At 39.5% G+C, this 144,179-nt stretch overlaps 2 protein-coding genes across 5 annotated transcripts; both read left to right on the top strand.

Moving 5' to 3' along the window:
* The first annotated feature begins 41,454 nt into the window (after positions 1 to 41,454).
* LOC133631360 (MAM and LDL-receptor class A domain-containing protein 1-like) lies at positions 41,455 to 52,019 on the top strand. Of its 3 annotated transcripts, none has more exons than XM_062023555.1 (14): positions 41,455 to 41,616; positions 41,701 to 41,753; positions 43,287 to 43,424; positions 43,502 to 43,758; positions 45,105 to 45,189; positions 45,265 to 45,324; positions 45,422 to 45,556; positions 45,655 to 45,911; positions 46,018 to 46,102; positions 47,392 to 47,547; positions 47,651 to 47,788; positions 51,163 to 51,419; positions 51,490 to 51,574; positions 51,650 to 52,019. In XM_062023555.1, the coding sequence occupies exons 1-14, from the start codon at positions 41,540 to 41,542 to the stop codon at positions 51,724 to 51,726; spliced, it is 1,860 nt and encodes a 619-aa protein (XP_061879539.1). In that variant the 5' UTR covers positions 41,455 to 41,539; the 3' UTR covers positions 51,727 to 52,019. The 3 variants fall into 3 exon arrangements, with proteins under 3 accessions (XP_061879539.1, XP_061879538.1, XP_061879540.1); XM_062023554.1 differs by having other exon boundaries at positions 47,332 to 47,547; XM_062023556.1 differs by having other exon boundaries at positions 41,495 to 41,616; positions 43,337 to 43,424; positions 47,332 to 47,547.
* Positions 52,020 to 56,840: 4,821 nt separating this feature from the next.
* Positions 56,841 to 134,873, top strand: LOC133630938 (uncharacterized protein DDB_G0282077-like). 2 transcript variants are annotated; one of them, XM_062022816.1, is made up of 32 exons: positions 56,841 to 56,977; positions 71,084 to 71,104; positions 71,673 to 71,690; positions 71,928 to 71,954; positions 73,898 to 73,915; positions 74,153 to 74,179; positions 75,838 to 75,864; positions 77,511 to 77,537; positions 79,196 to 79,222; positions 82,130 to 82,156; positions 85,063 to 85,089; positions 86,733 to 86,759; positions 88,417 to 88,443; positions 90,073 to 90,099; positions 91,622 to 91,648; positions 95,757 to 95,783; positions 97,797 to 97,814; positions 98,052 to 98,078; positions 99,742 to 99,759; positions 100,806 to 100,823; positions 103,282 to 103,299; positions 104,346 to 104,363; positions 106,822 to 106,839; positions 107,886 to 107,903; positions 118,390 to 118,407; positions 119,002 to 119,019; positions 119,342 to 119,359; positions 120,260 to 120,277; positions 121,154 to 121,171; positions 126,419 to 126,436; positions 132,375 to 132,442; positions 132,531 to 134,873. In XM_062022816.1, the coding sequence occupies exons 1-32, from the start codon at positions 56,890 to 56,892 to the stop codon at positions 132,606 to 132,608; spliced, it is 876 nt and encodes a 291-aa protein (XP_061878800.1). In that variant the 5' UTR covers positions 56,841 to 56,889; the 3' UTR covers positions 132,609 to 134,873. The 2 variants fall into 2 exon arrangements, with proteins under 2 accessions (XP_061878800.1, XP_061878801.1); XM_062022817.1 differs by lacking the exon at positions 56,841 to 56,977 and adding an exon at positions 68,613 to 69,016.
* Positions 134,874 to 144,179: the final 9,306 nt, after the last annotated feature.

The following is a 144,179-nucleotide window of genomic DNA, read 5'->3' as shown; positions in this document are numbered from 1 at the left end:
ATATATATATATATATATATATATATATATATATATATATAATATATATATATATATATATATATATACACACACACACACACACACACCCACACTCACACACATGACATGGATATATGCCAGTACGAAGGATTTTGTAAATCTTCATTCACATACCTTATTTGTTTCCAAACGGTGCCTGTCACGCGGCAGTTAAACCTGCACCGGCACAACAGGACCAGTTTTTGCTACTTTTGTGTGTGTTCAAATGTGCTATTAAATGTTTTTTGATTTAAATAACTTTTTTTTTTTTTTACTTTTTATTTAACATTTAACAATGAGCTTTGCTGTCCAGTTGTCATATCAGGTTTTCTTACACTTCTGTGTCTCATTAGCGAGTACTGTACCGTATTATATATACAAATACGATGACAGTAGTGTAAAAACTACTGTGTGTTGCCTAGGCCAGGAAGTAGTCTTTACCATTAAGTTGAATGTGTCAGTCTTTTCTTTTATTGAGCCCTACAGAATGTTTATTGTATTTATTACACACCAGGTGTTTGATTGTAACGCGCATCTTAGCTGTATTTTTTATAAGGACATTTGGAGGTGTTGAAAATGTAATGTAGAATTGCTGTTGCTAATCTTTAGAATTTGTGGCAAATTGTTAATCAGCTTTGAGCGAGCACACTTACTCTACTTGTGAGCGCTTTTTTCTGGCTTTGTCGGTATGGAAAATTATAACATTACTGTGCGTCTGAGTTTGCTTGTTTACATGCTATGTGTTTGAGCCGGTGCGAGTCTGCGGCCGGACGTGACGTCACGTGCAACAAATATGGCACCGTTTAATTATATGTGAGTAGTGCATGACGGACTTCGGTCGGACTCGGTACCTATTAAAGTGTCAAATATGTGTCTTTTCCATTCTACATTACATGCAGAAATGATAATACGATAACTAGTTGTGCTACATGCTTAAGGTTATGTTAGGTTACTTTATTAATACTCAAATGTAAACTTGTTTTGCGGCCATCTGTCATGTCTGTATGATCATGTTTTGTTTTGGTTATGTTCGGTTTGGTTTTTGGACTCTTTGTGCACACTTGTTGGTTTTGTTTCCATGACAACCCATTAGTTTTCACCTGTCCTCATGTCACGCACCTGATTCATTTGGACTCACACACCTGTCATTAATCATGTTCAAGACTATTTAAGCCAGGGGTGTCCAAACTTTTTCCACTGAGGGCCGCACACAGAAAAATTAAAGCATGCGGGGGCCATTTTGATATTTTTCATTTTCAAACCATAACAAAATATATGGATTTTGTTTGTTTTTTACCTTTAGGGCTCCTGGGGACCATAAAGGGTCTAATTCATTAAAATGTTAAAAACAAGTCAAATTTTTGTTTTTTTATTTATATAACGCTTACAGTAAATCTCTACAGTTTATCAACTTCAGGTTGATATAAAGTTTTAAAAAAAACAAAAGGTTTTATGCCTTTTCTGTCAGAGACAACTTAGTTTTTCATAATAAAACTGAAATATGCTGTATTTCCCCGACTGCCCAAAACATTCAGAAAGCAATGTTTGATGTGAAGTAATTAGAGCCTTAAAAATATCAATAATGCAGGACACCATTGATTTTAATTCATTATTATTTTTGAGTAATCACAGTGAAACGATAAATAAAATTAATTAAAATATAAATAAAATTAAATATATTTGGGATCCAAAAGGTGCCCCACTCAGAAAGTGATACTTTTTTTTTTCTTTTTTTTTTACTTTCAACACTTAAGTTACGAGATCAACTTCAGACATATCTGTTGATTTTACGTTTGAACTATTACTTTGTTTGTTTTATGCTCTTTTGTCAAATAAAATGTTGATGTTTTTGTATGGCAACCACACAATATATGCAATATTTCCCACATAAAACATTTTAAAGTGAATATTTCAATAATTCATTATAACATTGATTTTTTTTTTTTTTTGAGCAATGGCAAAAAAAGAAAAAAGAAAGATAGACAAAAGAAAAAAAAGCTTTGTGTCAACATTGCAACTTTTTCTAGTTAGATTTCACCTCATTCCACTTTTTTTAATGTTTTTTTTAATTTTTGCAATAGCATTTCCAGAATGTGTGGCGGGCCGGTAAACAATTAGCTGCGGGCTGCAAATGGCCCCCGGGCTGCACTTTGGACACCCCCGATTTAAGCCGATAGTTGCCAGGAAGTCCGCCTGGCGACATTAACTCTGTTATCCCTGTTACTCCCATTGATTACGTGTTCCATGCCATAGTTCCATGCTTTTCAAGTAAGTGTTTGTTTATTCATGTCACAGTTAGCAAGTGTTTATTTGTTTCATGTTCATAGTTTTTTGCCCAAGTGCTAGTTTTTGTTTCATTAGTCAAGTTTGTTCTCCGCCTTTGTGCGCGCCTTTAGTTTTGTACCTTTTGGTAGTGTTAAAATAAAATCATGTATTTACCTCCAAGCCATGTCCGATCCAACTTTCCTTGCAACTCGGGAAAACGAACATCCCATAGACCACGTCTTGACACCAGCAAGATCAGGACATCCATTGAAACATAGAGAGAAAGGAACATCTTCGATATGCAATACAAAGACCTGCCACATAACAAACGTCACAAACATTGCCAAGATCACAAAATAGTACCGTATTTTTCGGACCATAGGGCATTATAAGGCACACTGCCGATGAGTGGGTCTATTCAGGTCTATATTCACACAAAAGGTGCACCAGATTATAAGGCGCATTAAAGGGGTCGTATTATGGTTTTTTTTCTAAATGTAAAAGACTTCCTTGTGGTCTACATAACATGTAATGGTGGTTCTTTGGTCAAAATGTTGCATGGATGAAGTTTTACAAATCATCTTTAAGTTGCTTTCTGACAGTCTCTTCAGGATGCACCGTTTTGTGGGCGGTCTTATTTCCGTGCCTCCACTTTGACAGCGTCTTCTCCCCGTCATCTTTGTTGTAGCGGTGTAGCGTGCAAGGACGGGAGTGGAAGAAGTGTCAAAAGATGGAGCTAACTGTTTTAATGACATTCAGACTTTACTTCAATCAATAACGGAGCAGCATCTCCTCATCCGTGGCTCACTAGTGCAATGACAAAGCCAGAAATGTGTCCCGTGAAAAGCCGTCCGACAAAACTCACTGCATCGGTATGTTTTAGTGCTTTCATGGTGAGTTTACTGACAAGATATAAGTAAGAACTTTACACTACTTTATATTAGAAATGACAACAGCGGAGGATGAATGTCCCATAACAAGAAGATAGAGAAAAAGAAGAAGCTTATCGACTACGGTGTCGGCACGGACTACAGTGGCGGACGCGGGCACATTTTCAGGACTTATGCAGATCTGAAATACACATCAGCAGGTACCACAAGGCAAGAAAAGTTGCTTTTGCATAATATTGTGAAACAAAACACTAGATAGTATGTCTGCTAATAAGTGCCATTTTGCGGTACTCGTATCTCTGACAATGGTAGCCGTAATGGGCCGAAAATCCATCAAGCGGTGCGGCTTCAAAGTCATACTAAATAATTTTGACAGATTTTTGAGTGCCGTGTGTAATGTTCTATATTTTCAATTGAACATTTAAAGTTTTGGTGTTGTTTACTGGCGTCATATTGCAGTCCAAACACATCTCTTATGTGTGACTGCCAGCCACTGGTCACACTTATCATTACACCATGTACCAAATAAAATTGCTTCGAGGTCGGTAAGCACAACCAGAATTACTGTATTTTCCGCACTATAAGGCGCACCTAAAAACCTCCAATTTTGTCAAAAGCTGACAGTGCGCCTTATAATCCGGTGCACCTTATATATGGACAAATATTGAGCCACAACAAACTTCATTTTCATAAAGTTTAGGTCTCGCAACTACGGTAAACAGCCGCCATCTTAGCAGCCGCCCACGTAGAAGAAGAAGCGCGCGGTGCATACTGGGATATATGACGTTTCATTTCCATTTGTGTGTTTATGTAAAGACCCCAAAATGGCTCCTATTAAGTGTGTTGTCTGTCTAATTATAAATAATGCAGACGAGGCGTGTTGGCTGAGTTCCAAACGTTTACTCACAGCGTGCTCATAACCACATTCTAACTGCCGGCATACAACAACGCTTCTCAGGGCTACCGCGCATGCTCGTCACTCCCGTTGCATGCTGGGTAGTGTAGTTGTTATATTCGCTAGCTCATAACATCACATTAAGAGACACGCTTACGCGCTTAATTCAATATTCGCCGTCATTCCGGGTGGATTGACAGAAGAACTCCAGCCGCTAGATATTGGTGTCAACAGGGCATTCGAAGCTAGACTGCTAACTGTGTGGGAACAGTGGATGACAGAAGGCGAACACACGTTCACAAAGACGGAGACAGCGCCGGACGACATACGCCACTATCTGCCAGTGGATCGTAAATGCCTGGGCTGATTCAGTCTCAATTGTGGTCCGAGCTTTCAGGAAGGCAGGAATTGTCACTGAACTGCTGGATAACAGCAGCGACACTGACTCCATTAATGACGACATCCATGTTGGATGCCGTATTCGCTCAACTGTTTAATTCGGACACTGAAGAAGAAGAATTCGAGCGATTCGTGGATGAGGAATAACTTCATAAAGTGAGCTTTACATGTTTATTTTGTGTGTTGTGTTGTGTGACTTTAACGTTTGAGCAACGTTGAGTTATTGATATATTGTTATTGCTCTGCACTACTTGGAGTGTTACTATATTGTTATAGCACTAACGTTCAATTTACGTAACACGAGTAAATCAGCTGTTTATTCATTTTGGGAGTGAACAGAGTTGTCAGAACGCTGGTTTGTAATCTATTAATAAAGTTTGACTGACCTATCTGACTGTTTTGTTGACATTCCCTTTAGCGCAGCTCCATCTAATGGATGCATAGGTGCGCCTTATAATCCGGTGCGCCTTATATATGAACAAAGTTTTGAAATATGCCATTCATTGAAGGTGCGCCTTATAGTGCGGAAAATACGGTATTCCGTACATTGGACGCACCGGGTTATAAGACACACGGTCCATTTTTGAGAAAATTAAAGGATTTTAGGTGCGCCTTATAGTCCGAAAAATACGGTACTAATGATCGGAAACAACTCCCACGGTAGGTGGTGTGATCCAACAAGGCAATACATATCGATATGTTGTCCCGCCCCTATGAAGTGTCAACTTTGAAGAAGCTGCTTTGATATTTGACATTTAAACGCGTCTCAGAAGAAGTTGATTCTGTGTGTTTTGTGACCGCCTCAAAAAGCAAGACCATCTCATTCTTCCCTACCTGAAGCGAGGCCATTATTATTAGAATGTATGCAAATCACTTTGTAATTAGAATACCAATGGTTTCCAATTCTCTAACTGCGTGCCTGTGTGCATGCATGTGTGGAAGCTTTGATTGCTCTTACATGCTCCACTGCATTTCGGCCCAAGCAACCTTTTATTTTTATTTTTTTACTCCTCGACTTTGCTTTCCTTTCACTCATCTCCGCCTTCCCTTCTTCTCTCTCTCCATGTATCTCTCTCTCTCAGTAGCAGCATGCCCCAGCTAAAGTGAAGCAGCATAGATGTGATTTCTATAGCTCGGCTGGGTACCAGAACCTCATCACCAAAATGCTCTCTGCTGCTTGTGCGAGCAAATCCTGGACCGCATGACTGAAACGAATCGTGCAGGAGACCGAGGACCCGGACTCGCATCGCAATCAATTGGACTAATTTGATTCCATTTGGACAGAAAAGGGCAATTAGAGCATATGTAGTTATAAAGGAGAAATATAAAATGTGCTTTTAGAGGTCCGCATACAGAATATATGATGACATCACCCTCTCATATGCTACTTTTGCATTATTAATGAGCAAACCTCTTTCCTCTGAGGTCTAGAAACATCCAAGACCTTCTGCAGTGTCATCTTCTATGTTAGCTACCTCTCTTTGTTTGTAATGTCTATTTTCTGATGGATCTACTCTCTATTTTATGCTGCAGCTGTTACATATACTGTAATATTGTACATGGTAATTGTTATATATTGTATATATGATAAAAACATATAATATAATATAATATGTCAGTATATAACATATACTGTACATATATTATGTAAATATTCCATATATGTTATATTTTATATTGCTAATACGGTACATTTTTAGTCTATTTTTTACCTGCATTGTCCTTTCCATCCTTACACTTTCCATCCTTTGTAACTGAGCTACTGTGTGGAACAATTTCCCTTGTGGATCATTAAAGTTTGTCTAAGTCTAAGTCTATCCACCACATTTAGTATGGATAGGATTCCTTTTTTTAAAAGCTGCTATGATGTCATTACACACAAGGATCAAGTGATTAAATAGGTGCTCTATTTTGTTTCTTTTTTGCGATTAAAGGCTTGTCTGGTTTGATTGAGGCCAGCCACTTACGTCTTCATCGATTTTAGCCACAGCAGGGAGCATTTTAAGTGAAGGAAGAAAAAAAAACATCAAAAATCCCACTGTTTACTCCTTTTTTTTTCTTTTTTTTTTTTTTCTTTTTTTATGTCCTGCCCAGCTTCTCAGGCAAATCATATAGTTGATGTAGATGCCCATATCGGCTGTTCAGATTTACTTTACAAAAGAGAAGTGAAGGATACTTCTCTTGTTTCCTTATTTGTATTTTGACTTTATTAAATGTATTTATATTATCATTTGGTGCAGCCGGGCCGGAGCAGGAGGGGATAGAAAGAGAGAAAAAGGAAGACAGAGGGGGGAATTGTGGGGACAAGAGGGGGATTAGAATGAGAGACAAAAACAACAACAGCAAACACAACAACAACAACAACAACAGAGCAACATCAGCAAATACGACATGTAAAAATATGATGGTAAAAGTAATAGCAAATAAGCAGTTAGCGAAAATAAAAAAATAAACAGAAATGATAATGATTATTATTACACTAAAAATGGAGCAATATGAATACCAATATAAATAGTGCTATTGATAATAAACAATACCAACACTTTACCTTTATTATCAACAATACAATTGTTCAAATGCAACAATACACATACGTAATGATAACTTGAGATACGAAAGAATGCAGAAAAATGGAGGGGAAGAAAGAGAAGCAACCTACATTAACCTTGTAGATTGTTATAGTAACAATAGGTTAAGCTTTGTCAGTGTGCCATGTGTACCCAGTTTACCCTAGGGCAACAACGTTAATATATGTTTGATGAAACGTGATTATGTGCATGAGCGTATGTGTGCATATGTACTTGTATATGTACAGTATGTGTATATGTGTGCTTGTACAGTGGATGTATATGTACAGTATGTGTATATGTGTGTTTGTACAGTGAATGTATATGTATAGAATGTGTGTGTGTGTGTTTGTACAGTGAATGAATATGTACAGTATGTGTATACAGTATGTGTGTTTGTACAGTGAATGTATATGTACAGTATGTGTATACGTGTGTTTGTACAGTGAATGTATATGTACATTATATGTATGTGTGTGTTTGTAGAGTGAATGTGTATGTACAGTATGTGTATGTGTGTGTTTGTACAGTGACTGTTTACTCCTTTGAAAGACCACAAAGACCTTGGCCCACCCGGTGGTGATGTGCCATACCACTGATGTTCTGTCTGATCTGATACCAAGTACAATTCAGATACTGATCTGATACCAATACTTTGTGCCATTATACATAACAAGTCTGCTAAAATTGAAAAAGTGTATCTTATCTAAAAAAAACAACCAACAACAGTAAAGTGTCAAAAAATAAGGGCAAAAAATTGGAAAGCAATGAGAAAAAGCATAATTTTTTTAATTAATGCTACGCTTTCCGCCCGACTGCAATTGAGGTAGCCTCCAGCACTCCTGCGACCCCGAGAGGGACGAGCGGTAGAAAACGGATGGATGGAAAATTACTTAATCACCTATAACACAAAGTTTTGTGACTGAATTACTAGCTATTTATTTACCATTTCAAATGCATAAAAAAGCCAAGCATATGTGTGCTATCAGCACATCTCTTTCCAATGTTTGCGTATTTCCAGTGTTACTGATCTGATAACATGATCAGAGTGCAGAAACGTTACGACCGTGATGTCAATCTCTGAAAATAGCCGTAGGTATTCGGAGCGGAATAATCAAAATGGCTGACTGAATTTGTGGCATTTCCCAGTAGGCACAAGACGTTGATACAACGTTGATTATAAATGTATGTTTTTTAAAAGTGACTTCTAAACAACTTTGCAAAATAGTTGTATTTGTAAATTAGGGCAATGTTGAGGTCTAACGTTGGATCCATGTTGTTGGTTGGGTAATGACCACATTTCAATGTTAAATCAACGTCACAACCTGACATTGAATAAATGTTGTCAAAAGGCATGCAGCGAAACACATCTCCTTTGCATAGAGTTGATCAGGTTGTTGATTGTGGAATGTTGGTCCACTCCTCTTCAATGGCTGTGCCGAGTTGTTGCATATTGGCAGGAAGTGGAACGCGCTGTCGTATACGCCGGTCCACAGCATCCTAAAGATGCTCAATGGCTGACATGTCCGGTAGGTATGTTGGCCATGCAAGAACTGGGATGTTTTCAGCTCCCAGGAATTGTGACTTTCCGTTTTGTTAGAATTTATCTGGAGGAAATTGGAGGACAACCAGTTTTTGATACAGGATACGCATTCCAAGAACTCGGATAAAAAGTGAAACTCTGAATCATTGAAGGAGCATAACAGTTGAATATTATCTGCATAGAAATGATAAGAAACATTTTTGACACGACTGATCAGCCTCCCAAGCGGCATCAGATACAACAAAAATAAAACAGGCCCCAGAACAGAACATTAAATAGTTTATTTTCAGACCCGAAAAAGCAAAATTGCCAGAAAAAAAACTACAGCCATCATTGTGAAGATTCTGAAACCCCAATACCTACAATAGTGTTACATCCATAGTAACTATGCATCTAATATCTCACTGCACTGAGCAATAAAGGTAGATCCATAGCTGACATCCACAGTTTGTTATGTCGATGTTTTTCAAACCAGACATTCTCAACTCGTGGGGTCGTTTTTTAAATAGGTGGCAGAGATGTGGCGTTCGCGGTCGAGTCGAGACTTTTTAATGGCTCTTTTAAGGGAATGATGAGAACACCGGCAAGCCGATGTCTCTTAGCGCTGTTGTGCACACCGAGGTGGTCCACCACAACAGGACATCAGGTAGCCCCAGCACCAGGACCAAAGCGGAGATGGGGAGAAAAGGTGTGGCAGAACATGGATATGACAGTGGTGAGAGATAGGTCCATGCTAACAGTGGTTAATTCTAACTCCAACTTGCGCTCTGTAAACTGCATGAAGTTGCATTAATTCGAGGATAGTATAGAATATCATTAAATGGTGCGGAGAAGCGGCAAACGGTCAATGCCTACGTCCTCTCCAGATTGTGATTTACATATCCTAATTGTTTCCAAACGGTGTATGTAACACAGCAGTAAAACGGCCGATCTAACAAAACAGAAGTCTTCGTCATGGATCCACTAGCTATGGAAGCTAGTTCTCCAATCAGCCTACAGACTCAGTAACTCCACGGTGACGTTTTGGTAAATTTACTAAAGACTTTGTGAAACTGAAAAAATACAAAAATAATGCCGTTGTAAGTTAATAATACTAACACAAACACTTAACGTGTTAGCGTATTAGCAAATGCAAACGACGCTAGCTTCATTACATTACAATAACACATACAAATATGCATGAAAACACTACTACAGATATTACACATCGGATGCTTTAATAAATATGATTAATTTTAGTTACAGTATATTGTAAAACTTACAAACATTACTTGGAGTGATTAAAGAAGAGTTCATAAAAGCAAAGTAGAAACACTATGGACGACTAGAAGACAGAACGGCACTTGTGTTTCCGGTTTAAGGCACTATAAACAGAAGGAAATACTTGTAGGGCATTCATTTTGCAGCACCTGCAGTGAGTGAACTTGTCCAAAAGATGGCGCTATAACACAAACAATAACACACCTTTTCAGTGTCTTTGCATGTTTTTAATGATAACTACCGTAATTTCCGGACTATAAGCCGCTACTTTTTCCCCTCGTTCTGGTCCCTGCGGCTTATACAAGGGTGCGGCTTATTTACGGCCTGTTCTTCTCCGACACCGACGAAGAGGATTTCGGTGGTTTTAGTACGCAGGAGGAAGACGATGACACAATGATTAAAGACTGACTTTTCATATAGCGGTAGGCTGGTTATTTTGATAACGTACAGGCGAGCACTTTGTATTACTTTGCACCGTTGTATTATTTGTACTCTGCACGAATGCTGTTCGCCATGTCAAAGATGTGAAAGTTTGATTGAATGATTGAAAGATTTATTGTTAATAAATGGGACGCTTTGCGTTCCCAAACAGTCATTTCTGTCCCGACAATCCCCTCCGTGGTAGCAGGAACCCCTATATACTACGCTAATTACACATCAAAACCCTGCGGCTTATAGTCGGGTGCGGCTTATATATGGAGCAATCTGTATTTTCCCCTAAATTTAGCTGGTGCGGCTTATAGTCAGGTGCGGCTTATAGTCCGGAAATTACGGTATTTGCTTTACGGTGGTCAGTGAAGAAAAATCCATTAAGTAGCTTCACCGTTTTATAAAAAGTAGCGGCTTAAAGACCGGAACTTAAAGTAATAACAATGTCGCTAATACTTACTTAATATGCAGGTCACGACATTAAATAGAGTTTTTCTGGCGGTTTTTGATGATTTATTTAAAGGGCTTTTTAAGCGGAATACAGTAGATTACTTTCATTAGCTACATTGTTAGCTGTCTCGTACTAGCAGTCTTTTACAATTTAGAATGCACAAAAAAGAGAAAGACGTGTCGTTATCTCACATAGGGATCGTGAATGATGGGCAACATTTTAATTACTAAGTGAATTTCCCCTTTAAAACCAAAATTGGATCATGTGATCTAATCAGATTTCAGAATCCATTTTCAAGATTTGAGCCAATCCAATTATCCAAATTTCAGATGACCTTTGAACACCTGGGGCTGCTGTTTTACACCTGGATGACTTTTTCCAATCCCCAGCAGAACAATGAAGCAGACAAGTGACTCCGAATGTTGCTTTCCTTTGATCCCGACTCATTTTCTAGTCCAGTCGAGTGGTGCGCACATACACACCCCGAAACCAGTGAAGTTGCCACATTGTGTAAATGGTAAATGAAAACAAAATACAATGATTTGCAAATCCTTTTCAACTTATATTCAATTGAATAGACTGCAAAGAAAATATATTAAATGTCCACACTGAGAAACTTCATTTTTTTTGCAAATAATCGTTAACTTGGACTTTAATGAAAGCAACACATTGCAAAAAAGTTGTCACAGGGGCATTTTTACCACTGTGTTACATGGCCTTTTCTTTTAACAACACTCAGTAAATTTTGGGAATTGAGGAGACACATTTTTGAAGTGGAATTATTTCCCATTCTTGCTTGATGTACAGCTTAAGTTGTTCAACAGTCCGGGGTCTCTGTTGTGGTATTTTAGGCTTCATAATGAGCCACACATTTTCAATGGGAGACAGGTCTGGACTACAGGCAGGCCAGTCTAGTACCCGCACTCTTTTACTGTGAAGCCACGCTGTTGTAACACGTGGCTTGGCATTGTCTTGCTGAAATAAGCAGGGGCGTCCATGATAACGTTGCTTGGATGGCAACATATGTTGCTCCAAAACCTGTATGTATCTTTCAGCATTAATGGTGCCTTCACAGATGTGTAAGTTACCCATGTCTTGGGCACTAATACACCCCCATACCATCACAGATGCTGGCTTTTTTCAACTTTGCGCCTAGAACAATCCGGATGGTGCTTTTCCTCTTTGTTCCGGAGGACACGACGTCCACAGTTTCCAAAAACTATTTGAAATGTGGACTCGTCAGACCACAGAACACTTTTCCACTTTGCATCAGTCCATCTTAGATGAGCTCAGGCCCAGCAAAGCGTTTCTGGGTGTTGTTGATAAAAGGCTTTGGCTTATATGAGTGTTTGACGAGCATTCCTCAACTTCGTCAGTCTTTTATGCCACTTGTGCCAGCTTTTTTGAAACATGTTGCAGACATCAAATTCCAAATGAACTAATATTTGCAACAACAAAAAAAGTTCTAGTTTGAACATTAAGTATCTTGTCTTTGCAGTCTATTCAATTGAATATAAGTTTAAAAGGATTTGCAAATCATTGTATCCATCCATCCATTTTCTACCGCTTATTCCCTTCGGGGCCGCGGGGGGCACTGGAGCCTATCTCAGCTACAATCGGGCGGAAGGCGGGGTACACTCTGGACAAGTCGCCACCTCATCGCAGGGCCAACACAGATAGACAGACAACATTCACACACTAGGGCCAATTTAGTGTTGCCAATCAACCTATCCCCAGGTGCATGTTTTTGGAGGTGGGAGGAAGCCGTAGTACCCGGAGGGAACCCACGCAGTCACAGGGAGAACATGCAAACTCCACACAGAAAGATCCAGAGGCCGGGATTGAACTCACGACTACTCAGGACCTTCGTATTGTGAGGCAGACGCACTAACCCCTCTGCCACCGTGCTGCCCAAATCATTGTATTCTGTTTTTATTTACAAATTACACAACTTTACTGGTTTTGTATTTTCTACATGCCTGGGTTGTATTGACTTCCTCATCTTCCTCGCCCTCAACCACCCCAGCGACCCAAGCCTTCGGCCCAACATCACCCCACGTCGCCCCTGTTCTTTGTGTCTCTACTAAATTATTGGCCACCGTCAGCAGTTTTCTTTCTGCGACTATGCGACTGTACAAAAGGAACCCATCGAACATGTGGAGGAAAAACTGACCTTTCATGCCCCAGTTAACACACAGATGGCCAGAATTCTATTTATTATAAAGTTTAAAGACTCTCTGGTTGGGCAGGATGGTTATCTTCACTTTACTATAACTTGTTGTCAACATGGCCTTGTTTTTATAACTTCTTCTGTCAAATATTTCCCATAGGAGAACGACGGAGACCTTACAATAGCACAGGGGTCACCAACCTTTTTGAAACCAAGAGCTACTTCTTGGGTACTGATTAATGCGAAGGGATACCAGTTTGATACACACTTAAATAAATTGCCGGAAATAGCCAATTTGCTCAATTTACCTTTAACTCTATGTTATTATTAATAATTAATGATATTTACACTTAATTGAACGGTTTAAAAGAGGAGAAAACATGAAAAAAATGACAATTAAATTTTGAAACATAGTTTATCTTCAATTTCGACTCTTTAAAATTCAAAATTCAACCGAAAAAAAGAAGACAAAACCTAGCTAATTGGAATCTTTTTGAAAAAATTAAAAAAAGAATTTATGGAACATCATTAGTAATTTTTCCTGATTAAGATTAATTTTAGAATTTTGATGACATGTTTTAAATAGGTTAAAATCCAATATACACTTTGTTAGAATATATAACAAATTGGACCAAGCTATATTTCTAACAAAGACAAATCATTATTTCTTCTAGATTTTCCAGAACAAAAATTTTAAAATACATTCAAAAGACTTTGAAATAAGATTTAAATTTGATTCTACAGATTTTCTAGATTTGCCAGAATTTTTTTTTTAAATTTTAATCATAATAAGTTTGAAGAAATATTTCACAAATATTATTCGTCGAAAAAACAGAAGCTAAAATGAAGAATTAAATTAAAATTGATTTATTATTCTTTACAATAAAACATTTTTTTACTTGAACATTGATTTAAATTGTCAGGAAAGAAGAGGAAGTAATTTAAAAGGTAAAAAGGTATATGTGTTTAAAAATCCTAAAATCATTTTTAAGGTTGTATTTTTTCTTTTAAAATTGTCATTCTAAAAGTTATAAGAAGCAAAGTAAAAAAAATGTATGAATTTATTTAAACAAGTGAAGACCAAGTCTTTAAAATATTTTCTTGGATTTTCAAATTCTATTTGAGTTTTGTCTCTCTTAGATTTAAAAATGTCAGGCAAAGCGAGACCAGCTTGCTAGTAAATAAATACAATTTAAAAAATAGAGGCAGCTCACTGGTAAGTGCTGCTATTTGAGCTATTTTTAGAACAGGCCTGCGGGCTACTCATCTGGTCCTTACGGGCTACCTGGTGCCCGCGGGCACCACGTTGGTGACCCCTGCAATAGCATGTTATGTAATGTCCTTCGGGTATCATTGAGGACTTTTCTACATCTGTGCTCTCCGCAAACATCCTGTTTTTCATTTCTGATTCTGCATTTTGGCAAAAACCGAGGCTAAAGTGCAGACGAAAGGCCCGCAACTGCGAACGGGTTTCATCGTCCACTCAAAAAAGCCGTTTGAAAGACTCGACTCCTTCACGAAAGTCACATGCCTGCTAACAGTGGAAGTGGAAGGTTATTCAGGACTAAATCAGGCGAGCAGACAAGACAAGTACAAAGTCCACCTGTATCCTTTTCATCTCTACGCGGTGATGGCGAAGAAGAAAAACAATTAGTGGCGCTGATGGAGGCCGTGTGAGGTAATGAAATGGCGTCTCTCATTGTAGCGTGTAATGGAGAGCAGTTTGAAGTTAATTGAGGGGAGATAGGCCACTGGGCCACGGTCTGACCGAGTATTGTCACATGGAGCTTATCAGCCAGAAAAATCATCCTATCACACTTCATAAATGAGAATTATCTTGCTTTAACAGACTTGATGGCAAGATCTGTTTCTGTCCTAATTAAATTCATATTCGTTTCATTCATTTCTGGACTAGGCTCGTGTGCATGAAAGGCCCAAACACACAAGAAGAAGAAAACGATGCGTATTCTACTTCTTATGATTTCAGAATCACAATAATTATGTTTACCCAATCCATGCCACTTGAATGGAATTTCCATTAGTGACAGGAACTATTGAAAATAAGATGCATCAGTAATTGTCAGAGGCTTGGGGACTGGGGGACTTTTTACAAGGACACAGAGTGCCACCATCTGGCCAAAAGGGTGAATGACACTGTGTTTCAAAAGGCCTTAGGGTGGAGGAAGTAAGTGCACTAAAGCAGGGGTGCCCACACTTTTGCTGCAGGCCGGCTACTTTTCAATTGACCAAGTCAAGGAGATCTTCCTCATTCATATATATCATTTGTATTGATTTATTCATGAAAGAGAGGTTTTTGTTAACAAGTTAAAGGTGTTTACTGATTATACAAGCATGTTTAATTCCTTTCTTTCATGAAGACAAGAATATAAGTTGGTGTATTGTAGTGGAATTTCTGACCTTTGAACTATATTTTGTGGCTGTCAAGAATGTCTGCTCTTTTTATTCTTTTCTATTCTAAACCATTGAAGGACCAGATGTAGGCAAAAGTTGAATATGGAGTCGGGCTGACCATTCTACAAAATGTTTTGATTGTCTAAGTATGACCAAGGGATTCAAGGATGTGGCGGAACAAACAGGTAGAAAACAACAGGACCTTGACGCACGAGGAAAACAGATAAAAATGACGAAGTCAAACCAAGGCGAGAGCTTTTTTTCATTCCATGCTTACGGGCGCGCCCGGAGAAAACTGTCTGTGTGCTCGACAACTCAATCCAACCATTGTACCATTTAATTATGAGTAAAATAAAACTCTTGTGTTAAATCCACTTTTGTTTTCATTCAACCCTTGTGTGGTGTTCGGGTCTGTGGGACCCGTTTTCGATTTTTATTAAAAGAAAAATTATACAATTAATTAATTTTTCAAACTGAGACTCACTGGCTTTGGCTCATTTTCTGTGAAGAACATATATCAGAATACATATTTAATGAACAAACACCATACACACCCCTTACACATTTCTATTACATATAAGATGTTCGGGGTCCACTGGACCCGGGGCTAATAGAAGTGTGGAAATTTATGTTCTGTGTACCACACACACACACACACACACACACACACACACACACACACACACACACACACAGCAGGCCTAGACAGGAGGAGGACAGAGTGTAGGTACACAGAACATCAGAGGGTCAAATGTGCGACAAAATGAGCGCAGACAGTGTTGACAAACAATGTTGCAACCTTGTGTGGGAACCGCAGGTGCAGAAACACAAAAGAAGAATCCCTGTGGGATGCAGAAACTGGAAGAGAAATTTCCATGCAACGTTCGTGTTGTTGTTACTCAGCCAGTGTTTGTGGGTCTTAGACTTAGACTTAGACTCACTTTTTATTGTCGTTCAAATGTGAACTTTACAGTACAGATAGGAACGAAATTTCGTTGCATTAGCTGGTTGGCAGTGCAGGATAAAAAAGCAATAAGATGCAGATATAAATAAATAGATTACTGTAAAGATAAATATATTGCACTTTTGCATATGCATCTACGTTTATGGATGTATGTCAGTCATTTTCAACCAGTGTGCCGCGGCACACTAGTGTGCCGTGAGAGATCGTCAGGTGTGCCGTGAGAAATTATTTAATATCTCTTAATTAACCATTGTCGGGTGTCCGTGCTATAATAAAGTGCGGCAGATAATGTAATACTCATCTATTTCAGTAGGTGGCAGCAGAGGGCGATAAATACCTGTAAAGACAATCGAGTTAGCGCTGCGCATCACGTGACAGTGACAGTTTGGGATCGCAGCAAGAGGAGGCGAGCAAGTGACAGTGATGGAGAAGTTTTTGAGAAGGGAATATACAAATGGAGAACAGGGTCCTGGACAAAATTCTGACCCAGATGAAGGCTCTAGTATGAGTGGTCTACAAAATAAAAAAAGACGGTGAGCTCGAGGCAATAAAGCGAAAGCTATCTTTCATTTGGATTGACTTTCACCGGGGATGCGACAGCACCGACTCCGCAGTGCTTGGTGTGTGGTGAGAAGCTATCCAATAGCGCCATGGTGCCAAGCAAGCTTAAACGCCATCTCCAAACGAAACACCCCGATGGACTATTTTGTACGCTTACGTACAAACAATGAGAAACAGGCAACTTTTCTGAGAAAAACCACAAAGGTAAACAAGAGAGCCCTCAAAGCTTGCTACCTCGTTGTTGAACTCGTAGCTAAATCAAAAAAGTCCCACACTGTGGCAGAAACATTAATACTGCGAGCTTGTAAAGCCATTGTAATAGTAGTGAGTATAAATACATTTAGAAAACAATATTATTAACTATATGTATTATATACTGTGTTACAGTGTCATTTTGTGTCATTTTGGTTGGTGGTGTGCCGCAGGATTTTGTAAATGTAAAAAGTGTGCCGCGACTTAAAAAAGGTTGAAAATCACTGATGTATGTTATGTTGTCTTTATATTCCAGCGAGTTCATCCATTTTTGGGGGGAGTTGAGGGGATTATTATGATGCGTTCAAGAGTCTTACGGCCTGAGGGAAGAAGCTGTTACAGAACCTGGAGGTTCTGCTACGGAGGCTTCGGACCTCTTTCTAGAGTCCAGCAGTGAAAACAGTCCTTGGTGGGGGTGGGAGGAGTCTCTGCAGATTTTCTGAGCCCTGGTCAGGCAGCGGCTTTTTGCAATCTCCTGGATAGGAGGAAGAGGAGTCCTGATGATCTTTTCCGCCGTCCTCACCACTCTCTGGAGAGACTTCCAGTCTGAGGCACTGCAGGCTCCAGTCCAGACAGAGATGCTGTTGGTCAGTAGGCTCTCTATAGTGCCTCTGTAGAATGTGCTGAGAACGGGGGGAGGGAGCTGTGCTCTTTTCATCCGACGCAAAAAGTGCATGCGCTGCTGAGCTCTTTTTACAAGAGCTCCGGTGTGTAGGGACCAGGTCATATTGTCAGTTATCTGCACCCCCAGGAACTTGGTGCTGCTTACCACCTCCACCGCTGTGCCGTTGATGAAGAGTGGAGCGTGGCTGGACTGGTGCTTCCTGAAGTCAACAATGATCTCCTTGGTCTTGTTGACGTTCAGGACCAGGTTGTTGGTTCTGCACCAGTCAACCAGATGTTTCACCTCCTCCCTGTAGTCCATGTCGTTGTTGTCACGGATGAGGCCCACTACTGTCGTGTCGTCCGCATACTTCACAATGTGGTTAGTAGTGGACCTGGCGCAGCAGTCATGGGTCATCAACATGAACAGCAGCGGACTCAGGATGCAGCCCTGGGGGGAGACGGTGCTCAGGGAGATGGCACTGGAGGTGTTGTTGCCCACTCTCACAGACTGGGGTCTGTCTGTGAGGAAGTCAAGCAGCCAGTTGCAAAGGGGGGTACTGAATCCTAGGGGGCCCAGTTTGCTCACCAAGTGCTGCGGAATGATGGTGTTGAATGCCGAGTTGAAGTCCAGAAACAACATCCGCACGTGTGTGTTCTTTCCTTCCAGATGTGCTAAGCTCAGGTGGAGTGCAGAGGAGATGGCGTCCTCTGTGGAACGGTTAGGGCGATAAGCAAACTGGTATGGGTCGAATGTGGGGGGAAGTCTGGAGGCAATATATTCCTTTACCAGCCTCTCGAAGCACTTCATTACAGATGTTTTTTTGGGATAAGTCAGTATTTTAACATAAAAGTGTTTGATTGTGAGGCAATAAAAGCCACAAAATGCAACAGGTCCATCAGACCCACGAACACTGGCTGAGTAACAACAATATGAACACCACACAAGGGTTAAAACCTGGACCTTCCACTACAGTATGACCTGATTCTGATGACTTGCATTGATTGGAATCAGACAGTAGTGATGATAATGTCCACATTATTATAATGGAGGAGGAAAAAAGTCCTCCTCTCTGTCCAATACCACATGAAAGTGCTTGCTTTTTGTTTGTCCAGCCTCCATACTCTTTTATACACTTTACAAGAAATAAAAGTTAAAGTTAAAGTCCCAACGATTGTCACACACACTAGGTGTGGTGAAATTAGTCCTCTTCATTTGACCCATCCCCTTGTTCGCCCCCTGGGAGGTGAGGGGAGCAGTGAGCAGCAGCGGTGGCCGTGCTCGGGAATCATTTAGTGATTTAATTAAGGTTAAGTTAAGGTACCAGTGATTGTCACATACACACTAGGTGTGGTGAATTTAGTCCTCTGCATTTGACCAATCCCCCTGTTCACCCCCTGGGAGGTGAGGGGAGCAGTGAGCAGCAGCGGTGGCCGCGCCCGGGAATCATTTTTGGTGATTCAACCCCCAATTCCAACCCTTGGTGCTGAGTGCCAAGCAGGGAGGCAATGGGTGCCATTTTTATAGTCTTTGGTATGACTCGGGCGGGGTTTGAACTCACAGCCTCCCAGTCTCAGGGCGGACAGTCTAACCACAAGGCCACTGAACTGGTGCACAAAGGCAATGGCGGCAAACTCCGCAGCTTGCTGGCTCTTATTTTGTTAGCGCAGGCAGGATGATTATATATATATAATTATATAATATATAATAATATAATATAAGCTAATAATATAATATATCAGTATATATTATATACTGTGTTTATAATATGTAAATATTACATATATGTTATATTTTATATTGCTACTATGGTACATTTTTAGTCTACTTCAGGGGTGTCAAACTCATTTTAGCTCAGGGGCCGTATGGAGGACTTATAAAACTTATAAAATACAACTACGACAACTTCTGATTGTTTTCTTTGTTTTACTTCGGCCTAAAATAGAACAAACACATTCTGAAAATGTACACATTACAAATAATCCTCTTGACAAAACACTTCAAGTTAGATGAAAATTCTGAGGAAAGAATTGGTGCAGTTTCAAAAATACCATAAAGAACACAATGAATTTAGACTTAATCTCAGTGTCTCTACAAAGCCATTCAACTTCAAGTCACAGCCCATCTCGGATTGAGCAAAAACAAAATATATCATAAATAAAAACTCTACCTCATCTGTCATTTCACTGTTCATTTTAATAAGACAATAACTATATAAATGTGCAGTTTCTCATGCAGCATTTTAATTAGGGTTACCAATTGTTAATTTTACTCCTGTTTGTTTTACGTTGGGTCAAGGGGGAGGAGTCGCAGCCTTGCTTTAACGTGTACCTCTTGCTTGGCATACTTGCTCGCCACAGAATTGCAATTGCCACATCCAGTGGACACATTTAGAAAAGCAGTTTCTTTCATTCGAAAATGTGGCTCATTTTTACACTTAGCAAACTCATCTCGTGGGCCGGATTGAACCTGTTTGGGGCATGTTTGACATCCCTAGTCTACTTTATACCACTTTATATGTTTTTGCCCTCTTTTTGTGCCCTTGTGTGCACGATCCTTTCCATCCTTTGTAACTGAGCTACTGTGTGGAACAATTTCCCTTGTGTATCCCTAAACATTGTCTAAGTCTAAGTCTATGAAGCAGCGCTTTTATTGTGAAGACAGGAACTGTGCCGTCGGTCTTTAGAGTTTTGACAGCAGGTACAGCGCAAAAGTCTGTTGAAATAAAAAGTGTTTCTGGCCTTCCTGTCGGTCATTTTTTCTTAATAATGATCTGGCAGCAGCCAGCGTCATCTCACAAGACCCTCGGGTGCCGTGAATGTCAATCAAGTGACGAAAGTGAGGTCTTGGTAAAGATTGATGATCGCATTTTAAGGTCTATTTTTTTAATGTCTGGCTGGCGATGGACTGACACACCCTCCACCATCCACCGCTAGCTCGCCATCCACGTAATGGGCACCCCTGTAGTAATCCTTCAAAACAAGCTAAAACAATGACTGCTCACTTCCAACTGCTCTGACTCTAATTACTCAGCCCACAGAAAAAGTCTTGATGGTCCTTTATTCATTAATCAGCATTTACCAGCTGTATGATTCACATATCATGCAGTAAGTGAAAGTTAATAATAAAGATGGTGGTGTTATCATCATGCGGTACATGGAAGGTTGATAATAAAGATGGATCAGGTCTGCATGGTAGCATGGAGAGGAACCAGTTGAAGCAACAATGCAGTCAAAGTCTGGGAAATGAACCAAAGCACCATAGGCAGAAAATACCTGCAGGATTGCACAAAGTATTCAGTGGTGCATGACGGGGGAATGGACAAGTCATAAGAAGGAGGAAATGGGAGTGGATTATTTGGCAAGTATGCAACCAAGGACAAACATCAAATTGGATTTTGATTTCTTTGTTTTTTTTCCCCTTCCATATTTTAATTCATTTTTACACATTTTAAGGCACATCAAACATCAAAACAAGAAGAAAACACATACATACATGCATACTCCTCTTTTAACAAATAGCTGTAGCTTATAGGATTTAGTTTTTGAAATGCTACTATTTTTATTTTTTTTTAACCTTGAGGGACAAAGGCTGACTTTTTTTGCACATGTGTTGTGTTCCTCCACTGTACATGATTTTTCATGAGGGGTTTTCTTTCATTGTCATTGTACAAATATTTTAAGGGCGGAGGATACACAGTTATTAAAAATGACCCCCAAGCCCAACAGGACATACAAGTTAAAGGGCATAAAAGCATTTTGGATTCATAAAACATATATTTTCGAAATTCTTACTACTCAAATAGGGGTGTGGGAAAAAAATCGATTTGAATTCGAATCGCGATTCTCACGTTATGCGATTCAGAATCGATTCTCATTTTTAAAAAATCGTTGGTTTTTTTAAAATTTATTTATTTTGTATTTTTATTTTTTTATTTTTTTAAATTTGCATTAATCAATCCAACAAAACAATACACAGCAATACCATAACAATGCAATCCAATTCCAAAACCAAACCCGACCCAGCAACACTCAGAACTGCAATAAACAGAGCAATTGAGAGGAGACACAAACACGACACAGAACAAACCAAAAGTAGTGAAACAAAAATGAATATTATCAACAACAGTATCAATATTAGTTACAATTTCAACATAGCAGTGATTAAAAATCCCTCATTGACATTATCATTAGACATTTATAAAGAAAAAGAAAAATGAACAATAGTGTCACAGTGGCTTACACTTGCATCACATCTCATAACACTGTGTCCAATATTTTCACAAAGATAAAATAAGTCATATTTTTGGTTCATTTAATAGTTAAAACAAATTTATATTATTGCAATCAGTTGATAAAACATTGTCCTTTACAATTATAAAAGCTTTTTGCAAAAATCTACTACTCTGCTTGCATGCCAGCAGACTGGGGTAGATCCTGCTGAAATCCTATGTATTGAATGAATAGAGCAGTGGTTCTTAACCTTGTTGGAGGTACCGAACCCCACCAGTTTCATATGCACATTCACCGAACCCTTCTTTAGTGAAAATTTTTTTTAAATGTTTTTCAAATTCAAGACAAAGTTATATGTTTTTGGTCACACTTTAGTATGGGGTACATATTTTAAGTAACAAAGACTTAATTCAGAGTATTTTGGACACTAGGGGAACATATTATAAGTAACAAAGACTTAATTTAGAGATATTTGGTTAAGGTTAGGGTTAGAGGGTTCGGGCCATGGTTAGAGGGTTAGGGTTATAATAAGGCCATGCCGAATAAGGCATTAATAAGTACTTAATAATGACTAGTTAAGAGCCAATATGTTACTAATTTGCATGTTAATAAGCAACTAATTAATGGTGAATATTTTCCCCATACTTAAGTGTTACCATGTTTTTTTACTGGTGCACAAAATGAACCGTGCATGAACATCACCTTGTTCAAAGAACAAAACCAACACAGTGCATAAACACACAACAAATTACACACCTGCAAATCAGTGTGACTTCTGCTGTTGCCGTATCCGTAATACGCCGATAGGGAAAAGTTTTTATTTACACGATGAGTCGGGTGTGTCTTGACCTCCGCCGAACCCCTGAGCCCGACTCACCGAACCCCTAGGGTTCGATCGAACCCAGGTTAAGAACCACTGGAATAGAGAATCGTTTTGAATCGGGAAAAAATTGGTTTTGAATCGAGAATCGTGTTGAATTGGAAAAAAAAATCGATTTTTGAATCGAATCGTGACCACAAAAATGGATATTGAATCGAATCGTGGGACACCCAAAGATTCACAGCCCTATACTCAAATGTCCCCATCAACTTCAGCCCTAAACAAATATACCAAACATGTACTGTTTTTTCTATTATCTTAACAATTTGAAGGCCTTTTCACTTAATGATGTCATTTAAAAAAAAAATGTTTACATAACCTTATAGCTATTTTTGTCACGGCGCGGATTTGAACCCGTGTCTCTCATAATTCTGAGTGTCACAATTCCTCCTCTGGCTGCTCGCTCGGACACGCCCCCGCTCACGCTGGGCAGCGACAAGGCTGCAGGCAATCACTCATCAGCACACCTGGGCTTGACGAGAGGGAGCAGCATAAAGAGACAGCGAAGCCAGGAAACCTTCGCCAGAACGTAGCCAATCTCACCTGAGTAAGCATCACGTCTGGCACCTCTCCCTCGTTCCTTGCTCGCCTTCTTTGTGCTCTTCCTCGTTCCTGTCTTGATGTCCTTTGTGTCTTCCACTCTGTCTTTCGTGATCGTGTCTTGCCTCACGACCTCCTCCCGGATTGTTGCTTGCATTCCCCGATCCTTGACCACTGTTTGGACCCTGACATCGTTGCCTCTCACCAGCCCCCAACTGCTTGCCTTCCTGCTGACTACCCCCTTCGCCTCCCCCTTTGGATTCGATGAAAGCTACCTAACACGCACCGACAACACCCTCTGTTAAATTCTACATTGTTAATTCCACACATAGTCTGCATTCACTCACCAGTGGTAGCATACACATCCCACACATTCATCAAAGGTTTAAATAAACTTTCAAAAACGCAGTTCTGCCTTGGTGTCGCCTCCTTCCCTTTGCCTAGTACACAACAATTTTACTAGTTTAAACATGTGACATGATCTGATCAAAAGGTCTTTAAAAATGTTACATGTTTGATGTTTCTGCATGTTTATGACTTATGAAATTTGAGCAAAAAAATAAAAATAAATAAATAAATAAAAATAAAAATACATCATGTTTATATATGTGTATATATATATATATATATATATATATATATATATATATATATATATATATATATATATATATATATATATATATATATATATATATATACATATATGTATATTTACATATATATATATATATATATATATATATATATATATGTATATATATATATATATATATATATATATGTGTGAGTGTGTGTGTGTGTATGTATGTATGTATGTATTTATATATATATATATATATATATAATGTGTATATGTATATATATATATATATACACAAATATATACCTATACACCTAGGTACGTATCTATACCTGTGTGTGTGTGTGTATATATATATATATATATATATATATACATACAGTACATACATACACATATACACATATATATACATGTTTATACGATTTTTACTTCAGTTTGTTACATCTTTATCGTTATATTACAACTTTCATTTTGTAACTTTATGACTTTTTTGTCAGAACTTTACAACTTCATTGTCATAACTTTCATAATGATTTCTGCACATGAGAAAAATATAGATCCCTTGGGAAACGTGTTGATTTATTACCGAGTATATTGCACAACACAACAGCGACCGAACCAATGTTGTAATAGCAATAAAGAGAAAACTGCTGGATCAGCATTAATGCTGGTGATGAGTCATTGTACAACAGCATGCATTACAGCAGAGTAGTGCAACCATTATTTTAAAGTATGCAGAAGTATAAAAAGCTGCTGCCCACTCATGACACTTCAAATGCAGCTGCCGCCATCTTGTGGAGTTTATAAAAACTGCATCAGGAGGTTGCCTCCAGCTGACAACATTAGGTTAAAATTTCAAACAACATATTGTAAAGTCAATTCAAATAAATTATTGTTTTATATTGAAAAGTATTTCTTAAAGGTGGAGCACCCCATAACAGATTGGGTCTTAAAGTAAATCAACAAGCTGATGATGATACCAAAAAGATGCTTCTGGAGTTTTGTGCCCACAGCGAACCCACACATATGTTTTACCCTTTCTGGCTTTTGTAGTTGCAAGAAAAAACATTTAATGTGATTTTAAATCTTTTCTCTACTCCTCCCTGGTGGCCTTTAGTCTGCCTGCTGTACAAATAAAGAAACGGCTGCACCCACTTCTACTTCTCTTTTCTAGAACATTCAGTATTTATACAATATATGCTGCATGTCTGCTTCTTTGGATTTACACCACGCTGACGTAGCTGCCACACTGTTTTGAGACATGTTTTGGAGTGGGGAGGAACATATTCTGATACAACGGAGTGCAGGTGGATTACTTTTAAAAAGTGGTCAAGCAAGCCAATGTTTTGTTTCATTTTCATGAGAAGAGATAGGAATTCCTGAAAATTGTTCAAGGGGCCACATTTCCAAAACACTAAGGACTGGGGGCCGGACTTCTCCCTCCACTATTACTGTATTTTCATACAAAATGGCACACTTAAAAATCATTTCATTTTCTCACATATCGACAGTGCGCCTGATGTACGTATGAAATCTGGTTGTGCTTACCGACCTTGAAGCAATTTTATTTGGCACATGGTGTATTGATAAGCGTGGTCAGTAGATGGCAGTCAGACATAAGACATATGTGTGGACTGCAAGTTGACGCTTGTTCAATAAACAACGCTAGCAAGTACCGGTAAGCAAGCAAGCCCCAAACTTTGATGTTTCATTGAGAAAATAGAACATTATATTTAAAAATCTGTCAAAATGTTTTAGTACGAATTTGGTAAGCTATGATGCCGCACCACTTGATGGATTGTCGGAACATTACGGCTGCCACAGTCAGACGTACTGTGCTTCAACATACAGTATTATTATGGTGTGTGTGTAAAGACCCCAAAATGGCACCTCAGAGGCGACATTATCTGGCATATTGTTTCAACCTATTATGCAAAAGCAACTTTTCTTACAAATTGGTACCTGCTGTTGTGTATTTGGGATCTACACAAGTCCTGAACATTTTCGCGCGTCCGCTATTGTAGTCCTCGATGTAGTCAAAAAGCTTCTTTTTTGTTGTTGTGGGGTATTCATCCTCCGCTGTTGCCATTTCTAATACTAAGTAGCGTTCAGTTGTAACTCATATCTGTCAGTAGATTCGCTATGGAAGCGCTAAAAACTTCCGGTACAACAAAGAGAATGGGGAGAAGACGATGTCGAAGTGGAGGCACGTAAATGGCCTTGTGGTTAGAGTGTCCGCCCTGAGATCGGTAGGTCGTGAGTTCAAACCCCGGCCGGGTCATACCAAAGACTATAAAAATGGGACCCATTACCTCCCTGCTTGGCACTCAGCATCAAGGGTTGGAATTGGGGGTTAAATCACCAAAAATGATTCCTGGGCGCAGCCACCGCTGCTGCTCACTGCTCCCCCCCATATCCCAAGGGGTGATCAAGGGTGATGGGTCAAATGCAGAGAATAATTTTGCCATATCTAGTGCGTGTGTGACAATCATTGGTACTTTAACTTGAACTTTTAACTTAAATGAGGTGCATCCTGAAGCGACTGTCAGAAAGCGACTTGAAGATGATCTGTAAAATATAATCTATGCAACATTTTGACCAAAGAACCACCATTACATGTTATGTAGACCACAAGGAAGTCTTTTACATTTAGAAAAAAATCATAATATGACCTCTTTAATGCGCCTTATAATCCGGTGCGCCTTTTGTATGAAAATAGACCCGACGAGACCCGCTCATCGGCAGTGCGCCTTATAATCCGGTGTGCCCTATGGTCCAGAAAAAACATTACACTTATTTAGAGAACCATCATTCTCCGTAGTGGATATTTTTTTTTTGGTGTATTTATTTTGTCAGCGTTGCACATTTCATAAAAAAATAGCCTGGTGATGCAAAATACAAACGTCCACTGCAGTAGACGTTGGCCAGGGCCACCACTGGCTAAATTGGCACCCAAAGCAGAATTGTTTTCTATTTAACCCAAACTGGAGTTTAATTAAATGTATATTTTGGACCTAATTAAGAGTTATTTAGGATGCAAAAAAACGAATTTAACATAATTAGATCATAAATTACAATTACTATGATTGATCATTTTATTGCTAATGCTGCTTTGTTGTGGGGCATTTGATTTCCTATTGTCCAACAGTGACAGAGCAGGAAGTGGCTGCTCCCGTGTTTACACTGGTGCAACAAGTTCCTCTTTACAACAGGAGTGCTCTCGCCTTTGTATTATACTTAATGTGCGGTTTGTGACGTTTGAAACTGGCCTTGCTCTACGCTGTCTGCGCAGGACTTCCAAGGACAACTACGGAATTATGCACACCGTATGTAACTTTCCTGTCTTGGAAGGCACAAGGATGTCCGTCAGATTTGTTCAAATGCTGATTCCTGAAATGTTCCATTGTAAATATTGACAAAGTGAGGCTTGCACACAGAAAAGTCACACAGCAAACAAGAGTTAGTCATTGATTCATGTAGTTGTATTGCGCAAACAGTGTGTTTCATTCTACACAGGCCCTGCCTTTGATGGGTGAAGTTGATAAACGACCCCACTGGTTTTTTTGCCTGATACATGCAGGATGTTAAAGGTTTAAGGATGTACAGTCCAGTGCACACTAGGCAGGTCAATGTGTGGCCTTTTCAGATCCATCATGAGCAATAATCCTTTTAAAGTGTAGGGCAGGGGTTCCCATTACGTCGATGGTGGAGAGGGTGTGTCAGTCCTTCGCCAGCCAGGCATAAAAAAAATAGACCTACAAATGATCGATCATCAATCTTCACCAAGACGTCACTTTCGTCACTTGATTGACGTTCACGGCACCCGAGGGTCTTGTGAGATGACGCTGGCTGCTCCCAAATCATTATTAAGAAAAAAGGACCGACAGGAAGGTGAGAAACACTTTTTATTTCAACCGTAACTCCCGTCAAAAGCCTAAAGACTGACCGCACACTTCCTGTCTTCACAATAAAAGTGCAGCTCCATCTTGCCTGCGCTAACAAAATAAGAGTCTCAGAAAGCTAGCGTGCACAAGCTAGCAAGCTATGGAGTTTGGCGCCAATGTATTTCTTGTAAAGTGTATAAAAAGGAGTATGGAAGCTGGACAAATAAGATGGCAAAATGCAACCACTTTTATGTGGTATTGGACAGAAAGGAGGACTTTTTTTTCTCCTCCATTTGAAAATGTGGACGTTATCATCACTACTATATATATATGTATATATATATATATATATATATATATATATATATATATATATATATATATATATATATATATATATATATATATATACAGTACAGGCCAAAAGTTTGGACACACCTTCTCAATCAATGCGTTTTCTTTATTTTCATGACTATTTACATTGTAGATTGTCCCTGAAGGCATCAGAACTATGACACCTGTGAAGTGAAAAACCATTTCAGGTGACAACCTTTTGAAGCTCATCGAGAAACTAGAATATAAAAAATGTTTCCAGTTATTTCATCTTTTTTTGTTAAGTACTAGTGGTTAGAGTGTCCGCCCTGAGATCGGTAGGTTGTGAGTTCAAACCCCGGCCGAGTCATACCAAAGACTATAAAAATGGGACCCATTACCTCCCTGCTTGGCACTCAGCATTAAGGGTTGGAATCGGGGGTTAAATCACCAAAAATGATTCCCGGGCGCGGCCACCGCTGCTGCCCACTGCTCCCCTCACCTCCCAGGGGGTGATCAAGGGTGATGGGTCAAATGCAGAGAATAATTTCGCCACACCTAGTGTGTGTGTGACAATCATTGGTACCTTAACTTAATTTAACATAACTCCACATGTGTTCATTCATAGTTGTGATGTGACAATCTACAATGTACACTACCGTTCAAAAGTTTGGGGTCACATTGAAATGTCCTTATTTTTGAAGGAAAAGCACTGTACTTTTCAATGAAGATAACTTTAAACTAGTCTTAACTTTAAAGAAATACACTCTATACATTGCTAATGTGGTAAATGACTATTATAGCTGCAAATGTCTGGTTTTTGGTGCAATATCTACATAGGTGTATAGAGGCCCATTTCCAGCAACTATCACTCCAGTGTTCTAATGGTACAATGTGTTTGCTCATTGGCTCTGAAGGCTAATTGATGATTAGAAAACCCTTGTGCAATCATGTTCACACATCTGAAAACAGTTTAGCTCGTTAAAGAAGCTACAAAACTGACATTCCTTTGAGCAGATTGAGTTTCTGGAGCATCACATTTCTGGGGTCAATTAAACGCTCAAAATGGCCAGAAAAAGAGAACTTTCATCTGAAACTCGACAGTCTATTCTTGTTCTTAGAAATGAAGGCTATTCCACAAAATTGTTTGGGTGACCCCAAACTTTTGAACGGTAGTGTAAATAGTCATGAAAATAAAGAAAACACATTGAATGAGAAGGTGTGTCCAAACTTTTGGCCTGTACTGTACTGTATATTTATATATATATATATATATATATATATATATATATATATATATATATATATATATATATATATATATATATATATATATATATATATACATATATATATATATATATATATATATATATATATATATATATATATATATATATATATATATATATATATATATATATATATATTAGTCCACTCTTGTGTTGGTTTCCACATCTGGGCGAGTGCATGGATCATTCCAACCTTCTTACAGGATGTACTTGAACCCAGAGGCCTTACTTATCACAGGGCTGACAATCCCTTTCCAGTAATCCTACATATTTACTGTATTGATGTGACTTCTGCAATTACTTACTTGCGGTTATTCATTTGCTCTTCAATGGCCATTCAATATGTGTGTGACAAAACATTAACCAAGCAGATTTACTGTATGCAATGTACACACCTGCGTGCCAGGAATATTCAACTGGTGTGAAGTGACACCATACTGGCCCACGGTTTCAATTCAAAACTTGGGAGACAAACATTTTTGCAGCAAAATGTGCGCTCCTGTTGTACAGAGGAACTTGTCAACACATGGGCAGATCCTCGCATTGTGGGCTTTTTCCGATATGAATAGTTTGGTACTGGTACTAAAATGTCTTTTCATGCTTTTCAAAATAAAGGGGAACACACAAAGTGTCACTATTGGCTTCTTTTTAACAGAAAATCTCATGATACATTAAACATGCGTTCCTTATTGCACCAAAAGAACGGTTTTAGAAGATTAAAATACAAATTAAAAAGCATTGGGCTTTTCTTACTGCACTCAAAGAACAATTTGCAAACTTGTATTTTTGGTGATCTGCATCCATTTAGTGACGTGTCATCAAAGAGTAAAAATGCATTTATTTCAATATGCATCATAACAGAAAGGGTAATGTTAAAAAAATGGATGGTTGATAGTCCAACTCATACTGACTGGTATACACACATAACACATACTGACTGGTATACACACGTAATACATATTGACTGGTATACACACGTAATACATACTGACTGGTATACACACGTAATACATATTGACTGGTATACACACAATACATACTGACTGGTATACACACATAATACATACTGAGTGATGTACACACATAATACATACTGACTGGTGTACACACATAATACATACTGACTGGTATACACACATAATACACATTGACTGGTATACACACATAATACATACTGACTGGTGTACACACATAATACATACTGACTGGTGTACACACATAATACATACTGACTGGTATACACACATAATACATACTGACTGATGTACATACATAATACACATTGGACTGGTATACACACATAACACATACTGACTGGTGTACACACATAATACATACTGACTGGTGTACACACATAATACATACTGACTGATGTACACACATAATACATACTGACTGGTGTACACACATAATACATACTGACTGGTATACACACATAATACATATTGACTGGTATACACACATAATATATATTGACTGGTGTACACACATAATACATACTGACTGGTGTACACACAATACATACTGACTGGTGTACACACAATACATACTGACTGGTATACACACAATACATACTGACTGGTATACACACATAAAAAATACTGACTGGTATACACACATAATACATACTGACTGTTTATACACACATAATACATACTGACTGGTGTACGCACATAATACATACTGACTGGTGTACACACATAATACATACCGACTGGTGTACGCACATAATACATACTGACTGGTGTACACACATAATACATACTGACTGGTGTACACACATAATACATACTGACTGGTTATACACACATAATACATACTGACTGGTGTACGCACATAATACATATTGGCTGGTATACACACATGATACATATTGACTGGTATACACACATAATACATATTGACTGGTGTACACACATAATACATACTGACTGGTGTACACACATAATACATACTGACTGGTGTACACACATAATACATACTGACTGGTTATACACACATAATACATACTGACTGGTGTACGCACATAATACATATTGGCTGGTATACACACATAATACATATTGACTGGTATACACACATAATACATATTGACTGGTGTACACACATAATACATACTGACTGGTATACACACGTAATACATATTGGCTGGTATACACACATAATACATACTGACTGGTATACACACGATACATACTGACTGGTATACACACAATACATATTGACTGGTATACACAAGCTATGGAAATTATATCAGTAGAAAAAACTGCATTTAGTTTAGATAATAATGAGTCATATATTGAAATATGGGATCCATTATTTAAATTTGTTTTAACTATTAAATGAACCTAAAATATGACTTATTTTATCTTTGTTGAAAATATTGGACACAATGTGTTGTCAACATTTTTTATTTATTTCCTGTCAGCGCTCTTATTTTAGTTCCACTTCCTGCATGTCACCCTGAGCGCTCGTTTCCCTCACCTGTCCTTGGTTGGCGGCAACCACACCTGGTTGCGGTTGCCAATAAGGCTACTATTCATGCCTGCCTCGCCCTCCAGTCATGATTGTTTCATGTTTCCTGCTTCCTGTTTCCTGCTTCTTGTGTCAATGTTCCCTGCATGTGCACATGCCAGTTGCACTATGTCCTTTTTGACATGAAAGTCATGTTTACCTGTGCTTCGCCTGCCATCTCTGCATCCTGGGGTTCAACACTAACAGGACCTGACATTTACAATGTATATATTACATGTATCATCTAGGATTAGATGAGAGTAGAATAGTTCACTGACATTATATTAAATGCTTCATGGTTGCCACTCTGTGCTTTAAGGCAAATAAGATCATTAGTAGATACTAGAAAGCACACAGCTAAGACATGTAGCAGGTAAAACACACATTGTTAAAGATAAAATACAAATAGTAGGAATTTGTTGTGGTTCAGACTGAGCTAATATTTGGCAACAATCCAAACAGCAGACTGCGTATCTACATGTGCACAGCAGAGGAGCTGACATGACCTGTCTCTCTTCAAAGGTCTGGATGTTTATTTCAATGTTTACCTAAGATTGAAGCGAAGGTGGTTCCGTTAAAAGCTTCAGCTTTTTTATTAATTTGAAGCCCAAATACTTCACGCAGACCTCTTGATGAACCAGAAAAATTTATGTTTTTTGCCATTCTTCCTCTCCACTCTGTTTCTGCCTGTATGTGCTACGTGTGTGTGTGTGTGTGTGTGTGTGTGTGTGTGTGTGTGTGTGTGTGTGTGTGTGTGTGTGTGTGTGTGTGTGTGTGTGTGTGTGTGTGTGTGTGTGTGTGTGTGTGTGTGTGCTAACTCATTCAATATGCGCCTCGGATCTGTACGTCACCGCCGTTTTCAAAGGCAGTGTAGTACCGTTGTTAACTCATTAGTACCAAGGTACTTTATTAGTACCGATGTACTTTATTAGTACCGTTGTTAACTCATTAGTACCAAGGTACTTTATTAGTACCGTTGTTAACTCATTAGTACCAAAGTACTTTATTAGTACCGTTGTTAACTCATTAGTACCAAGGTACTTTATTAGTACCGATGTACTTTATTAGTACCGTTGTTAACTCATTAGTACCAAAGTACTTTATTAATACCGTTGTTAACTCATTAGTACCAAAGTACTTTATTAGTACCGTTATTAACTCATTAGTACCTAAGTACTTTATTAGTACCGTTGTTAACTCATTAGTACCAAGGTACTTTATTAGTACCGATGTACTTTATTAGTACCGTTGTTAACTCATTAGTACCAAGGTACTTTATTAGTACCGTTGTTAACTCATTAGTACCAAAGTACTTTATTAGTACCGTTGTTAACTCATTAGTACCAAGGTACTTTATTAGTACCGATGTACTTTATTAGTACCGTTGTTAACTCATTAGTACCAAAGTACTTTATTAATACCGTTGTTAACTCATTAGTACCAAAGTACTTTATTAATACCGTTGTTAACTCATTAGTACCAAAGTACTTTATTTGTACCGTTCATAACTCATTAGTACCAAGGTACTTTATTAGTACAGAGGTACTTTATTAGTACCGTAGTTAACTAATTAGTACCGTTGTTAACTAATTAGTACCAAAGTACTTTATTAGTACCGTTGTTAACTCATTAGTACCAAAGTACTTTATTAGTACCGTTGTTAACTCATTAGTACCAAAGTACTTTATTAGTACCGTTGTGAACTCATTAGTACCAAAGTACTTTATTAGTACCTGTCAGGACTGGGTCTGTGGCGTGGTTTGTTCTCCCGTGGTGCAAAGGAAAATTGGCGCGTGCGAGGCGTGAATTTAAATACATGTTTATTTAACAATAAAAAAGAAATAAACAAAAGGCGCTCACAGAGGAGGTAACAAACTTGGCTATGAAACAAAAGACATGCACGTGGGCACAAAAACTATGAACAATAAACACAAACTTACTTGACATAGAGAACTGTGACACGACATGAAGCAGAGTGCTGAATGTGTGAGGACGCCAGGACGAACAACAGGAAAACAATGGACTTAAATAACACAGACATGATTAAAGACAGGTGCGTGAGTCGTGAGGACAGGTGAAAACTAATGGGTTGCTATGGTGACAAACAAGAGTGCACAATGAGTCCAAACGTGGAACAGGTGAAACTAATGGGTAACCATGGAAACAAGACAAGGGAATGAAAAGCAGGAACTAAAAAGAGTCCAAAACCAAGTAGAACATAACTTAAACAAAACATGATCACACAGATGCGACAGTACCGTTGTTAACTCATTAGTACAAAAGTATTTTATTAGTACCGTTGTAAACTCATAAGTATCAAAGTACTTTATTAGTACCGTTGTTAACTCATTAGTACCGTTGTGAACTCATTAATACCAATGTACTTTATTAGTAGTGTTGTTAATTCATTAGTACCAAAGTACTTTATTAGTACCGTTGTGAACTCATTAGTACCAAAGTACTTTATTAGTACGGTTGTTAAATCATTAGTATCAAGGTACTTTATTAGTACCGTTGTTAACTCATTAGTATCGTTGTTAACTCATTAGTACCAAAGTCCTTTTATTAGTACTGTTGTGAACTCATTAGTACCAAAGTACTTTATTAGTACCGTTGGGAACTTATTAGTACCAAAGTACTTTATTAGTACCGTTGTTAACTCATTAGTATCAGGGTATTTTATTAGTACCGTTGTTAACTCATTAGTATAGATGTTAACTCATTAGTACCAAAGTACTTTATTAGTACCGTTGTGAACGCATTAGTACCAAAATACTTTATTAGTACCATTGTTAACTCATTAGTATAGTTGTTAAATCATTAGCACCAAAGTACTTATTAGTACCGTTGTGAACTTATTAGTACCAAAATACTTTATTAGTACCATTGTTAACTCATTAGTACCGTTGTTAACTCATTAGTACCAAAGTACTTTATTAGTACCGTTGTAAACTCATTAGTATCAAAGTACTTTATTAGTACCGTTGTTAACTCATTAATACCAATGTACTTTATTAGTACTGTTGTTAATTCATTAGTACCAAAGTACATTATTAGTACCGTTGTTAACTCATTAGTACCAAAGTACTTAATTAGTACCGTTGGTAACTAATTAGTACCGAGGTACTTTATTGGTACCGTTGTTAAGTCATTAGTACCAAAGTACTTTATTAGTACCGTTGTTAACTCATTAGTACCAAATTACTTTATTAGTACCGTTGTGAACTCATTAGTACCAATATACTTTATTAGCTCCATTGTTAACTCATTAGTACCAAATTACTTTATTAGTACCGTTGTTAACTCATTAGTATCAAGGTACTTCATTAGCACCGTTGTTAACTCATTAGTACCAAGGTACTTCATTAGCACCGTTGTTAACTCATTAGTACCAAAGTACTTTATTAGTACCGTTGTTAACTCATTAGTACCAAAGTACTTCATTAGTACCGTTGTTAACTCATTAGCACCAGGGTATTTTATTAGTACCGTTGTTAACTCATTAGTACCAAGGTACTCTTTTAGTACCAAAGTACTTTATTAGTACCGTTGTTAACTCATTAGTACCAAAGTACTTTATTAGTACCGTTAACTCATTAGTATCAATGTACTTTATTAGCACCATTGTTAACTCATTAGTACCAAAGTACTTTATTAGTACCGTTGTTAACACATTAGTACCAAAGTACTTTATTAGTACCGTTGTTAACTCATTAGTACCAAGGTACTTTATTAGTACCGTTGTTAACTCATTAGTATCAATGTACGTTATTAGCACCATTGTCAACTCATTAGTACCAAAGTACTTTAATAGTACCGTTGTTAACTCATTAGTACCAAATTACTTTATTAGTACCGTTGTGAACTCATTAGTACCAAAGTACTTTATTAGTACTGTTGTTAACTCATTAGTACCAAAATACTTTATTAGTACCGTTGTTAACTCATTAGTACCAAAGTACTTTATTAGTACCGTTGTTAACTCATTAGTACTAAAGTACTTTATTAGTATCGTTGTTAACTCATTAGTACCAAAGTACTTTATTAGTATCGTTGTTAACTCCTTAGTACTAAAGTACTTTATTACTATCGTTGTTAACTCATTAATACCAAAGTACTTTATTAGTACCGTTGTTAACTCCTTAGTACCAAAGTACTTTATTAGGACCGTTGTTAACTCATTAGTACCAATGTACTTTATTAGCACCATTGTTAACTCATTAGTACCAAAGTACTTTAATAGTACCGTTGTTAACTCATTAGTACCAAGGTACTTTATTAGTACCGTTGTTAACTCATTAGTACCAAAGTACTTTATTAGTACCGTTGTAAACTCATTAGTATCAAAGTACTTTATTAGTACCGTTGTTAACTCATTAATACCAATGTACTTTATTAGTACTGTTGTTAACTCATTAGTACCAAAGTACTTTATTAGTACCGTTGTTAACTCATTAGTACTAACGTACTTCATTAGTATCGTTATTAACTCATTAGTACCAAAGTACTTTATTAGTATCGTTGTTAACTCCTTAGTACTAAAGTACTTTATTACTATCGTTGTTAACTCATTAATACCAAAGTACTTTATTAGTACCGTTGTTAACTCATTAGTACTAAAGTACTTTATTAGTATCGTTGTTAACTCATTAGTACCAAAGTACTTTATTAGTATCGTTGTTAACTCCTTAGTACTAAAGTACTTTATTACTATCGTTGTTAACTCATTAATACCAAAGTACTTTATTAGTACCGTTGTTAACTCCTTAGTACCAAAGTACTTTATTAGGACCGTTGTTAACTCATTAGTACCAATGTACTTTATTAGCACCATTGTTAACTCATTAGTACCAAAGTACTTTAATAGTACCGTTGTTAACTCATTAGTACCAAGGTACTTTATTAGTACCGTTGTTAACTCATTAGTACCAAAGTACTTTATTAGTACCGTTGTAAACTCATTAGTATCAAAGTACTTTATTAGTACCGTTGTTAACTCATTAATACCAATGTACTTTATTAGTACTGTTGTTAACTCATTAGTACCAAAGTACTTTATTAGTACCGTTGTTAACTCATTAGTACTAACGTACTTCATTAGTATCGTTGTTAACTCATTAGTACCAAAGTACTTTATTAGTATCGTTGTTAACTCCTTAGTACTAAAGTACTTTATTACTATCGTTGTAAACTCATTAATACCAAAGTACTTTATTAGTACCGTTGTTAACTCCTTAGTACCAAAGTACTTTATTAGGACCGTTGTTAACTCATTAGTACCAAAGTACTTTATTAGTACCGTTGTTAACTCATTAGTACCAAGGTACTTTATTAGTACCAGTATATCGTACAACCGTATTGCATTGATATTTTACCCTTGTGAGCAAATAGAACACGGGGGGCCAAACTTGTGATTTACATGACTGAGGCATTCCTCAAAGCACCCATTTAAGTTCTCCCCTTTATGGTAGTCACACATTTTTTTGGTAATTTCATTATTTTCATAGTTTTCTCCCGATGCAGTCAGTAGTCATGTGTTCCATTTCTTTAGTTATACTACTAGTCTTCCTCAAGGTTCCCATGTAGGTCCAGTTTCGTAATAGTTGAAAGTTTTCCCGAAGGTCCTAAAATACTCCTGTAACTCTAATCAAATAAATAAACCAAAATCAAACGTCTACTGTAGAGAATGTTGGTTCTTCGGACATACAAAATAAAATGAATAGTGACAGGAGAAGTCCACAATTTTTTGGAAATGTTTGAGTTGAATATCCCTGATACGTTGTAGGTTGTGTTGGAAGTTACATTCAAATCTCCATTTTCTTTTATACATAAAACGTTTAAAACAGCTGAGACAGATTAAACCTGTGTTATCTCTTGAGAAACTAGCCTGGGGTCTCTTGATTATCTAAGTAGTTAAGAGAGTTGCGTCACTGCAATCTTGATATATTTTTTATAATAACGTACACAATGAAGTCTTTAAAACTGTAGTAAATAATGGATACTTTACAGCTCCTGAACAAAGAGTTCCTTTGCTTGGAAAAGACTCATGTTTGTCATGTGGGACTCTCCCTGTATTGACACACACCGGCTGGGCTTCATAAATGTAAAAGTCTCTCTTATCTCTTGTACTGCCTGTACAGTGTACTAACTACTACTTGAGTTGGCTTTTGTTACATTATCACGTCAAACACATGACTCGTCGGGTACTTACAGCGGAACATGGGTTGCATAATACACTATATTGCCAAAAGTATTTGGCCACCCATCCAAATGATCAGAATCAGGTGTCCTAATCACTTGGCCACAGGTGTATAAAATCAAGCACTTAGGCATGGAGACTGTTTCCACAAACATTTGTTGAAATAATGGGCCGCTCTCAGTGATTTCCAACGTGGAACTGTCATGCAACAAAGCCAGTCGTGAAATTTCCATGCTCCTAAATATTCCAAAGTCAACTGTCGGCTTTATTACAAGAAAATGGAAGAGTTTGGGAACAACAGCAACTCAGCCACCAAGTGGTAGGCCACGTAAAGTGACAGAGAGGGGTGTTAAGGTGTTTGAGCTTAATGGAGTTCATTTATGCGTGCACATGAACGACACTTTATTCGAGTTCGATCATCAACGTCCTCTCTCCGAGGATGCTTTATTTTCTTCTTCTTCTGTTGAACACACAACTGCTGCGGTGTTAAACACTACACAGCACCAGAGCGCCCCAAGTGGAGAACATGCGCTACAACATCCAACCTCTACAATAAACACACAGAGTAAGAGCGCAGATATATACAATCTTAACACCCCCACTCGCTATTAGCTCACTGTGTTAAATCAATTTGTAAACAATATTTAAGAACATTTTCCATCATCCTGTTTTGTTAGGATTCCTCCTTCTAGTCTTTATCCCAAAATGCCAAACATATTCTGTGAAAAACATTTCAACTTATGTTTAGTAGCTGGTTTTGTCAGGATATCAGCAACCATTTGTTCTGTAGGGCAATATTCCAGTAATACCCTACCAGTAGCAACAATATCTCTTATGAAGTGGTATTTCACATCAATGTGTTTGCATCTTTGTCTGTTAACAGGATTTTTAGTGAGTGCAATCTTACCTTGGTTATCTTCGTACACTTTTGTTGTAACATATTGATAGTTATCAAGTCCTTTTAGTAGCTGTTCAATGTAAAGACACTCCTGTATAGCTGAAGCTAACGAAATGTACTCTGCTTCACAGGTAGAAAGAGCTACTGTTGGTTGTTTTCTTGTCTTCCATGAAATGAATGAACTGCCTTCACACAAAGTTGCACAATAGCCTGATGTGCTACGTCTGTCTGTTTCATTTGATGCCCAACTTGCATCACCTTGCTTCCCAAAGGTCATACTTGCTTTCGTATCCATCAAAGTGCAGCTGCGGGGATACTGCTCCAGTAGTACGAACCGCCATCTTTAATCTCCGCACTTTAGCACTGTGCTATGCTAATTAGCTCAAACTTTACCGTGGTTACTTCTTCTTCGAGAGTACGCGCTACTTTGGCTAAAGTCCCTTTTATGCTCCGTGTAATACTTCGCGGTTACTTCTTCTTCGAGGGTACACGCTACTTTATGCTCCGTGTAATACTTCACGTTTGCATTACCTTTATCCTTGGTCAAGCAGTTCTCCTCTGTTAGCTCAAGTCCACACCTGCAAACTTTCTTGGCTTCTCTGTCCGTGCGTCGACTCAACGGTACCTTGCCTTGTTTGCTTGAGGTGGCTGGAATCACTGGGGTTCCTGGGCCCATAACCTGTTAAGGTGTTTGAGCTTAATGGAGTTCATTTATGCGTGCACATGAACGACACTTTATTCGAGTTCGATCATCAACGTCCTCTCTCCGAGGATACTTTATTTTCTTCTTCTTCTGTTGAACACACAACTGCTGCGGTGTTAAACACTACACAGCACCAGAGCGCCCCAAGTGGAGAACATGCGCTACAACATCCAACCTCTACAATAAACACACAGAGTAAGAGCGCAGATATATACAATCTTAACAAGGGGTCAGCGGATGCTGAAGCGCATAGTGCAAAGACTTTCCGCACAGTCAGTTGCTACAGAGCTCCAAACTTCATGTCACCATCCAATTAGCCCACGTACAGTACGCAGAGAGCTTCATGGAATGGGTTTCCATGGCCGGGCAGCTGCATCTAAGCCATACATCACCAAGTCCAATGCAAAGCATGTCGCCACTGGACTCTAGAGCAGTGGAGCCGCCTTCTCTGGAGTGATGAATCACGCTTTTCCATCTGGCAATCTAATGGACCAGCCTGGGTTTGGCGGTTGCCAGGAGAAAAGGTATATTTCGGACTGCATTGTGCCGAGTGTGAAATTTGGTGGAGGAGGAATTATGGTGTGGTGTTGTTTTTCAGGGGTTGGGCTTGACCCCTTAGTTCCAGTGAAAGGAATTTTGAATGCTCCAGGATACCAAAACATTTTGGACAATTCCATGCTCCCAACCTTGTGGGAACAGTTTGGAGCGGGCCCCTTCCTCTTCCAACATGACAAGGTCCATAGAGACATGGATGACAGAGTCTGGTGTGGATGAACTTGACTGGCCTGCACAGAGTCCTGACCTGGACCCGATAGAACACCTTTGGGATGAATTAGAACGGAGACTGAGAGCCAGGCCTTCTCCACCAACATCACTGTGTGACCTCACCAATGCACTTTTGGAAGAATGGTGGAAAATTCCTATAAACACATCTAAAAGCTCCCATCAGTCCTGCAGCGTTTTTACTTGTGACAGCCAGTTAGCATCTAAATGTCCTCCAATAAGCACACAATTAATTAAAGTCTTGTGGTTTAGTCAAGTCATTTACAAATGCAACATTGGTCAGGTAGAGCAGTGGTCCCCAACCACCGGTCCGCGGCCGCACAAGAAATAAAAAAATAAAAAATAAACTTTTTATTTTTATTTTTTATTTTTTAAATTAAATCAACATAAAAAACACTATACATTATATATCAATATAAATCAATACAGTCTGCAGGGATACAGTCCGTAAGCACACATGATTGTATTTCTTTATGACAAAAAAAATTAAAAATTAAAATTGTTTTATTTTATGAGTTTTGTTCTGGAATAACGTTACAACATCATGGGATGTAGAATAAAGACGTACATTTCCGTAAATAAATGTATAATATTACAAGAAAAAATATGTAATATTCCCAGAATAAAATCACAAAGTAACAAGAATAAAGTTTCAAAAATGAAAAGGTAAATTTCTGTTGTGCTTAAAAAGAAAAAACTGCTAACCTCCAGTGTATGTTTCTGATAATTGCACTGTATCTCCTAAGCATGTTTGTTTTATGACCTAACAACACTAAAACGTTGACCTTATCTACGACTGCTTCCTGTAAGTGTCGTCAGTGAAGAACCTTCCTTTCACCTGGAGGCTCCGCCCCCTGCTGTGCTTACCTGGGTCAGCACTGGGCTATAAATGCCCCGCGCTTTGTTCCCAGAGTGACAAGGTCTTGCGCTGGCAGTTAAAAGGTCACATTTATAAAAGTGTGCTGTAAAATTGGCTCATCAATAGTCATTGTGAAGCATTAGTAAGAGAACATCTGGCGTTGCGGGACCAGCCATGCTTGGACACTTCCACCGGGGTTTGTTGGCCACGGCGACTCTACTCTTCCTAGCTCAGACTGGCACTCGGTGCAGGTAAGAACTCACACTTGTCATTTTTATTTAAGATTACATGTTTTCTTATAGGGGAGTACACTAATTCATTATTTCCCATTTCAGGGCAGAAGATGACATGTCACCTGTTGCATTACCAGCGTGGAAAAGAGATTCAGGTACAGTCGTGATCAAAAGTCCTCACGTGTCATGGGACATATTTACTGAGTTTATAAACATAATATACATTCAAAAAAATAAAAGAAGATTTTGTGATGTTAAAAAATATCGATGTAATCATAGTAGAATCGACTAGATACGCTATTGTACGTGGTATCTTTACAGTGGATGTTAGGTGTAGATCAGGGGTCCCCAGCATCCAAGATCCGGCCCACAGGAAGTCCCAAGTTAAAAAAATAGTGTATTTTTGTATTTATTTTTTTATAAATCTTTCCTTTATAATCCATTTTCTACTGCTTGTTACTCTTGGTGTCTCCTAGCCGCTCAGGCAAATTATATTGTCTAAAAATGAATTTTCCCATCGATAACGTGACAATGTTAAATGTTGATGAACATCAATGTTAATTGATGTTAAATGACAAAACGGATTATAAAGACAATGTATATATACATATATACTGTATACAGCCTGGCCCCCGGCCAAATGTTTTCAACCCAATGCGGCCCCCGCGTCAAAAAGTTTGGGGACCCCTGGTGTAGATCTACCAATGGCATTTGTTTATATTGTAGCGTCCCGGAAGAGTTGGTGCTGCAGGGAATTCTGGGAATTTGTTCTGTAGTGTTTATGTTGTGATGCGGGGCAAATATTCTTCCAAAATGTGTTTGTCGTCGTTGTTTAGTGTGGTTTCACTATATGGCACATGTTTATGACAGTGTTGGCATTGTTCATACTGCCACCCTTAGTGTGACACCTATAGCTGTTAAGTAAGTATGCGCTTCATTCGCTCGTGGGCTGTGTGTTCATAGTCAAGATGCTTGTGTCATTAATTTATCGGGCACCATGACGTCTTGGTTAAGCTTTGTTAACCATAGACTATATGATTTGTGACTTTTTTATCATGTAAAACGGACCAATGACGCGACAAAATTAACAAGAACTTTGACTTTTCTAAACTTATTTAAAAGACTCAGTTGCCAACAATCCCACGTGGGGTCGGCGCCTATGAGTTACAGTATGACTGTTATTGTTTGTGAGCCTAGTCAATAGTTGGATTGTTGATAGTAGGGATGTTCCCATCAAGGTTTTATGCTACGGATAGCAATGATTGAATGAGATCGGCCGATACCAATACAGACCACAGGTGTCTTTCAATTCATTTAAAGTCGGTGTTATTGACCGTTTAATAAAGGCAACACAATATTTCAACTACTTCCGTATTCGCTCTTATGTTTTAAGCTAAACAAAACTACTATCTGTTACTTATTTAAATTATTAGTTTTCTGCCCACAAAGTCCTCCCATGTCCATTCCCTGGATTTGCAAACATGAACAAAGACAACAAAAAATGGGGGTTTTGTTTAAAGCTAGCCTAACAGTTAGCTTAGGTATTTGCATTTCGATATGTAACATGTTTGGTCTTGTTCTCCAGTTATGATACTTGAGATCACATCCCTAGTTGATAGCCACTCATACATTTTGTAATTGATCATTCGATGGTTGATTCATTACACTACACTTTTTCAAAACCATAGTGTGTCCCATAAACTGCGACTTTGAGAAGAATCTGTGTGGGTGGCAACAGATCATACAGGACTCCTTTGATTGGACAAGATATTCAGGCGCCACTCCAACAAACGGAAGCGGGCCAAATCAGGACCATACCACTGGGGGTAAAATCCAAACGTCACCACCATGGACCATGTGATTTGAAACTTACATTCTGAACACTCCTCTACAACTGTCCTAGCGGGCTTCTATATGTACATTGAGGGTGACAGTGTGACCCATGGAGACCCAGCCCGTCTGTTGAGCTCTGAGTGCCATTACAACGGTCCAGTCTGCCTCAACTTCTGGTACCATATGCACGGTTCTGCCACAGCCATGGCCCTTAATATGTATGTGCTCAGAGGAAATTCTGCTGCAAAGGTTTGGTCTATGAGGAACAACCAGGGACAGGAATGGCAGCCAGGAAACATTGATATCAATGTCTCCAGCCCTTTTCAGGTAAGGCTTGAACAATGTTTTGGCATACAAGTTGCCAGGCAGTTACAGTCGCGATCAAAAGTTTGCATACACTTGTAAAGAACATAATGTCATGGCTGTCTTGAGTTTCCAATAATTTCTAACACTTTTATTTTTTTGTGGTAGCGTGATTGGAGCACATACTTGTTGGTCACAAAAAACATTCATGAAGTTTGGTAGTTTTATGAATTTATTATTGGTCTACTGAAAATGTGACCAAATCTGATGGGTCAAAAGTATACATACAGCAATGTTAATATTTGGTTACATGTGCCTTGGCAAGTTTCACTGCAATAAGGCGCTTTTGGTAGCCATCCATAAGCTTCTGGCAAGCTACTGCTTGAATTTTTGACCACTCCTCTTGACAAAATTGGTGCAGATCAGTTAAATTTGTTGGTTTTCTGACATGGACTTGTTTTTTCAACATTGTCCATAAGTTTAAGTCAGGACTTTAGGAAGGCCATTCTAAAACCTTATAAGTATAATTTATAATTTTTGTTTCATCTGACATGGACAAAGATAAGACCTTCTGGAGGAAAGTTCTGTGGTCAGATGAAACAAAAATTGAGCTGTTGGCCACAATACCCAGCAATATGTTTGGAGGAGAACAGGTGAGGCCTTTAATCCCAGGAACACCAAGCCTACCGTCTAGCACGCTGGTGGTAATATTATGCTCTGGGCCTGTTTTGCTGCCAATGGAACTGGTGCCTTACAGAGAGTAAATGGGACAATGAAAAAGGAGGATTACCTCCAAATTCTTCAGGACAACCTAAAATCATCAGCCCGGAGGTTGGGTCTTGGGCGCAGTTGGCTGTTCCAACAGGACAATGACCCCAAACACACGTCAAAAGTGGTAGGCTAAATCAGGCTAGAATTAAGGTTTTAGAATGGCCTTCCCAAAGTCCTGACTTAAACGTGTGGACAATGCTGAAGAAACAAGTCCATGTCAGAAAACCAACAAATGTAGCTGAACTGCACCAATTTTGTCAAGAGGAGTGTTGGATGGCTACCAACAGCGCCTTATTGTAGTGAAACTTGCCAAGGGACATGTAACCAAATATTAACATTGCTGTATGTATACTTTTGCCCCAGCAGATTTGGTCACATTTCCAGTAGACCCATAATAAATTCATAAAATAACCAAACTTCATTAATGTTTTTTGTGACTAACAAGTATGTGCTCCAATCACTCTATCACAAAAAAATAAGAGATGTAGAAATGATTGGGAACTCAAGACAGCCATGACATTATGTTCTTTACAAGTGTATATAAACTTTTGACCACGACTGTAATTTCCTTTTGCTTATGTTCCTATTGACCGTGTCAGATCATTGTGGAGGGAATTCGAGGCTCTGATGCTCTGTCAGATGTGGCCATTGATGACATTTCTATCCACGTTGGTGCTTGCTCAAGTAATGTCCAGAACATTTCGCATTAAATCGACGTTATGATGTTTGTGTGTAAAACAATGTCATTAAACTGTTTAGGTAGCCTGGGAAGAGGAAATGAACCTTCCTCGACTGCAGAAGTACTTCCCTCAGCTTCAGGTTTGCAGAAACAAAGCTACTTTATCCGTCAGTTGGTTCCGCGTTTAAAAAGTGGATGTTTCAATGTCAAATAGCATATGTTTTGTTTCTCTTGTAGCTTGCAGTTTGAACTGTAGCTTCGACAGCAATCTTTGCAGGTGGAATCAGATGAGGACGGATGCGTTTGACTGGGCATGGCAAAGCGGCTCCACCCCTACCTTGATGACTGGGCCCTCCGCTGACCACACTGGTGGTATAACAAAACATTACATGAACGATAAAAAAACATTTTAACTGCAGATAATGGCATAGAGAACCCAGGTTACAAATGTGATTATTTCTCCCATCTAGATGGTCACTATATCTACATTGAAGCCAGTCGTGTATCACATGGAGACACGGCTCGTCTGATCAGTTCTGAATGTTTTGCCACCGGTCCTCAGTGTCTGCAGTTCTGGTACCATATGTATGGCTCTGCCGACACAATGGGCCTCCATGTGTATTTGCTGCAGGGGAACAAAGCTGATGCTATCTGGAGGAAGAGGAATGATCAAGGAAATATGTGGCACTTGGCTCAGGTGGACATGACCGTCACAAGATCTTTCCAGGTAGTCATTTTCATCAAACATACGACATTCCCAGTCAGTAGGGTTACACATAAAGAAGTAAAACTCTTGCAACGAAGAAGCAACTTGTCGTTTTACCTTTCTTAAGATCATCTTTGAGGGGCGTAGGGGCTCCAATGACGAATCGGATGTCGCCATAGACGATGTAACGCTATATCCTGGCCAATGTTCAGGTGTGGCAGATGCATACGTACTGAAATATACACACAGTCGCGATCAAAAGTTTACATACGCTTGTAAAGAACATAATGTCATGTCGGTCTTGAGTTTCCAATAATTTCTACAACTCTTATGTTTTTGTGATAGAGTGATTGGAGCACATACTTGTTGGTCACAAAAAACATTCATGAAGTTTGGTTATTTTATGAATTTATCATGGGTCTACTGGAAATGTGACCAAACCTACTGAGTCAAAAGTATACATACAGCAATGTTAATATTTGGTTACATTTCCCTTGGCAAGTTTCACTGCAATAGGGCACTTTTGGTAGCCATCCATAAGCTTCTGGCAAGCTACACAGAACTTTTGTCCAGAAGGTCTTATCTTTGTCCAGGTGATGTCAGATTAAACAAAAATTGAGCTGTTTGGCCACAACACCCAGCAATATGTTTGGAGGAGAAAATATGAGGCCTTTAATCCCAGGAACAACATGCCTACTGTCAATCATTGTGTTGGTAGTATTATGCTCTGGGCCTGTTTTGCTGCCAATGAAACTGGTGCTTTACAGAGAGTAAATGGGACAATGAAAAGGGAGGATTACCTCCAAATTCTTCAGGACAACCTAAAATCATCAGCCCGGAGGTTGGGTCTTGGGCGAAGTTGGGTGTTTCAACAGGACAATGACCCCAAACACACATCAAAAGTGGTAAAGGAATGGCTAAATCAGGCTAGAATTAAGGTTTTAGAATGGCCTTCCCAAAGTCCTGATGTAAATGTGTAGACAATGCTGAAGAAACAAGTCCATGTCAGAAAACCAACAACTTTGGCTGAACTTCACCAATTTTGTCAAGAGGAGTGGTCAAAAATTCAACCAGAAACTTGCCAGAAGCTTGTGGATGGCTACCAAAAGCGCCTTATTGCAGTAAAACTTGCCAAGGGACATGTAACCAAATACTAACATTGCTGTATGTATACTTTTGACCCAGCAGATTTGGTCACATTTCCAGTAGACCCATAATAAATTCATAAAAGAACCAAAATTCATGAATGTTTTTTGTGACCAACAAGTATGTGCTCCAATCACTCTATCACAAAAAAATAACAGTTGTGCAAAGTATTGGAAACTCAAGACAGCCATGACATCATGTTCTTTACAAGTGTATGTAAACTTTTGATTGCAACTGTATCAAATACACATCTGTTGTTTAGTCAAAAGCTTAAAATTCCAATCTTTATTCTTAGAGATGAGTGAAGTGACCACACACCTACCCGAACCGGATGTGAATGCCACGGTTCCTGCAGTTACAGAGCGTCCTGCAGTAAATGTGACTGATCCAACCAATGTGACAGCGAGACCACCCGAAGCAAATGCGACATTACCTCTGCTCATCAAAACAACTGATTTGATTATAAACAAACATGTTATTGAAGCTGCACAAAACACACCATCCAACTCAGGTAGAGTACTTGTACAGTATGAAGAGCCTCTCTACCCTCCACACCCTTTCTGCATGTTTTTGTTTGATAACTGTAAGTGTAACTAGAATTTCTGACTTTCCAGTGTGTCAGCTGAACTGTAACTTTGAAGAAAATCTCTGCCAATGGAGTCAACTACTTGCTGATGTGTTTGACTGGACAAGGCACAGAGGCCCAACTCCTACAGTTATGACGGGGCCCTCTTCAGATCACACCACAGGATGTATGTCATGAGCCTTTTCACACACTCAAAAGAAAGTATTTAGCCATTGCAATTATATAATTACAAAAGGACAGTAATCTATAACTGTGACTCAGACACACCTTTAAGTTCCTAACTTCCTTGTTTTCATGTGGTTGCTTGTTGTATTCTATGAAGTCAGACTGTGAGGTGTAAAATAGTTTGTTTTTATTAAGCAGGGTTGTATGTTTCTGTTAAAATGCATCATGCCGTTTTTACTAAAAAATGAAACTCGCCCCATATGGAGGGCTCTACGGTGTGAGCATTTTATGCGCATTTGCGATCAAATTGGGTTGTGTGAGTATTGAAAAAAATGTGCAAATACCGATTTTGACCCTGTGTTTGGCATTTTGCTCTTAAAATAAATCCCTCCAAATTTGATCAAAATAAAGTAAAATGTTCGCCTATCTGTGTAGCATGTTTGAAATAAACTTAAACCATAATCCTAACCAAATGGACAAGTGATTGTCGCGGAAGTGTCATTGATAGAAATGTCCGATAATATCGGAAATGCTTTAAAATGTAATATCAGAAAATATCGGTATCGTTTTTTTTAATTATCAGTATCGTTTTGTTTTTTTTGTTTTTTATTAAATCAACATAAAAAACACAAGATACACTTACAATTAGTGCACCAACCCAAAAAAACTCCCTCCCCCATTTACTCTCATTCACAATCATTCACACAAAAGGGTTGTTTCTTTCTGTTATTAATATTCTGGTTCCTACATTATATATCAATATATATCAATACAGTCTGCAAGGGATACAGTCCGTAAGCACACATGATTGTGCGTGCTGCTGGTCCACTAATAGTACTAACCTTTAACAGTTAATTTTACTCATTTTCATTAATTACTAGTTTCTATGTAACTGTTTTTATATTGTTTTACTTTCTTTTTTATTCAAGAAAATGTTTTAAATTTATTGATCGTATTTTATTTTATTATTTTTTTTAAAAAGGACCTTAACTTCACCAAACCTGGTTGTCCAAATTAGGCATAATAATGTGTTAATTCCATGACTGTATATATTGGTATCGGTTGATATCGGTATCAGTAATTAAAGAGTTGGACAAAATCGGAATATCGTATATCGGCAAAAAGCCATTATCGGACATCCCTAGTCATTGATCATGCTGTGCGCACTGATAGCTGTGTGTGTCCCTCCCTCCTGCGCCATGCACAGAAGGGATTGGGGTTGGAGCCCCTAGATCACACACTCAGTCTTCCAACACGGAATAAAAAAGGTCTTAGTTGGAGGAACTGGTCAGTAAAAGACAACAAAGTTTTCACCACCTTAAAACTTAACGTAAACGGCACTGCGCGTTCGTAACTACAAGGGTCGGAAGGAATATCGAACAACATATAAATGATTGAAGTGACAAACTTGCCACCCAAACAATACCATGTTTTTGACAAGAACGTACAGCCATGGAAACACAGTCTATTTATTAAGCAGAGGTAACACAAACCAGTGAAAGATTCAAAAGAGCTGCCGTCTGAGTCGAAAAACTGCCACTGCTAGCCTGTTAAGCCAATAAAAATAGCTCAAGCTAAAATGTTTGTGAGACTCAGAGTGAGCTGGACTCGCTGCCGTCACATGTCACTAAGCAACAGGCTTTTAAAGGCACACACATAGGCGCACACACTGCTCTCATATGAAACTTATCATTATGACAGATATTTTAAGGTTTTTTTTAGGTAACGCATTAATTACAATATGCTACTTATTAATTACATTTATTAAATGGTATTTCTGTTAGTAATCCAATTACTTTTTTGGTAAAGTAACAAGTAACTATAATAAATGACTCTTTAAAAGTAATATACAGAGCACAGCCTGTCATACAGCATCATGGAGCAGTTGGCAGGTTGGTGTTCCTGGCTAAAACCGTTGTGTGTATGTCCTATAATTATGTTGACCTATAAAAACATTGTTAAAGGTCAATTATTTTTTTCACATTTTGTTCTTTTATGTTTTCGTTAGCTGAAGAATTGAGCATAGCTTAAAGTTTTTAAAAGAAGATTGGAGATTATATTTGCCTTTTTTTTATATTACCTTCAAGGTTTTTTCTTTTTTCTTATCTCAGAACACCTCTTAAATTGAGATCCTATATTAAAAAAACTACTTTTCTTACTTGTTGGTACCTGTTTGTATGTATTTGGGATCCCCATCAGTCCCAAAAATGTAAAATCAAGGCATGGTGGAGATATTTAGTTACGTCAAGAAATATTTCTATTCATGTGTTAGTTCATAGGCCAAACTTTATTGGGATATGAGTTTTAATCCAAATCGCCCAGCCCTACACGCGTGTTAGCGACAGTGCTAGCACAGTTTAGGGATGTTCTCAGTCTTTAATTGGGTGTTGCATCTTATGATGGCATTGTGTTTATATGTATGTGTGTATGTGTGTACATGTGTACGTTCAGTGTCAATAATGAAATTGTGATGTTTGAGAGATTTCATGTTGCTACTAAATGTTTTCTGTGCTACAAAAAAAATGATGTGCTACTGCTAATGTTTTTAATTTAGGAGTACTAGGGGTACAGTCCTGCCGACATGTGAAGCCATATTCAATAATAACAGAATACATACTGTAGTAATGTAGTTTCAACACTAAGTGCCGGAACTACTAAGATACAAATAACAATTGCTAAACTGCATGTGCAAACTATAGGATCAGAATGGCCAAGTATGTAACACAACAGTGTGTACTATTCGTGGGTGTGTTGTGTGTGATTTACTAATACTGTGTGTACAATTGGGCAGCACGGTGAAAGAGAGGTTAGTGCGTCTGCCTCACAATACGAAGGTCCTGGGTTCAATCCTGCGCTCGGGATCTTTCTGTGCGGAGTTTGCATGTTCTCCCCGTGACTGCGTGGGTTCCCTCCGGGTACTCCGGCTTCCTCCCACTTCCAAAGACATGCACCTGGGGATAGGTTGATTGGCAACACTAAAGTGGCCCTAGTGTGTGAATGTGAGTGTGAATGTTGTCTGTCTATCCGTGTTGGCCCTGTGATGAGGTGGTGACTTGTCCAGGGTGTACCCCGCCTTCCGCCCGATTGTAGCTGAGATAGGCTCCAGCGCCCCCCATGACCCCAAAGGAAATAAGCGGTAGGAAATGGATGGATGGATGGGTGTGTACAGTTGATAAGAAATGCAAAGGTAGTCCTGACTGCCCTATTTAAATGAGGATGGTGCGTGTTCTGTATACCAGCTGTCACCATGGAGACACTCATTTCCTTCTATATGCATGGCATCATATGGCCCATAGATCAGGTCCTTAAAGTGAAAACCTAATTTTAATACTGATCTGATGAGCTAACTATTTCAACTCTTCTACTATAACACAGATGGTCACTATCTTTACGTTGAGGCAAACAGCGCATCATATGGAGACACGGCTCGTCTGATCAGTTCTGAATGTTCTGCCACCGGTCCTCATTGTCTGCAGTTTTGGTACCATATGTACGGCTCAGCCGATACTATGGGCCTCCATGTGTATTTGCTGCAAGACAACGCAGCTGATGCCATTCTGTGGATGAGGAACAATCAAGGAAATGTGTGGCATCTGGCCCAGGTTGACTTCACCACAGCCGGACCTTTTCAGGTAAGAAAAATCTCAGTCAAATGTTTAACCACATATTAGGAACACATTGTAATATCTCCTATTATAACAGATCATTTTCGAGGGACGACGAGGCTCCAATGATCAGTCAGATGTGGCCGTAGATGATGTATCACTTTATCGCGGACGCTGTGCAGGTAATCAAATACTTGAACTGACGTACTTCTACTATAATAACCAGTGTTTCTAATTAGGACTGATGTATTTTGCAGACCTGACTAAGCCGACCCTCCCTCCTTCCACAACTGATTCGATTACAGAAATCATCTCAAACGTTACAACTCTCTAGAATTAAGGTTTTAGAATGGCCTTCCCAAAGTCCTGACTTAAACCTGTGGACAATGCTGAAGAAACAAGTCCATGTAAGAAAACCAACACATTTAGCTGAACTGCACCAATTTTGTCAAGAGGAGTGGTCAAAAATTCAACCATAAGCTTGCCGGAAGCTTGTGGATGGCTACCAAAAGCGCCTTATTGCAGTGACACTTGCCAAGGGACATGTGACCAAATATTAACATTGCTGTATGTATACTTTTGACCCAGTAGATTTGGTCACATTTTCAGTAGACCCTTAATAAATTCATAAAAGAACCAAACTTCATGAATGTTTTTTTGTGACCAACAAGTATGTGCTCCAATCACTCTATCACAAGTTGTAGAAATGTTTGGAAACTCAAGACAGCCATGACATTATGTTCTTTACAAGTGTGTAAACTTTTGACCATGACTGTGGGAGATTTGTCTCCAATATGCTCTGTGTTGGCCCTGTGATGAGGTGGCGACTTGTCCATGGTGTAGACTGCCTTCCGCCCAAGTGCAGCTGACCCCAAGAGGGACGAGCTGTAGGAATGGACGGATGGATGAAAAGGGGGCTACAGACACAATGTATGGCATTCAAATGTTAGCCAAATTAATCAATCAAATAATCAAATAAATTCTATGGACATTTCAGAGTAGAATCACAGTAACTTAGTAAGTTAGCATAACTTAAATGGAGTCCTTTTTTTTACACAATTTAAATGAAGTTGTTTAAACTTCATGAAGCATTTAGATGACAAATAAATCAATGTGTTTGTACTAAAGTAATGGGGTTTGTCTAACTAGAGAGGTCTTATGGCAGGGGTGTCAAACTCATGTTAGCTCACGGGCCACATAGACGAAAATCTATTCCTAAGTGGGCCGGACTGGTAAAATCATGTCATGATAACTTAAAAATAAAGACAACTTCAGATTGTTTTCTTTGTTCAAAAATAGAACAAGCACAATCTCAAACCATACAAATCAAAATGTTTTTTTTTTAAAAAATACACTTACATGTTCATAGTAGTCTATCTTTATTTGTTGTGATTTATAATTTTTAAATAAATTATGTGATAATAATATTCATCAGTCAAATATGTCTGAGTCTGGCAGAGTTTTAAAATGCTCTCATTGGTGTAAAGATGTAATAAATAGTAATATCAAAATCAAATTACAGGATGTTATAATTGTAATTTACTCATGTTCCTCAACTAACATGGTGTTTATTCTGTACGTATGTAGCATCATCTACATCATGGGTCACACATGAAGTTAGAAGGGGATACATGTTTGTGAAACTCTCCTCATGATGGGTTCTTCTTTGGACCGACAGAATGCTGCAAAGGAAAAATTGTTTTATAAATGTCAATGCCATGCTTCCATGGTTTGATTTGAAATGTTATAGACTTATGGGGATTGAAAATACACAACAACAAGTAACAACAGGTAAGAAATCGGACCCTTAACCATCCATCCATTTTCTACCACTTGTCCCGTTCGGGGTCGCGGAGGGTGCTGGAGCCTATCCCAGCTGCATTTAGGCGGTAGGCGGGGTACACCCTGGACAAGTTGCCACCTCATCACATGGCCAACACAGATAGACAGACAACATTCACAGTGACATTCACACACTAGGGACCATTTAGTGTTGATTTACACTCTTGGCATTCTCTCGATGAGCTTCAAGAGGTCGTCACCTGAAAGGGTTTTCACTACACAGGTGTGCTTGAAGCTCATCGAGAGAATGCCAAGAGTGTGCAAAGCAGTAATCAGAGCAAAGGGTGACTATTATGAAAGAAACTACAATATAAAACATGTTTTCAGTTATTTCACCTTTTATTAAGTACATAACTCCACATGTGTTGATTCATAGTTTTGATGCCTTCAGTGACAATCTACATAATAGTCATGAAAATAAAGAAAACACATTGAATGAGAAGAAGGTGTGTCCAAACTTTTGGCCTGTACTGTACTGTACTGTACTGTATATATATATATATATATATATATATATATATATATATATATATATATATATATATATATATATATATATATATATATATATATATATATATATATATATATTAATATATAGATATATATATTTAAATTTTCCTGAGGGAACTCTCCTGAAGGAATCAATAAAGTACTATCTATCCATCTATCTATATACACCAGTGGCGAGCCGTGCGTTTCCCACCTAGGCCTTCAGTGATGTCCGACTTCAATGATTACCTCTCAAAATACCATCATTTATGTCACCACATGACCATTGCTGGAGAAATACTATACAGGAACACATTTACTGTGCATTGAATCACACCAACAGTCTACAAAACGGGTTATTTGCTGGCGCATTTAAAAATCAATAACCCCATTAAGCAATTAAAATATATCTTATGTGGTACTGTCAAAATTAAAATTGCAAAAAAACATATCAAATGTGAAAAAATAAATAAATAAAACATTTGAACTCACAATTTGTCGCACCCATTCGACGCCGTATAAGCCAGTGTTACCGCTCGTAGTCGCCTGATTCGAGTGGAATTGGCGGGCATTTCCCCATTTCATCGCCGACATCGTCTCACAATATGTAGTTTCTCTTTAAATATCCTTGAAAACTGCCTTGCAAATATATGTGTTGTCTTGTGTAATCATAAAAAATGCAGACAAGGCGTGTTGGCTGAGTTCTTAAAATTTACTCCACAGCGTGCTCATCAATAACATCCAGCTGCCGGTATGGCGACATTGAACAACCTAAACGGGGCGACAGCGCATGCTCTTCACTACTGTGGCATGCTGGGTAATGGAGTTCTTATGTTACCTAGCTCATAACATCACAATATATATCTGCCACCTAATCAACTTTTTGTTTGTGGCTCAACACTTCCTGCTTCCTGCTAAATTGCAACTTATGAATGGATACTCACTTTGGAGTGACAAGTGAGTATCCAATCACAGTCTCGTTCACATCAGGCTACTTAGAGATGCTACTGTCAACAACTTGTGATTTGATTGGCTATCGCAACTGTCTATCAACTGTATGTGTTCTCAAATTTATCCGCTAACGATCCCGGTGAGTATCTAATCACAGAAGGCTTAAATGTCAATTTCAACGGGAAGCCAGCTAGAAGGCCTTACTGACAACAACTGGTTATCTTATTGGCTATGGCAATTATCTATGAACTGTATGTGCCCGTTCACTTACAGTGCACAGACATATTGTTGATTCTGACGGCAGATTTGGTACAGCATGGCAACATAAGATAGCTGAATTCTGATTGGATAAAAACTCCAACCTACATTTAGATTTCAATTTCCTTTATTTCACCAGGTTAAGACTCATTGAGATTAAAATCTCTTTTTCAAGAGCGACCTGACAAAGAGGGCGGCACAAACAAAGTCACAATAATAATTACAACCAGACAATACAACAGAATAACAGCAGTCATACATACCACAACAGGTCAAAAATGATTGAAAACGATTACGTAATAATTCAATTTAAAAGCAAGTACATTTCCCAAGAGAACTGGTTTCTCGATCTTTTAAAATGGACTTAAACTCCCCGAAAGTGATCAACTCTGGTGGCCTCAGATCTTTCTGGATGTCATTCCAAGTGCTGTGTTGGCTCTAGGAACCAACATGTGGAGGACATCCTGTGAGCCTAGGCTGTAATGACTGGAGTCTCTACACACAAGGAACACAGATAGGTGGGGGCAAGTCCAAGAAGACATTTATATATAAAAACTATCCATCGAGAAAGTCTTCGGGCAATTAAAGATGGACAGTTGCCTTTGCATACAAAGTACAGTGGTGGACAATATTCCCACAAGCAGTAATAAAAGGTAAGGCACAGTGATATACAGTGTCTAGTTTTTTCAATTAAGTGCCAGGTGCATTGATAAAAAGCAAGTCTCCATAATCAAGTAAAGGTGGATGATATCAGATGTTTCCTAACTTTTAGTGAAAAGCAAGGCTTATTTCTGAAAAAGATACCCAAATTAATTTTAAGCATAGAGACAAGCTTTTCTATGTGTGCTTTAAAAGACTATCTCTCATCAATAATACAAATTCCTAAGTATTTATATGTTGTGACCAACTCAAGCTCGACCCCATGAGTAGTCAATATTTTAGGGATGTTCAACGGCAGCAGTTTGCCATTTGAGAAAAACATCACCTTAGATGTGTCTGCATTTAGGACTAGCCTAAGTTGGGTCAGCTGGGACTGAACAACATCAAAAGCAGACTGCAAGAGTTCAAGGCTTTGCACTGCAGAGGGGGATGAACAATATGTGACTGCATCATCTGCATAGAAATGGAAAGCATTTTATCATAAAGATTGTTCACGTAAATGGAGAACAACAGCGGTCCTAATATTGAACCCTGTGGTACGCCCTTTAACACAGGGAGGAAAGATGGAAAAGACCCCGCAAACTGGACACATTGTGTTCTATCAGAAAGGTAATTAGAAAACCAGTTTACAGCATGCCGACATGCGCATGCTGTTAAAACAAAAACAACAACACTGGAAGGAGCATAATATGACATGAAGAGATAATGAATACTTTTAGATATTTAAGGAAAGTCAATTAAAAATGACTTTTATCTTTAACTATGATCATGATTCTGGTTATGTTAGGCCAGCAGAGAAGACCACTGGTATATACACAGTATATATATACTGTATATATATATTGAGGCCAGGGGCGCCGCTAGGGATTTTGGGCCCCATGAAAAGAATCTTTACAGGGCCCCCTGTATTATAATTTCATCATCATTAGGGGCCTCTCAGGGCCCCCCTCCATCATGGGCCCCTAGAATCCATCTCCTTTACCCCCCCCCCCCCCCCCCCCCCCCCCTTTTCGGCGCCCCTGATTGAGGCATTGTATTACATCATTCTCACTCAAACATTTTGCCTTGATATGACTCGAAATTGCCAGGACATGGTGGGGATGTATCTATTTTTCTGAAACCAAAAGGTTCCTGTGGGGACATGCCCTAAGTAAGTACCAGTATATTTAAAATGAAAGTTCCGACTCCTCCCCTTGCAGGTAGCCAAACAACATTCTTTCCAATCGGCACCGAAGGGTGCGTTAAGACGCCACTGAAATTAATAAATAATATTCAGTGCAAGTGCTAGTTTTATATGACAGCATCCAGCGCCAGCTGTCACACAACAATGGATCGTTTTTGGGGCTATTTATTTCTATTGGTTTTCATACCTTTAGTTTATGGTGAGTCCTTTCCACTTATTTACTTGTCATTGAGTCTCCGTTACTGGTTGATTTTTTACTACAGCCTACATTTCTTATATACAAAAAGTATTATATGCCTCTTGTTGCCTCTCAATAAATAGCATTATTATTACTGGTAGTATTATTTATGAAATATTACATTAAACATACCATCCACAAGAAGTAGGATTGTCTGCTTGATCAAACCTCATTAAAGTAAGTAAAAAGGGAATGGCAATAACATACACGAGATCTCTGCCGAGTCGCGATTCGGCGTTCGCTCCCCTGCATATTTATATTTATTGTCTTCAAGGCTTTCTCAGAAGTCAATTCACTCAACATTTACAGTATGTTGTACTGTGTGTCTGTGATTGTCTTTGAGTGGACACACAAACACCATGAACACTTTGAGTAATGACCCATTTCACTAAAAATAAAAGCATTTGATTTCAAGAAGGGGACTAATAATTGTGTCCTCCGGTATATGCACACATAGTGAAGTGAATTGAAGTGAATTACATTTATATAGCGCTTTTTCTCAAGTGACTCAAAGCGCTTTACATTGCGAAACCCAATATCTAAGTTACATTTAAACCAGTGTGGGTGGCACTGGGAGCAGGTGGGTAAAGTGTCTTGCCCAAGGACACAACGGCAGTGACTAGGATGGCGGAAGCGGGAATCGAACCTGCAACCCTCAAGTTGCTGGCACGGCCACTCCACCAACCGAGCTATACAGAGACCCATGATTCTTTTCTTCTACTACGTTTGTACTACAAAATTAGTCATTCCTATTCACTGCTCCCGGAGGTTGGGGGCTTTGGGTGGAATTCGGGAGAGGTGAGGGACGCGCTGTGGCCTTTGCGGGTGGGCTTAGCATGGCCTTCTTTGAGATTTAAGGTGCGCACTTCCGACTGTATGGTGTTTTGATGCTTTTTCGTGCTATTCTCTGCAGGGGTTGGGCTGCAAAGACCAAACAGCCCGCTGGTGGCAATCTGTGGTTCTGGTCTTGGTGACCTCGGCTTAGAACAGAGCTGGGCAAATATTTTAACTCGGGGGGCCACATTGAGAGAAAAAATGTGTCTCTGGGGCAAATGTGTATGTGTGTATAAATGATACATACACATTTAGCTGTAAAAATCTGCTGAACAGTATGTGTGTTTGGGTCCCTTTTTTTCAGGAACACTAATACCAAAAGTCACAACATCCGATAGAATTCTAAAAACGTTATGACAGACCACCTCAAAAAAACAGAATTTAATTTTACAGTTTTTTACTGGGGACACCCAACAGGTACATTACAATGAAGACAGTGGGATTTACAATAATAACTATGAACAATAAAAGACTGAATATTTAAAAAAATATGAACATGGTTCCTCCATAGACATCTTTTACAGTCAAGCAAAACACAACAAAAATGTAACAAACAGCAAAATATGAATGCAAAGTGTAATAAACATCTACAATATGATATATTATCACTTTTATGCAGAAACGTGTTGTAAAAATGAAAATGTGCTTCTGCATCTGTTCCTGACACACGCATTTGTGGCTGGCTGCTCTTAAAACAAACCCCGCCCACTGTGACGTAGATTACCGTAATAACTCTTATAACCCCCAAAAATTCAGATTTCAATCCTTGAAATACTTTCTATAGTTCAAGATTTACGGTCATTTAAAAACAGCACTGCACATCATAATGGCGGCGACAGTTTTGATGTTAAAGGCCTACTGAAATGATTTTTTTTTTATTTAAACGGGGATAGCAGATCCATTCTATGTGTCATACTTGATCATTTCGCGATATTGCCATATTTTTGCTGAAAGGATTTAGTAGAGAACATCGACGATAAAGTTCGCAACTTTTGGTCGCTGATAAAAAAAAGCCTTGCCTGTACCGGAAGTAGCGTGACGTCGCAGGTTGAAGGGCTCCTCGCATTTCCCCATTGTTTCACCAGCAGCGAGAGCGATTCGGACCGAGAAAGCGACGACTACCCCATTAATTTGAGCGAGGATGAAAGATTTGTGGATGAGGAACGTGAGAGTGAAGGACTACAGTGCAGTGCAGGACGTATCTTTTTTCGCTCTGACCGTAACTTGGGTAAAAGGGCTCATTGGATTCCACACTTTCTCCTTTTTCTATTGTGGATCACGGATTTGTATTTTAAACCACCTCAGATATTATATCCTCTTGAAAATGAGAGTCGAGAACGCGAAATGGACATTCACAGTGACTTTTATCTCCACGACAATAATGCACTTTAGCTATGGAGCTAACATGATAGCATCGTGCTTAAATGCTGATAGAAACAAAATAAATAAGCCGCTGACTGGAAGGATAGACAGAAGATCAACAATACTACTATCAGGAGACACTGAACCAAACACTGGACCTGTAACCACACGGTTAATGCTGTGCCGCCTGTCGAAGCCTATCAATGCTGTTGCTAACGACGCCATTGAAGCTAACTTAGCTACAGGACCTCGTCAGAGCTATGATAAAAACATTAGCGCTCCACCTACGCCAGCCCTCATCTGCTCATCAACACCCGTGCTCACCTGCGTTCCAGCGATCGACGGCGCGACGAAGGACTTCACCCGATCATCGATGCGGTCGGCGGCTAGCGTCGGATAGCGCGTCTGCTATCCAAGTCAAAGTCCTCCTGGTTGTGTTGCTGCAGCCAGCCGCTAATACACCGATCCCACCTACAGCTTTCTTCTTTGCAGTCTTCATTGTTCATTAAACAAATTGCAAAAGATTCACCAACACAGATGTCCAGAATACTGTGGAATTTTGCGATGAAAACAGAGCTGTTTGTATTGGGATACAATGTGTCCGAATACTTCCGTTTCAACCATCGACGTCACACGCAAACGTCATCATACATAGACGTTTTCAACCGGAAGTTTCGCGGGAAATTTAAAATTGCACTTTATAAGTTAACCCGGCCGTATTGGCATGTGTTGCAATGTTAAGATTTCATCATTGATATATAAACTATCAGACTGCGTGGTTGGTAGTAGTGGGTTTCAGTAGGCCTTTAAAGGTCTAAAAAAATGATGTAGAACGTCCGGTGGGCTGTGTTGAAAATCTTAACGGGCCGCATGTGGCCCGCGGGCCGTATTTTGCCCAGGTCTGGTTTAGAGTCTTGTAAAGGCGAAGAAGTACTGATGGTCAGTTGCTAAGTGTCGTCTTGGTCTCCTGATGTCAAAATATGGGCAGCATGATGAAAAGTAATATTAGGTGCTAATACTGATTAAATATCAGATTCAAACTCACACACCTTTGTGAGTTTTGCCATTCAGGGCCTTGTTATGGGAGGGCGTGTTGTGCGAGCAAGGACTGTTTGGGTGTGTGTATTTGGGAGAGTGGGGTTCACCTGCCAAAGTTCTTTTTCCTCATTCTGGGGTTTTATTTGGGGGCCTGACCCTCCTAGCTCATGTGAGTAGTGAATACAGGAAGTGAACACTTGTATTAGTAATTGATGTGGTACAGGGGAGGGCTAGGATTCAATAAACTCTGCTTCCTGCTACTCCTTTTCGGACATATTGAGTTGTGTACCAGTGAACATGAAATTCGATCCAATGTACCCTTATGTGCAATTGCGAAATGAACTCAAAAACACAATAACTCAAAGCTGGCCTGCAGGTGAACGTCACGAATGGTAGATGACGTGTGGGCCGCTATCAACTGCAACAGACTATGGAATGTTCTCAACTAACAAACTGAATCAAATGTCTTTGGCCAATATACTTTTAAACAGACATTTTCATTAAGGGGTATGTGACCCATAGGTGGTCTGAGGTAGTAACTTTTTTGGTTCATTGGACTTTTTGAAATCTTTTTTTTTTTTAATTCCCCTGGCATTTTTTCTACATACTGTAATTTCCAGACTGTAAGGCACACTTAATATCCATTTTTTTCCTAAAAACTCGACAGTGCGCCTTATAACCCGGTGCGTCTAATGTACGGAATAATTCTGGTTTTGCTTACCGACCTCGAAGCTATTTTATTTGGTACATAGTGTAATGATAAGTGTGACCAGTAGATGGCAGTCAAACATAAGAGATGCGTGTAAACTGCAATATGATGGCAATATAATTCAAGTAAACAACACCAACATTTTATATGTTCCATTGAAAACATAGAACATCACACACGGCGTTCAAAAATCTTTCAAAATGTTTTAGTACGACTTTGGTAAGCTTTAATATTAGTATGGTGTGTGTATAAGGTAAGACATATTATTTGGCGTTTTGTTTCACAATATTATGCAAAATCAACTTTTCTTACCTTGTGGTACCTGCTGATCTGTAATTGGGATCTGCATAAGTCCTGAAAAATTGCGCAAGTCCGCCTTTGTAGTTTGTGGCAATGCCGTAGTCAATAAGCTTCTTCTTTTTCTCTATCTTCTTGTTATGGGACATTCATCCTCCACTGTTGCCATTTCTAATATAAAGTAGTGTAAAGTTCTTACTTATATCTGTCAGTAAACTCGCCATGAAAGCGCTAAAACATACCGGTATAGTGAGTATACATTATTCACCCAAGGAACTTTAGTTATTAGAGAGTTCCGGTCGGACATTTTTTCACGGGACACATTTGTTGTTGTTTCCGGATGAGAAGATGCTGCGCAGTTATTCATTGAAGTAAAGTCTGAATGTCATTAAAACATGTCATTTTGACACTTCGCCCACTCCCGTCCTTGCATGCTACACTGCTACAACAAAGAGGACGAGGAGAAGACGCTGTCGAAGTGGAGGCACGTAAATAAGACCGCCCACAAAATGGCGCATCCTGAAGAGACTGTCAGAAAGTGAATTGAAGATGATCTGTAAAACATCATCTTTGCAACATTTTGGCCAAATAACCACCATTACATGTTATGTAGACCACAAGGAAGTCTTTTCCATTAAGAAAAAAATATATAATAATACAACTCTTTAAAGAGCCCTATAATTCGGTGTGCCCTATGGTCCGGAAAATACGGTATTTAATGTCTTCAAACACGAGCAGTGTGACAAATAACCGATGAATCGGAAATCAGTTAAAAATTGAGAAGATATGGCTGCATCAGTGCTCAAGCCCCATGGAATGTTCCAAATATAAATTTGTTCATATACCACTTTCTTGTTTTCCGTGAAACTAACAAAGATTTGATCAAAACAAACAAGAATAAGGAAAGGCAAAATATGTGGCAAGTTCAAAGTTTGGAAGAGATTTGGTGTTATGATCCCGGATTGCCCGGATCTTGTTTTGTTCTGCTAGTTTTGACTACCTCAGTTCAGTTTTCTGCACCCCTGGGTTTATGTTTCAGTTGCCATGACTGCAGATTAGTTTCACCTGACGGGACGCTTACCTGCTCCTGGGCACTAATCAGAGAGCTATTTATTCTTGTTTCTCTCCACAATCTGTCTGGCTTCCTTGTTTGTTTCCATAGTTTTTGGATTCTTGATTCCTGTTTATATTCTAGCTCCCGCGCTAGCCTCCTCCTTAGCTTTGCCTCCTGTGCTATCGGCACACTTTGTTTTTCTGCATTTCCTGCATGATTTATGCAAATAAATCATTTCGTACCTGCACGCTGTTTCCGGAGTTTCCGTCTGCATATTGGGAGAACGCCCTTCGAATAACCATGTGATCAAGTCGTTACATTTAAACTTTTTTTAGAATGATAAACTTGATAAAACAGTTGCAATATGTCAAGATTGTAAAGCAGCACTGACGTACAAGACAAAGACCCGGATATCGAAGGCTGCTTTCAAGGCGAACTTGGCCATAACTCAGTCGGTTTCTGCTTCATGATGTAGACTATGGCGGGTTTGTTTTTCCGAGATGCAATAAAAGTTGGAGCGGACATGGCGTGAAGTTGAAGACATATTTAATTTTAACACTCAAAAGGAACAATAAACAAAAGGCGCTCACAGCGGAGGTAGAAAACTTGACTATGAAAAACAAAACTACCACTTTGGCGTAAACTATGGACAGAAAACAAAACTTGCTAACTATGGCCTTAATAAACAATAACTTACTTGCGGACGAAAGGAGCAGCATGAACGATGGACATGAAACAGAGTGTCAGGAGTGTGATGTCGCCAGGCTGACTGCCTGGCAACTACAGGGTTAAATAGTGAAGACATGATTAAAGACAGGTGCATGAGTCGTGAGGACACGTGAAAACTAATGGGTTGCTATGGTGACAAACAAGAGTGCACAATGAGTCCAAACGTGGAACAGGTGAAACTAATGGGTAACCATGGAAACAAGACAAGGGAGTGAAAAGCAGGAACTAAAAAGAGTCCAAAACCAAGCAGAACATAACTTGAACAAAACATGATCACACAGACATGACAGTTTCATTGTTAAAGACTTGAGACCGTACAGTGTTGTGGAAAATGAGGGACATAATAAATACATTGGAGCCTCTGTACACAGTTGATAGCACCCTATCAACGAATAAGTGCCAGAGCTCAAAAGTAAAGTATGGAGGAAAATTGTTTTAACAGTGGAAATTATATATTAAGTCTTTTTTAATTTTGAGAGGGGCTTTCCAAAGTTCTTTAAATGTAATTTGTTACACTAATAAACACAATGACATGGTAAACTATATTGCCAAAACTATTTGGCCACCTGCCTTTTACTCACACATGAACTTGAAGTGCCATCCCATTCCTAACCCATAAGGTTCAATATGATGTCGGTGCATCTTATGCAGCTATTACAGCTTCAACTCTTCGGGGAAGGCTGTCCACAAGGTTGCGGAGTGTGTTTATAGGGATTTTCCACCATTCTTACAAAAGCGCATTGGTGAGGTCACACACTGATGTTGGTCGAGAAGGCCTGGCTCTCAGTCTCTGTTCTAATTCATCCCAAAGGTGTTTTATCTGGTTCAGGTCCGGAGTCTGTGCAGACCAGTCAAGTTCATCCACACCAGACTCTGTCATCCATGTCTTTATGGACCTTGCTTTGTGCACTGGTGCACAGTCATGTTGGAAGAGGAAGGGACTCGCTCCAAACTGTTCCCACAAGGTTGGGAGCATGGAATTGTCCAAAATGTTTTGGTATCTTGGAGCATTCAAAGTTACTTTCACTGGAACTAAGGGGCCATGCCCAACTCCTGAAAAACAACTCCACACCATAATTCCTCCTCCACCAAATTTCACACTCGGCACAGTGCAGTCCGAAATGTACCGTTCTCCTGGCAACCTCCAAACCCAGACTCGTCTATCAGATTGTCAGATGAAAAAGCGTGATTCATCACTCCAGAGAACGTGTCTCCACTGCTCTAGAGTCCAGTGGCGACGTGCTTTACACCATTGCATCAGACGCTTTGCTTTGGACTTGGTGATGTATGGTTTAGATGCAGCTGCTCGGCCTTGGAAACCCATTCCATGAAGCTCTCTGCATATTGTTCATGGGCTAATTGGAAGGTCACATGAAGTTTGGAGCTCTGTAGCAACTGATTGTGCAGCAAGTCTGCGAACTCTTTGCACTATTCGCTTCAGCATCCGCTGACCCCTCTCTGTCAGTTTACGTGGCCTACCACTTGGTGGCTGACTTGATGTTGTTCCTAAACTCTTCCATTTTCTTATAATAAAGCCGACAGTGGACTTTGGAATATTTAGGAGCGAGGAAATTTCACGACTAGATTTGTTGCACAGGTAATTATAATAATAATAATAATATATTTTATTTGTAAAAAGCACTTTACGTTGAGCAAACAACCTCAAAGTGCCACAGAAAAAGAAAAACAAATTGTAATAATAATAATAATAATAAAAGATAATAAAAATAAATAAAATATAAAACTAGAAACAGCCCAATAGCTAGAACCAGCATGCATATTTATAAAAATCTATAAAAAGGCTTTTTTAAAAAGATGGGTTTTTAAGCCTTTTTTAAAAGCATCCACAGTCTGAGGTGCCCTCCTGTGGTCAGGGAGAGCGTTCCACAGACTGGGAGCAGCGGAGCAGAAAGCCTGATCTCCCATAGTTCGTAGCTTTGTCCTTGGAGGTTGGAGGAGGTTAGCCTTTTTGGAGCGGAGGTGTCGTGTGGAGGATTTGGGGGTGAGCAGTTCTTTAAGGTAGACGGGGACATTTCCATGGAGGCACTGGTGAGTTAGTAAGGAGATTTTGAATTCAATCCTGAGTGGAACAGGAAGCCAGTGAAGGGATTTGAGAGTTTGTGTGATGTGGTCATATTTCCACACTCTCATCAGGATCCTAGCAGCACTATTTTGTATGTACTGCAGCTTCTGAATGTTCTTGCTGGGGATCCCGACAAGAAGTGCGTTGCAGTAGTCGAGCCTGGAGGAGACAAAGGCGTGGACAAGCCTTTCGGCATCAGAGAGAGTGAGTGAGGGGCGGAGTTTCGCAATGTGAGTGAGGTGGTAGAAGGAGGTCTTGCACAGTTGTTTTATATGAGCCTCAAAGGTCAGGTGAAGGTCCATTTTAACACCAAGATTAGTGACTGAGGATGAGAGGTGAATGTCGTGGCCGGAGAAGGTGATGCTGGTGATGGTGTATGACTGAGTCTGATGTGGGGTGCCGACTAGAATGGCTTCAGTTTTGGAGCTGTTTAGTTGAAGAAAATTGTGTTTCATCCACGCCTTTATCTCCTCCAGGCAGTTGGTAAGTGTGGATGATGGCAGGGCTGCAGAAGGGGTTGGGTTTGTTTTCAGGTAGAGTTGAGTGTCATCAGCATAGCAGTGGAATGATCTTCCGTGCAGGCTGATGACACGGCCAAGGGGGAGTAGGTAGAGTGTGAAAAGGGTGGGGCCGAGGACTGATCCTTGAGGGACACCACAGGTGACAGAGAGTGTGTCCGACTTTGCCTCTCCCAGAGAGACGAACTCTGTTCTTTTGGTGAGGTAGGACGTGAACCAGTTTAGGGCAGTGTCAGAGAGTCCGATGGTGGAGTGTAGGCGGTGTAGGAGGATGCAGTGATCAACAGTGTCGAATGCTGCAGTGAGGTCAAGGAGGATGAGAAGAGATGGTGAACCAGCATCAGCAGTTATCAGCAGGTCATTGGTGACCTTGACCAGAGCAGTCTCCGTGCTGTGGCCAGACCGGAAACCAGACTGGAACTTTTCATAAATGTTGTTGGTTTTAAGATGATCATGAAGTTGGGCAGCAACTACCTTTTCCAGCACCTCTGAGAGGAATGGAAGATTTGAGATCGGTCTGGAGTTGGCCAGCACTTCTGGGTCTAGACTTGGCTTTTTGAGGAGTGGTTTGATGACTGCAGTTTTCAGGACAGTGGGGACCTGACCAGCCTGGAGGGAGTGGTTAATGATTTTGGTGATCAAAGGACTTATGGTAGGGGTGTGCGTTTTTACCAGGGCTGAGGGAAAGGGGTCCAGGATACAGGTGGAGGGTTTCATCTTCCTCATGATGCCCTCAACCTCTCTCTGTGTGATGTCTGTGAAGCAGCAAAGAGGCTGAGTAGTCCCAGGCTGAGGGTTGACAGTTGGGACTGGGGAGTAGGGGGGTGGAGAGAGAGGAGTGGATGTTTTCTACTTTAGTCCTGAAGAAAGAGATGAAATTGTTGCATTGCTCCTGTGTGGTGTCCGAGTGTAGGTGAGTTTGGGGTTTGAGGAGATGATTTATGGTGGAGAAAAGTTGCTTGGAGTTTCCAGGGCTATTTTTGATGATATTGGAGTAGAACCGGGACCGTGTATCACTGAGGGACTTTGAATAGGCCTTCGGGTGTTCTCAATAGGCTATTTTGTGAACAGTGAGTCCTGTGTCCATGAAACGCCGTTCAAGGACACGCCCCGCTCTCTTCATTTTCCGCAGCTTGTCGGTGTACCAGGGGGCTGAGCGCATGAAGGTGACTGTTTGGATTTTGACAGGGGCATTGAGGTCTAGGAGGCCGCTCAGCGAAGTGTTGTAGAAGTCTACTGACTCAGTGACTGATGGGAAGTTGACAGAGGAGAGATGCTGAAGGTCAACGGCCAGGGTGTCCGGGTTAATGTTTTTTATATTCCTGAAACTGATTTGGCGTTTGGGATTTTCAAGGGGGGACATGAAAGGCAGCTCCATTGAAATGGCCTCGTGGTCAGACACACCCAGGTCATACACCAAGAGGTTGCTGATGGGGACAGAGTTGGTAATGACCAGGTCGAGAGTGTGGCCCCTGGTGTGTGTTGGAACATCAACATGTTGTGTCAGGTTGAGGCAATCTAAAAGATGCAGGAACTCAGCAGCAGAGTGGCAGGATGGGGTGTTGACATGAATGTTAATATCTCCAAGTATTACAATATTGGCTGAGGTTGTGCAGAGTTTGGTGAGAAGGTCATGTATCTCTGGGATGAAAGCAGAGTTTGGTTTGGGGGGTCGGTAGATCAGGAGTATTGTCATGGAGAAAGGGGGTTTGCATTTAAATGCAAGGCATTCAAATGAGGAGTGCACAGGTAGGGGCAGGGGGGACAAATGAAATTTCCTTCGGTGTATAACAGCCAGGCCACCACCACGACCGGTGTTGCGGGCTTTTTGAAGGTAGCCGTAGCCAGAAGGACAAGCTTCATTCAGAGCAGAGTAAACCTCTGGTTGATGCCAAGTTTCTGTGAGGCACATGAAGTCAACTTGTTTGTCAATTATGTGATCTTGAATGAAGGAGGATTTGTTATTGACAGATTGTGCATTTAAAAGTCCAATTTTGACTTTTGTTGAGGTGGTGAGTTTCTGCAGGGACCGGAGCAGGCTGTAATCCACTCCACGTTTTCTGTCCTGCTTGGTGTGTGGAGGTCTCGCGCCGCTTCCCCTGCTGTCATGCAGTGGTCTCGTGACGTTTCCAGTACTACTAATGACAGGAGCGACAGCGCTCTGATGACGTGTCAGATGTGCGACAGGGGTCCAAATGGATGGAATACACCCGGGGTCACCAACGCGGTGCCCGCGGGCACCAGGTCGCCCATAAGGACCAGATGAGTAGCCTGCTGGCCTGTTCTAAAAATAGCTCAAATAGCAGCACTTACCAGTGAGCTGCCTCTATTTTTTAAATTGTATTTATTTACTAGCAAGCTGGTCTCGCTTTGCTCGACATTTTTAATTCTAAGAGAGACAAAACTCAAATAGAATTTGAAAATCCAAGAAAATATTTTAAAGACTTGGTCTTCACCAACTGACAAAGAAACACATAACAGATTTGGTGTCCAGTTCAAAGTGTGACATGATTTATTTAAAAACTTGAGAGTTGACTTTTGTATTTTACATGAGTTATTATTTGTACAAACATGGTGCAAAGTAATTCATGACTTGTTAAAAAAAATGTTAGTGGCTAGCTAGTTAAAATGGGATATTGTGATTTCACAAGACTGTCTTAGAAGTGATCATTTGAAAATAGTCAATTTGAAAAATGTGCATTTAGAGAAAATATAAAAATAAAGTGTTGCATATTGATATTTATCTGTTTCTATATATATGTATTGTGAGAAATCATTAAGATTATAAGTGTTTCCACAAAGATAAATATTATTAATTATTAATTATAACATAGAGTTAAAGGTAAATTGAGCAAATTGGCTATTTCTGGCAATGTATTTAAGTGTGTATCAAACTGGTAGCCCTTCGCATTAATCAGTACCCAAGAAGTAGCTCTTGGTTTCAAAAAGGTTGGTGACCCCTGGAATACACTGATCAAGCTGCTGGTGGTAGACAAACTTTTTCCGACAACTTCTGTGGATATATCGGGGCCGACGCAGAAGTCCGAGTTCATTGATGAAGGGGATTTTATATCCAGGAGTGATTGTGGAGTTGAGTAGGAGGAGTTTGGAGATGGAATATCTGAACGTCATGCTGTCCAAGGGAGGATGTTGCCTAGCCCGGCTCGCCGCTAGCCAAACAGCGTTAGCCAAAAAGTTCAATGAGAAGGCAGCGGTCCCAGCAGCAAGGGCTAACCGCAAAATACCTCTCTGGGCAAAATCAGTGAGGATCGGCTTGCAGCGGTGGAAGAGGAATAGCTCTCTGTCAACGGTGATTTGATGGACGAGCAGGATCCCCGGAGAGGCAAAGTTGACAGCTGGAGGTAGCGGGTAGCAGGTAGGTGCCGATATAAAAAGCGGCTAATCGCAAGGTCAGAAAAGTAAAAAGTTAGTGCTGTTTGAATGAGTATGTTGGCTGGCTAAAAGTAGCGCAGAAACAAACTATAAATCGCGAGTGGAGAAGCGGCGAACAAACAGCGCCAGCGTCCTCTCCCAACGTCGCTGTGTATCAGTGATATTGTTGTTATTCAACTCTGTAGTTGGCATCCTATGACAATTCCACGCTGGAAATCACTGAGCGCGGCCCATTCATTCACAAATGTTTGTAGAAACAGTCTCCATGCCTATGTGCTTGATTTTATACACCTGTGGCCGGGCCAAGTGATTAGGACATCTGATTATCATCATTTGGATGGGTGGCCAAATGCTTTTGGCAATATAGTGTATGTCCTGTCCAAAGCAACGCGAATATGTGTTTCTCGGTCTTTACTAAAGTACATTTATTTGTTCTAATTAGAAAATTGAAAAACAAAAAGGCAAAAAAGCTAAGAATTCCCTCCACTTTACACAAGGTAACCTTGAGGACCAGTTCAATTCAAACAACAAATTCAAACAAGATGAATAAGTAGGGAGTCTCTTCATTAGTTTGGGTGTCATAGGCCTGAAAATCCACATCTTGATTTTATTGAAGGTGTTTATTTATGTACTTGGATGGATAGAACTGTGTCATTTCACTTTAAAAGTACAACAAAATTCAATCGTCATTACAAACCTGTCCGAGAAGGGACACAGTAATAGCGGCGCTCCGAAAAAATGTATGAAAAATGGTAAACATAGAGGGAGGACAATCATTGGTACTGTAATTTAAATTTGTTGCATTCTGTGGCTTTCTGTGATTTTTATTTACCATGTATTTTACTCATTATTCTGTACAGCACTTTGGGCCACAGAGGTTGCTTTAAAGTGCTCTATGAATAAAGTTGGATTGGATTGGAATAAGGTTTCACAAAAAAAAAAGCAAATGTCAAGTAAATGTGATAGAAATCATTTATAACTAAGGTATAAGGGGTGTTTAACCCCAAGAAAACCTCTACAAGGGGTGTTTAACCCCAAGAAAACCTCTACAAAGGGTGTATAACCCCGAGAAAACCTTTACAAAGAGTGTATAACACCAAGAAAACCTCTACAAAGGGTGTTTAACCCTGACAAAATGTCAAAACTCAGGACTTGTTCAAGGGATGTCACTTAACTTTATAATCACACAATTATTTTTGTGATATTTCATTCAAATGAAAATTATTTCACATTACAGAGTTTAGTAGTTTGTTGGTCTGGACTGGACTTGGATGTTGCGGCGAACACTGAAGTGCCGAGTAACGGCCGGTCTTCCTGTCTGACCAGCGGGTTGGAGGCAGACGTCTCTCTATTGTCTGGGTGATCAGCCACCATTCGCGATCCGGTCCAGTGGGCATCCCACTTCTGACAACAAGTTTGTATTGGACATTTTCTATCCAAGTAGTCAAACAAAATTGTCTTTCTTAGATTTATTTGAAAAGCTCGAGCATTTCAAAAGGCACAGGTCACTTTCATAGCAAAGTATCTACAGAGTGTGCAATAGAAGAGACATGCGTTTTTCTTTATACACAGAATACAAGGTGGGGAGAAGGGAGTAGGCTCAGTTTGGGGGGGGAGAGAGCATATGATGCAACTCAGTGGAGACAATGGTGCACTGTTAACTGGAATGAAGAAGCGAACACCTTCCACTGAGAAAACAAGAAGGTAGAAGAGATACTTTCACAGTGAGTCATGCGGATAAGATCATTCTCTGGTCAGAATGTGCTTTTCACAGAAATACCGCAGTTTGTATTGGCATGGTGCAAGGATACATAAATGTTTTCCATCACTTTATGAATTACTGATGTAATTACCAGCTGAATTCAGCCAACAATCTGTAACTTTACTTGGATGTATTATTGCATTTCACCACACAGTTTGATAAAGCGTCCATGTCCGTCTTTTTGTTATATAAACAAAACATTGGAATTTTTACATACTTTATTTAAGAAACAATAACATGAAGTAATAGCAATACAATAACATTTTGTCATTTTTGTGACTCTTTCAGGCCAGATGACAGATCAAGCAGGTAATCTCCAAAACATCTACTTCACACTTACTATACCTTTTGTAACAAGAGTTTACAACAGAGGATCACATGTGAAGTAACCAACTGCATTCACTTAATCTTTGGCCAATTTGCTTTAAAATGTCTAAACCCAGTGACTTTACTTGGATGTATTATTGCATGTTACCACACAGTTTGATGAAGCATGTATGTCAGTCTTTTTCTTGAATGAACACATCAATTTCATACCTTATAAACCTTTGTAAGAAGAATTTACAACTGAGGATCAAATGTTTCCGAGTAACCAACTAATTCCACCAAACAATTTTCAGCCAATATGTTTTAAAATGTCTAAAACTAGTGACTTTACTTGGATATATTGTTGCATAAACCCAGTGGCTTTACTTGGATATATTGTTGCATAAACCCAGTGGCTTTACTTGGATGTATTATTGCATGTTACCACACAGTTTGATGAAGCATGTATGTCATACGGTTTTTGAATGAACAAAATCAACTTTAATATTGTAGTTACATGATGTATTTAATTAACAATAACAGTTTTCTCTTCTTTTTCTAAATCTTTCAGACACGTTCGCCACAACAGGTAATCTCCAAACCCTCTACTTAACACTTTAACCTGCTGCATCTTTGGCCAGTATGCTTTAAAAGGGTCCTATTATGCAAAACCAACTTTTCTTACCTTTTTGCACATTATTGCATTTCACCACAGAGTTTGCTGAAGCATCCATGTCAAACATTTTCTTGAATGAACAAACAAAACTTTAATGTGTTTACATCATTTATTTAAGAAACACTAACATTGATTTCTCTCCCCTTGCAGAGTCTCAAAGTACCAGGAACTCACAAGGTGAGAGAGAGAGAGACTTTTATTAGTAGATTGCACAGTACAGTACGTATTCCGTACAATTGACCACCAAATGGTAACACCCGAATAAGTTTTTCAACGTGTTTAAGTAGGGGTCCACGTTAATCAATTCATGGTAAATGTCCAACACATCAAGTTCATACTTTATGAACCTTTGTAAGAAGAGTTTACAATGGAGGATCAAATGTTCCCGAGTAACCAACGAATTCCACCAAACAATTTTCAGCCAATATGTTTTAAAATGTTTAAAACTAGTAACTTTCCTTGGATATATTGTTGCATTTTACCACTCAGTTTGATGAGGCATGTACAGGTGAAACTAAAAAAAATCGAATATCGTGTAAAAGTTAATTTCAATATTTCAGCTTCAAACATGAAAATAATGTGATATAAATTCATTACATACAAAGTGAAATATTCCAAGCTTTTATTTGTTATAATTTTGATGATCATGATTGATACGTAATTGTATACCCAAACTTTTTTGAAATTTTCAATTCGAGGTTTTCAGGAGCTCTCTGCCCTAATCTTCAAAATTATATTAAAAGGTCTTGAAATATATTAAGTTGCATATTATGAGCCCAAGTCATTTATCAGTTTCACCCTGTAATTGCTTTTACACAATATTCTAATTGTTTTTAGTTTCCTCTGTGTGTCCTTTTTTTCTTGAATAAACTTCAACATTGTGTTTACATTATGTTTTTAAGAAATAAAAACATCGATTCCTCTTCTTTTTCTGAATCTTTGAGGCCCGATCGATTCAACAAGTAATCTCCAAACCCTCTACTTTACACATTTTAAACCTTTTGTAACAAAAGTTTACAACGGAGGATCAAATATTCTCAATGAACCCGCTGCATCTTTGGCCAGTATGCTTTAAAAGGGTTCTATTATGATAAACCATGTTGTCTTACCTTTTGGTACCTGTTTTTGTGTGTTTGGGATCCACAAAAGTCCTGAAAATTTGAAATCATGGTGGAGATATTTACAAAACGATCTCACCTTCTTCCAAACCTGCTCCAAACAAGCTGTTTGGAATTTGAGACTTTAGTGACCTACGTTGCCTTAGTTACGTCAGCAGATATCTCCATGTATGGGAGATCAGTGTTTCTTAACCGTAGGAACCCCTGGACTAAACTACCACTGATACATGTTATGCAGACCGTGAGGAACTGTTTTAAATATAGGGGGTAAAAATGTAATATGACCCCTTTAAAATGTCTAAACTTAGTGACTTTACATGGATATATAATTGCATTTCACCTCAAATGTTGCTGAATCATTTATGTCAGTTCTTCTACTTGAACAAAACAAAAGAAAGTATTGTGTTTACAATAGAGGATCAGAGCCCATCAGGTAAGCTCCAAAACCTTTATTTCACATCTTCCATATCTTTGTCTCAAGAGTTTTCAACAGAGGATCAAATGTTCTCAATGATCTGAATCCACCTAACAATCTTTAGCTAATTTGCTTTAAAATGTCTAAACCCAGTAGCTTTACTTGGATGTATTATTGCATGTTACCACACAGTTTGATGAAGCATGTATGTCAGTCTTTTTCTTGAATGAACACATCAATTTCATACCTTATAAACCTTTGTAAGAAGAATTTACAACTGAGGATCAAATGTTTCCGAGTAACCAACTAATTCCACCAAACAATTTTCAGCCAATATGTTTTAAAATGTCTAAAACTAGTGACTTTACTTGGATATATTGTTGCATAAACCCAGTGGCTTTACTTGGATATATTGTTGCATAAACCCAGTGGCTTTACTTGGATGTATTATTGCATGTTACCACACAGTTTGATGAAGCATGTATGTCATACGGTTTTTGAATGAACAAAATCAACTTTAATATTGTAGTTACATGATGTATTTAATTAACAATAACAGTTTTCTCTTCTTTTTCTAAATCTTTCAGACACGTTCGCCACAACAGGTAATCTCCAAACCCTCTACTTAACACTTTAACCTGCTGCATCTTTGGCCAGTATGCTTTAAAAGGGTCCTATTATGCAAAACCAACTTTTCTTACCTTTTTGCACATTATTGCATTTCACCACAGAGTTTGCTGAAGCATCCATGTCAAACATTTTCTTGAATGAACAAACAAAACTTTAATGTGTTTACATCATTTATTTAAGAAACACTAACATTGATTTCTCTCCCCTTGCAGAGTCTCAAAGTACCAGGAACTCACAAGGTGAGAGAGAGAGAGACTTTTATTAGTAGATTGCACAGTACAGTACGTATTCCGTACAATTGACCACCAAATGGTAACACCCGAATAAGTTTTTCAACGTGTTTAAGTAGGGGTCCACGTTAATCAATTCATGGTAAATGTCCAACACATCAAGTTCATACTTTATGAACCTTTGTAAGAAGAGTTTACAATGGAGGATCAAATGTTCCCGAGTAACCAACGAATTCCACCAAACAATTTTCAGCCAATATGTTTTAAAATGTTTAAAACTAGTAACTTTCCTTGGATATATTGTTGCATTTTACCACTCAGTTTGATGAGGCATGTACAGGTGAAACTAAAAAAAATCGAATATCGTGTAAAAGTTAATTTCAATATTTCAGCTTCAAACATGAAAATAATGTGATATAAATTCATTACATACAAAGTGAAATATTCCAAGCTTTTATTTGTTATAATTTTGATGATCATGATTGATACGTAATTGTATACCCAAACTTTTTTGAAATTTTCAATTCGAGGTTTTCAGGAGCTCTCTGCCCTAATCTTCAAAATTATATTAAAAGGTCTTGAAATATATTAAGTTGCATATTATGAGCCCAAGTCATTTATCAGTTTCACCCTGTAATTGCTTTTACACAATATTCTAATTGTTTTTAGTTTCCTCTGTGTGTCCTTTTTTTCTTGAATAAACTTCAACATTGTGTTTACATTATGTTTTTAAGAAATAAAAACATCGATTCCTCTTCTTTTTCTGAATCTTTGAGGCCCGATCGATTCAACAAGTAATCTCCAAACCCTCTACTTTACACATTTTAAACCTTTTGTAACAAAAGTTTACAACGGAGGATCAAATATTCTCAATGAACCCGCTGCATCTTTGGCCAGTATGCTTTAAAAGGGTTCTATTATGATAAACCATGTTGTCTTACCTTTTGGTACCTGTTTTTGTGTGTTTGGGATCCACAAAAGTCCTGAAAATTTGAAATCATGGTGGAGATATTTACAAAACGATCTCACCTTCTTCCAAACCTGCTCCAAACAAGCTGTTTGGAATTTGAGACTTTAGTGACCTATGTTGCCTTAGTTACGTCAGCAGATATCTCCATGTATGGGAGATCAGTGTTTCTTAACCGTAGGAACCCCTGGACTAAACTACCACTGATACATGTTATGCAGACCGTGAGGAACTGTTTTAAATATAGGGGGTAAAAATGTAATATGACCCCTTTAAAATGTCTAAACTTAGTGACTTTACATGGATATATAATTGCATTTCACCTCAAATGTTGCTGAATCATTTATGTCAGTTCTTCTACTTGAACAAAACAAAAGAAAGTATTGTGTTTACAATAGAGGATCAGAGCCCATCAGGTAAGCTCCAAAACCTTTATTTCACATCTTCCATATCTTTGTCTCAAGAGTTTTCAACAGAGGATCAAATGTTCTCAATGATCTGAATCCACCTAACAATCTTTAGCTAATTTGCTTTAAAATGTCTAAACCCAGTAGCTTTACTTGGATGTATTATTGCATGTTACCACACAGTTTGATGAAGCATGTATGTCAGTCTTTTTCTTGAATGAACAAAATAAACTTTAATGTGTTTACATCATTTATTTAAGAAACACTAACATTGATTTCTCTCCCCCTTGCAGATGGGTCTGGTAGCGGCAGCTCACAAGGTAATCTCCAACACATCAATTTCATACCTTATAAACAGTGTTGGGTTAGTTACTGAAGACCAGTAACTAGTTACAGTTACTAGTTACTTTATTTCAAAAGTAACTCAGTTACTAACTCAGTTACTTACACCAAAAAGTAATGCGTTACTGTGAAAAGTAACTATTTAGTTACTTCTTTTTTTCTTCTTCTTTTTTTAAAGCTCCCATTAATGCCCTTTTAGCCTTCATTTCAGTACTGTTATCGCACTGGAGAATAATACAATCTGTTGATCATCTTGGCATGCATTTGCATCACTGAACTCTGCTAAGCAATGTGGTCTACATACAACACACAAAGACAAAGATATGTTTCAAAGGGCCAACTTATTTCAGGCCAGAACAAATTGACAAAACTATTTTAAATAGCTGCAACATAACATACATAAGTAACAAACAGCATAATAACAACACAGCTGTAAACCAAATAAGTACTTTAACTTTATTTTTACATACCAAAGCCTAACCAGGCATTTTTTCTCTCAAGGAATTCTGAAATAAAATCATGTCTGAAGCCCAGAACACTCTACACATTTCCCCAGTTTTAGTTTAGAGATAAGGAAATATTGGCCTGGCCCACTAGGATCCCTCTTTATGTTTGTAAACTTTATATTCTATACATTTAGAGTGATGTGATAATCAAACACTCTAGAAGTCTAGAATGAAAGAGTATATAAGAGAATTGACAGAGTGTGTGTACTATAATTCATAATAACATTGATTTTGTTTCAATATTATGTTTTTGAGCAATGACAGTTTGAAAAAAAAAACCAGCTTTGTTTTATTAGTCAACATTGCAACTTTTTCTAAATTACATTTCACCTTTAAGCTTTTTTATTTCACTTTTGTTATGTTTTTGTTTATTTTAATAGTATTTTTAGAATGTTCTGTGGGCCTTTAAAACATTAGCTGTGGGCTGCAAATGGCCTCCAGGGCACACGTTTGACACCCCTGCTATAGATAATAAAAAATTAAATCTGATAAATCTATGGATAAAAAGCTGAGCCTGGCGACGCATGCGTGTTAACAACTCTCTCGCTCTCTCTGTCTCCGCCCCTCCCTCACGAATGCTGCTGCGCGCACCTCTCCCCTCCCTCCCCTTCCCACACTCAGACACACACAGAGCGCGGCTCCTCCGTGTGACACAAGAGATTCAGAAGAACGAAACCGTAGCGCTGCCACAAAACACACTCAGATCTTCTGTTTCTAGCCGATACTACATAAAAAGTAACGTAAAATAACGCAGTAACGCATCATGTAGTAACGGTAACTGAGTTACTGAATATAAAAAATAATGCGTTAGATTACTAGTTACCGCCGAAACTAACGGCATTACAGTAACACGTTACTTTGTAACGCGTTAGTGCCAACACTGCTTATAAACCTTTGTAAGAAGAGTTTACAACGGAGGATCAAATATTCCAGAGTAACCAACTAATTACACCAAACAATTTTCAGCCAATATGTTTTAAAATGTCTAAAATTAGTGACTTTATTGATATATTGTTGCATTTTACCACTCAGTTTGATGAGGCATGAACAAACACAACTTTAATGTGTTTACATCATTTATTTAAGAAACACTAACATTGATTTCTCTCCCCTTGCAGAGTCTCCAAGTACCGGCAACTCACAAGGTGAGAGAGAGAGAGACTTTTATTAGTAGATTGCACAGTACAGTACGTATTCCGTACAATTGACCACCAAATGGTAACACCCGAATAAGTTTTTCAACGTGTTTAAGTAGGGGTCCACGTTAATCAATTCATGGTAAATGTCCAACACATCAAGTTCATATTTTATGAACCTTTGTAAGAAGAGTTTACAATGGAGGATCAAATGTTCCCGAGTAACCAACGAATTCCACCAAACAATTTTCAGCCAATATGTTTTAAAATGTTTAAAACTAGTAACTTTCCTTGGATATATTTTTGCATTTTACCACTCAGTTTGATGAGGCATGTACAGGTGAAACTAAAAAAAATTGAATATCGTGTAAAAGTTCATTTCAATATTTCAGCTTCAAACATGAAAATAATGTGATATAAATTCATTACATACAAAGTGAAATATTCCAAGCTTTTATTTGTTATAATTTTGATGATCATTATTGATACGTAATTGTATACCCAAACTTTTTTGAAATTTTCAATTCGAGGTTTTCAGGAGCTCTCTGCCCTAATCTTCAAAATTATATTAAAAGGTCTTGAAATATATTAAGTTGCATATTATGAGCCCAAGTCATTTATCAGTTTCAACTTGTAATTGCTTTTACACAATATTCTAATTGTTTTTAGTTTCCTCTGTGTGTCCTTTTTTTCTTAAATAAACTTCAACATTGTGTTTACATTATGTTTTTAAGAAATAAAAACATCGATTCCTCTTCTTTTTCTGAATCTTTGAGGCCCGATCGATTCAACAAGTAATCTCCAAACCCTCTACTTTACACATTTTAAACCTTTTGTAACAAAAGTTTACAACGGAGGATCAAATATTCTCAATGAACCCGCTGCATCTTTGGCCAGTATGCTTTAAAAGGGTTCTATTATGATAAACCATGTTGTCTTACCTTTTGGTACCTGTTTTTGTGTGTTTGGGATCCACAAAAGTCCTGAAAATTTGAAATCATGGTGGAGATATTTACAAAACGATCTCACCTTCTTCCAAACCTGCTCCAAACAAGCTGTTTGGAATTTGAGACTTTAGTGACCTACGTTGCCTTAGTTACGTCAGCAGATATCTCCATGTATGGGAGATCAGTGTTTCTTAACCGTAGGAACCCCTGGACTAAACTACCACTGATACATGTTATGCAGACCGTGAGGAACTGTTTTAAATATAGGGGGTAAAAATGTAATATGACCCCTTTAAAATGTCTAAACTTAGTGACTTTACATGGATATATAATTGCATTTCACCTCAAATGTTGCTGAATCATTTATGTCGGTTCTTCTACTTGAACAAAACAAAAGAAAGTATTGTGTTTACAATAGAGGATCAGAGCCCATCAGGTAAGCTCCAAAACCTTTATTTCACATCTTCCATGTCTTTGTCTCAAGAGTTTTCAACAGAGGATCAAATGTTCTCAATGATCTGAATCCACCTAACAATCTTTAGCTAATTTGCTTTAAAATGTCTAAACCCAGTAGCTTTACTTGGATGTATTATTGCATGTTACCACACAGTTTGATGAAGCATGTATGTCAGTCTTTTTCTTGAATGAACAAAATAAACTTTAATGTGTTTACATCATTTATTTAAGAAACACTAACATTGATTTCTCTCCCCCTTGCAGATGGGTCTGGTAGCGGCAGCTCACAAGGTAATCTCCAACACATCAATTTCATACCTTATAAACAGTGTTGGGTTAGTTACTGAAGACCAGTAACTAGTTACAGTTACTAGTTACTTTATTTCAAAAGTAACTCAGTTACTAACTCAGTTACTTACACCAAAAAGTAATGCGTTACTGTGAAAAGTAACTATTTAGTTACTTCTTTTTTTCTTCTTCTTTTTTTAAAGCTCCCATTAATGCCCTTTTAGCCTTCATTTCAGTACTGTTATCGCACTGGAGAATAATACAATCTGTTGATCATCTTGGCATGCATTTGCATCACTGAACTCTGCTATGCAATGTGGTCTACATACAACACACAAAGACAAAGATATGTTTCAAAGGGCCAACTTATTTCAGGCCAGAACAAATTGACAAAACTATTTTAAATAGCTGCAACATAACATACATAAGTAACAAACAGCATAATAACAACACAGCTGTAAACCAAAAAAGTACTTTAACTTTATTTTTACATACCAAAGCCTAACCAGGCATTTTTTCTCTCAAGGAATTCTGAAATAAAATCATGTCTGAAGCCCAGAACACTCTACACATTTCCCCAGTTTTAGTTTAGAGATAAGGAAATATTGGCCTGGCCCACTAGGATCCCTCTTTATGTTTGTAAACTTTATATTCTATACATTTAGAGTGATGTGATAATCAAACACTCTAGAAGTCTAGAATGAAAGAGTATATAAGAGAATTGACAGAGTGTGTGTACTATAATTCATAATAACATTGATTTTGTTTCAATATTATGTTTTTGAGCAATGACAGTTTGAAAAAAAAAAACAGCTTTGTTTTATTAGTCAACATTGCAACTTTTTCTAAATTACATTTCACCTTTAAGCTTTTTTATTTCACTTTTGTTATGTTTTTGTTTATTTTAATAGTATTTTTAGAATGTTCTGTGGGCCTTTAAAACATTAGCTGTGGGCTGCAAATGGCCTCCAGGGCACACGTTTGACACCCCTGCTATAGATAATAAAAAATTAAATCTGATAAATCTATGGATAAAAAGCTGAGCCTGGCGACGCATGCGTGTTAACAACTCTCTCGCTCTCTCTGTCTCCGCCCCTCCCTCACGAATGCTGCTGCGCGCACCCCTCCCCTCCCTCCCCTTCCCACACTCAGACACACACAGAGCGCGGCTCCTCCGTGTGACACAAGAGATTCAGAAGAACGAAACCGTAGCGCTGCCACAAAACACACTCAGATCTTCTGTTTCTAGCCGATACTACATAAAAAGTAACGTAAAATAACGCAGTAACGCATCATGTAGTAACGGTAACTGAGTTACTGAATATAAAAAATAATGCGTTAGATTACTAGTTACCGCCGAAACTAACGGCATTACAGTAACACGTTACTTTGTAACGCGTTAGTGCCAACACTGCTTATAAACCTTTGTAAGAAGAGTTTACAACGGAGGATCAAATGTTCCAGAGTAACCATCTAATTACACCAAACAATTTTCAGCCAATATGTTTTAAAATGTTTAAAACTAGTAACTTTCCTTGGATATATTGTTGCATTTTACCTCTCAGTTTGATGAGGCATGTACAGGTGAAACTAAAAAAAATTGAATATCGTGTAAAAGTTAATTTCAATATTTCAGCTTCAAACATGAAAATAATGTGATATAAATTCATTAGATACAAAGTGAAATATTCCAAGCTTTTATTTGTTATAATTTTGATGATCATGATTGATACGTAATTGTATACCCGAACTTTTTTGAAATTTTCAATTCGAGGTTTTCAGGAGCTCTCTGCCCTAATCTTCAAAATTATATTAAAAGGTCTTGAAATATATTAAGTTGCATATTATGAGCCCAAGTCATTTATCAGTTTCACCTTGTAATTGCTTTTACACAATATTCTAATTGTTTTTAGTTTCCTCTGTGTGTCCTTTTTTTCTTAAATAAACTTCAACATTGTGTTTACATTATGTTTTTAAGAAATAAAAACATCGATTCCCCTTCTTTTTCTGATTCTTTGAGGCCCGATCGATTCAACAAGTAATCTCCAAACCCTCTACTTTACACATTTTAAACCTTTTGTAACAAAAGTTTACAACGGAGGATCAAATATACTCAATGAACCCGCTGCATATTTGGCCAGTATGCTTTAAAAGGGTTCTATTATGATAAACCATGTTGTCTTACCTTTTGGTACCTGTTTTTGTGTGTTTGGGATCCACAAAAGTCCTGAAAATTTGAAATCATGGTGGAGATATTTACAAAACAATCTCACCTTCTTCCAAACCTGCTCCAAACAAGCTGTTTGGAATTTGAGACTTTAGTGACCTATGTTGCCTTAGTTACGTCAGCAGATATCTCCATGTATGGGAGATCAGTGTTTCTTAACCGTAGGAACCCCTGGACTAAACTACCACTGATACATGTTATGCAGACCGTGAGGAACTGTTTTAAATATAGGGGGTAAAAATGTAATATGACCCCTTTAAAATGTCTAAACTTAGTGACTTTACATGGATATATAATTGCATTTCACCTCAAATGTTGCTGAATCATTTATGTCAGTTCTTCTACTTGAACAAAACAAAAGAAAGTATTGTGTTTACAATAGAGGATCAGAGCCCATCAGGTAAGCTCCAAAACCTTTATTTCACATCTTCCATGTCTTTGTCTCAAGAGTTTTCAACAGAGGATCAAATGTTCTCAATTATCTGAATCCACCTAACAATCTTTAGCTAATTTGCTTTAAAATGTCTAAACCCAGTAGCTTTACTTGGATGTATTATTGCATGTTACCACACAGTTTGATGAAGCATGTATGTCAGTCTTTTTCTTGAATGAACAAAATAAACTTTAATGTGTTTACATCATTTATTTAAGAAACACTAACATTGATTTCTCTCCCCTTGCAGATTCGTCTGGTAGCGGCAGCTCACAAGGTAATCTCCAACACATCAATTTCATACCTTATAAACAGTGTTGGGTTAGTTACTGAAGACCAGTAACTAGTTACAGTTACTAGTTACTTTATTTCAAAAGTAACTCAGTTACTAACTCAGTTAATTACACCAAAAAGTAATGCGTTACTGTGAAAAGTAACTATCTAGTTACTTCTTTTTTTCTTCTTCTTTTTTTAAAGCTCCCATTAATGCCCTTTTAGCCTTCATTTCAGTACTGTTATCGCACTGGAGAATAATACAATCTGTTGATCAACTTGACATGCATTTGCATCACTGAACTCTGCTAAGCAATGTGGTCTACATACAACACACAAAGACAAAGATATGTTTCAAAGGGCCAACTTATTTCAGGCCAGAACAAATTGACAAAACTATTTTAAATAGCTGCAACATAACATACATAAGTAACAAACAGCATAATAACAACACAGCTGTAAACCAAATAAGTACTTTAACTTTATTTTTACATACCAAAGCCTAACCAGGCATTTTTTCTCTCAAGGAATTCTGAAATAAAATCATGTCTGAAGCCCAGAACACTCTACACATTTCCCCAGTTTTAGTTTAGAGATAAGGAAATATTGGCCTGGCCCACTAGGATCCCTCTTTATGTTTGTAAACTTTATATTCTATACATTTAGAGTGATGTGATAATCAAACACTCTAGAAGTCTAGAATGAAAGAGTATATAAGAGAATTGACAGAGTGTGTGTACTATAATTCATAATAACATTGATTTTGTTTCAATATTATGTTTTTGAGCAATGACAGTTTGAAAAAAAAACCAGCTTTGTTTTATTAGTCAACATTGCAACTTTTTCTAAATTACATTTCACCTTTAAGCTTTTTTATTTCACTTTTGTTATGTTTTTGTTTATTTTAATAGTATTTTTAGAATGTTCTGTGGGCCTTTAAAACATTAGCTGTGGGCTGCAAATGGCCTCCAGGGCACACGTTTGACACCCCTGCTATAGATAATAAAAAATTTAATCTGATAAATCTATGGATAAAAAGCTGAGCCTGGCGACGCATGCGTGTTAACAACTCTCTCGCTCTCTCTGTCTCCGCCCCTCCCTCACGAATGCTGCTGCGCGCACCTCTCCCCTCCCTCCCCTTCCCACACTCAGACACACACAGAGCGCGGCTCCTCCGTGTGACACAAGAGATTCAGAAGAACGAAACTGTAGCGCTGCCACAAAACACACTCAGATCTTCTGTTTCTAGCCGATACTACATAAAAAGTAACGTAAAATAACGCAGTAACGCATCATGTAGTAACGGTAACTGAGTTACTGAATATACAAAATAACGCGTTAGATTACTAGTTACCGCCGAAACTGACGGCGTTACAGTAACACGTTACTTTGTAACGCGTTAGTGCCAACACTGCTTATAAACCTTTGTAAGAAGAGTTTACAACGGAGGATCAAATGTTCCCGAGTAACCAACGAATTCCACCAAACAATTTTCAGCCAATATGTTTTAAAATGTTTAAAACTAGTAACTTTCCTTGGATATATTGTTGCATTTTACCACTCAGTTTGATGAGGCATGTACAGGTGAAACTAAAAAAAATCGAATATCGTGTAAAAGTTAATTTCAATATTTCAGCTTCAAACATGAAAATAATGTGATATAAATTCATTACATACAAAGTGAAATATTCCAAGCTTTTATTTGTTATAATTTTGATGATCATGATTGATACGTAATTGTATACCCGAACTTTTTTGAAATTTTCAATTCGAGGTTTTCCGGAGCTCTCTGCCCTAATCTTCAAAATTATATTAAAAGGTCTTGAAATATATTAAGTTGCATATTATGAGCCCAAGTCATTTATCAGTTTCACCTTGTAATTGCTTTTACACAATATTCTAATTGTTTTTAGTTTCCTCTGTGTGTCCTTTTTTTCTTAAATAAACTTCAACATTGTGTTTACATTATGTTTTTAAGAAATAAAAACATTGATTCCTCTTCTTTTTCTGAATCTTTGAGGCCCGATCGATTCAACAAGTAATCTCCAAACCCTCTACTTTACACATTTTAAACCTTTTGTAACAAAAGTTTACAACGGAGGATCAAATATTCTCAATGAACCCGCTGCATCTTTGGCCAGTATGCTTTAAAAGGGTTCTATTATGATAAACCATGTTGTCTTACCTTTTGGTACCTGTTTTTGTGTGTTTGGGATCCACAAAAGTCCTGAAAATTTGAAATCATGGTGGAGATATTTACAAAACAATCTCACCTTCTTCCAAACCTGCTCCAAACAAGCTGTTTGGAATTTGAGACTTTAGTGACCTATGTTGCCTTAGTTACGTCAGCAGATATCTCCATGTATGGGAGATCAGTGTTTCTTAACCGTAGGAACCCCTGGACTAAACTACCACTGATACATGTTATGCAGACCGTGAGGAACTGTTTTAAATATAGGGGGTAAAAATGTAATATGACCCCTTTAAAATGTCTAAACTTAGTGACTTTACATGGATATATAATTGCATTTCACCTCAAATGTTGCTGAATCATTTATGTCAGTTCTTCTACTTGAACAAAACAAAAGAAAGTATTGTGTTTACAATAGAGGATCAGAGCCCATCAGGTAAGCTCCAAAACCTTTATTTCACATCTTCCATGTCTTTGTCTCAAGAGTTTTCAACAGAGGATCAAATGTTCTCAATTATCTGAATCCACCTAACAATCTTTAGCTAATTTGCTTTAAAATGTCTAAACCCAGTAGCTTTACTTGGATGTATTATTGCATGTTACCACACAGTTTGATGAAGCATGTATGTCAGTCTTTTTCTTGAATGAACAAAATAAACTTTAATGTGTTTACATCATTTATTTAAGAAACACTAACATTGATTTCTCTCCCCTTGCAGATATGTCTGGTAGCAACAGCTCACAAGGTAATCTCCAACACATCAATTTCATACCTTATAAACAGTGTTGGGTTAGTTACTGAAGACCAGTAACTAGTTACAGTTACTAGTTACTTTATTTCAAAAAGTAACTCAGTTACTAACTCAGTTACTTAGACCAAAAAGTAATGCGTTGCTGTGAAAAGTAACTATTTAGTTACTTCTTTTTTTCTTATTTTTTTAAAGCTCCCATTAATGCCCTTTTAGCCTTCATTTCAGTACTGTTATCGCACTGGAGAATAATACAATCTGTTGATCATCTTGGCATGCATTTGCATCACTGAACTCTGCTAAGCAATGTGGTCTACATACAACACACAAAGACAAAGATATGTTTCAAAGGGCCAACTTATTTCAGGCCAGAACAAATTGACAAAACTATTTTAAATAGCTGCAACATAACATACATAAGTAACAAACAGCATAATAACAACACAGCTGTAAACCAAATAAGTACTTTAACTTTATTTTTACATACCAAAGCCTAACCAGGCATTTTTTCTCTCAAGGAATTCTGAAATAAAATCATGTCTGAAGCCCAGAACACTCTACACATTTCCCCAGTTTTAGTTTAGAGATAAGGAAATATTGGCCTGGCCCACTAGGATCCCTCTTTATGTTTGTAAACGTTATATTCTCTACATTTAGAGTGATGTGATAATCAAACACTCTAGAAGTCTAGAATGAAAGAGTATATAAGAGAATTGACAGAGTGTGTGTACTATAATTCATAATAACATTGATTTTGTTTCAATATTATGTTTTTGAGCAATGACAGTTTGAAAAAAAAAACAGCTTTGTTTTATTAGTCAACATTGCAACTTTTTCTAAATTACATTTCACCTTTAAGCTTTTTTATTTCACTTTTGTTATGTTTTTGTTTATTTTAATAGTATTTTTAGAATGTTCTGTGGGCCTTTAAAACATTAGCTGTGGGCTGCAAATGGCCTCCAGGGCACACGTTTGACACCCCTGCTATAGATAATAAAAAATTTAATCTGATAAATCTATGGATAAAAAGCTGAGCCTGGCGACGCATGCGTGTTAACAACTCTCTCGCTCTCTCTGTCTCCGCCCCTCCCTCACGAATGCTGCTGCGCGCACCCCTCCCCTCCCTCCCCTTCCCACACTCAGACACACACAGAGCGCGGCTCCTCCGTGTGACACAAGAGATTCAGAAGAACGAAACCGTAGCGCTGCCACAAAACACACTCAGATCTTCTGTTTCTAGCCGATACTACATAAAAAGTAACGTAAAATAACGCAGTAACGCATCATGTAGTAACGGTAACTGAGTTACTGAATATACAAAATAACGCGTTAGATTACTAGTTACCGCCGAAACTGACGGCGTTACAGTAACACGTTACTTTGTAACGCGTTAGTGCCAACACTGCTTATAAACCTTTGTAAGAAGAGTTTACAACGGAGGATCAAATGTTCCCGAGTAACCAACTAATTACACCAAACAATTTTCAGCCAATATGTTTTAAAATGTCTAAAATTAGTGACTTTATTGATATATTGTTGCATTTTACCACTCAGTTTGATGAGGCATGAACAAACACAACTTTAATGTGTTTACATCATTTATTTAAGAAACACTAACATTGATTTCTCTCCCCTTGCAGAGTCTCCAAGTACCGGCAACTCACAAGGTGAGAGAGAGAGAGACTTTTATTAGTAGATTGCACAGTACGGTACGTATTCCGTACAATCGACCACCAAATGGTAACACCCGAATAAGTTTTTCAACGTGTTTAAGTAGGGGTCCACGTTAATCAATTCATGGTAAATGTCCAACACATCAAGTTCATACTTTATGAACCTTTGTAAGAAGAGTTTACAATGGAGGATCAAATGTTCCCGAGTAACCAACGAATTCCACCAAACAATTTTCAGCCAATATGTTTTAAAATGTTTAAAACTAGTAACTTTCCTTGGATATATTGTTGCATTTTACCACTCAGTTTGATGAGGCATGTACAGGTGAAACTAAAAAAATCGAATATCGTGTAAAAGTTAATTTCAATATTTCAGCTTCAAACATGAAAATAATGTGATATAAATTCATTACATACAAAGTGAAATATTCCAAGCTTTTATTTGTTATAATTTTGATGATCATGATTGATACGTAATTGTATACCCAAACTTTTTTGAAATTTTCAATTCGAGGTTTTCAGGAGCTCTCTGCCCTAATCTTCAAAATTATATTAAAAGGTCTTGAAATATATTAAGTTGCATATTATGAGCCCAAGTCATTTATCAGTTTCACCTTGTAATTGCTTTTACACAATATTCTAATTGTTTTTAGTTTCCTCTGTGTGTCCTTTTTTTCTTAAATAAACTTCAACATTGTGTTTACATTATGTTTTTAAGAAATAAAAACATCGATTCCTCTTCTTTTTCTGAATCTTTGAGGCCCGATCGATTCAACAAGTAATCTCCAAACCCTCTACTTTACACATTTTAAACCTTTTGTAACAAAAGTTTACAACGGAGGATCAAATATTCTCAATGAACCCGCTGCATCTTTGGCCAGTATGCTTTAAAAGGGTCCTATTATGATAAACCATGTTGTCTTACCTTTTGGTACCTGTTTTTGTGTGTTTGGGATCCACAAAAGTCCTGAAAATTTGAATTCATGGTGGAGATATTTACAAAACGATCTCACCTTCTTCCAAACCTGCTCCAAACAAGCTGTTTGGAATTTGAGACTTTAGTGACCTATGTTGCCTTAGTTACGTCAGCAGATATCTCCATGTATGGGAGATCAGTGTTTCTTAACCGTAGGAACCCCTGGACTAAACTACCACTGATACATGTTATGCAGACCGTGAGGAACTGTTTTAAATATAGGGGGTAAAAATGTAATATGACCCCTTTAAAATGTCTAAACTTAGTGACTTTACATGGATGTATAATTGCATTTCACCTCAAATGTTGCTGAATCATTTATGTCAGTTCTTCTACTTGAACAAAACAAAAGAAAGTATTGTGTTTACAATAGAGGATCAGAGCCCATCAGGTAAGCTCCAAAACCTTTATTTCACATATTCCATGTCTTTGTCTCAAGAGTTTTCAACAGAGGATCAAATGTTCTCAATTATCTGAATCCACCTAACAATCTTTAGCTAATTTGCTTTAAAATGTCTAAACCCAGTAGCTTTACTTGGATGTATTATTGCATGTTACCACACAGTTTGATGAAGCATGTATGTCAGTCTTTTTCTTGAATGAACAAAATAAACTTTAATGTGTTTACATCATTTATTTAAGAAACACTAACATTGATTTCTCTCCCCCTTGCAGATGTGTCTGGTAGCAACAGCTCACAAGGTAATCTCCAACACATCAATTTCATACCTTATAAACAGTGTTGGGTTAGTTACTGAAGACCAGTAACTAGTTACAGTTACTAGTTACTTTATTTCAAAAGAAACTCAGTTACTAACTCAGTTACTTACACCAAAAAGTAATGCGTTACTGTGAAAAGTAACTAGTTACTTCTTTTTTTCTTCTTCTTTTTTTAAAGCTCCCATTAATGCCCTTTTAGCCTTCATTTCAGTACTGTTATCGCACTGGAGAATAATACAATCTGTTGATCATCTTGGCATGCATTTGCATCACTGAACTCTGCTAAGCAATGTGGTCTACAAGACAAAGATATGTTTCAAAGGGCCAACTTATTTCAGGCCAGAACAAATTGACAAAACTATTTTAAATAGCTGCAACATAACATACATAAGTAACAAACAGCATAATAACAACACAGCTGTAAACCAAATAAGTACTTTAACTTTATTTTTACATACCAAAGCCTAACCAGGCATTTTTTCTCTCAAGGAATTCTGAAATAAAATCATGTCTGAAGCCCAGAACACTCTACACATTTCCCCAGTTTTAGTTTAGAGATAAGGAAATATTGGCCTGGCCCACTAGGATCCCTCTTTATGTTTGTAAACTTTATATTCTATACATTTAGAGTGATGTGATAATCAAACACTCTAGAAGTCTAGAATGAAAGAGTATATAAGAGAATTGACAGAGTGTGTGTACTATAATTCATAATAACATTGATTTTGTTTCAATATTATGTTTTTGAGCAATGACAGTTTGAAAAAAAAAACAGCTTTGTTTTATTAGTCAACATTGCAACTTTTTCTAAATTACATTTCACCTTTAAGCTTTTTTATTTCACTTTTGTTATGTTTTTGTTTATTTTAATAGTATTTTTAGAATGTTCTGTGTGCCTTTAAAACATTAGCTGTGGGCTGCAAATGGCCTCCAGGGCACACGTTTGACACCCCTGCTATAGATAATAAAAAATTTAATCTGATAAATCTATGGATAAAAAGCTGAGCCTGGCGACGCATGCGTGTTAACAACTCTCTCGCTCTCTCTGTCTCCGCCCCTCCCTCACGAATGCTGCTGCGCGCACCCCTCCCCTCCCTCCCCTTCCCACACTCAGACACACACAGAGCGCGGCTCCTCCGTGTGACACAAGAGATTCAGAAGAACGAAACTGTAGCGCTGCCACAAAACACACTCAGATCTTCTGTTTCTAGCCGATACTACATAAAAAGTAACGTAAAATAACGCAGTAACGCATCATGTAGTAACGGTAACTGAGTTACTGAATATAAAAAATAACGCGTTAGATTACTAGTTACCGCCGAAACTAACGGCGTTACAGTAACACGTTACTTTGTAACGCGTTAGTGCCAACACTGCTTATAAACCTTTGTAAGAAGAGTTTACAACGGAGGATCAAATGTTCCCGAGTAACCAACTAATTACACCAAACAATTTTCAGCCAATATGTTTTAAAATGTCTAAAATTTGTGACTTTATTGATATATTGTTGCATTTTACCACTCAGTTTGATGAGGCATGAACAAACACAACTTTAATGTGTTTACATCATTTATTTAAGAAACACTAACATTGATTTCTCTCCCCTTGCAGAGTCTCCAAGTACCGGCAACTCACAAGGTGAGAGAGAGAGAGACTTTTATTAGTAGATTGCACAGTACAGTACGTATTCCGTACAATTGACCACCAAATGGTAACGCCCGAATAAGTTTTTCAACGTGTTTAAGTAGGGGTCCACGTTAATCAATTCCTGGTAAATGTCCAACACATCAAGTTCATACTTTATGAACCTTTGTAAGAAGAGTTTACAATGGAGGATCAAATGTTCCCGAGTAACCAACGAATTCCACCAAACAATTTTCAGCCAATATGTTTTAAAATGTTTAAAACTAGTAACTTTCCTTGGATATATTTTTGCATTTTACCACTCAGTTTGATGAGGCATGTACAGGTGAAACTAAAAAAAATCGAATATCGTTTAAAAGTTAATTTCAATATTTCAGCTTCAAACATGAAAATAATGTGATATAAATTCATTACATACAAAGTGAAATATTCCAAGCTTTTATTTGTTATAATTTTGATGATCATGATTGATACGTAATTGTATACCCAAACTTTTTTGAAATTTTCAATTCGAGGTTTTCAGGAGCTCTCTGCCCTAATCTTCAAAATTATATTAAAAGGTCTTGAAATATATTAAGTTGCATATTATGAGCCCAAGTCATTTATCAGTTTCACCTTGTAATTGCTTTTACACAATATTCTAATTGTTTTTAGTTTCCTCTGTGTGTCCTTTTTTTCTTGAATAAACTTCAACATTGTGTTTACATTATGTTTTTAAGAAATAAAAACATTGATTCCTCTTCTTTTTCTGAATCTTTGAGGCCCGATCGATTCAACAAGTAATCTCCAAACCCTCTACTTTACACATTTTAAACCTTTTGTAACAAAAGTCCTGAAAATTTGAATTCATGGTGGATATATTTACAAAACAATCTCACCTTCTTCCAAACCTGCTCCAAACAAGCTGTTTGGAATTTGAGACTTTAGTGACCTATGTTGCCTTAGTTACGTCAGCAGATATCTCCATGTATGGGAGATCAGTGTTTCTTAACCGTAGGAACCCCTGGACTAAACTACCACTGATACATGTTATGCAGACCGTGAGGAACTGTTTTAAATATAGGGGGTAAAAATGTAATATGACCCCTTTAAAATGTCTAAACTTAGTGCCTTTACATGGATATATAATTGCATTTCACCTCAAATGTTGCTGAATCATTTATGTCAGTTCTTCTACTTGAACAAAACAAAAGAAAGTATTGTGTTTACAATAGAGGATCAGAGCCCATCAGGTAAGCTCCAAAACCTTTATTTCACATCGTCCATGTCTTTGTCTCAAGAGTTTTCAACAGAGGATCAAATGTTCTCAATTATCTGAATCCACCTAACAATCTTTAGCTAATTTGCTTTAAAATGTCTAAACCCAGTGACTTTACTTGGATGTATTATTGCATGTTACCACACAGTTTGATGAAGCATGTATGTCAGTCTTTTTCTTGAATGAACAAAATAAACTTTAATGTGTTTACATCATTTATTTAAGAAACACTAACATTGATTTATCTCCCCCTTGCAGATGTGTCTGGTAGCAACAGCTCACAAGGTAATCTCCAACACATCAATTTCATACCTTATAAACAGTGTTGGGTTAGTTACTGAAGACCAGTAACTAGTTACAGTTACTAGTTACTTTATTTCAAAAAGTAACTCAGTTACTAACTCAGTTACTTAGACCAAAAAGTAATGCGTTACTGTGAAAAGTAACTATTTAGTTACTTCTTTTTTTGTTCTTCTTTTTTTAAAGCTCCCATTAATGCCCTTTTAGCCTTCATTTCAGTACTGTTATCGCACTGGAGAATAATACAATCTGTTGATCATCTTGGCATGCATTTGCATCACTGAACTCTGCTAAGCAATGTGGTCTACAAGACAAAGATATGTTTCAAAGGGCCAACTTATTTCAGGCCAGAACAAATTGACAAAACTATTTTAAATAGCTGCAACATAACATACATAAGTAACAAACAGCATAATAACAACACAGCTGTAAACCAAATAAGTACTTTAACTTTATTTTTACATACCAAAGCCTAACCAGGCATTTTTTCTCTCAAGGAATTCTGAAATAAAATCATGTCTGAAGCCCAGAACACTCTACACATTTCCCCAGTTTTAGTTTAGAGATAAGGAAATATTGGCCTGGCCCACTAGGATCCCTCTTTATGTTTGTAAACTTTATATTCTATACATTTAGAGTGATGTGATAATCAAACATTCTAGAAGTCTAGAATGAAAGAGTATATAAGAGAATTGACAGAGTGTGTGTACTACAATTCATAATAACATTGATTTTTTTTCAATATTATGTTTTTGAGCAATGACAGTTTGAAAAAAAAAAACAGCTTTGTTTTATTAGTCAACATTGCAACTTTTTCTAAATTACATTTCACCTTTAAGCTTTTTTATTTCACTTTTGTTATGTTTTTGTTTATTTTAATAGTATTTTTAGAATGTTCTGTGGGCCTTTAAAACATTAGCTGTGGGCTGCAAATGGCCTCCAGGGCACACGTTTGACACCCCTGCTATAGATAATAAAAAATTAAATCTGATAAATCTATGGATAAAAAGCTGAGCCTGGCGACGCATGCGTGTTAACAACTCTCTCGCTCTCTCTGTCTCCGCCCCTCCCTCACGAATGCTGCTGCGCGCACCCCTCCCCTCCCCCCCTTCCCACACTCAGACACACACAGAGCGCGGCTCCTCCGTGTGACACAAGAGATTCAGAAGAACGAAACCGTAGCGCTGCCACAAAACACACTCAGATCTTCTGTTTCTAGCCAATACTACATAAAAAGTAACGTAAAATAACGCAGTAACGCATCATGTAGTAACGGTAACTGAGTTACTGAATATAAAAAATAACGCGTTAGATTACTAGTTACCGCCGAAACTAACGGCGTTACAGTAACGCGTTACTTTGTAACGCGTTAGTGCCAACACTGCTTATAAACCTTTGTAAGAAGAGTTTACAACGGAGGATCAAATGTTCCCGAGTAACCAACGAATTCCACCAAACAATTTTCAGCCAATATGTTTTAAAATGTTTAAAACTAGTAACTTTCCTTGGATATATTGTTGCATTTTACCACTCAGTTTGATGAGGCATGTACAGGTGAAACTAAAAAAAATCGAATATCGTGTAAAAGTTAATTTCAATATTTCAGCTTCAAACATGAAAATAATGTGATATAAATTAATTACATACAAAGTGAAATATTCCAAGCTTTTATTTGTTATAATTTTGATGATCATGATTGATACGTAATTGTATACCCGAACTTTTTTGAAATTTTCAATTCGAGGTTTTCCGGAGCTCTCTGCCCTAATCTTCAAAATTATATTAAAAGGTCTTGAAATATATTAAGTTGCATATTATGAGCCCAAGTCATTTATCAGTTTCACCTTGTAATTGCTTTTACACAATATTCTAATTGTTTTTAGTTTCCTCTGTGTGTCCTTTTTTTCTTAAATAAACTTCAACATTGTGTTTACATTATGTTTTTAAGAAATAAAAACATTGATTCCTCTTCTTTTTCTGAATCTTTGAGGCCCGATCGATTCAACAAGTAATCTCCAAACCCTCTACTTTACACATTTTAAACCTTTTGTAACAAAAGTTTACAACGGAGGATCAAATATTCTCAATGAACCCGCTGCATCTTTGGCCAGTATGCTTTAAAAGGGTTCTATTATGATAAACCATGTTGTCTTACCTTTTGGTACCTGTTTTTGTGTGTTTGGGATCCACAAAAGTCCTGAAAATTTGAAATCATGGTGGAGATATTTACAAAACAATCTCACCTTCTTCCAAACCTGCTCCAAACAAGCTGTTTGGAATTTGAGACTTTAGTGACCTATGTTGCCTTAGTTACGTCAGCAGATATCTCCATGTATGGGAGATCAGTGTTTCTTAACCGTAGGAACCCCTGGACTAAACTACCACTGATACATGTTATGCAGACCGTGAGGAACTGTTTTAAATATAGGGGGTAAAAATGTAATATGACCCCTTTAAAATGTCTAAACTTAGTGACTTTACATGGATATATAATTGCATTTCACCTCAAATGTTGCTGAATCATTTATGTCAGTTCTTCTACTTCACATATGTCAGAGTCAAGGCCCGCGGGCCATATCCGGCCCGCGAGAAGGTTTTTTACGGCCCTTGGGATGATCTTGATTTATTATTAGAACCGGCCCGCAGACCGCAGATCTTTTACACGCACCAAGCGGATGCCGGTCCAAGGTTCCGAAAGGGGGCGAGCGGCCCGCCGGGACGCGCCTGCCGGCCGAAGGGCTGCAGCCCGGCCGTCAGTCGCGGAGCCCGCCGTGCCACGCGCGCCAAGGGGGCGGGCCGAAACCCGGCCCCGAGGCCCTGAGACTTCTGCTTTGTTTCCCCAAACCGCGCGTCACCGCCGGGCCCGCACCACCGTCGGGCTGCAGCCCGAGCGTCGGTGGCGGAACCCGTCATGTGCCGCGCGCGCCAAGCGGAGCGGGGGGGTCAAGCGGGCCGAAACCCGCAGGCCACCCCCTCACCACGAGGCCCTGAGACTTCTGCGTTTGACCCCTACGCGCGGCCCGTCGGGACGCGCCCGCCGTCAAGCCACGAGGGCCAGCCGTCGGGTCGCGGAGCCCGCCGTGCCACGCGCGCCAAGGGGCGGGCCGAAACCAGCGGGGGGTTTCGGGCACCCAACTCGCCTCCCTCCCACGGAGGGAGGAGGGGGGTTTAATGTGAACATTACTGTGCAATCACATATTTAGAGTTTTTACTCAATTCAAGTTTAAAAGTTAAAGTTTAATATTTGTTTTCACTGCATGTTACTTCTCCTTAAACAAAGTGTTGTTTTTGATTTATAGATTTTTGCACTTTATTTTATTGTATTTCAATTTAATTATATTTTAAAAATATTTCAGTTGAGTGGATGATAGAAAATTGCTATTATTGTTTTTTTCTTTGAAGTAAATTTAGCCCACTTTTGCTAAAATAGAAAATATAGGCTACTGATGGTGCCTTGAATACCGGTTTCTTTCATTTAATGTTCATGTTATGGGGATTTTTATATAAAGGAAATTTGTCTTTTGTGTCTGTTGAAAATTAAAGATTACTGACAGAGCCATAAGAAAATATTGCTTTATTTATCTGATCATATTGGAATATATTTGTTAGGTTTTCAGTAGGTTCAATTAGGTTCACTAGACTATATGCGTCATTTAAAAATTTTTCAATGAACATTCGAACAGTCCGGCCCTCGGCTTGTAGCTAAATTTTTTATTTGGCCCTCCGTCCATTTGACTTTGACACCCCTGTTCTACTTGAACAAAACAAAAGAAAGTATTGTGTTTACAATAGAGGATCAGAGCCCATCAGGTAAGCTCCAAAACCTTTATTTCACATCGTCCATGTCTTTGTCTCAAGAGTTTTCAACAGAGGATCAAATGTTCTCAGTTATCTGAATCCACCTAACAATCTTTAGCTAATTTGCTTTAAAATGTCTAAACCCAGTAGCTTTACTTGGATGTATTATTGCATGTTACCACACAGTTTGATGAAGCATGTATGTCAGTCTTTTTCTTGAATGAACAAAATAAACTTTAATGTGTTTACATCATTTATTTAAGAAACACTAACATTGATTTCTCTCCCCTTGCAGATGTGTCTGGTAGCAACAGCTCACAAGGTAATCTCCAACACATCAATTTCATACCTTATAAACAGTGTTGGGTTAGTTACTGAAGACCAGTAACTAGTTACAGTTACTAGTTACTTTATTTCAAAAAGTAACTCAGTTACTAACTCAGTTACTTAGACCAAAAAGTAATGCGTTACTGTGAAAAGTAACTATTTAGTTACTTCTTTTTTTCTTCTTCTTTTTTTAAAGCTCCCATTAATGCCCTTTTAGCCTTCATTTCAGTACTGTTATCACACTGGAGAATAATACAATCTGTTGATCATCTTGGCATGCATTTGCATCACTGAACTCTGCTAAGCAATGTGGTCTACAAGACAAAGATATGTTTCAAAGGGCCAACTTATTTCAGGCCAGAACAAATTGACAAAACTATTTTAAATAGCTGCAACATAACATACATAAGTAACAAACAGCATAATAACAACACAGCTGTAAACCAAATAAGTACTTTAACTTTATTTTTACATACCAAAGCCTAACCAGGCATTTTTTCTCTCAAGGAATTCTGAAATAAAATCATGTCTGAAGCCCAGAACACTCTACACATTTCCCCAGTTTTAGTTTAGAGATAAGGAAATATTGGCCTGGCCCACTAGGATCCCTCTTTATGTTTGTAAACGTTATATTCTCTACATTTAGAGTGATGTGATAATCAAACACTCTAGAAGTCTAGAATGAAAGAGTATATAAGAGAATTGACAGAGTGTGTGTACTATAATTCATAATAACATTGATTTTGTTTCAATATTATGTTTTTGAGCAATGACAGTTTGAAAAAAAAAACAGCTTTGTTTTATTAGTCAACATTGCAACTTTTTCTAAATTACATTTCACCTTTAAGCTTTTTTATTTCACTTTTGTTATGTTTTTGTTTATTTTAATAGTATTTTTAGAATGTTCTGTGGGCCTTTAAAACATTAGCTGTGGGCTGCAAATGGCCTCCAGGGCACACGTTTGACACCCCTGCTATAGATAATAAAAAATTTAATCTGATAAATCTATGGATAAAAAGCTGAGCCTGGCGACGCATGCGTGTTAACAACTCTCTCGCTCTCTCTGTCTCCGCCCCTCCCTCACGAATGCTGCTGCGCGCACCCCTCCCCTCCCTCCCCTTCCCACACTCAGACACACACAGAGCGCGGCTCCTCCGTGTGACACAAGAGATTCAGAAGAACGAAACCGTAGCGCTGCCACAAAACACACTCAGATCTTCTGTTTCTAGCCGATACTACATAAAAAGTAACGTAAAATAACGCAGTAACGCATCATGTAATAACGGTAACTGAGTTACTGAATATAAAAAATAACGCGTTAGATTACTAGTTACCGCCGAAACTAACGGCGTTACAGTAACACGTTACTTTGTAACGCGTTAGTGCCAACACTGCTTATAAACCTTTGTAAGAAGAGTTTACAACGGAGGATCAAATGTTCCCGAGTAACCAACTAATTACACCAAACAATTTTCAGCCAATATGTTTTAAAATGTCTAAAATTAGTGACTTTATTGATATATTGTTGCATTTTACCACTCAGTTTGATGAGGCATGTACAGATGAAACTAAAAAAAATCGAATATCGTGTAAAAGTCAATTTCAATATTTCAACTTCGAACATGAAAATAATGTGATATAAATTAATTACATACAAAGTAAAATATGCCAAGCTTGTATTTGTTATAATTTTGATGATCACGATTTACAGTTATTATGCACCCAAAATGTTCTAAAATTTTCAATTCGAGGTTTTCAGGAGCTCTCTGCCATAATCTTCAAAATTATATCAAAATGTCTTGAAATATATTAAGTTGCATGTTATGAACCCAGGTCATATCATTTTCACCTTGTAATTGCTGGTATAAAAGAACTTTTGCATAATATTCTAATTGTTTTTAGTTTCCCCTGTATGTCATAATTTTTAAATAAACAAAATAAATGTCAACATATAATTTCTATATGATGTGTTTAAGAAACAAAAACAAAGATTCCTCTTCTTTTTCAGGCACGGCCGATTCGACAGGTAATCTCCAAACCCTCTACTTAACACCTTAACCTGCTGCATCTTTGGCCAGTATGCTTTAAAAGGGTCCTATTATGCAAAACCAACGTTTCTTACCTTTTTGCACATTATTGCATTTCACCACAGAGTTTGCTGAAGCATCCATGTCAAACATTTTCTTGAATGAACAAACAAAACTTTAATGTGTTTACATCATTTATTTAAGAAACACTAACATTGATTTCTCTCCCCTTGCAGATTTTCCAGGTACCGGCAACTCACAAGGTGAGAGAGAAAGAGAGACTTTTATTAGTACATTGCACAGTACAGTACGTATTCCGTACAATTGACCACCAAATGGTAACACCCAAATAAGTTTTTCAACGTGTTTAAGTAGGGGTCCACGTTAATCAATTCATGGTAAATGTCCAACACATCAAGTTCATACTTTATGAACCTTTGTAAGAAGAGTTTACAATGGAGGATCAAATGTTCCCGAGTAACCAACGAATTCCACCAAACAATTTTCAGCCAATATGTTTTAAAATGTTTAAAACTTGTAACTTTCCTTGGATACATTGTTGCATTTTACCACTCAGTTTGATGAGGCATGTACAGGTGAAACTAAAAAAAATCGAATATCGTGTAAAAGTTAATTTCAATATTTCAGCTTCAAACATGAAAATAATGTGATATAAATTCATTACATACAAATTAAAATATTCCAAGCTTTTATTTGTTATAATTTTGATGATCATGATTGATACGTAATTGTATACCCGAACTTTTTTGAAATTTTCAATTCGAGGTTTTCAGGAGCTCTCTGCCCTAATCTTCAAAATTATATTAAAAGGTCTTGAAATATATTAAGTTGCATATTATGAGCCCAAGTCATTTATCAGTTTCACCTTGTAATTGCTTTTACACAATATTCTAATTGTTTTTAGTTTCCTCTGTGTGTCCTTTTTTTCTTAAATAAACTTCAACATTGTGTTTACATTATGTTTTTAAGAAATAAAAACATCGATTCCTCTTCTTTTTCTGAATCTTTGAGGCCCGATCGATTCAACAAGTAATCTCCAAACCCTCTACTTTACACATTTTAAACCTTTTGTAACAAAAGTTTACAACGGAGGATCAAATATTCTCAATGAACCCGCTGCATCTTTGGCCAGTATGCTTTAAAAGGGTTCTATTATGATAAACCATGTTGTCTTACCTTTTGGTACCTGTTTTTGTGTGTTTGGGATCCACAAAAGTCCTGAAAATTTGAAATCATGGTGGAGATATTTACAAAACAATCTCACCTTCTTCCAAACCTGCTCCTAACAAGCTGTTTGGAATTTGAGACTTTAGTGACCTATGTTGCCTTAGTTACGTCAGCAGATATCTCCATGTATGGGAGATCAGTGTTTCTTAACCGTAGGAACCCCTGGACTAAACTACCACTGATACATGTTATGCAGACCATGAGGAACTGTTTTAAATATAGGGGGTAAAAATGTAATATGACCCCTTTAAAATGTCTAAACTTAGTGACTTTACATGGATATATAATTGCATTTCACCTCAAATGTTGCTGAATCATTTATGTCAGTTCTTCTACTTGAACAAAACAAAATAAATTATTGTGTTTACAATAGAGGATCAGAGCCCATCAGGTAAGCTGCAAAACCTTTATTTCACATCTTCCATGTCTTTGTCTCAAGAGTTTTCAACAGAGGATCAAATGTTCTCAATTATCTGAATCCACCTAACAATCTTTAGCTAATTTGCTTTAAAATGTCTAAACCCAGTAGCTTTACTTGGATGTATTATTGCATGTTACCACACAGTTTGATGAAGCATGTATGTCATATGTTTTATTGAATGAACTGAATAAACTTTAATACTGTAGTTACATGATGTATTTAATAACAGTTGTCTCTTCTTTTTCTAAATCTTTCAGGCACGTCTACCACAAGAGGTAATCTCCAAACCCTCTACTTAACACTTTAACCTGCTGCATCTTTGGCCAGTATGCTTCAAAAGGGTCCAATTATGCAAAACCAGCTTTTATTACCTTTTGGCACATGTTTGTGCATTTAAAATCCACACAAGTCCCTAATTTTTTAACTCAAAACATGGAGGCATGACGGAGATATTTATAAAGCAATCTTGTTTTTCTTCCAAACCTGCTCCAAACAAGCCGTTTGGAATTTGAGACTTTAGTGACATAGTTTGCCTTAGTTACGTCAGTAGATATCTCCATATATGGTAGAGCATTACCCGAAGAGCTTTGTGCGAGGCCCCAGTTGTTTTATTCAGTTGTAGCCCAAAGTTGTAATTGTATTTCTCCTTATTATTTTGTCGTCGGGCAGACTGGATCGTACATGTACATAAATGCTAAAATCCTCCACCATTGCCACGTCGAACAAAAAGTAGTGTAGAGTTTTAACTTACATCTGTCAAAAAACTCAATTTAGATGGGTAGGGTTCTAATGATAAACAGTAATAACGATAAACGCGATAAAACCCCTAAGAGTTAATATTACCATTTTAAATAAAAAATTATATTAAATATGTGATCGATAACTGCGCTTTGAAAAGCTCATGGACTGACTGGCACTAGCTCGCTAGCTAAAATGCTAACCTGGAAACAAGAGACATTAACATATTTCCCCATTAAGAAAATCCTCCACCGTTGCCATGTCTAACTAATACATGTTATGTAGACCGTGAGGAACTGTTTTACATATAGGGGGTAAAAATGTAATATGACCCCTTTAAAATGTCTAAACTTAGTGACTTTACATGGATATATAATTGCATTTAACCACAAAGTTTGCTGAATCATTTATGTCAGTCTTCTACTTGAACAAAACAAAAGAAAGTATTGTGTTTTTAATAGAAGATCGGAGCCCATTAGGTCATACATTTCTTGAATGAACAAAATAAACTTCAACATTGTGTTTACATTATGTTTTTAAGAAACAATAACATAGATTCCTCTTCTTTTTCTGAATCTTTCAGGCTCACCCGGCACAGCAGGTAATCTCCCAACCCTCTACTTAACACCTTTTATACCTTTTGAAACAAAAGTTTACAACAGACGATCCAATGTTCTCAATTAACCTACTGCATCTTTGGCCAGTATGCTTTAAAAGGTTCCTATTATGCAAAACCAGTTTTTTTTACCTTTTGGCACATGTTTGTGTATTTGAGATCCACACAAGTCCCTAAAATTTGAACTCAAACCGTGGAGGCATGTGTAACCCCTGCTGAATGCACTGTAATCGTCACGAGTTCAAGCCTCCTGGACTCTGTGTTGTGTTTGTTGTAATGATGGACAGGAGACTTGAGTGATGTTATGGACACCGTTTACTTCCTGATGTGGTATGGAATGTGTACAGTGAGGCTCTTTCCAACACACTATGAAAAATAGTACATCATATTAGCATCAACGCTAATTGGCTATTCATTTGTATTTGAGCAGCGCTCCCCAACTCACCTTGATCATGGCCGTACTGAACTGGCGGCTGTAATGCCAGTCCAGCCTATTTATAGTCCATGTCAAATATAAGCTGTGGAGGTTGCCCTCCAGGGGGTTCTTTGGACCACCAAGCACCGACATGAGAGCCCGGATCAGGGTTACAATACAGTTTTATTTTTGATACTGCAGCAGGTTGCTTTCCAGCAATTGTCTTTTTCCTCTCTGGCAGACTCGCTCTCACTCTCACTCCAGCTCCCCTCCAGCTCCAACAACCTCTCTCCTCCCGGCTGCTGCCTATACAGAGCGACAGGTGATTAGATAACAAAGCCCACCTGGGCCATCTACGCACCTGTCGCTGACTTCGAGGCCGGTCCTGGCACACCCCGTTCCGCTGCAGGCCCGCAGGCCACGCCTCCCTCCACATACCTCCACCGCCAGACGCAGGCCGGGAAGCCGTCCGGCCGCGCCTACTCCCCCCCGTGAGGGAGCGGGAGAGAAAGTCGGCCACGGCCATCTGCGCCCCCGGTCTGTGGATCACTTTAAAATTGTAGGATTGTAAAGCTAGGTACCAACGGGTGATCCGCGCGTTGGCATCCTTCATGCGGTGGAGCCACTGGAGGGGTTTGTGGTCCGAGCAGAGACTGAATGAGTGCCACAGGAGGTAGTACCCGATGGCGAGGCACTCCCTCTCCACGATGCTGTACCTTGCCTCCCGATCGGAGAGCTTCCGGCTGATGTATAGGATGGGGCGGTCGACGCCCTCCACCTCATGGGACAAAACAGCTCCCAGTCCTCTGCCCGACGCGTCAGCCTGCAGACAAAACGGGAGAGAAAAATCAGGCATGTACAGGACTCTTTTTTCGTCTTGGGGGTTGGGCAGGCCGCAATTGCCGCTGTTTTGTCTACCTGCGGGCGCACATGCCCTCCTCCCAAGTGGCACCCCAAATACTGTACTTCCCTCCGGCCAACTGCACACTTTGCCGGGTTGGCAGTGAGCCCCGCCTGCCTTAGGGACTCGAGCACCGCCCCCACCCGCCGCATGTGTTCTTCCCAGTCGCTACTCTGGATGATGACATCATCCAGGTAGGCGGCCGCATATGCAGCGTGAGGGCGCAGCACCCGGTCCATGAGGCGCTGGAACGTGGCGGGTGCACCGAACAAGCCAAACGGAAGTGTCACAATTTGGTATAAACCTTCCGGAGTGGAAAATGACGTATTTTCCTTGGACTCTGGCGACAAGGGAATCTGCCAGTAGCCCTTGGTCAAATCCAGTGTCGTAATAAAGCGAGCAGTGCCCACCTGTTTTTGTGTGTTTGGGATCCACAAAAGTCCTGAAAATTTGAAATCATGGTGGAGATATTTACAAAACAATCTCACCTTCTTCCAAACCTGCTCCTAACAAGCGGTTTGGAATTTGAGACTTTAGTGACCTATGTTGCCTTAGTTACGTCAGCAGATATCTCCATGTATGGGAGATCAAATGTTTCTTAACCGTAGGAATCCCTGGACTAAACTACCACTGATACATGTTATGTAGACCGCAAATAACAGTTTTAAATAAAGGGGGTAAAAATGTCACATAACCCCTTTAAAATGTCTAAACTTAGTGACTTTACATGGATATATAATTGCATTTCACCACAAATGTTGCTCGATCATTCCTCAGTCTTCTACTTGAACAAAACAAAATAAAGTTTCGTGTTTACAATAGAGGATCAGAGCCCATCAGGTAAGCTGCAAAACCTTTATTTCACATCTTCCATGTCTTTGTCTCAAGAGTTTTCAACAGAGGATCAAATGTTCTCAATTATCTGAATCCACCTAACAATCTTTAGCTAATTTGCTTTAAAATGTCTAAACCCAGTAGCTTTACTTGGATGTATTATTGCATGTTACCACACAGTTTGATGAAGCATGTATGTCATATGTTTTATTGAATGAACTAAATAAACTTTAATACTGTAGTTACATGATGTATTTAATAACAGTTGTCTCTTCTTTTTCTAAATCTTTCAGGCACGTCTACCACAATAGGTAATCTCCAAACCCTCTACTTAACACTTTAACCTGCTGCATCTTTGGCCAGTATGCTTCAAAAGGGTCCAATTATGCAAAACCAGCTTTTATTACCTTTTGGCACATGTTTGTGCATTTAAAATCCACACAAGTCCCTAATTTTTTAACTCAAAACATGGAGGCATGACGGAGATATTTATAAAGCAATCTTGTTTTTCTTCCAAACCTGCTCCAAACAAGCCGTTTGGAATTTGAGACTTTAGTGACATAGTTTGCCTTAGTTACGTCAGTAGATATCTCCATATATGGTAGAGGATTACCCGAAGAGCTTTGTGCGAGGCCCCAGTTGTTTTATTCAGTTGTAGCCCAAAGTTGTAATTGTATTTCTCCTTATTATTTTGTCGTCGGGCAGACTGGATCGTACATGTACATAAATGCTAAAATCCTCCACCATTGCCACGTCGAACAAAAAGTAGTGTAGAGTTTTAACTTACATCTGTCAAAAAACTCAATTTAGATGGGTAGGGTTCTAATGATAAACAGTAATAACGATAAACGCGATAAAACCCCTAAGAGTTAATATTACCATTTTAAATAAAAAATTATATTAAATATGTGATCGATAACTGCGCTTTGAAAAGCTCATGGACTGACTGGCACTAGCTCGCTAGCTAAAATGCTAACCTGGAAACAAGAGACATTAACATATTTCCCCATTAAGAAAATCCTCCACCGTTGCCATGTCTAACTAATACATGTTATGTAGACCGTGAGGAACTGTTTTACATATAGGGGGTAAAAATGTAATATGACCCCTTTAAAATGTCTAAACTTAGTGACTTTACATGGATATATAATTGCATTTAACCACAAAGTTTGCTGAATCATTTATGTCAGTCTTCTACTTGAACAAAACAAAAGAAAGTATTGTGTTTTTAATAGAAGATCGGAGCCCATTAGGTCATACATTTCTTGAATGAACAAAATAAACTTCAACATTGTGTTTACATTATGTTTTTAAGAAACAATAACATAGATTCCTCTTCTTTTTCTGAATCTTTCAGGCTCACCCGGCACAGCAGGTAATCTCCCAACCCTCTACTTAACACCTTTTATACCTTTTGAAACAAAAGTTTACAACAGACGATCCAATGTTCTCAATTAACCTACTGCATCTTTGGCCAGTATGCTTTAAAAGGTTCCTATTATGCAAAACCAGTTTTTTTTACCTTTTGGCACATGTTTGTGTATTTGAGATCCACACAAGTCCCTAAAATTTGAACTCAAACCGTGGAGGCATGTGTAACCCCTGCTGAATGCACTGTAATCGTCACGAGTTCAAGCCTCCTGGACTCTGTGTTGTGTTTGTTGTAATGATGGACAGGAGACTTGAGTGATGTTATGGACACCGTTTACTTCCTGATGTGGTATGGAATGTGTACAGTGAGGCTCTTTCCAACACACTATGAAAAATAGTACATCATATTAGCATCAACGCTAATTGGCTATTCATTTGTATTTGAGCAGCGCTCCCCAACTCACCTTGATCATGGCCGTACTGAACTGGCGGCTGTAATGCCAGTCCAGCCTATTTATAGTCCATGTCAAATATAAGCTGTGGAGGTTGCCCTCCAGGGGGTTCTTTGGACCACCAAGCACCGACATGAGAGCCCGGATCAGGGTTACAATACAGTTTTATTTTTGATACTGCAGCAGGTTGCTTTCCAGCAATTGTCTTTTTCCTCTCTGGCAGACTCGCTCTCACTCTCACTCCAGCTCCCCTCCAGCTCCAACAACCTCTCTCCTCCCGGCTGCTGCCTATACAGAGCGACAGGTGATTAGATAACAAAGCCCACCTGGGCCATCTACGCACCTGTCGCTGACTTCGAGGCCGGTCCTGGCACACCCCGTTCCGCTGCAGGCCCGCAGGCCACGCCTCCCTCCACATACCTCCACCGCCAGACGCAGGCCGGGAAGCCGTCCGGCCGCGCCTACTCCCCCCCGTGAGGGAGCGGGAGAGAAAGTCGGCCACGGCCATCTGCGCCCCCGGTCTGTGGATCACTTTAAAATTGTAGGATTGTAAAGCTAGGTACCAACGGGTGATCCGCGCGTTGGCATCCTTCATGCGGTGGAGCCACTGGAGGGGTTTGTGGTCCGAGCAGAGACTGAATGAGTGCCACAGGAGGTAGTACCCGATGGCGAGGCACTCCCTCTCCACGATGCTGTACCTTGCCTCCCGATCGGAGAGCTTCCGGCTGATGTATAGGATGGGGCGGTCGACGCCCTCCACCTCATGGGACAAAACAGCTCCCAGTCCTCTGCCCGACGCGTCAGCCTGCAGACAAAACGGGAGAGAAAAATCAGGCATGTACAGGACTCTTTTTTCGTCTTGGGGGTTGGGCAGGCCGCAATTGCCGCTGTTTTGTCTACCTGCGGGCGCACATGCCCTCCTCCCAAGTGGCACCCCAAATACTGTACTTCCCTCCGGCCAACTGCACACTTTGCCGGGTTGGCAGTGAGCCCCGCCTGCCTTAGGGACTCGAGCACCGCCCCCACCCGCCGCATGTGTTCTTCCCAGTCGCTACTCTGGATGATGACATCATCCAGGTAGGCGGCCGCATATGCAGCGTGAGGGCGCAGCACCCGGTCCATGAGGCGCTGGAACGTGGCGGGTGCACCGAACAAGCCAAACGGAAGTGTCACAATTTGGTATAAACCTTCCGGAGTGGAAAATGACGTATTTTCCTTGGACTCTGGCGACAAGGGAATCTGCCAGTAGCCCTTGGTCAAATCCAGTGTCGTAATAAAGCGAGCAGTGCCCACCTGTTTTTGTGTGTTTGGGATCCACAAAAGTCCTGAAAATTTGAAATCATGGTGGAGATATTTACAAAACAATCTCACCTTCTTCCAAACCTGCTCCTAACAAGCGGTTTGGAATTTGAGACTTTAGTGACCTATGTTGCCTTAGTTACGTCAGCAGATATCTCCATGTATGGGAGATCAAATGTTTCTTAACCGTAGGAATCCCTGGACTAAACTACCACTGATACATGTTATGTAGACCGCAAATAACAGTTTTAAATAAAGGGGGTAAAAATGTCACATAACCCCTTTAAAATGTCTAAACTTAGTGACTTTACATGGATATATAATTGCATTTCACCACAAATGTTGCTCGATCATTCCTCAGTCTTCTACTTGAACAAAACAAAATAAAGTTTCGTGTTTACAATAGAGGATCAGAGCCCATCAGGTAAGCTGCAAAACCTTTATTTCACATCTTCCATGTCTTTGTCTCAAGAGTTTTCAACAGAGGATCAAATGTTCTCAATTATCTGAATCCACCTAACAATCTTTAGCTAATTTGCTTTAAAATGTCTAAACCCAGTAGCTTTACTTGGATGTATTATTGCATGTTACCACACAGTTTGATGAAGCATGTATGTCATATGTTTTATTGAATGAACTAAATAAACTTTAATACTGTAGTTACATGATGTATTTAATAACAGTTGTCTCTTCTTTTTCTAAATCTTTCAGGCACGTCTACCACAACAGGTAATCTCCAAACCCTCTACTTAACACTTTAACCTGCTGCATCTTTGGCCAGTATGCTTCATAAGGGTCCAATTATGCAAAACCAGCTTTTATTACCTTTTGGCACATGTTTGTGCATTTAAAATCCACACAAGTCCCTAATTTTTTAACTCAAAACATGGAGGCATGACGGAGATATTTATAAAGCAATCTTGTTTTTCTTCCAAACCTGCTCCAAACAAGCCGTTTGGAATTTGAGACTTTAGTGACATAGTTTGCCTTAGTTACGTCAGTAGATATCTCCATATATGGTAGAGGATTACCCGAAGAGCTTTGTGCGAGGCCCCAGTTGTTTTATTCAGTTGTAGCCCAAAGTTGTAATTGTATTTCTCCTTATTATTTTGTCGTCGGGCAGACTGGATCGTACATGTACATAAATGCTAAAATCCTCCACCATTGCCACGTCGAACAAAAAGTAGTGTAGAGTTTTAACTTACATCTTTCAAAAAACTCAATTTAGATGGGTAGGGTTCTAATGATAAACAGTAATAACGATAAACGCGATAAAACCCCTAAGAGTTAATATTACCATTTTAAATACAAAATTATATTAAATATGTGATCGATAACTGCGCTTTGAAAAGCTCATGGACTGACTGGCACTAGCTCGCTAGCTAAAATGCTAACCTGGAAACAAGAGACATTAACATATTTCCCCATTAAGAAAATCCTCCACCGTTGCCATGTCTAACTAATACATGTTATGTAGACCGCGAGGAACTGTTTTACATATAGGGGGTAAAAATGTAATATGACCCCTTTAAAATGTCTAAACTTAGTGACTTTACATGGATATATAATTGCATTTAACCACAAAGTTTGCTGAATCATTTATGTCAGTCTTCTACTTGAACAAAACAAAAGAAAGTATTGTGTTTTTAATAGAAGATCGGAGCCCATTAGGTCATACATTTCTTGAATGAACAAAATAAACTTCAACATTGTGTTTACATTATGTTTTTAAGAAACAATAACATAGATTCCTCTTCTTTTTCTGAATCTTTCAGGCTCACCCGGCACAGCAGGTAATCTCCCAACCCTCTACTTAACACCTTTTATACCTTTTGAAACAAAAGTTTACAACAGACGATCCAATGTTCTCAATTAACCTACTGCATCTTTGGCCAGTATGCTTTAAAAGGTTCCTATTATGCAAAACCAGTTTTTTTTACCTTTTGGCACATGTTTGTGTATTTGAGATCCACACAAGTCCCTAAAATTTGAACTCAAACCGTGGAGGCATGTGTAACCCCTGCTGAATGCACTGTAATCGTCACGAGTTCAAGCCTCCTGGACTCTGTGTTGTGTTTGTTGTAATGATGGACAGGAGACTTGAGTGATGTTATGGACACCGTTTACTTCCTGATGTGGTATGGAATGTGTACAGTGAGGCTCTTTCCAACACACTATGAAAAATAGTACATCATATTAGCATCAACGCTAATTGGCTATTCATTTGTATTTGAGCAGCGCTCCCCAACTCACCTTGATCATGGCCGTACTGAACTGGCGGCTGTAATGCCAGTCCAGCCTATTTATAGTCCATGTCAAATATAAGCTGTGGAGGTTGCCCTCCAGGGGGTTCTTTGGACCACCAAGCACCGACATGAGAGCCCGGATCAGGGTTACAATACAGTTTTATTTTTGATACTGCAGCAGGTTGCTTTCCAGCAATTGTCTTTTTCCTCTCTGGCAGACTCGCTCTCACTCTCACTCCAGCTCCCCTCCAGCTCCAACAACCTCTCTCCTCCCGGCTGCTGCTTATACAGAGCGACAGGTGATTAGATAACAAAGCCCACCTGGGCCATCTACGCACCTGTCGCTGACTTCGAGGCCGGTCCTGGCACACCCCGTTCCGCTGCAGGCCCGCAGGCCACGCCTCCCTCCACATACCTCCACCGCCAGACGCAGGCCGGGAAGCCGTCCGGCCGCGCCTACTCCCCCCCGTGAGGGAGCGGGAGAGAAAGTCGGCCACGGCCATCTGCGCCCCCGGTCTGTGGATCACTCTAAAATTGTAGGATTGTAAAGCTAGGTACCAACGGGTGATCCGCGCGTTGGCATCCTTCATGCGGTGGAGCCACTGGAGGGGTTTGTGGTCCGAGCAGAGACTGAATGAGTGCCACAGGAGGTAGTACCGGATGGCGAGGCACTCCCTCTCCACGATGCTGTACCTCGCCTCCCGATCGGAGAGCTTCCGGCTGATGTATAGGATGGGGCGGTCGACGCCCTCCACCTCATGGGACAAAACAGCTCCCAGTCCTCTGCCCGACGCGTCAGCCTGCAGACAAAACGGAAGAGAAAAATCAGGCCGCAATTGCCGCAATTGCCGCTGTTTTGTCTACCTGCGGGCGCACATGCCCTCCTCCCAAGTGGCACCCCAAATACTGTACTTCCCTCCGGCCAACTGCACACTTTGCCGGGTTGGCAGTGAGCCCCACCTGCCTTAGGGACTCGAGCACCGCCCCCACCCGCCGCATGTGTTCTTCCCAGTCGCTACTCTGGATGATGACATCATCCAGGTAGGCGGCCGCATATGCAGCGTGAGGGCGCAGTACCCGGTCCATGAGGCGCTGGAACGTGGCGGGTGCACCGAACAAGCCAAACGGAAGTGTCACAATTTGGTATAAACCTTCCGGAGTGGAAAATGACGTATTTTCCTTGGACTCTGGCGACAAGGGAATCTGCCAGTAGCCCTTGGTCAAATCCAGTGTCGTAAAAAAGCGAGCAGTGCCCAGCCGATCCAGGAGCTCGTTGACCCAGGGTATTTGGGTAGGCGTCAAAACATGACGCCTCATCATACTTGCCAAGAGTGTCCGCCCTGAGATCGGTAGGTTGTGAGTTCAAATCCCGGCCGGGTCATACCAAAGACTATAAAAATGGGACCCATTACCTCCCTGCTTGGCACTTAGCATCAAGGGTTGGAATTGGGGGTTAAATCACCAAAAATGATTCCCGGGCGCGGCTACGCTGCTGCCCACTGCTCCCCTCACCTCCCAGGGGGTGATCAAGGGGATGGGTCAAATGCAGAGGACAAATTTCACCACACCTAGTGTGTGTGTGACAATCATTGGTACTTTAACTTTAACTTTAACTTAACCCTCCCGTTTTTAGCGGAAGAATCCCGATATTCAGCGCCTCTCCCGACAATCTCCCGACAGAGATTTTCTCCCGACAAACTCCCGGTATTCAGCCGGAGCTGGAGGCCACGCCCCCCAAAAAAAAAGGCTGCCGCAGCTGCGATTGGACCTGACCAGCCTCCGGGTACAAGTACTGGAGTACCAATTGCTTGCCAGGGAAGATCTTCCCCAGGAAGCAAGGATTGACCGGTTTTGGGCCATGCTAGGGAGAGATGGAAGATTCCACACTCTCGTGCATTTGATGAAAGCACTTTTGTGCGTGCCACACAGCAATGCATCATCAGAGAGGGTGTTCAGCATGGTTAGAAAAATAGTGACAGAGAATAGAAAGAGGATGGACAATTCAACCCTTAACAAAGCATTGTACTTTCAAGTACAACAATGAGTAGATGAGTGTTGTGTGTGTGTGTGTGTGTGTGTGTGTGTATGTGTAAATAAATGAACACTAAAATTCAAGTATTTCTTTTATTTATATATATAATAAAATTTTAAAAAAAAATATATATATATATATATATATAAAATACTTGAGTTGGTGAATTCTAGCTGTAAATATACTCTCCTCTTAACCACGCCCCCAACCACGCCCCCCGCCCCAACCACGCCCCCCACCCCCGACCAAGGCCCCCCCCTCCACCTCCCGATATTGGAGGTCTCAAGGTTAGCAAGTATGCGCCTCATTTACCTTGCGGTAATCCACACAGAACCGCACAGACCCATCCTCTTTCCCTACCAGAACGATGGGGCTGCACCGCACACTGTGGGATTCTTCTATTACACCTAACTCCAGCATGGATTTTAACTCCTCCCGAACCACTTTGCGTTTGTGTTCGGGGAGCCTGTAGAGCCGAGACCGCACCATAACACCGGGGCTGGTCTCAATGTGATGTTGGATGAGGTTCGTGCGGCCGGGCCGAGGGGAGAACACATCAGAAAAGCGCTGCTGCAGCTTGGCAACATCTGCTTTCTGCGCTAACGTGAGCTGATTATCACAGAATAGGGGGGAGGGCGGGGGAGAGCGCGGGATCTTTGGCCCGAACTCCTCCTCCTCCTCGACCACCGTCACCATGGAAACAGGCTCCGCCTCCTTCCATGCCTCCAGAAGGTTTAGGTGGTAAATTTGAGTGTCTCCGCCCAAGTCCGAGCGCCGGACCTCCTAATCCACATCGCTCACTTGCCGTGTGACCACAAAGGGTCCTTGCCACCTGGCGAGTAATTTCGAGCTGGACGTTGGAAGTAACACAAGCACTTTTTCTCCCGGTGAAAATTTCCTTAGCTGCGTCCCCCTGTTATACAAATGCTGTTGACGTTCCTGGGCCCGGAGAAAATTCCCACGTGACAAGTGCCCCACCGTGTGGAGTTTTGCTCGCAGGTTCATCACGTATTGAATTAAATTTTTGCTGGGGCTTGGACCCAGCTTTCTTTAATGAGGTCCAGAACCCCGTGCGGCTTCCTGCCGTATAATAATTAAAAGGGGGGAAACCCAGATGGAGGCCTGGGTACCTACGGCATTGCAAACAGCAGGGGATTTAACCATTTGTGCCAATTCGGTTTGTCCTCGTGCACGAGCTTACGGATCATGGTTTTCAATGTCCTATTCAGCCGCCCCACCAACCCGTCAGTCTGAGGGTGGTAGACGCTGGTCCGAATGGATTTGATCCCCATTAATACATATAGCTCCTATATCGTGCGTGACATAAAGGACGTGCCCTGGTCAGTCAGAATCTCTTTCAGGATGCCGACCCGGGAGATGACCTGAAACAGCGCTTGCGCTACACTCTTCGCCGAGATGGAGCGCAGCGGTACTGCTTCGGGATAACGAGTTGCGTAATCCACCAGGTCTAGCGCAAAACGATATCCCTGTGTGTTCCGGTGAAATGGTCCGATGAGGTCCATGCCAATCCGCTCAAATTGGACCTCCATGAGTGGTAATGGGCGCAAAGGCGCCCTGGGGTTGGCCGCTGAATTGACCAGCTGGCAGTCGGGGCAGGCAGCGCACCAGCGGCGCACGTCTGCCCGGATGCCTCTGCCCGGATGCCTGGCCAATAGAAACGGACCATTTCCCGGTGGAGTTTCTGGCCATGGGGTGAACATGCGCCACCTGGAAAACCATTTCCCGACGGCGTTTCGGCACCAACAACTGGGTGATCCCCTCTCCGGTTTGAGTGTCACGACTCACTCGGTATAATCTATCCCTAATAATGGCAAAATGAGGGAATACCCGAGCTGCTGACCATCGATGGAAACCACCTGGTACCAGGCCGCGCGCAGAGTGTAATCCCGGGAATGCTCGAGGGGGAAATCCTCCGTACGGTGCAAGTGGGGCCGGGGGGGCTTCCCGCGAAGCCCCCGTCGGTTCCCCCTCGGCAGTGTCGGATGAACCCGCGTCGCCGCTGAGGACCGCGCGGATATTGCCCTTTTCTACGGGTCGTGAACACACCCCTATACATTGCGTCGCTAAATGGTTAAACCCCGGCCAATTGGTACCCAAAATTACGGGGTGCGTAAGGTGCGCACTTACAGCAATCTTGTATGTGTATGATTGGTAATATGTATAATCTGTGCTGTTAAATTGATCAAGCAAAATGGTTGATTAAATGACCGAAATAAACTAATTTCATTTATTCATGTCTGAGAGGGGGCGCTATAGAGCACTCACATAAACCCTTGTTGGAACAAGTGGAATCAAATACATACAGTAACATGTTACATACCCCCTTGCTGAATTTCACTTGTTCCCCAACACACGAACAATATATAGGAAAAAAGAGAGAAAAAAAAGTACACCTCCTCCACAAAATGTTAAAGGACAATTCAGGTATAATACAATCACAACAATCTCCATGCAAATAGTAAGAACATCTCCCTTCTTGTGCAACTGATGAGGTCACATTTTAAGAAATTACAGTCATAACACCCAGTCAATACGACCATTCCAAAAATAATTTGGGTGGGGGAAGGTTGGCCAAACCTCACCTCCACTCATAGGGAACACAAATAGGCCTATTACATATGACACACACTACTGTAAAATCTCCCTAATACAGAAAGCAATAAGAGAGATAAAGTGAACACATAAATCTCGCCAGACAAATGCATGAAATAATAAACAAAGAGTGTCAACCATAGAATGCTATAGCAATTATTTGAGCAAATAAATTAAATCTAGGATACCACGCCTGTGCGATGATGCATAAGCTCTATTAATTTTCCGTCCAGTCCTCAGCACATAACTTCCTCTGTGATTGCTTTTGCTTCCTCTTACTCCCAGGGGGACTCCTGTTGCCGGCCGTGAGGCTAGACAATCGCTTGGCAATCGCAGAACAATTTTCAATAAACTGTCGGTAAAACACCACAATTCCAAGAAACGTCCTGATTCTCTGCTATGAAGGAATTTGCGTACCTGGGTCAATGAAGTCGGACTCCTTTAGTGAGGTGATGGCCACTACCTTGTCGGGATCCATTCGAATGCCATCAGTGTCGACAATGTGACCAAGAAACCTGACCGACTTGTGCAGAAAATGGCATTTCTTTGGGGCAAGTTTAAGACAGTGTGCCGTTTAAAGACCATCCTCAGCCTTTCCAGTGCCAGATCTTCTTTTGGGGCAAACACTAACACGTCATCCAAATAACAGAGAACACTAAGGAAATTTTGGTCCCCAAATATCCTTAGCATCATTCTCATGAACGTTGCGGGGCTATTGCACAGACCTTGAAGCATTCGATTGTACTCATACAATCCAAAGGGAGATGTGTATGCAGTGCACTTTTTATCATCTGGGTGCATTTCAATGTTGTAGTACCCGGAAGTGAGGTCCGTTGTCGCGAAATAAGCGTTACCACCTAGGGCGGCCAGAGTATCGGCTTGGTGTGGGAGGAGATGAGCGTCTATTACGGTGCGTGCATTGAGCCAGCCAAAGTCATTATAGACCCTCACATCACCAGACTTCTTCCAGAGTAAGACCACAGGAGAAGCAAACTAACTGCTAGACTCCTGATGATTTTTCCTGCTCCTCCATATCATCCAAGGTCCGCCTCACTTTCTCATACTGTGTTGGTGGTATCCGCCGGCACGGTAGAAAAAAATGAGTCTCATCCACCACACGGATTCGATGAAGAAATCCCACAGCTTTGCCACAATCCAACTTGTCCCTAGAAAAGGTGGACTCATACTCTGCAATGCGGTTAATCAATGGATCTTTGCAAGTCGAATAAATGTCACAGGTTTCAATGTCAATGTCAGAGAGACCAATGTCATGTAAAACTGAGTGAGGTGTGTCAGTTGTGTTTGGCTTCTCTAAACTGGGAGAAACAGGCAAACTATAGGCGCCTGTGGTTATACTGCGAATGTCATGGTCAAGGAGTGGGTCAACTGCTGGCAAATGCACATTTTGCTGAAGGCTAACCTGAGGGATACCAACATGCTCAGGACTGTCAAAACTTTCAATGGCCACACATGAATACGCATCAGCTCAATGTGACAGGCTTGTCTGGGGGATTAATTATTTTAATTGGCAGTCATTCGTCATCCGCTAGCAATAACACTGACCTCCCCACCAAAACTAATCTCGGCCTTGAACTTACGGTTGCGGGACCCAACATGACTGCACTGCCAGCTGGCAGACCACTTTGTTGCTGTAACTTGCCCCAAACCAAATGTTCAGTCATCGGCTGCAGGGTGACAGCTCTCTTCAATTTCACAACACCAACCTTCTCAGGGCCTTTGTCAGAACATTTCTCCACCTCAGCCAACAAACTCAACAGCCCTTTCTGTAGGTCATTTCCACATTTGTTTTGGGCAGGGCTCTGGTCACTAAGACCTCTGTCTTGCCTGAGCTGACGAACCAGGAACCTCAATAGATTGCTGCCAATAATAAGACTATCGCTCTGGCCCTCGACCACCAGCATCGGCACGACCACCTTGCATCCACAGGTTTCCACTTCCAGTTCGCACACACCAGCCGGTAGAGTCTCCATGCCCCCACATCCTATTAAGACAGCATCAGTTTGTTTCAGATTTTGCTCCAACAACTGAGGAACGACAGCCGAACTGAGCATGCAACCACTGAGCCACTGTTTAGCATAGCTTTGACAGACACCTAAACAGCCAAAGTCACATTTTCATAAAACAGTTTGTCATGAGGTTCCAACCGCTGGATGTTTTGTAAGACGGGTCTCTGTCCGTGTTCCCTTTCCTCACACACACTCTGGTAGGCTGACTTGAAATAATCAACAATATAGTTTGCAGAATCTGGGGGATAACACTCAGGCCTGGCACTTTCCCCCTCCACATGCAGGCCGACTAGTTTTCCGCTTGTTGCACATTCCGTACGTGCGTGACCAGGTGCAAAACAGACAAAGCACAGACGATTGGCTCTGTAATGGGCATGAGTCCTGTGCCTTACATCGCCACAAATGGACGAAGGGAAAGATGCTCTCCCTACAGCAGTCCTGCTCGATTGAGGATGCGCAAAAGGCCCATCAGACCTTTCTGACTGAAGCAGCTGTTGTCTCAACATGTGCTCCAGCAAGGCTATGATGAGATCAAGACGGTCAGGGGACCCCTCAGCCTGCTGTTCAGTAGCTGTAGCACAAACAAGCATTGATTGTGGCATAATCTTACTTTCAGACACCACATGATGAACTCGGGGGGTCACTTCCTACTGCTGTGTTGTTATGGTCGTGGCCCACCTCGGTTTAAATGGAAGTCTTTGGTCCCTCTTGTGCTCCACAATCTTCTCATGAACATCAGCAGCTGCCCACTGTTGCAACGGTTTACATTTAAGTATCAGGGACATCTCTGGGTCTGAGCAGTGACGAATGACCATGGCAGTCAAGTCACATGTCAAATTGTCAAATGAGTGGTTTTGTCTCTTAAGGCAGTCACTTCCATAGTTCTACTTAATCTCAGCCAGTAGTCAAAGGAATGTTCACTTGGGTCGGGTAATGTGGCATAGAAAATAGCTAAGGGCATACTTGAACAGACTGTCACTAAAATGCTGCTTCAGACTCTCAAAAATGGGCTCTGGGCCCGCCGACGATAAAAAGGATGGTCTACTGCATAGACCCACCCGAACTACTTCGTGCGTCCTCCCCGCCAGTTTACTCGGCACTTACTCAGCCTATTCTGACACTGGGATCCCCTTCTTTTTCATGTAAGACACCACTATAGCCTCCCTTTCCCAAATCGTAAGTGTGTCACGACCATCTCCTTTAAAACTGACTGGTTTTATAACAACAAGAGTACACAACAGTGGCTTAATTGTTCTCAATTAACCTACTGCATCTTTGGCCAGTATGCTTTAAAAGGGTCTTATTATGCAAAACCAGCTTTTCTTAACTTTTGGCACGTTTGTGCATTTGAGATCCACAAAAAAAAACTAAAATTGTAACTCAAACCATGGAGGCATGGTGGAGATATTTATAAAACAACCTTTGCCTTCTTCCAAACCTGCTCCAAACAAGCCGTTTAGAATTTGAGACTTTAGTGACTTATGTTGCCTTAGTTACGTCAGCAGATATCTCCATTTTTTTTCATGAACTTCATGGGGCGTTGTGGTGACATTGCTGGTAATATGAGCTGAAGCGCATGTCGCAGGCCAACATACACACAGAGCTCTTGCAAGCAGAAACAGTGTGGAGAAAGAAGAGGGAGAATATATGTAATTTGGTTTAAAAACCAACAATAAAAGTGCATTTCACTAAAAACTTTGCTTAATTAATTATATCAGTATTTCACTTGAATAAACAAAATAATGTATTGTGTTTACAACTGAGGATCAAATGTCTTCAAGTAACCAACTGAATCCACCCAAGAACCTTTGGCCAATATGCTTTAAAATGTCTAAAACTAGTGACTTTACTTGTATCTATTATTGCGGTGCTTTAAAACATAGCTAGCTTGCGTTTAGCTAATTCGAAAATATTAATCCTCGCCTTCAATGCAACATTCTATGGTTCTTCCAAATATCATCCTTGCAGGTGGAGAAATAGCTAAACATGCTTCTACACTACACACCCTAGGAGGATACAATAGCTAACTGTTGACAGAAAGCTAGTGCTCCTGTATATAAACAAATGGGTGGATCTATACACATATTAACTTTAACGATAAAGAGCCGTATATAGTCGATACTACAATGATTACATCGATATTTTTTACTATCACAAAATTCTTTGTCTTTTTTATTGTTTTTTTAAACTCGGGAAATACATCCCTGGACACAGGAGAACTTTAACTACGACCAATGTATGACCCTGTTACTACTTGGTATTGGATCCATAGTTAAATTTGTCATATCACCCAAACGTATGGAAAGCATCCAAACAACAGAAGAATAATGTATTTGTACATGTTATTAGAAGTGTTGTTAGAACATGTTAAAACAAAAAAAAAAACAGACAACAGCATGGCGAAGTTGGTAGAGTGGCCGTGCCAGCAATCGGAGGGTTGCTGGTTACTGGGGTTCAATCCCCGCCTTCTGCCATCCTAGTCACGTCTGTTGTGTCCTTGGGCAAGACACTTCACCCTTGCTCCCGATGGGTGCTGGTTAGCGCCTTGCATGGCAGCTCCCGCCATCAGTGTGTGAATGTGTGTGTGAATGGGTGAATGTGGAAATACTGTCAAAGCGCTTTGAGTACCTTGAAGGTAGAAAAGCGCTATACAAGTATAACCCATTTATCATTTATTTATTTACAACAGTAAATTAACAAGTAAATTAATAATCCATCCATCCGTTTTCTACCGTTTGCCCCTCAGAATGGGAAATGACACAATATGTTACTGCATATGTCAGCAGACAAATTAGGAGCCTTTGTAATCTGTTTGCTTACTTACTACTAAAAGATACGTTTTTTCTAGTATGTTCACTATGTTACAGTGTTTAATGACAACATATTTTTTGATTACGAAAAGAAATGTATGTTTAATTTATCATTTGAGATTTTTTGTTAAAATGAAGAATTTTTTGTGGTCCCCTTTATTTCAAAAAGTATCAAAATACATTTTGGTACCGGTGCCAAATTATTGGTATCAGGACCATCCTATATCTTAGTACAGAGTCATTGTTCTGTACTCCGAGGAATGTTTTTCTAAATATTTCAGGGACTACCAGTGAATTAAGTAACCCTCAAAACCTCTTTATTTATTATATCAAAAGGTCTTGAAATATATTAAGTTGCATGTCATGAGCCCAAGTTATACATCAGTTTCACCTTGTAATTGCTGGTATAAACAAACTTTTGCACGATATTGTAATTTTTTTTAGTTTCCCCTGTATGTCTTCTTTTTCTTGAATAAACTTCAACATTGTGTTTAAATGATGTTTTTAAGAAACAATAACATAGATTCCTCTTCTTTTTCTGAATCTTTCAGGCTCACCCGGCACAGCAGGTAATCTCCAAACTCTCTACTTTACACCTTTTATACCTTTTGAAACAAAAGTTTACAACAGAGGGTCAAATGTTCTCAATAAACCTGCTGCATCTTTGGCCAGTACGCTTTAAAAGGGTCATATTATGATAAACCACGTTGTCTTACCTTTTGGTACCTGTTTTTGTGTGTTTGGGATCCACATAAGTCCCAAAAATTTGAAATCAAACAATGGAGGCATGGCGGAGAAATTTAAAAAACAATCTCACCTTCTTCCAAACCTGATCCAAACAACCCTTTTGGAATTTGAGACTTTAGTGACATAGTTTGCCTTAGTTACGTCAGCAGATATCTCCATGTATGGGAGATCAGTGTTTCTTAACCGTAGGAACCCCTGGACTAAACTACCACTGATACATGTGAACTAAGTAACCCTCAAAACCTCTTTATTTATTATATCAAAAGAGGTCTTGAAATATATTAAGTTGCATGTCATAAGCTCAAGTAATATATCAGTTTCACCTCGTAATTGCTGGTACAAACAAACGTTTGTGTTTATATGATGTTTTTAAAAAACAATGACATAGATTCCTCTTCTTTTTCTGAATTTTTCAGGCCCAACCGATACGACAAGTAATCTCCAAACCTTCTACTTAACACCTTTTATACCTTTTGTAACAAAAGTTTACAACAGAGGATCAAATGTTTTCTCAATTATCTGAATCCACCTAACAATCTTTGGCCAATTTGCTTTAAAATGTCTAAACCCAGTGACTTTACTTGGATGTATTATTGCATGTTACCACACAGTTTGATGAAGCATGTGTGTCATACGTTTTTTTTAATGAACAAAATAAACTTTAACATTGTGTTTACATGATGTATTATTTATTATATTATGTATTATGTATATTAACAATAACATCGTTTTCTCTTCTTTTTCTAAATCTTTCAGTGTCACCCCCAACAGCAGGTAATCTCCAAGCTTAACATATTTTATACCTTTTGTAACAAAAGTTTACAACAGATGATCAAATGTTCTCAATAAACCTGCTGCATCTTTGCCCAGTATGCTTTAAAAGGGTCCTATTATGATAAACGATGTTGTCTTACCTTTTGGTACCTGTTTTTGTGTGTTTGGGACCCACAAAAGTCCTGAAAATTTGAAATCATGGTGGAGATATTTACAAAAAAATCTCACCTTCTTCCAAACCTGCTCCAAACAAGCTGTTTGGAATTTGAGACTTTAGTGACCTATGTTGCCTTAGTTACGTCAGCAGATATCTCCATGTATGGGAGATCAAATGTTTCTTAACCGTAGGAACCCCTGGACTAAACTACCACTGATACATGTTATGTAGACCGCAAATAACAGTTTTAAATAAAGGGGGTAAAAATGTCACATAACCCCTTTAAAATGTCTAAACTTAGTGACTTTACATGGATATATAATTGCATTTCACCACAAATGTTGCTCGATCATTCCTCAGTCTTCTACTTGAACAAAACAAAATAAAGTTTCGTGTTTACAATAGAGGATCAGAGCCCATCAGGTAAGCTCCAAAACCTTTATTTCACACCTTCCATGTCTTTGTCTCAAGAGTTTACAACAGAGGATCAAATGTTTTCTCAATTATCTGAATCCACCTAACAATCTTTGGCCAATTTGCTTTAAAATGTCTAAACCCAGTAGCTTTACTTGGATGTATTATTGCATGTTACCACACAGTTTGATGAAGCATGTGTGTCATACGTTTTTTTAATGAACAAAATAAACTTTAACATTGTGTTTACATGATGTATTATTTATTATATTATGTATTATGTATATTAACAATAACATCGTTTTCTCTTCTTTTTCTAAATCTTTCAGTGTCAACCCCAACAGCAGGTAATCTCCAAGCTTAACATATTTTATACCTTTTGTAACAAAAGTTTACAACAGATGATCAAATGTTCTCAATAAACCTGCTGCATCTTTGCCCAGTATGCTTTAAAGGGGTCCTATTATGATAAACCATGTTGTCTTACCTTTTGGTACCTGTTTTTGTGTGTTTGGGATCCACAAAAGTCCTGAAAATTTGAAATCATGGTGGAGATATTTACAAAAAAATCTCACCTTCTTCCAAACCTGCTCCTAACAAGCTGTTTGGAATTTGAGACTTTAGTGACCTATGTTGCCTTAGTTACGTCAGCAGATATCTCCATGTATGGGAGATCAAATGTTTCTTAACCGTAGGAACCCCTGGACTAAACTACCACTGATACATGTTATGTAGACCGCAAATAACAGTTTTAAATAAAGGGGGTAAAAATGTCACATAACCCCTTTAAAATGTCTAAACTTAGTGACTTTACATGGATATATAATTGCATTTCACCACAAATGTTGCTCAATCATTTGTTAGTCTTCTACTTGAACAAAACAAAATAAAGTTTTGTGTTTACAATAGAGGATCAGAGCCCATCAGGTAAGCTCCAAAACCTTTATTTCACACCTTCCATGTCTTTGTCTCAAGAGTTTACAACAGAGGATCAAATGTTCTCAATTATCTGAATCCACCTAACAATCTTTAGCTAATTTGCTTTAAAATGTCTAAACCCAGTGGCTTTACTGGGATGTATTATTGCATGTTACCACACAGTTTGATGAAGCATGTATGTCATACGTTTTTTATAATGAACAAAAGAAAATGTAACATTGTGTTTACATGATGTATTTAATTAACAATAACATAGTTTTCTCTTCTTTTTCTAAATCTTTCAGTCCCGCCCGCCTCACCAGGTAATCTCCAAAACACATATTATATACCTTTTTTTTAACAAGAGTACACAACCGAGGATCAAGTGTGCTCAATTAACCTGCTGCATCTTTGGCCAGTATGCTTTAAAAGGGTCCTATTATGCAAAACCAACATTTTTTACCTTTTGGCACATTTGTGCATTTGATATCCACACAAGTCCCTATAATTTGAACTCAAACCATGGAGGCATGACGGAGATATTTATAAAGCAATCTTGCCTTTCTTCCAAACCTGCTCCAAACAATCCGTTTGCCTTAGTTACATCAGCAGATATCTCCATATATGGTAGAGGATTACCCGAAGAGCTTTGCATGAGGCCGCAGTTTTTTATTCAGTTGTAATTGTATTTTTACTTATTATTTTGTCGTGGGGCAGACTGTATTGTACATGTACATAAATGCTTAAATCCTCCGCGGTTGCCATGTTTAACAAAAAGTAGCGTAGAGTTCTAACTTGCATCTGTTAATATACTCAATATAGAAGCGCTGAAAACTACAACATGGCTGACGGGTAGGGTTGTAATGATAAACGGTAATAACGATAAATATGGTAAAACCCCTAACAGTCAATATTACCTTTCTAAATTCAAATTATTGAAAAACTGTGGTCGATAACTGCACTTTGAAAAACTTATGGACTGACTGGCGCCAGCTTGCTAGCTAAAATGCTAACCTGAAAACAAGAAACATTAAACTCTTTCCTCATGAAGAAACAACATTATGTTCTTCAACTGAAGAAATATTAGATAAAGATTCTACCGTGTTTATAATGTAATCGTAATATATATTAATAATGCAAATAATCAATCATCATTCAATCAATCAAAGTTTACTTATACAGCCCTAAATCACGAGTGTCTCAAAGCCACAACGACATCCTCGGCTCAGATCCCACATCAGGGCAAGAAAAAACTCAAATCAGTGGGATGACAATGAGAAACCGGGCGACCGGTGCAATGGACGTTGAGTGCATCTAGCATAATAGTGTGAGAGTCCAGTCCATAGTGTATCTAACATAATAGTGTGAGAGTCCAGTCCATAGTGGATCTAACATAATAGTGTGAGAGTCCAGTCCATATTGGATCTAACACAATAGTGTGAGAGTCCAGTCCATAGTGGGGCCAGCAGGAGATCATCTTGAGTGGAGATAGGTCAGCAGCGCAGAGACGTCCCCAACTGATGCACAGATGAGTGGTCCACCCTGGGTTCCGACTTTGGACAGCTAGCGCGTCTTCTGTGGTCACCGAATATGTGCCCTCCCTCTCCACGAAGGAGAAAAGAAAAGGCAGATCAACTGGTCAAAAAGGGGGGTCTATTTTAAGGCTAGAGTATACAAATGAGTTTTAAGATGGGACTTAAATGCTTCTACTGAGGTAGCATCTCTAACTGTTACCGGGAGGCATTCCAGAGTACTGGAGCCCGAATAGAAAACGCTATATAGCCCACAGACTTTTTTGGGGCTCTGGGAATCACTAACAAGCCTTCTTTGAACGCAGATTTCTTGCCTGGACATATGGTACAATACAATCAGCAAGATAGGATGGAGCTAGACCGTGTAGTATTTTATACGTAAGTAGTAAAACCTTAAAGTCACATCTTAAGTGCACAGGAAGCCAGTGCAGGTGAGTAAGTATAGGTATATATGATTATATATAATTATATACATACAACTTTCTTGTTGTTGTCAAAAGTCTAGCAGCCGCATTTTGTACCAACTGTAATCTTTTAATGCTAAACATAGGGAGACCCGAAAATAATAAGTCACAGTAATCGAGGCGAGACGTAACGAACGCATGAATAATGAGCTCAGCATCGCCAGTGGACAAAATGAAACACATTTTAGCGATATTACGGAGATGAGGGAAGGCTGTTTTAGTAACACTCTTAATGTGTGACTCAAACGAGAGTTGGGTCGAAGATAATACCCAGATTCTTTACCGAGTCACCTTGTGTAATTGTTTGGTTGTCAAATGTTAAGGTGGTATTATTAAATAGGTGTCGGTGTTTAGCAGGACCGATAATCAGCATTTCCGTTTTCTTAGTGTTGAGTTGCAAAAAGTTCGCGGACATCCATTGTTAAATTTCATTAAGACACGCCTCCAGCTGACTACAATCCGGCGTGTTGGTCAGCTTTAGGGGCATGAAGAGTTGGGTGTCATCAGCATAAAAGTGAAAGCTAACACCGTATTTGCATATGATGTCACCTAGCGGCAGCATGTAAATGCTGAAGAGTGCAGGGCCAAGAACCAAACCCTGTGAAACCCCACACGTTACCTTAACATACTCCGAGGTCACATTGTTATGGGACGCACTGCATCCTGTCAGTAAGATAAGAGTTAAACCAAGACAAAGCTAAGCCTGACATACCAATACATGTTTTGATACGCTCTAATAAAATATTGTGATCGACGGCATCAAAAGCAGCGCTAAGATCAAGAAGCAGCAACATGGATGACGCATCAGCATCCATCGTTAGCAATAGATCATTAGTCATTTCTGCGAGGGCTGTCTCCGTCGAGTTATTTCCCCTGAAACCGGATTGAAAGGATCCACAGATATTGTTAGACACTAAGAGTTCATTTAGCTGCTGTGCAACAATTATTTCGAGGATTTTCAAAATAAATGGAGGGTGGGACACCGGCCGGTTGTTTACCATGAGGTCAGGAACGAGGTTAGGTCTTTTGAGCAAAAGATGAATAACCCCTTTTTTTAATGCTTGGGGAACAGTGCCAGAGGAAAGTGATACGTTTATAATATTTAGCAGTGATGGTCCTAATATTACAAACAGTTCCTTGATAAGTTTCCCAGGAAGTGGGTCAAGTAAACATGTTGTTTGTTTTATCCCATTTACACGCCGTAGGAGTTCCTCTAATGTTATTTAATCAAAAATAGAGAGACTATTTTGGAGGGCAGTATCCGTCATATATACGTTCGTATCTGTGTTAATAGAACCCAGTTGTAGCTGGGATGCGTTGTCTTTAATCTCCTTTCTAATGAGTTACATTTTCTTATTAAATAAATTCATAAAGTCATCTGCCGAGTGGGTGGAGCTACTTGGAGGAGTCCCTTTTTGGGTCCCCTTGTTGCGATGCTACTGTACTGAACAAATATTTAGGATCGTTTTTGTTGAGGCGCATGAGATTTGACTAGCAATTAGCTTTAACTAAGGTAAGCATGTGTTTATAAGTTATTAAACTATCACTCCATGCTTGATGGAAAACCTCAAGTTTAGTTGCGCGCCATTTGCGTTCCAGCTTTCTACATGATAGTTTAAGAGCTCTAGTTTCTTCTGTAAACCATGGGGTACGCCTTTTCTGGGCCTTTTTTAGCTTTAGCTGTGCTATACTATCAATGGTGTTGCGCAGGGCGTCGTTACAGTTGTTAGTGAGGTTATCAATAGAGCCCACATAATTTGGGAATGGCGCCATTACCGAAGGCAGTAGGCCAGCAAGAGTCATCGTTGTGACAGCATTAATGTTGCGGCTGCTAAAGCAGTGAATATTATTAGCTTGTTGACAACGAGTCAGAACTTCGAATTTTATAAGGTAATGATCGGACATTACTTTAGTATACGGGAGTATCATAACTTTGGAGGTGGTGATACCCCTGACTAGCACTAGATCTATCGTATTACCGTTGTGATGCGTGGGTTCATTTATTATTTGTGTAAGACCATAGCTATCATTTATAGTCTGGAGCGCCACACACGGAGGTTCTGATCAGCGAATCAAATAACCATTTAAGAGGATATAAACTTCGATTTCTCGTTACTGTAGAAGTGTTTGTACCACTGATTTGTAATTGGAAGGTAAATAACTTTGTTATCCTAAATAAACAAGAAATAAAATGGACGCATTTCTGTGAGCAAAAACTTTACCTAAATAAATATTGAACATCTTAAAGGGCATTTTTTGTCTTGAATGTCCAGGATGGGTGAAGTGTGTAGGTGGTAGAACGGTTCGAATCGGGTGAGAAATGTAGGAGTTGTTCATTTTAGAAAATCCCCATTCATATCGGTTGGAATTTATAGGAAATTTGGGAACTTGGGGAAAACCGAGAATTTTGTGGAATATGAGACCAAGCACAATTGCCCTGACTCAAGTGAATGGGTTGGCCTTGGCGTTAAAATAGTAGCAATGATCAGATATCAGGTGTTACGGAAAACCGGGAAATTTTCCGTCATAAAAAATAGATAGCCTGATTGAACTGACAAAGAGGAACGTAATGATGGTGGAACGGTTGAAATCGGATGAAAAATGTGGACAAGTAGTCCATAGAAAAAAGGGTGGACATACTGCAATTGAAAAGCAAGAATTCCTGGAAATCAGGGAACACATGTCGGTACAAATATCCAGAATGTGTGAACTATGTCGATGGTGGAACAATTCGAATCAGGTGAGAAGTGTGGGAATTGTGATCGTTTTAAATCGGGAAAAATGTCATAGAAAACCTGGAATGTGGAAGTTTTGGGAAGATTAAAAAAGATGGTTTTCCGGGTACATGTGATTTAACTTCATTCCACTCGTTTACTGCCCCCTCTATTTCGGCATATATCCTCAAAAAACGAGATCGCTGCGTCCCGTGTTGCTTCAGTGGGCTGAGGTGGTCATCTGACTTGTTTTTACTAAGGTCAGATCCGCTGCAACTATTTTCCATCTTCTTAGAAGGTTCCCTCAGCTTTTCACTGATTTGTTTTGGCGTGTGTACTGCATGCAGATCCGCTAGGTTGTCGACTATTTTTACACAGACTCGGGTGTTTGGAGTCTCCGCTTCAAAGTCCTGCTTTACTGTGTATTCCTCTAAATCAGGCCTCAGAAAAGTTCCTCCAACTCAAAGGTTCCAATCATTCTTTGTCCTCTCAAGTGTCAGGTATTTTTTCAATTGCAATACACAAGAAATAAGAAAAACTACTTGTCCCCGCATACTGTCATGGCGGGAATAGATGTGTGGGAATATAACGTTTTAGAAACTGTGTTCTACCAATCAGCATTTGACAGCACAGCCTGCCCCAATGTACCTAGTGGCTGGTAGAAACTCGACGCTTCCCTGGTGCAACCCGTTTACCACATTAGTTTTTGGTGGAAACACGGGGATGTATTTTGGTTTAGTTCCTGAAAAAGGGCCTCATGTCAGGGTTTTTCTGGAAATGAACAAACATAACTAACAACTGTATTGCTTGAACTTGTATAAGAACACAAATAATGTTGTTTCATGTTGTAATTCTTCTAGGTCGTTTCAACTTTTCAGGTAATCTTCCATGCCACTACACTTTCTTTACCTTTAAAGAAAACAAATCTATCCGGGATTTGGAATTATAAATCATATCGAGATTATACTATAAAGTCACTATCAACAAATTGTATTACTATTTTATCATAAATGTTACATATAAATTCACATTGCTATTGAGTTGTTTTTAGCAAATACATTGTTTGGGAGAAAAAAAAACCCTGGCACCAGCTAATGTCCACTGCACAACCTCACACTGTCACAGTCTCTGTCTGTCTGTTTGTCTCTGTGTGTGTCTTTGGGAGAGTGGGCGTGTTTTGGGCGTAGGCGTGGCTCCAGCTCTCAGCCTGGCACAGCTGATCCCAGCAACCTAAACACCTTTCTACATGTGTTCCCTACCTGCCGTGTGTGCCTGCTCAGCCTGCTAGCCTCAGCCTGCTACCCTCAGCCTGCTAGCCACAGCCTGCTAGCCACAGCCTGCTAGCCTCAGCCTGCTAGCCTCAGCCTGCTTGCCACAGCCTGCTAGCCTCAGTGTGCTCTCCTGGACTGCCAAGCCAAGGACTACGAGCTCCTTCCTTTCCCTCTGGTTTTATTAATAATAACCCTTGAACTTTAATTCTGCTTGTCTTTTCTGCATTTGGGTCCACCAGTTTTACCAACCGTGACAGAACGATCTGGCCTTTTTCAATGGACCCAGCAGATTTTGACCGTGTGAGAGAGGCCCTTGCCAATCAAGGACAGCGTTTGGGAAACCATGACCAACTACTGCAGAAACTTATTGACCAGATGTCACGCGTTTCCACCCAGCTCACCACTCTCATCAATCAACAAGCTCAACCACAACCCGAACCACCTGCACCACTTGCACACCCTGCTGTACCTGCTGCAGAGCCACACATCCCCCCCGCCTGATAAGTACTCTGGCAATCCTAGCACTTGTCGTGAATTTTTAACTCAGATCCAGCTTGCTTTTGATGCTCAGCCCTCTCGCTTTGGCCGTGAGGCAGCCAAAATTGCCTATGTAGCCAACCTGCTACAGGGGCCCCCTTTGAGCTATTTCAATGCCCTTCGTGAGCAAGGATCCCCTGCAGTCCAGTCCTTTGCTGCACTATCTGCAGAACTGAAGTGGGTCTACGACCACCCCATACGAGGGCAACAAGCAGGTCAGCAGTTGTTGCGACTTCGTCAAGGGAAAAGCTCAGTAAGAGAATTTGCCTGTGAATTCCGGTTCCTAGCGATGGAGTCTGGCTGGAATGACAAGGCCCTTCTCACTGCTTTCCAGAATGGGCTTAGTCGGGTCATTGGAAGGGAGATTGCTCTGAGGAATGAGCAGCTGTCCCTAGACGAAGCTATTACTGCAGCTATCTACATCTCTGACCAGATGGCCCAGTGGCAAGCTGACCCCGTTCCTTGCAGGTCATCGGAACCCCCCAGCTTTAGACCCAGGCCGGCCGAGCCCAACTTGCCAATGTGCACAGCCTCAACCTCCAGTTCCCTTGTTGAGGAGCCCATGCAGGTGGGCCGGGCTCACCTTACACCTGAAGAGCGCCTCCGCAGAAGGAGGGCAGGGGTGTGTCTCTACTGTGGTCAACCTGGCCATTTCCTTGCCACTTGTTCTATGCGAACCAAAAGAGTAGGCTCACCAGTAACAGTGGGGGTCCTGGTGAGCCAAGCTGTCTCCTCCCCTAAGTCCCTATGCCGAATGCAGTTTTCTGCTACTCTCCGTTGGCAATCCCAGTCCTTGTCTCTCCTTGCTCTGGTGGACTCGGGGGCGGATGAGAACTTTTTGGACGCCGACGTTGCTTCCCAAGTGGGCATTCATTACCATCGAGCCACTTCCCTCACCCTTGCAAGCCAATTCCCTGACTGGTCGACTCCTTGCTCGTGTCACTCACCGATCCGAATCTGTGCACCTCCTTGTCTCCGGTATTCATCTTGAACAAATCCAATTCCACATAATCTCTTCTCCTCATGCTCCTGTAGTCCTTGGTCAGCCCTGGTTAAGACTTCACAATCCTCACATTGACAGGGCTGCAGCCAAAGTGGTGAGCTGGAGCTCCTACTGTCTTTCCACCTGCCTGCGGTCTGCCCGCTCCCCTGCTGAGGACACAGTCTCTCCAGTTGTCGCAGAGCCCCCAGATCTGTCCAAGGTTCCCTCTGTCTACCATGACTTAGAAGAGGCCTTCAGCAAGCAACACGCACTGTCCCTCCCTCCGCACCGCCCTTATGACTGTGCCATTGACCTGCTTTCAGGAGCTCCCCTGCCATCCAGTCGGTTATACAACCTGTCCCGCCCTGAGAGAGAGGCGATGGAAAAGTACATCCATGACTCATTGGCTGCAGGCATTATTCGACCCTCATCTTCCCCACTCGGTGCAGGTTTTTTCTTCGTGGGAAAGAAACATGGCACTCTACGTCCCTGTATAGATTTTCAAGGGTTGAATAATATCACCATTAAAAACAAATACCCACTGCCTTTGCTGGCATCTGTCTTTGAACCCCTCCAAGGAGCGACTGTGTTTTCCAAGTTAGACCTTCGCAATGCCTACCATTTGATTCGAATCCGAGCTGGTGATGAATGGAAAACGGCCTTTAAGACTCCCCTTGGTCATTTCGAATACTTGGTTATGCCTTTTGGCTTGACTAATGCCCCATCAGTTTTTCAAGCTCTGGTGAACGATGTCCTCCGAGACCTGATTAACCGCTCCGTCTTTGTGTACCTGGATGATATCCTGATTTTCTCCCGCAACTCGGAGGAACATGTGGTTCATGTCAGACAAGTGCTCCAGCGCCTTCTTGAGAACAAGCTCTACATTAAAGCAGAAAAATGTGAGTTCCATGTTCAGTCCACAAGGTTCCTCGGGTTCATCGTTGAGAGTGGTCAAGTGAAGGCAGACCCCGAAAAGGTGCGAGCTGTGGTAGACTGGCCTCAACCAACCTCAGTTAAACGTCTCCAGGGCTTTCTTGCACTTTTATCGACGGTTCATCCGGAACTACAGTCAAGTGGTCGCACCCCTCATCTGCATCTGTCCCATTCACTTGGACAGCAGAGGCTGACGCGGCTTTCAAGGAGCTTAAGAGACGTTTTACCACAGCCCCTGTCCTGATTCATCCTGACTCCTCACGCCAGTTCATCTTGGAAGTTGATGCCTCAGAGTCTGGAGTGGGGGCTGTACTATCCCAGCGTTCTGCCAAGGACCAGAAGCTCCATCCTTGCGCGTTCTTCTCATATCGGCTAGAACCTGCTGAGCGCAATTATGATGTAGGTAACAGGGAGCTGCTGGGTGTCAAACTCGCTCTGGAAGAATGGAGGCACTGGCTTGAAGGAGCAGAACACCCATTCATCATCTGGACAGACCATAAAAACCTGACCTACATTCAGTCTGCCAAGCGTCTCAATTCCCGTCAGGCCCGGTGGGCTTTGTTTTTTGGTCGATTCCGCTTCACACTGACCTACTGTCCAGGATCCCGCAACGTCAAGCCGGATGCCCTGTCACGTCAGTTCACTTCGGAGGGTCCCACCAGTCCTGAGCCTATCCTTCCGGCGTCTTGTGTGGTGGCCGCAGTGACTTGGGAGATTGAGTCTGTGGTCCGTAGGGCTAAGAAAGACCAACCAGACCCGGGTAATGGTCCTGATAATCGCCTCTTTGTGCCTGACGCTGTACGTTCACAGGTTCTTCTGTGGGCACACACTTCCCTGTTTGCCTGCCACCCAGGAGTTGGCCGCACCATGACTCTCCTCAAGCGACACTTTTGGTGGCCTACCATGGATGCTGATACCCGTGCCTTCGTGTCTACCTGTACTGTGTGTGCCCGTGGAAAATCCTCCAATCAACCACCTGCTGGCCTACTCCATCCCTTGCCAGTCCCAAGCCGCCCCTGGTGTCATATTTCACTGGACTTTGTCACTGGCCTCCCGCCTTCTCAGGGAAATTCTGTTATCCTCACTATAGTGGACAGATTTTCCAAATCAGTGCATTTCGTGGCTCCACCCAAACTCCCCACGTCCCTGGAAACAGCCAACCTAATGGTCCAGCATGTGTTCCGTCTTCATGGAATTCCTTCAGATGTGGTCTCGGATAGAGGGCCTCAGTTTATTTCGGAGGTTTGGAAGGCTTTCTGTCGGGCCATTGGAGCCACTGTGAGTCTGACTTCGGGTTATCACCCTCAGTCAAATGGGCAAACGGAACGGGCAAATCAAGACCTAGAAGCGGCCCTCCGATGTGTCGTTGCTAAGAACCCCCCCTCCTGGAGCACCCACCTGGTATGGGTTGAGTATGCCCACAACTCATTACCCTGTGCGACCACGGGAGTGTCACCATTTGAGGTATCCTTAGGTTACCTACCTCCGTTGTTTCCTGCTGAGGAGGATGACATCTCCGTACCTTCAGTCCAGGCTCAGATGCGGCGTTACCGCAAGGTGTGGAAAGATGCTTGTGCTGCCCTCCTCAGCTCTGTGGACCAAAACCGTCGGTATGCTGACCGACACCGAAGTCCGGCACCTGTATACCAGCCAGGTCAGCAGGTGTGCCTTTCCTCTAGAGACCTTCTCCTGAAGGTGGACTCAAAGAAACTTGCACCCCGGTATGTTGGCCCTTTCCATCATCAATCCAACAGTAGTTAAGCTCAAAGTACCTGCACGCTGGAGGGTCCATCCCACCTTCCATGTCTCCCAACTGAAGCCTGTTTTGACCAGCCCACTGTCTCCCCCAGATACGCAACCCGACCGCCCCCCCCCCGCGTGTCATCTATGACCACCCAGCCTACACAGTCCGGCGGCTGCTGGATGTGCGCCGTCGGGGTAGAGGTCTGCAGTACCTGGTGGACTGGGAGGGGTATGGACCTGAACTGCGTTGCTGGGTGCCGCACAGCTTCATCCTGGACCCTTCCCTCATCTTGGCCTTTCACCGCAGTCACCCGGGGAAGCCTGGGACATCGCCTGGAGGCGTTCCTTGAGGGGGGGGCACTGTCACAGTCTCTGTCTGTCTGTTTGTCTCTGTGTGTGTCTTTGGGAGAGTGGGCGTGTTTTGGGCGTAGGCGTGGCTCCAGCTCTCAGCCTGGCACAGCTGATCCCAGCAACCTAATCACCTTTCTACATGTGTTCCCTACCTGCCGTGTGTGCCTGCTCAGCCTGCTAGCCTCAGCCTGCTACCCTCAGCCTGCTAGCCACAGCCTGCTAGCCACAGCCTGCTAGCCTCAGCCTGCTAGCCTCAGCCTGCTTGCCACAGCCTGCTAGCCTCAGTGTGCTCTCCTGGACTGCCAAGCCAAGGACTACAAGCTCCCTCCTTTCCCTCTGGTTGTATTAATAATAACCCTTGAACTTTAATTCTGATTGTCTTTTCTGCATTTGGGTCCACCAGTTTTACCAACCGTGACACACATATTGTACTATGTAATTTGTTTATTATCTGTATCAAATACTCTATTGGTACAATACTCTATTCACTCAAATATAACAAGGCAGTAAAATGCAATTGATTAAGCAAATCTACTTAGTTCTCCACACGTTGCACCACTAGGTGTCAGCAATACACCATCTATCATAGAAACACGGAATTAAGGTGTACACAAATGAAGACCAGGTATAAAGTTAAAGTGTGTGTTATTACAATGGCACAAATAGGTACAAATAAAAGATATATGGGAGATCAACTATGTTGCTTCAGACAAAAACATTTTTATCATTTCAGGCTTGAAGCTTGCAAATTTGTAGCCCACGGTTCGGCACATTATAGAAATAAAATTGAACAGCAAAATTTGAAAAAAAGAAAGGCATTAAGAAATGATAAAACACTGAAATGTTGACATTAACAAAACAATGTTTGCCTTTTTACACACAAAAAAATATATATATAAAAAAGTACAGGAGGCCCAACACATCCTTGGAATGTTCAGTATGTAGCCCTCAGTGAAAAAAGTTTGGTCACCCCTAAACTACAGTATTCTTTCCCAACAGTGCTCGCACATTTCAAAGCTCTAGTGATCAGGAACGGTGATTCGAACCTTACCCAAGTTTTCCAAAATGTGAGTACACAAAACAATACACATAGAGTAACACTATGACAACTAACAACATTCATGCTTTCATAATCAAATGCTTTCTCTCCCGCAGTTCTTCAATGATTTTTTAGCACCCGTCTGTCCTAACTGCACCTTCACGATTAATAATATGACGCTGACCTCAAACTGACTGGCATTGGGATTTGTACTGTGTATATAGATTATTTCTGCTACTCTGTGATTTCTGGGAGATAAAGAGATACCCACTGGAGGTGGACGAATCAATCCAAATATGAATATTATCGCTATCAGGGTGGTATTGGTATCATGAGCTCTATGTTCATTTTGATTTTCACAAATACCTGTGTAATTCTCTGTTTTGTTGTTTACATATACACATGTTAATATACAGTGAAGGATACAACTATTTTATTGCTGTCAAAATGATTACATTAATCCATCATCATAATCTGATCAAAAATGTTAAGGCAATTAACTCATCTGCAAGGCAGAATGACTCAAAATCCCCAAAACATCTCTGGCAGGGCATTTCGGGCAGTTTGTCCTTGTGCAAATGGGCAATTGATCTGGTGGTGACCGCTGCAGAAACAAACTCCAATGCTCCAATCTCTTGCCCTAAATGTTAACCAAGTACTAGCAATACTGTTAGTATACGCGCTAGCACAGAGGAAGTACTTTTAGCGACGTGATCAATAATAATTGATCTGCAAATGAATTCCAGATTATAAATCGTGCCTCTAACTTGTATAGTAAAAGGTTGTGGCCAAAAACCGAGAAGTTGGTCAACTTTGACATTCAACCTCTACCGAGAATTACACAAAAAGACGGTCACTTCTTAAACTTGCAGCTCATCCTCATTATATTCAGGCTCAAAAATATAAGGTTCTGGATCATCCTTTGTCCCAAAAAAGTCGTTTTTGGCTCTCATGAAGTCTGCCATGATTAGTAGTTGTTATTGTTGAAGGAAATAGCGAACGTTGGGACGTATCTGAAATTATTCTGCAATTATATGCTTAAAATGACCAAAATATGTAAATATTACATGTTGTTATGAATGGGCCTGTTTCTACTTTACATATATACTTGCAGCATGATGGAACAATGATGGATGTTTTTTACAGCGCTTCAAAGGCGAAATACAGCGAATCCCATTACCTCTATTGTTAGCTGACTTTTGCTAGCGTTTATTTACGAGTTAGAATTCATAAAAAAGAAAAACATAAGGATTGTGAATGACAGGCATGATAGGCAAAAGTGCAATTCCCCTTTAAAGGTGCACGTCAAGTGCATATTTGGTGTATCCTTTCTTAACTCTATTTGCTCATGCAATATGAAACATGATTAATATAGAATGATACTTAATGGTGATTGATCGAAATTAATCTACAGCAGACATGGGCAAATTAAGGCCCGGGGGCCACATGCGGCCCGTTGAGCTTTTCAATCTGGCCCGCCGGACATTCCCAAATATATTTTTTAGATCTCTAAGATGGAAACTGTAGCTGCCTTTATGATGTGCAGTCATGTTTTCTAATGACCGTAAGTCTTCAACTATACAAAGTATTTCAATGGTTGGAATCTGCGCTTATGGATGATATACTAGTTACTATGGTAATCTAATTAGTTATTATGGTAATCCAATTAGTTACTATGGTCATCTAATTAGTTGCTATGGTCATCTACGTCACAGCAGCTCAGACGAGGCACCAAGCAGTGTGGGCGGGAAGCATTTCCACAAGACGCGGAAGATTTTCACAACAAAGTTCTTAGTGATGTATAGAATAGAATAGAATAGAAAGTACTTTATTGATCCCTGGGGGGAATTCAGCAAATATCAGATGTATCAGATTGTAGGTGGGTTTATTTTGTACCCTTCGCGTTCATATTTCACTGTTTGTTGCATTTTTGCTGTGTTTCACTTGATTGTAAAATATGTCGATCGAAAGGGGGTGTGACGTTCATATTTTGTCAATATTCAGAGTTTTATCGTTCATAGAAAAATGTAAAATCCCATTACGTTTTTTAAGGCGGTCTGTCATAACGTTTTTAGCATTCAATCAGACATTATTGTGAGGTTTTGTATTAGTGTTCCTAAAAATAGATATACCGGCCCCCAGACACATTTTTTTCTCTAAATGTGGCTCCCGAGTCAAAATAATTGCCCAGGCCTGATCTACAGCAACTCTGTGATAAATCTGAAGATTTTTTTTTTATTATTCATTTGACAGCAGGGAAATGTATAAATGTATTATTTTGTGCTATTGGCTTCATTTTCCTGAAAAAAATATGCAATAAAAAGGAAAGAAGAGAATATTTGTTGTTGTTGCTTCTAGTGTGAGGTTGTCCTGTATTGCTCTTTTGTTAAATCGTTCACAAATGCGTGTTGATAGGAATGTGTTTTTCTTATACAAAAAGCGCTCCCCTTTGTGTTATTGTGTCTATGATCAGGATCAATGTGTGTGACAATCATTGGTACTTTAATTAATTAATTAATAAACTGAAGGCAAAAATCACAACATCCTCAAGTTTCACTATTGTGTGCACTCGTGTCGTTTCTCACAATGTCCACTTGGCGTCAGTGTTGATGTGTGTTGAATAACAGTTGAACTGTGAATGGAGTGACAACTGACAATGGAGTGAACCATGCAAGAAGTGCTGCCAATACACCTTTGCCAACTAAATTTTGTCGATATTGGTGCAGTATTTTTAATTTATTTGTTAAATTCTAATCCAATCCAATCCACTTTATTTATATAGCATACATACATACTAGAAGAGTCAGTAATATAAAACATTTAAACTATAAAAGAGTTAAATACATCAGAGAAAATAAAATAGACTAAAATCACAACTCTCATGCTAGTTTCAAAGCCAAAGAGTAAAAATATGTTTTAAGACGTGATTTAAAAGTCATTAAAGACAGAGCCGTCCAAATAACAAGAGGTATATTGTTCCAAAGTTTTGGAGCCACAGCAGAAAATGCACGATCACCTCTGGATTTTAAACGGGTTTTTGGGGCGACGAGAAGAAACTGATCAGCTGACCACAGAGATCTTGTGCGGGTGTACATTTTTAAAAGGTCTGACATATATTGTGGCGCTAATCCGTTAAGAGATTTACTAACAAACAACAATATTTTAAAATGAATTCTAAAATGAACTGGGAGCCAGTGAAGGGATTCTAAAATGTGTTCATGTTTTTTAGTGGCAGTTAAAAGGCGAGCAGCAGCATTTTGGACTAACTGCAATGGAGCGATTGAGGCCTGCTTCATACCAACGTAGAGGGAGTTGCAGTAGTCCAAACCTGATTAAATAAAAGCATGGATTACCCGCTCAAAGTCATTAAAAGATAAAACTGATTAAATTTTTGCTAAAAGTCTTAGATGATAAAAACCTAGACCGTACAACGGAGTTAACCTGCTGCTCCAATTTAAAATCTTTGTCGAACTTAAATCCAAGATTTGTGACTGTTCGTTTTAAATAAGGCATCAGGGGGTCCAGGTCACTGGGGGGAGCATTCTGTTTGACTTTTGAGTCAAATAAAATAATTTCCGTCTTGTTCTCATTTAAGTTTAGAAAGTTTACTGCCAACCATGCTTTTATGTCCTCAAGACAATTTTAAAAGTGATTTTAAACTTGTGTCACTTTTCTTTTTGAAAAGGGACATAGATTTGTGTTGTTTTACTAATTTAACATAGATCCCCATTACGTGCTTCTAAAGCAGCAACCAGTCTCCCTTAACAATACATACACAAGTTATTTCAAAACAGTACAGTACTCTGATGTCATCCATTAAAAAACTGGTCATATATAAAATGAAATGAAACAAATGTAATCGCTATCAAAACATGTTGTGTAGTATCACCATACTTGCCAACCCTCCCGAATTTCAGTGCCCCTCCCGAAAATCTCCCGGGCCAACCATTCTCCCGAATTTCTCCCGATTTCCACCCGGACAACAATATTGGGGGCGTGCCTTAAAGGCACTGCCTTTAGCGTCCGGGCGGAAGGCAGGGGACACCCCGGACAAGTCGCCACCCCATCGCAGGGCCAACACAGATAGACAGACAACACCCACACCCACATTCACACACTAGGGCCAATTTAGTGTTGCCAATCAACCTATCCCCAGGTGCATGTCTTTGGAAGCAGGAGAAAGCCGGAGTACCCGGAAGGAACCCACGCAGTCACGGGGAGAACATGCAAACTCCACGCAGAAAGATCCCGAGCCCGGGATTGAACTCAGGACCTTCGTATTGTGAGGCACAGGCACTAACCCCTGTTCCACCGTGCTGCCCTATTAGCGATGTCAATGATTATTAATATTATATATCCCCTAACTTTCTTTGTGATTAATAACATGAGCCCAAATTTACAAGTTTTGTTGTTGATGATGCTAAGTATCTACAGAATAAAACACATGATGTTAGTACATCAATTGAGGGGAAATAGAGGGAGGACACATTTAATGGCAGCACAGAAATATGCTGAAATATTATGTATCCCCAACTAACTTATTTTGTGATTAATCAAATGAATCCAAATTCACAAGTTTTGTACAATGCCAAATCTGTACATATAATACACATGTTAGTACAGTGGTTCTCAACCTTTTTTCAGTGATGTACCCCCTGTGAACATGTTTTTTAATTCAAGTACCCCCTAATCAGAGCTAAGCATTTTTGGTTGAAAAAAAAAGAGATAAAGAAGTAAAATGCAGCACTATGTCATCAGTTTCTGATGTATTAAATTGTATAACAGTGCAAAATATTGCTCATTTGTTGTGGTCTTTCTTGAACTATTTGGAAAAAAAGATATAAAAATAACTAAAAACTTGTTGAAAAATAAACAAGTGATTCAATTATAAATAAAGATGTCTACACATAGAAGTAATCATCAACTTAAAGTGCCCTCTTTGGGGATTGTAATAGAGATCCATCTGGATTCATGAACTTCATTCTAAACATTTCTTCACAAAAAAAGACATCTTTAACATCAATATTTATGGCACATGTCCACAACAAATCTAGCTGTCAACACTGAATATTGCATTGTTGCATTTCTTTTCACAGTTCTTTTTGACAGACATTTAAAAAAAATCTCACGTACCCTTTGGCATACCTTCGAATACCCCCAGGGGTACGCGTACCCCCATTTGAGAACCACTGTGTTAGTACATAGCTTGAGGGACGTACCACATATTTTCTGGCATAAAATATGTGGGTTTTTTGTTTTGTTTTTCAACATGGAATTGATTTTGAGTTTAATTGGAACATGCATGCATACAACATGATACATCACACACGCATGCATACAACATGATACATCACACATGCATGCATACAACATGATACATCACACATGCATGCATACAACATGATACATCACACATGCATGCATACAACATGATACATCACACATGCATGCATACAACATGATGCATCACAATTTCCAGTTTCTCTATTCAACATGTTCGAAAAGGAGTAGGAAGAAGCAGACCTTATTAAATCCTACCCCTTTTCCTTTACATAGCCGTTGCTAAAACTTTTGTTCACTTCCTGTTCTCAATTTATTCACAATATACTCCATTAGTAATAACAATAAAAATAAATAGATAAATAATAATTGGCGAAGTAAGTTATATTCCATATGGTGAGATGAATAAGATTATCTAGAAAATGAATGGATGGATGAAATAAATTCAGAATGTTTATCATCGTTCTTCTTTGTACTTTGTAAACACTTTAAGTTGGAAGAGTCTCTTGAAGTGGATTATATTAGTACTTTATTTGATTTCTTTGCTTAATCCATTCAATCATTTAATCCCACATACTGATATACTGAAGGTCTTAAGTGTTGTACGTGCGTACAAATGTTTGAAATTACATTTTTCGCTAAGATAATGTTTAATCTTGAGTCTACTCTGTAGTGTTTGTTCCCATTATATTGATGGTATTTTATCATCTATCAGAAGATGAAATAAATAATAAACCAAATTACAGGATGTTATTAATGTCATCTGCAGAAAATAACAGGCTGGCCAACCGCTCTGCAGCATGACACGTATACAATAGATAAGCGTGTGAATACAAGTACAACACGTCATGTACGGATGATCAAAAGCATTTATTTAGGTAGGAATGTCACTGTGGAGGGGGGCGTGGCCTGCGGGCCTGCCGCGGAACGGGGTGGGCCAGGGCCGGCTTTGAAACACAGCTGACAGGTGGTTAGATTGCCAAGCTGGGGTTTGATATCTAATCACCTGTCACCTGCCTTTAATAGCGTCAGCCGGGCAGAGACACGTGGTTGGGAGTTGGAGTTAGAGACAGAAAAACACACACATGAACAGAGATACGCGGGACTGAAAAGTCAAAACCTATATTGCTGGAAAGCAATCGCTCCATGCGTGCATGCAAATAAAAACTTGCTCAACCCGGGCTCAAAGATCTGTCGGCATCAGGAGATGCCGCAACCCCGAAATGGACAAGCGGTAGAAAATGGATGGATGGTGTATAAACTACAACTAAAAACAGTCATCATGACTGCGACCAAGGACTGCGCCCGGGAGCATGCAAATGAGTCGTTCTGACATTAGTTTTCTTGACGGGAAAAAATAAGGCTAAATATAGTTCTAAATATACTCCAGCTCATAAACTTACAATAAAACATGCTTTTATTTTGTCAAAGTAGTATATATAATAATAATTTTTAGGGCAATTTTGCGTCCGTTTTTGATGCACTCCGCTGTATACGTTCATGCACTGTTTAGTGACCAGCGGTTCTCTAACATGCTCCCTTCGTCAGAAAACACACAACGACCAAAAGATAAACGTACTACCCTCATTTTGTCATTATCCTTATTATTTTTGGACCAACAATTAAGGAGAGATTGTGACTTTTGTGTGAAATATGTCAACTGTAGTGTCTGCCTCCAATCTGTTGTTTGTAAACACTGTGCTATATATATATGCCTGTGCTTTTACTTTTTTGAAGGTTTTTCATAAATGTTGCTGAGTCATGGCTTCCCGATTTCATTATCATCATATTAACTTGAAGACTGAACTAATGCTGCTTTTCACTGCAATATGTATTAGTTTAGTTTGCATTATGGTTACACATGCAAAAAAGGTGCACATATCAGGGGTCGGCAACCCAAAATGTTAAAAAAGCCATATTTTACCGGGAAAAAATAAATAAATGGGCCTGGAGCCGAAAAAAAAAAAAGCCTTATTTATACAAGTGCTATAATGAAGGCAACACATGATGTCAGTGTCTATATTAGCTACATTAGCCTACTATCAAAATGACTTTGAAAGTCTTACATAAGTGTTATAATGAAGACAACACATGATGTAAGTGTCTGTATTAGCTATATTAGCCTACTATCAAAATGACTTTAAAAGCCTTATGTAAGTGTTATAATAAAGGCAACACATGATGTAAGTGTCTATTTTAGCTATATTAGCCTACTATCAAAATGACTTTAAAAGTCTTATATAAGTGTTATAATGAAGGCAACACATGATGTAAGTGTCTATATTAGCTATATTAGCCTACTATCAAAATGACTTTAAAAGTCATATGTAAGTGTTATAATGAAGACAACACATGATGTAAGTGTCTCTATTAGCTGTATTAGCCTACTATCAAAATGACTTTAAAAGCCTTATATAAGTGTTATAATAAAGGCAACACATTATGTAAGTGTCTATTTTAGCTATATTAGCCTACTATCAAAATGACTTTAAAAGTCTTATATAAGTGTTATAATGAAGGCAACACATGATGTAAGTGTCTATATTAGCTATATTAGCCTACTATCAAAATGACTTTAAAAGTCGTATGTAAGTGTTATAATGAAGACAACACATGATGTAAGTGTCTCTATTAGCTGTATTAGCCTACTATCAAAATGACTTTAAAAGCCTTATATAAGTCTTATAATGAAGACAACACATGATGTCAGTGTCTATATTAGCCTACTATCAAAATGACTTTAAAAGTCTTATACAAGTGTTATAAGGAAGAAAACACATGATGTAAGTGTCTATATTAGCTATATTAGCCTACTATCAAAATGACTTTAAAAGTCTTATATAAGTGTTATAAGGAAGACAACACGTGATGTAAGTGTCTATATTAGCTATATTAGCCTACTATCAAAATGACTTTAAAAGCCTAATATAAGTCTTATAATGAAGACAACACATGATATAAGTGTTTATATTAGCTATATTAGCCTACTATTAAAATTACTTTAAAACCCTTATATAAGTCTTGTAATGAAGACAACACATGATGTAAGTGTCTATGTTAGCTATATTAGCCTACTATCAAAATGACTCTGTGTCACAGGCTGACACAAATCTTCCTTGACAGAAATGTTGAAATGTAATATTTATTCTACACATTTTTACAACATTGGAAAACATTAGTGAAACAGAGGTTTCTCGGAGGGTGAGATAACTCCTGGAAATTACTGGTTCAGAATGGCCAAAGGTATAGATGTGTGTGTCCAAGTTAAAGGAAACGGTCTTCTTCTAATGGGTTTATTACAATCTTTGCAAGCTGGGTAACGTTTGCTGTGGTCTGGAACAACTATGAGAAATGCAGCCAATATTACATACAGATAATGTGTCATCAGACGTGCAAATACAAATTAAATACACAGAGAACATAAGTAAAGTAATTTAAATGAGCTCAAATATACCTACAAATGAGCCATAATGATACAATATGTACATAAAGCTAGCCTAAATAGCATCGATGAGTTTGCAGTCATGCAGTGACCAAATATGCCTCATTAGCACTCCACACAAGTCAATAACAGCAACAAAGTTCACCTTTGTGCATTCACGCACAGTATAAAACGTTTGGTGGACAAAATTAGACAAAGGAGTGGCATAAAACACGTCTTTCTGTGGCAGCGTCGGAGAAAGTTGTACATGTAAACAAACTACGGTGAGTTCAAGGACCACCAAAATTAATAGGACAAAACGGTGCTCGCCAAATACTCTCATCATTGAAGCATGTTTAATATAAACAGTGGGATTTTTAACAATTAGGAAAGTTTGTGTCATTTTTGTTCTCCTACAGAAAATATATTCAAACAAAAAATATATTTTTTCCCTCATCTTTTTCCATTTTCATACATTTTTGAAAAAGCTCCAGGGAGCCTCTAGGGCGGCGCTAAAGAGCCACATGCTGACCCCCGGCACATATGAAGCAGTCCTGTCAGGCAAAGTGTATTAATTGACTGTTATGAATATACCATGTTTATGTATGCTTGCTTACCACACACAAAAAAATGTTGTTATCGGTTCAACTTCCATATTTTGTTTTCCTTTCTGGAATTATTGTATGCAATTGCTTCCCGCATTTTTTTTGGCGCGTCCTCATCTCGCACAACCGGGTATGTTTACACGGCAAACACTCTTCAATGAAAAGAATTGTATAATGAGGAAGTGCAGTGTTTCAAACTGGCAGTAACATGGCGCCCTGTGATCACGTGAGAGCCTTTTGACCGATCTTTTGAGGAGATGGCTCGAAAGCTGCTTGTCCATATACTCTTTCCATACACCACTCTGCCATGAAGGAGGAAAAGAGGACACCTGTAACAGCTTTGTGCTGATTGAAATGAATGAGGTCGTTTGTTTTCTTCGGGTCTTGGAGGGTCAATAAAACATATCCTGATTCAAATGGACTATATACGTTTCAAGTAGTGGTAGGACTTGATGAAAGTACTGCATCTAATCAATAAGATACATTTGAACCAAACAATATTTGACACTTTCAATTCAATGTGGGTGACAACTGAGTCTTTTTGATTTGTATTTTTTCCCCCCATTTCAGCTTTTCACTGTCAGTGACTTCCGCAGCCTATCAATAACATCAAAGGTGTTGAAGTAGGTTGTTAGGTGGACATGTTGTATCTGGGCTTTTGTCAAGTTTGAACATTTTTGTTTTATCAGAATCGGAATCAGAATCAGAAATGCTTTCATAATCCCCAAGGGGAAATTAAAATTTTCAGCACAATTCCATTCAAGAGCAGACAAACATTACAGGGAGACAGAACAGGAACTCTGACGGGTCTGTCAACTTCCGGTGCCTCTTACAAGAAAAGGTGAGAAACAGGTAAACGCCTGGGCCCCTGGAGAGGGGGTCCAGACTGAGGCCAAGGGGAAAAAACCTCATAGCCATAGCACACATAAACGTGTGTGTAAGAGAGAAACATAAAAAAATACAAAGGACATTAAAAGAGCAGAGCTGATGCAACCAGCCACTTCTACATACATCTATGAATAAAAAGTAAAAGAAAGATACACTGTGGTGGCCTCTGCGGTGTTCCACGCCATCGTCTGCTGGGGTTGGGGGATCATGGCCAGAGACAGGAGCAGCAACAAAGCCACCAAGAGAGTCGACTCCACCCTCGGCCGCCCACCAACTCTCGGCCAGTGTCCAGTCCGCATGAATGAGCGAGGATACGTCCAAGGAGACCGAGGTGTCCGATACCTGCTCATTCAGCCAAGACACTGTGAAGCTTGTCCGTCCCGGCGCTCAGCGCTAGCTCCGCAGCCCTGTCTCTTCATCCGCATCTCCTCCAGTCTCTCCAAACGGACTCTGGTGTGGCAGAGACCCAGCAGCTGGTCTCCATGGCCAAAAGGCTCCCGGGAGGCAGATCCAGAAGATCGAAAATCGTTTATCGTTTAAATATCGCCCATTCAACACATTAAAAAATCATATCATCTTTATGCGGATGATACGCAAATCTATGTACCTTTAAAAAAGAAAAGTGACACAAGTTTAAAATCACTTCTAAATTGTCTTGAGGACATAAAAGCATGTAAACTTTATAAACTTAAATGAGAACAAGATGGAAATCATTTTATTTTGACTCAAAAGTCAAACAGAATGCTCCCCCCAGTGACCTGTACACCCTGATGCCTTATTTAAAACACACAGTCACAAATCTTGGTTTTAAGTTGAAGAATGATTTTAAAATTGGAACATCAGATTAACTCCGTTGTATGATCTAGTTTTTATCATCTAAGACTTTTAGCAAATATTAAATCAGTTTTATCTTTTAATGACTTTGAGCGGGTAATCCATGCTTGTATTTAATCAGGTTTGGACTACTGCAACTCCCTGTACGTTGGCATGAAGCAGGCCTCAATCGCTCCATTGCAGTTAGTCCAAAATGCTGCTGCTCGCCTTTTAACTGCCACTAAAAAACATGAACACATTTTAGAATCCCTTAACTGGCTCCCAGTTCATTTTAAAATATTATTGTTTGTTTTTAAATCTCTTAACGGATTAGCACCACAATAAATGTCAGACCTTTTAAAAATGTACACCCGCACAAGGTCTCTGAGGTCAGCTGATCAGTTTCTTCTTGTCGTCCCAAAAACCTGTTTAAAATCCAGAGGTGATCGTGCATTTTCTGCTGTGGCTCCTAAACTTTGGAACAATATACCTCGTGATATTCGGCTTTAATGACTTTTAAATCACGTCTTGAATCATAGTATTACTCTTTGGCTTTTAAACCAGCATGAAAGGTATGTGATTTAAGTCTATTTTATTTCTGATGTATTTGATGTATTTATTCTTTTATAGTTAAATGTTTTATATTACTGACTCTTCTAGTATGTATGTCTTAACTTCTGTGCAGCACTTTGACAAACTTCTATTGTTTTTTTTAAATGTGCTATATAAATACAGTGGATTGGATTAAATATGCAGTA

Source organism: Entelurus aequoreus, linkage group LG16 (genome assembly GCF_033978785.1).
Source record: "Entelurus aequoreus isolate RoL-2023_Sb linkage group LG16, RoL_Eaeq_v1.1, whole genome shotgun sequence".
NCBI classification, from domain to species: domain Eukaryota; kingdom Metazoa; phylum Chordata; class Actinopteri; order Syngnathiformes; family Syngnathidae; genus Entelurus; species Entelurus aequoreus.
Note: the sequence above shows the minus strand (reverse complement) of the source record. Positions and strands in the feature narration are given on the sequence as shown.

Bases quoted from the DNA above. Each gene is read 5' to 3' on its own strand.
- LOC133631360 (XM_062023554.1), top strand. From the start codon at position 41,540: ATGCTTGGACACTTCCACCGGGGTTTGTTGGCCACGGCGACTCTACTC. The intron at 43,759-45,104 runs GTAAGGCTTGAA...TGACCGTGTCAG, and splicing joins ATGTCTCCAGCCCTTTTCAG to ATCATTGTGGAGGGAATTCG. The intron at 45,190-45,264 runs GTAATGTCCAGA...TAAACTGTTTAG, and splicing joins CCACGTTGGTGCTTGCTCAA to GTAGCCTGGGAAGAGGAAAT.
- LOC133630938 (XM_062022816.1), top strand. From the start codon at position 56,890: ATGACAGCATCCAGCGCCAGCTGTCACACAACAATGGATCGTTTTTGG. The intron at 75,865-77,510 runs GTAATCTCCAAC...CTCCCCTTGCAG, and splicing joins TGGTAGCGGCAGCTCACAAG to AGTCTCCAAGTACCGGCAAC. The intron at 132,443-132,530 runs GTGAGTACACAA...TCTCTCCCGCAG, and splicing joins TTACCCAAGTTTTCCAAAAT to TTCTTCAATGATTTTTTAGC.